The following is a 106,742-nucleotide window of genomic DNA, read 5'->3' on the forward strand; positions in this document are numbered from 1 at the left end:
TTCTATGCTAGTATTTTCTCTCCTCGTGTTTCAAGGTAAAATGCTGAGGAACGAGTGGCATACTCAAAGCGCCAATCATTCACGGAATGTTACGTATGAATCAAAAATATTGTTGATAAAAGTAGCATAAAAACTATCATTAAAAATTTGGAATAATTGAATGGTCTGATTTGAAAAGCAAAAACCCGAATGATCTTTTAAGGTCGGCTTTCTGTCAGCGGAGTGGCTGATGAATCAGGTCAAGGTCATGACAAACGGGCTATTCAAGTTGAAATCCATATACTCCCTATAGAAGACATGTCTTTAATCTTCTACACAGGGGTGTAGATTTCAAATGGAATCCCCATCAGGTAAACCCAATCAAAATTCACCCTCCCTTTGTGGAAGATTAAGGTCATGCTTTTCATAGGGGTGTATTTCAACTAGAATAACCCAATGTCTTGAAAAAACTAAATCAAAATATTCTTATTCTTATTTTGTCAATCGTATAGTATCATATGGTAATAAACTTGGGTTGTTGGTTATTCTGTCCACTGGCTCACAGTGTCCCAATGTTGCAGATTTCGTTTAGAGAAAATACGGCAGTAGGACTTTATTTCACATGATTTTAGCATGATCTCACATGGTCTCACATGATTTTAGCATGATCTCACATGGTCTCACATGATTTTAGCATGATCTCACATGGTCTCACATGATTTTAGCATGATCTCACATGGTCTCACATGATTTTAGCATGATCTCACATGGTCTCACATGATGTTAGTCGAAGGATCATTAGTCCTAAAACCCAATAATTTATGTATGAACCCTAATCCATACCGTAACCCTTAACTTCACTCTAACCTTGAGTCTTAATCATAATCCTATCCCTAATGCTAACCCTAGATCTAACTCTAACTTTATTCCTAACCCTAATCCCAACCTATAATGCCCTAAACCATATAAGTGCAAGTGCTTCATTCGCTGTCGACTGAAATAATTTACATGCTAAGAGAGATTAGTATTTCAGCTAAATGGTGGTAGGTCAGACTTTTTCAATAGGCCTATATTTTACTGATTTATGAGCGATCTTCAAAAATAAAAAAATAAAAAAAACAAAACAAGAAGTAGCTCTTGAACAAAGCAATATTTAATTTTTACTGACCCGGTGGTAGCCTAGCCTCGGAAAGGCTTCATACACCATATATTTAAAATTCAAACAATTGAGATAAATGGAGCATATGAGGAAATTCATTTCTTCGACATGGATGTTTTCTAAAATTCAATTCACTGTTATGCTTGCATGCACAGTGTTGCAGAATTATTGTGCAGCCACTGTGACATCCCTGCTATTACTAACATCTAAGAAGCCTTTCAGCTTCAAATGTGTGGTAACAGGCCAGGTGCGTTTGATGAGCGGGTGGCGTGGTTGTTTATGTTTTTCGTGTAACGCGTTGTGTCAAAAACTCGCGCTAAGCGCGCAATGCGTGAAACCTTTGTAACGCAGATTATCGTTTGATTTCTGGCTCTTGTCGATAGATGATGGAGGTACATTATCCCATACCGTGGAAACATGGCATGTTGCCTCAGGGGATCGACGCTAAGTCAGGTACCGCGTGAGCAAACTCAAAATTAGCGCAAATAGCGCGAGCGTACACAAAAGAAACTTCGCGCGTAAGATAAGCGATGTCGCCAGGTCTGTACGCTGTACCGGCGTCAGCTGAATTCGAGTACGCTTGCGCTTAGAAGGCACAGGCATGGAAAATTCCAATCTGTGTATTAATAATCTAAGCATTATCCGCTCTCCATGAGCGACAAACAAAGATGGCGGATTTGTTTTTACCATAGCGTTACCATGTTTACGTATGGTGCAAATTTGATTGAGTCGTTAATCTGGTAATCTCTGGGTATCGTTGAAAATACCATATTAAACCTCTTGTCAAAAGTTGACTGTATTTTGCTTTCTTTCTTCGGCTTTGAATGTCAAGGCAAGAATCAGGACTGGTAAACTTATACTTTATACAAGCGACTAATCCTCTTTGAAAAAAATACTTAGTTTTATATTATACTCTTCCCGGGAGTCATTTTCGCAAAACATCCACCTACGTAGATGAAAATAATTATTTTAATTTTGTTGTGTATAAGTGAAATATTTTTAAATGCTGTTAAAAAAAATAAATAATAAATTTTGGATTTATAAAGCGCCTTTCTCCAGATCTTAGAGGACTCAAAGCGCTGTAATTTCGCTGCAATGGTGAATCATCACAATCAGATCGCATCAACTAGGTTGCTGCCGAACGGCGCACACCTATCCGCATTTAGATTGTAACACCCACCAATTATCTGTGCAACTCCCAAATTCCATTGGGTGAAGGACGATTTTGATAACCAAACAACTAATCACCGATATTTGCGATACAGGAGGAAACCGGAGATCCCGGAGAAAACCCGAGCATGGAATCAGGATAAACCAAGTGCACATTAGTCCTTGGGCCGCGCCGGGGCTTGAACCCCGGGGTAGGCACTCCCTATCCGAAATGGCAGGAATGTGCCTCGACCATGTTAAAAGTAGGGGGCTTTCAGGTCAAATGCACAATTACAAAAATATGGGGTCATTCAGTACACAACCTGAATAAAAATGGGGTCATTCGGTATGAAACTTTAAATAAAGGGGGCCATTGAGGTAACAAACTGTAAAATTGGGGTACAAGATTGCCAAAAGGTGTCATTGAGTACACATAAATCAGTGCCAAAACTGCGAAAAAGAAACTTGGCCACCTTGGGAACTTAATTAACAATATTGGAAGCTGCTGGATGAATGAATTTGAAAAATCCCATTAAAACACAAATACCACCTAACTTTGGGAATAAAAAAAGGGGGGGGCATTGGGTAGCAGGAAATAGAAAAAGGGGGGTCATTGAGTACCTGGATTTTTTTTAAAGGGGGTCATTGGGTATTAGGTAGGACAATAACACAAAAAATGGGGTCATTGGGTACAAGCCGATTTGAAATAGGGGTCTATCCCGAGGCACATGATGCATAACCATAATGGAAGTGCCCCCCCCCCCGGGGGCTTGAACCCGGGACCTCAGTGGTGCAAAGCGAGGGAATTACCCTCTGTTGTACATGGTTGGTATGTTGCTTTTTATCGGTTCCTATCAAATATGAAGATTAAATCTGCAAACACTAGTTCTATTGAATATAGATTTCAGTTTGAAACTTAGGCATATAGACGCTAATTATATCAGTAGTAAAGTGAATTTTAAGTCACATTAATTTCATCATGCAGTTATTGTTGCCTACATGTATGCACACAACACAGGGGCGCTCACAATAGGCAATCGACCCCTAGTGGTAACGCTGTGTTGTAGATATAGGAGATAAAAGCTATGATTTTAGTACCTGCTCCATGTTTCAATTACTTATTCTTTTCAAAATATCTGAATTTTCAACCCGGTACAAGCTTTAATAACGGGGTACCATACATTTGTATAAGAAAGAAATCCTACCGTTATATCTAAACTCCCGTGTTATTCCAATGCATATTTTGCTTCACCGGGCCGTCCTGCCTTGATTGCATTTGGAAGAGGGTGTCACGAAACCGTAATAGGTACAAATTTAGTACTTTCTGTCAATCAAGTATGGTTTATTCTCTACATGTCAATCTTTAAATCATTAGCAGAGTCCTTATAATAACGGGGACCGCCTTGATGAGTAAATGACAGCAAACCATTGACAAATACCCAAAAAACTCGGTCAGTGGAGCTCCGCACGTACATGTCAATAGCGTCATTATTGATTGGATTAGTCGACCGTAGCGGACAATTCGATCGCTCATTGGATTAATCTTATCACGTGGTAATATATTTGCATTGGACAATCGATTACTATATTGGTTTAGTACTACATATCTCGGTTTAATCTTCACTAAGCGGGTTTATGGCTGGAAAGGTCACGGTGAATTTGCCGTGGACATAACTGCACTATGTCCCGTGTCTTCTCACACGATATGACACCAGGTGGGGGTGTGTCTTTCATGTAGAATTACGGAAAATGCGAAACAGAAAGAGGACACACGCTACAGCTGCACAAATACGAAATACGTAAATAATTATCAAAGGTTAAAGCCGTATCCCGGGGTTATCAACTTTTGCAACTTTGGTTTGGTTGGGGATGTGCAGCTGTGACTCCGAAAACTACCCGACTTTAAAACGAATTATACCAATTTTGTAAATATTTGCGAAAAAACAATGAAAATATTACACTGTTTGAGAAAATTTTGAGGACCATAAATAAGCCAAAATGGTTGAAAATGTACCTGAGTCTAAAGCACTACGAATTTGCCGCATATTTCCGTACTCTCATTTCAACTACATTATAAGAATCCTCCGGGAGCCGTATCTTGGAGAAGCGCTGTTTCTTAATTGGGAATTAGAATCGATTCACCCGCGAATTATCTCCTCTAAATTTGAAACAGTTCGGACCTTTGATCAGATTGAGCTAAGGTTCAAAGTTATATCTGTGAGCTTCTGTGACCGGATTAATAAAATCCTTACCATTCAAACCATTATAACTGAATTGAGAAAGCATGGTAATGAATCCGATCACACAGTATTCGGAACAACAAGCTACTGTGAATAAGCTCATGCATGTTCAAACCGATAATTATCTTATACTGATGCAAACATTAAGCAGGTTTTCAGCATTATCGGACACTGAAATAAATTTTAGAATTATAGATTTTGGGCAAACAAGCACATGACAGATTTTTTACCGGTATAACAGGTTAACTTTAAGGGGGTACTACACCCCATGATAAATTTTGTGACTAATTTTGTATCTTTCTCAAAAAAATGTAACTACACACTGGTAACAACAGTTATGTATATTATAGGGGCAAGGAATCCAATTACTCCAATGAAATTTCAGTGATTCAAGACAAGTGGTTCATTGTATATGCTAAGGGAGCACTACACCCCTGCCTAATTTTGTGCCTATTTTTGCATTTTTCTTAAAAATTATAGCGCATTGGTGACAGGTAAGATATTTATAATATAGGGGCAAGGACTACAACTACTGCACTGGAAATTTTATTTCAGCACAGACAACAGTTATGGAGTTACAGTCAAAATGAGGGAAAACCAATATTTGATCAATAAATCAATAACTACTTGCCTTGAGTTGCTGAATTTCATTGCAGTAGTTGTAGTCCTTGCCCCTATAATATACATATCTTACTTGTCACCAATGCACGATAATTTTTGAGAATAATGCAAAAATAGGCCCCAAATTGGCCAGTGGTGTAGTACCCCCTTAAGATGTATTCTTGCGGTACCTCTTTTATTGTCATAAATAACGTACCGCTTATCTTGAGTGACTAAAATTTCATTAACTGGATTCCTTGTCCCTATAATCTACATACCTTTTCTTACCAGTGTCACAAATTTATCAAGGGGTGTAGTACCACCTTAAGCAAAGTTATTTCAATATTAAGAAATAAAGAGAGAACAAGTTTCGCTGGTTATCCTTGAACATCTTAAGTTTAGATGCTGTATATCATGAACATGGGTTATGGAAACTGATCGTATCATTGATAAATTGAACATAAGCTTACACAATCTTTTATTTATAATGTTGTTTTATTATCTATTGCATAGTTAATTCCATCTTGTTTTCGCAGTGTTAAGGCCAGTTAGAGTAGTTAGTTGTTGTGAATCGGTCGTATTGTGGTATCCTGTGAATGACGAGAATTGTTGTGGGTTATTTTGAAGCAGGCTTGACGAATAATTCAAATATCATAGTCACACTTTTGTAGGTCTTGTGGTTCTTGAGTTATGATGTAAAGAGTGTCGAAACGAAACATCTTGATAAAACGACGCATATCTCAAGAACCACAATTTATTAAGCAATTTTTGAAAGTGCATCTTTTGCATTCCGTACGCATTCATATCTTCAAGGTGCAACTTTTAATTAATCCCCTAATCTAGACAATGAAAATTGAATATTTGGAGTTGAACGACCATCAGCACGGACACGCCTTTAACATCTATAGTATTAAGGTTAGCAACTATTTTAAACTGTTGCAATTTGGTAGTTCAAATATAACATATATACTTTTGTAGGCCCTGTGGTTCTTGAGTTATGTTGTAAAGAGGGCTGACACAACAACACTTTTATATAACGTTCATAACTCATAAACAACAATAAATCAAGCAAGTTTTCAAAGTATATAATTTCTAGAATGAACTTTTGCAAAACATCAAAGTGTTGTTTTTCAATAATATATTGATTTTGATAGTGAAAATCGATTTATTTTTGGCTGCTTCGACCAACAATACATCGTGTACCCTTAAACATCCAGTATTAAAGACCGATACAAGGTAATATCAAAGATTTATACACGACATTATGTTCTTATCCCAAGGTCTTATATCTCTGAGGGTTAGTATTCTGACGTTGCTGATTGTTTTTGTATACATTAAATTCTACATGATAAAACTTAGATGACCCTGCTACATTTGTTTTACAGAACTATTTTGTAAGGGCCGTAGCCCTCACTCCTCAGAAACTTAGTGCAGAAAAGTTATAAAAACGTTCATAACGTTCATTTCTGCACTAAGTTTATGAGGAGTGAGGGCTACGGCCCTTACGAAACATTCTGTAAAACAAATGTAGCAGGGTCATCTAAGTTTTATCATGTATTAAGCTCCCTTCTTGGTTGAGCACTTTACCATGTCCATAGTTTCAACTTTTCTTGGATTTTTATATACATTAAATTCTACGAAAATCAACCTGTAATTTTACCCAGATTAAAATTTTTTATATCTAACCTACTCTTCACTGATTTGACGATTAACATTTGTGATTTGAGACACACGTTTCCACAAATCAATAAACACATTGAAATGCATTTTGCATTTCAGGCCACCTATACAGGAAACTTGATTTTTAAAATTTGAAAGCAAAGCATTGATTATCTATTGCGTAATATTGGACGAAAGGAAATGAGAAGCAAATTAATGTAAAAGGTTCTAAATTGTTATTGTCCGGTTTGTTGAAAAAAGAACACCAAGAAGTCAAAACGTTGTTATCAGGTAAAAGCATGTACGGTACACCCCAGAAAAGATATCTCAGAAAAGATATACCGTAAACGTTCGCCTAATGGCGCTTTTGGATTCTTAGAAATGTGAGAGCGCCATCCTTGTAAAATCTCAACATTATTAAGGATACCTGTATGTTAAATTGAGCAACCAGGACATAATGCCTCAGAAATACGGTGACATGACTCAATACTTGAGGTCACTAGGTTAGTTGCTAGAGCAGCAAATGTTTTGGGGTTTCTTCAGGTATTCTTTCTCAAAGTGCCATTGGACTTAATTTGTAAATCGATTAATACGTTATACCTAACTTATTTTGGTAAATCTTGTAAAACATTGTAATTTCTTCATATTATTTTAATATTCTTCAGTTCAAAATTACACCCTTCTATTGTCTGACCCGTTAGTCGGTAGAGGGTGCGCCTTGAATGGTGAATGGTACTTGTTCGAATCTTGATTTCTGCTCCCACGTTTATGTGAAGAAGGGTCAAGAAATGTTTTTGGATTTTGTCCTCATTTTACGAACGAGTATTGTGAATTTTTTTAAATTTAATTTTAATTTTTTTTTAGATAAATAGGCACTGCGAACAAACGGCAACAAAAACCGCTGACAAAATTTGCTCCACCTGCTACCTAGCAATGCGTGATATATTCCACTACATTTAACAGTTAAATGACCTTTAAAAAATAGAACGGCCTGAATGTTTCAAATTGTGTAACTACATTACTTTATTCATTTATGCATTATAAATGATCAGCTATTTTTCTTTTCTTAAGGCCGTACTACACCCATATATTGGTTTGATTGGTCTAAAAAAATATTTTTTCATTTATAGCTAGGCGATATATGCACGGATCATGTGAAATAAAAATAATTATGAAAAAACTTTGTAAAAGTGTGTCTTTTCACCCATTTGTCTTAAAGTTGACTGGTTGGTAAGGACGCTTATTTTTTTTTTAGCGATCCACTTTTTACGTCTGTGACAGGCGGCGTAGGAAGCGCAACACGTGACGTACGAGGCTGGCGAAGATACACTGACAGCCCCATTCAAACTACACGGTTAGCAATTACAAATAGAAAATTATCATACTTGCAGTGGGGTACTTTGTCGTACCCCGACGGTTTTAAAGTAAGATAATTTTGCTTTGACACCACATAACAAATTTAGAATTCTTTGTGACGATTTCATGATTATGTGTTAAATCTAATGGCGACCTCAAAATTGGCGATATCGTTTCCATCACCGCCTGGTCTGTGATGTCAGCGGATGTCACTCTCCATAGGGATGGGCGATACCAGCTTTTGTCGATTGTCAATCTAGAGCAGTCAGGGGGTGGCGGCCGAATTTTTAGAAAAAATTAAATTAAATTTAAAAAAAATGGCCGCGGAGCGCGCTTGCGCGACGCAGGAGGTTGTCTGAGGGAGGATGTTCCCCCTCAGAAATAAGAAAACTGGTGCAAAATGAAGATCTAATTGAAGCGATTTGGTGGACAATTTTGGCGCTATTACTCACGGCGTAAAATTTTAGTTTGGCGGCCGAATATTTGTGAAATGTGCGGTTCATGAAGTCTTTCTTGGACAAGTTTCCCTATTGTCGTAGGCCTATAAATTGTTTTAAACATAAATCGGCGAAAAAAGAAGCGAAAATGGCCACTTGTATATCGATTACGCAAGGGAGTGTAAAATGAAGAAAATTGAAGTGTTTTGGTGGACCATTTTGGTACTAGTGTGTAAAACTTTAGTTTGAAAAAGCCGCGAATTTGTTAAATGATGGTCCAGGCCATGAAACCTTCCTTGGACAAGTTTTCCCTGTAAGCCTATACCGCAAATTGTGTTAACATAGGGCTTAAATTTGCAAATGTTGGAAGAAGAGCGAAAATGATCATTATGTTTATCCACTACGCAAGGGTTAGTCTGAGGGGGATGTTCCCCCCAAAAAAAAAAAAAAAATTTGCAAGATGAAGGTCGAATTAAAGCCATTCGGTGCATTGTTTTTACACTACTATTTGAATCAATTGCTTTAAACAGAAAAAAGGGCCCGAACTCAATTTGCAAAACTATACTTAAGCATGCATAAATCGATGAAGTCGGTATGGAGTCCGTCTTAATACTGACTTTGGTGGCAAAATGTGAGGGGCCCTGCATATCGGCGGACCCGCAGTAATTTTCACAAGCTTTTAGGACGAGGACCCGCCTTCAAGCAATACCGAAAATAATCGCAGGCCTATATAGGACCTAGGGCCCTACTTCCAATCGTCCCGACTGTGCGATTATTTAGACATCGGCCTACTCAATTACGTGCAATTTAGTTTCTCTCCTCCTTTCCTTCATTTCTTTTCTTTTTTTCTCCTTTCTTCCCCTTCTCTCTCTTTTTTTTTGGGGGGTGGGCCCGTCAGCCCCCGAATCCGCGCCTTAAATGAGTCAATGTGTATGTTGGGGAGGAGGGAGGGGGTACTGAGGCCTACCACATTTAATAACGAACTTGCTTACTCTTTGTGGGATTTCGAATCGCAACACAGGTAATAATAAAAACAGTAGCAAACTTCACTTTACTAACAAGATACAACAACTTTACAACTTTCTTTTTAATTAATGAAACAAAGCTTATTTTTGACTCAGAGTTTAATTTTAAGACGCTAGCCGAAGTCAATAACTTTGCACATTCTTCGGGTTCCTTTGTTTCCACTCTTGTTAAAAGAAGACATAAAACCTGATGATCAGCTGACTCTTTCTGTTGACAATTTAAGTTTAAAACATTATTAACACAATTTGTGTGTTGATTGTAAACAAAACCAATAGGCCTACAATTGGCTAGTTTCAAATCTTTCGTAACATATTTTAAACCTTTTTTTTTGTACTGAAAATATTTTGTAAAAGATTTGCAATTACTTTGATTGGGATCGAACATTGCCACTTTACAATGCTCAAGGTCACCAAAACTCAGATGTGTGAAAAATCCTTTTTGTTAAAAATTGTATGAAATCATCCCTCAGCGTAAACTAGTTTCTATACCGGGGTACACTTCTAAATGTGAATGATACGGTAGGTAGCTGAAAAGTGTTTTGTGACGTTACATGTATACGTAAGCCTTCATTAGGAAAACAATTGTTATTTAAAGCACCGTAACATTTTTCAAAATCGGGATTTTTACCTAATTGTAATAAATATAACATAACAAACACACCCTGAAATGTTTTATCGTGTAGGCCTACATGCCCCGCCAATACCCGCCATGATGTGCTGCTGAGTGCATATCCCATAGACAATCCATTGGATTATTCAAAACACTGTTAAATGTAGGCCTAGGCCTAGCGGTGGGCCTGGGCTGCGAGATCTTGATCTGGATCATTTAGGCCTATACTCCAATAAAAGCAGTGAATTCTGCATCACACTAGCTCACACTAGAGTTGGAGATAGTCTAGACCTACTACACAATTTATTCGCTACCTGAAGTCGCTAATAGAGAATGAGAGATTAGAATATTTGTTTTCAATTTTCTAATATTTTTTTCAATACGTTCCATTAAATAATTCTTTAGGCCTATTCTGTCACGTCTGTAAAGTACGGTATCGTACGCGTACCGGTATCAGAGAATCCGCGGTATCGAGTATCGCGCAACCTTAGTCAAAGGTCAAAACCAATTATAAAAATATGGCGTCGATTTCGTCGGCTTATCTTCGAAGCGAGCAGTGATTTTATCAGTTCCAAGTTTCACACGGATTTTTCATCTTTTTCTCAAAGTGGAAGGAATACACACCCGCTACAGGTAAGTGACGAAACCGTTACTACACATGAAGTTTTAGGGTGTGTCCAACAGTTTAATATTGAGGTTTTACCATTGTGAACATACCGATTCACATTATTATCGTGTTTTGTAAGCTTTGCTATTTTCTCAGAAAACTGAGCAAAAATTCACGTAATACTGAAAATTGACTGTTTTGACTGTTCTTTAATTTCAACCGTATCAAACCTGAAACAAATGTGCTGCCTTGTGAACACAAATTTTGCATATCATTGTCAACTGGAAGGGGAAAATAAGTTTAATTTCATTGATAACATGAAATTGATGCATATTTGTGTTTTCAAAGCTGTGCATAATTAATGCATTTCCAAAATAAAAAATATTTTGGTACTATTAGGGTCTCCCATTGCTGATAAATAAGTGTGTAAAGTGGATCCACGTCAGCAGTTCTGAAATTGCAAATATGATCAAAATTGTGATGGGGTCATCATGTACCTCTCTTTGGCTTGTACAATTAAAAGCATGTAAGCTACATTATTATCAATACCACCAATAGAACGAGAAGATTTGCCCTTCATTTTGCATACCACTTTGACCAATTTTTTTTTTCTCATTTCTTCACAAAATGCAAAAACCCGCAAAAAATGTGATGGGTGTAGTACCCCCTTAAAAGGATCGAACCCAAGTAATCAGACCATTGATCATATAACTATCAGACCACGAAGTAGTTACGTAACTCCGTGATGGTATCGGAACCAAGCACTGTTTGTATGGCGATCATTACGATCACGCTATTTTGGTATGCCTTTTTGTGTACTGATTCTTTCGATCGTGGTTCATTACTTAAGCGCGTGATCCCGTTGACATAGTAACATTACGTAACTTCGATACCGGGCTTCGATACTGAATAGTTGTTGAGTGCACATAGGGTATTGTGTGCCTGCCAAAGCGCCTTATTGTGTTGTGGAATCCTAGCCAGTATTCAATGATAGCCTTGCGTTTATCGATTGGCTCCAAACAAAGGATTTGAACCGGTTTACAAGGATAGCCCCCATAGTGCAGTCCATTCAATCAAATGTTGTCATCAACCTATTTGATCGTAGTGCATTTTGTTATGTTTGTGAGACGAACTGTCGTGGTAGATGCAATCATGCTTTTGTTGAATGCATTTGAGTAGTCCGCCATATTTACGGGATGATACGTCATATGCACAGCCTCTATTCAGTTGGTCGTTGCATGATTTTGTTCGTTCACTCATTCAAATTTTATTTAAATCATTTGAAGACTGAGCCTATTATGATACATCCTGCGTGGAACAGTTTCAAACAAATATAGCTAGGGATTATTGGGACAGAGGTTATCTTTTGAATCCTCTTAGAGGGCTATCATTTTATTCGAAAGGGGGGTCCCAAATTTACAAAAAATCTCCGTCAATAAAATTGCGCACCCCTATTTCGGCAACAAAAATTTTATGATCCCAAACCCCAAAATTGTATTGAAATCAGTCTTTTGAATAAAATAACACACTTTCTGTGGTCATCGTGTGACTCCCTACATTTTGGTCATAAAACATTTTATGACCCCATCCTATTATTCTTTCCAAGACTTTGGGACCCCCCCCCCTTCGAATAAAATGATATACCTTATGGCCACTGATGCATAGGCAAGGACACTCACGCGAATTGAAAGACTTGTCGCATGCGACAGTTCGTCTCACACACATAACAAATGCCTATACAATCAAATAGGTTCATTACAACATTTGATTGAATGGATTGAGTTACTCTAAAATGAAACGATAAAAACAAAGAATCATGAAAAAAAGACACATACAAGATAAAATTATATAAACAATGTTAAAGATAAAATCAAGAAAATAGAAAATAAAATTTCCTCAAATCAGAAAAAAACATTGACAGACATCATAATCTGTCAGAAATTACTGCATGAGATTCGAACCATCAATCTTCTACACAAGTTATCTTTATCCTCTTACTATAGTCTAATGCTCTGCTCGCTGGGCCACAACGTATCAGGTGAATGATTACCGCATTATCATGAACAAGTTTGTTCGATCTTGTTCATAATTGTATGTGTCGATAGGTTTCACACTTTAACTACACGTGCCCTTAATGCTCAGTGATAATAGTCGGCTTTTACAGGGATGGCGCTCTCTCATTTCCATGAACTCCAGAGCGCCATTAGGCGAACGTTTACGGTATTGATGAGTGGTGGGACAAGAATGTTTCAGTATAAAATTAAATTGAACTGTTTGATGACAAATAAATGTAGTAGATTATAGTTGAATATTGTTGATATTGAAACCTGTACACATTAAAAGAATTTTCCCGAGACATTATAGGCATATTTTTGGGAGTGTACGCATGCTGTGGAGAATTGTACTCATGCTAACTTAACTCCATTAGTTGCAGGTCCTCACTGGGAGAGTTTCCGGCCTCAGCCCTATCGCTCTTGCGGCCTTGATATTTTTTTATTGATACTGGCCCCAGCCCGTTAGGGTTTTAAAACATCATGGTCGTAAGCTCGGTAGGGCTGTGGCCGAAAATCGCATAGTGGGCTCTGTTAACTAATGGAGTCATTACATTTTTAAACAACTATTTGGATATTTACATCGCACGTTATACTCGTGCGATAGGCAAGACCTTTTCCTGTCACACCATTTTGGTTACTACGAAGCTGGCTATTCAGCTTCACTCAACCTGTACTGTCGATATTAACCATATGTTACCAGTTTAACCTCAATATGACAAACATTTTCGCGCCCTTTGCGCGCATTTGTACCATGTCATTATTTTGTTGCCAAAAGATGCTGAATTCATTATACTTCAAGAATATTTTTCTACCTCAATCCCCCCATGTCAAAAAGAAATATTCGCCAATGTATAGCATAACAACAAAATAACCTTGATTATAATTATTTGTGATAATTTTAAGAAGGAACATTTGGTTAATGTCAATGCAAAAGAGCTAGTTTTTGTTAAAGCAACTAACATTTCTAAAACATCATAACAACAGCTATGTTGTTCAGCTTGTTCTTATCATACGTTTTCGACTCTGATATTTGATTTAAGTTGTACACCTTTAGTTGTGCTGTAAGATTTTGTCATGCAAAGGCTTGTTAAGTGCATGGATCGTGTAGGTTAGAAGATACAATATTTATTATATGTAGTGTATTTGATTGCAAGCAATGTCCTTGTTTTTTAAGTTTCTTTTATCACCAAGTTAAAATTGTGCTCAATAAGACTTGTTTGCGATATATATGTTGCCTTTTGAGAGATAGGTCATACACAACCTTAAACAAATGCTTGGGGTAAATTCCACGTACATCGGCCGTAAAAACAATAGCGCCCCAAAACACTATTGTCAAAGGTTGCCCGTAAGAGCTACAAATAAAAAATAATAGCGATTGATTAAGCTTAAGCTATAAATTGGCCAGAAGAACGAGGGAAATTAAGGGCTAAAAATGAAAAAAGGTTAATCATGTTAATGAAATGGATGATGGGTTGTCCTTAATTACGAAATTCCTTACTATGGAAGTCCCCGGACTCAGCCCTGCTGGCCTTGATATTTTCGGCTGAGGCCGGAGACTTCCATAGTGACGACTTGCAACTATTGGAGTTCCAATATATAATAGCCCTGCATAGCAAGAACGCAAGGATTTTTCTTGAAGTAAAAAAGAAAATTTCTTTTCTGACAAAGTAATGAAGTTTAAAGTGTCCGGTCCGACTACTTGCCCATGAAATATTGCCGGACCAGGCAGCATGTTGCCTGGGCAAGCAGAATGTTTTCTGGCCTGGTCATGTTTCCCGGGCAGGCAGTCAGAACGAACGGTGAGTATGGTCAGCCTGGTTAACATCATGCGAACGTTTTTTCCGTTCGTCAAATTATTATAAATATACGAACTTTTTGGAAAGAAAACAGCAAGGTACACTAACTTGACGTGAGGAAACAAGTAAGTACAGACTATACCTATTTCAATGTCTACATTTGGGGTTTTTTTTGTCCTCCTCTGCGTACCGTATTTTCCCTTCCAGTTGTTCGCATATTCAAGGTGTCCAAGTGTCATTTAATGATCCTTGATGCATTTTGTGTCTTCGCCCGTTGGATTCACCATTACCCATTTCTTTGACAAATCTCTTTGGCCAAATCTTTGACTGTTATCGAAATACGACCATGACAACGTGGCATGTCCCCACAAATAATACATGGAACATACCAAAAGCTCTGTATAAGCTTCAAAATTACACCAAATTTGTGTTTGTAGCATTTCGTCAGAGATTGGCACACTGAAATTGTTTCATAGAAAATGGGGTTAGCAACTGTCTTGGTATATTTTATTAGACAATCTTCTTTGTCTTCAATTATAGTGAATTTTGATAATAAATAGGGATATTACAATCCAGAAATATTACAAATATTACAATTTCAGACATTTGCATTTTTATAACACGAATATGTACAGTGTCTCATAAAGATATCTGCCGATATGTTTGTTGGAGAGGTTCACATCAAAACATATATCTGTAAACTGATGGCAGTTATCTATAGCACTGATGGGTCGGCGTAAAGTAACTACATGTATTAATATCCTGCTTAAATATCTGACAATCCTGGTTTGAAGCTATGTTCTAGTATAGTATTTCAAATGCCTGCAGAGTATGGAAGAAACGATCTTCTGTTGGAGTGTTGTATTGCATTATGCTACTATCAGGCAGATGTCCATGCCAATGGCTGTCCGTTATTATCTGATTCGCCTCCTGGACTTTTACTCGAGTCATCTGTTTTATTTTTCTTGCGACATCCACAAAAAACAGCTACTTCGTCGCGTTCGTTGTCTCGGGTTATTCCACAAAGAGATAAAATTTCATCGAGAAAGTATTCCAAAAGTTGTATCAATGTCAGCAGTCCGGCTCCTATAAAGAGACCCATGTTTCCGCCAACGGTAGCTGTATGGAAACAATGTGTGAAATTTAGAGGTAAATAGTAATTAGAAATTATAACGCCACAATAGAAAATATTTTATGTCGGAGCTAATCACAATGTCAAAAATAATAAGGGAAGTTAAGGGGCCGTCCATAATTGTCGCCATTTTCACTTAGTACAAAGCTTAGTAAGAACCCTGGGGCAGGTTGTCAAAAAATTTGGTATGGGGATGTGCCACGCAAAGTTTCGAATGCTGACTTTCTCTATACTTACTTTTTGCTACTTTTGCTACTTTTACTTTTCCAACAAAAAACACAAAAATGTGCGCTTTTAAGGGCACTAAAATGCGGCCAATTGGGCGTATTGGTCTTCACTGAAAACCCACCCATCAATACACCAAAATCGCTGAAACGGTACCCAAAACCGTGGCACATATCTTGAAACAGGAAGATACCCCCCCCCCTCCGGAGTGACAGGGAGGGGGTAAAAATTCTGGGCATGTGTAGGTAAGAAAAATGGCGATTTGTTTGACACGGTTGTTTGATGTGATCATTATCAATTTTTCTAACAAAACATTATTTTCTAAGTCCTATACAATACCAACAGCTATCATACGAATGTACACATATATATTTTATCTACTTTCAACATAGATTTTCTTTTCTTTATCAAATTTTAGTCATTATACAAGTGTCTAACCCTTCTAAAGATGCAAACAAGATGTAAGATAAATAGCGCCATCAGTGTTCAACTTTGCCTAAAAATAAATACAGTTCTACCTGCCATCAAACAACCGAGTTGCGAACTTGCGTGATAAAAAATATGAAAGTGAACAATAATTTTACAATATTTTTATTCATAACTTAATAACCAATTGACCTAAGAAAACGGAATTGTTCAGTAAGTTAAATGTTGAGTCTAATATGCCTATGCACAGTGGTCTTATTATATCTTTTGTTTATTTCATACCTTAATATCTAAAAAGCAAGATCCTCTGCCCAAGAATCGTGCGTCATGTGATTGTGTGTGTATTCTAAAATAACTTGCAGTTGTGGTGAGCAATACATAAGCCAAACCAAGCTACCATTAAAGGTCATTAAATCTCGGATTTTGACAAAACTACAGCACCTAAAGTCTTTATTTTTGCAGAGTATCTTTGTTTACTAATGTACATTACAATCGTGTAAAAATCAGAATTTAAACTTTTTTTGAGGGCGTTCTCCTCAGCAAATGTTATAATATGGCTTTAACTTTTCTCTGTTGGCAAGGGGCAGTATTCAGTGAACATGCCCCATTCTTAGGTACTTTGTCTTGAAGAAGTTACTTATTGTTATGAACTCCCGTCGTAAAGGCCTATCCAACAATTTAAAGTACATACGTATTTCATTTAAAGGGGCATTTCGTGATCCACAGCATCACCCACCCCCCACTTTTCTCAAAAAAAGTTGAGATTTTTATATCACTGGAAACATCTGGCTACATAATGTTTATGTACAAAAAAATTCTTGCAGATTAATTCGTTTAGCAAAGATATCGTGAAATTTGAATTTCGTTCTGGTGCACCAGAACGAAATTACAACACATTGTCTATGGAGTAGTGTAATACACATAATCATGCATAACTCGCAAACGCAAAATCGGAATCAGCTGAAATTTTGGGAATAAGCTTTTTTCGTGGATATCTACTAAAAATGTCATAAAAAGAGGATGCTAGGATCACGAAATCCTCCTTTAAGGAAGTAATCAATCCTTTCCCCACCCTTTCTGTATAGACGGTCAATGCAAACACGTTCAACAGCACTTGGAGGTCCAAGGTTTAACCATCTCTAAATTCCACCCATTGCTCTGTCCAACTCTTATACTTTCTTTATTCTTTAGAAGTGGATGATTGGTTGATTTATAAGTATGAGGGGACAGCGAGTTGCCGCAGCGGTAGTTCCCGTGCCTTACACCACTGAGTCCTGGGTTCAATTCCAGGTCATTCCCAAGGACTGTAAGTGCACTTGGTGTATCCCGATCCATGCTTGCTCTCGCAGATTTTATCCTGGATCTCCGGTTTCCTCCTGCTTTCAAAATCGGTGAATAGTTGTTTGGTTATAAAATGGAATGGATCGGGGGTGGGGCGTACATAGATAATTGAGATAATTGGTGGATGTTACAATCTAAGTGCGATAGGTTTGCGCTGGATTCGGCAGCAAACTGCTTATTGATGCTATCTGATTCTGATGATTCACTAATGGCAGCGAAATTACAGCGCTTTGAATCCTCTAAAAAAAGCTATATAAATCCAAAATTTAGTTCATTATTTTATTTTTAATCTTGAAATTTGGCTACAATTTGAATTTGTTTAGTCTTTGCCCTAAGTAGTAGGATTTCTCTGATTTTCGGTTAACATGGGGGACACCGGGTTGAGGGGGGAAACTATACGTTTTGGGGAAATTCTCACGCCCCCTTTCGCCGCGATGCAACTGTAGTATAGTAAGTTATGTGGTTTTCATTAGAACACACAATTATGATGATGTGCTTACCTAATAGAGTATAGGTGTCCATCGCAGGTATCTGTTCAATCGTTTCATAATTTAGTGCTTCAAAATATACGGATAAAGCAACAACATTTTCTCTGTAATAAGGAATGAAAAGAAAATTGTACCTGTACTAATGACGTAACCAGCAATTTCAGCAGAATTCACCTTTTCGGTAAATCCCATAATCCTTTGCGAGAACACCTGAGAACTCGTCATTTGACGTCACGCCGATCTGCGCCGATGCGCACATTGTTTATGGAACATTGTTACTGCGCATTGCAAGTCGGCGTGACGTCAAATGACGCGTTCTCAGGTGTACTCGCAAAGGGTTATGGGATTTACCGAAAAGGTGAATTGGAAGAAAAATGAGCGCCATTTTAAAATATCACGGCTGCATCTGGGGCGGCCAAAATTATAAGGCAAGACGAGGCGGTGTCCAATGAGCGGGTGCTCCCCCTAGCCCCCGCCCCCACCGTGTCGTACACATGATAACGCGAGAAATTTGCAAACCAGCTTTGTATCAGAAAAAGTAGAACCAGCTCAGAACTTCCACGAACATACCCAATGGATGATAGTGGATTATCATAATAAGTATGCTTCAACTATATTGTAAATACGTATTTATAAATAACGCACGCGACCACACCCGCGCTGCCATAACAGCTTGTAGATAGGAAGTCTAGAAGTAACCTTCGACACATGTACACAGTGGGTGGTCTTCCTGTACATCTGAATGCAAAGGCGGTATTAACAACACAACACCAGATTGTGCTGCAAAATTTTCTTCTTTTTTTTTTTAACTTTGCGATATTGTTGTAAACGTTTACGTCAATAAATGTTTTTTTCCGTCGGCAAATACTTTCAAAATGTTGTTTTTGATAACATATTACAAATTCGGAATTCCCCCATGTGTAATAATTTTGCAATTCAATTAATGCGTAAATTTGATGATATTTATCAAAAGAGTTCCTATCCATGCCAATGGCAAGAGGATTTGGTCACGCTTGATATGTCATGTCCATGGGTACGTGCGTACTTAGAAATACGTACATAATATAATAGTAGGTGATCATGGATCTTATAATACACCACATTGCGAGATGTATAAGATAATTTGAGGGTACTGTTTATAAAAACAGGATGAATACGTAGGAATTGACATATCTAGAATGTTGCCAAAGCTGTTATTTAGTAGCCAATTTGGCGCCTTGAGACGATTTTAAAGATCAAAATGAAACGCAACTCCCCAGGTCTTTTTTCTCCTTCATTTAACACCACTCGGGGTGGGGTGGGTCATACCTTCGTGCTATTTCGAGGTATGTCCATTTAAGCCCAACAGGTTACCAACAAACTACTCAGTAAGCAGTGTACTCGTATATCCTGTATCCTGTTGGCTGGATTCCATGGTCCACCAAAAATCATTACACAAATAGCTGTTTTTCAATTTACAGACCATAATGAAGCATTTGCCTATTTTTCAGGATTTTCAGTCAGCTGCGGTTAAGTTTTTTAACTGACCGCCGCGACGAGAACCAAAAACATAATTTTAAGAATGGCTATAATTATAACAAAACAAAAATCTGTACTTACTCTATGTACGATGCGTTGTGGTCAAATGATGTTTTTTCTTGAAATATCTTTTCCAAATAAGCTGACCTTAGTTTGGTACTTGCCATTGTGATTGGGTAAACTTCAGCTTTGCAAGGCGATCCGCAGTTACAGCTACCGAATTCTGATACACCATGTATTGCGTCAACTGAAAAAGATGTTTAAAAAAGGTCAGAAAAAAGTTGAAAAAACCCACGTTGCACAATATATAAAAAATGATTTGTAGCTTAGAAGCGCATACCTAGAAATTCCACAATTGACCATCGCATCTAAGACCAGTTCCCGAGTTAACAATTAGCAGTAAGTTCCTTGTCCATGGGAATTTCAAACTAACCATGTGTGTGTGGTTGTATGGTTGAGGGCACGGTTGCGTCGGGTGAGGGATCCACAGTTGCCATGATTTAAGTAGGAAGGTGCTTGTTGGAGACAGGAGTAGTGGTAAAATGTATGGGTATGGTGTATGTGAAGGGAAAGGGTATAACCTATTCACCTCACCAAAATAATCATATAAATCATTCTATAACTAGTCTTAAAATGATCATATCTGCAATAATTTTAGTGTAGTGATGGCGCCATAACAACAGATGGCGCTATCACTGTACTAAAATGATTGATATGATCATTTTGAAGATCAGTGTAGAATGATCATTTTAAGATAATAGAGCAGTGATACCAACCTAATTGTGGATGAGCACATTCATGTGTCGTATTAGGATTGCAATTTGGTTCCGTTCCAGGTTGTTCTATAAGCTTACAACCACATGCCTCGACCACGATATTGGTTTCACATTCGATCCGACAGGCTTGTAGAGAGTAGTGATCGTAATACTCAATGTCCCCGTCTGTCTCACAGTCCGTATACGGAGATGGAAGAGCTGTAATCTGTAACAGTAATCACTCATTAGAAAATTATTAGGTAAACAAATCCAGAATATTACTCATTTCTTTACCTTTCGCCATCTTGGATGATAGCTTTCACAAAAGTGACTTGGTTCACTGCTTCTTCCGCGGAAACCGGCTGTAGCCTGGGATGGAGTTCAAAAAAGGGGCCAAGTAGGCCATATGGATTAGAGAAAGGGGCCGACACCATGAACCGGGACATCGGCAGTTACACTTTAGAGCACGTAATAATGATTCACTGCTTGCACCATCGTACGCTGGGAAAGACGCTACAGACGGTTTCCGCGGGAGAAGCAGTGAACCAAGTCAATTTTGTGAAAGCCACCATCCAATAATTTATCTAATGTCTACCTAACAATTTTCTGATAACAAAACCAATCCTGCAGATGAAACTGTTCAGAGCAATCAGACATTTTGGGTTTAATTTTACCGAATAAATGTACTGAAAAAAGTTTAAATCATATTATAGTAAACACGTAATATGTGTAGGCCTATACTTCTACACCAAGTCATTAATCGTGTAGTGCATTTTTTTCAATTTACGGGTAAATTTGCCTTAAAATGAGTATAAACTGCCTTATCTTTGAAATCTAATAGTAAACACCTTGTATCAATATGAAATTTAACCTAATTATACAAACCTTTGTAATTATGAAAACGGGTAAATAAATGTTAGGTCAAAATGTCCAATCGCTAAAAAAGCATTTTATACCTACTCGTGAATTTCATATGTTAAGAACCATAGGTCACAGAAAAATGTTGTGATTTTGTGAGCCGATCCAAACATCTGCCTCAATAAAAACAATATACATGTGTCATGTATTCACCACACTAAATAAGTTTCTACTCCATTTAATTTCGAAGAAAATGGCCAGAGAATAAAAAAATCCTTCAATAGGGTAACTGTTGCCATGGAAACGGAATAGAACATTTTGATAAATGATTTGTCCATTTGAAACATCTGTCCAATTGGACACGAACATTTCTTGTGGATAGTATTTCTACTGTTAGGATTTTGCCTTAATTAATTTGATTATATTATATAAATATCAAGACAGAGACAGCGCTCGTTCATCCGCAAGTGAATCCAATGGCTTGTGCCAAATTCATGATCCAATTTAGCCAACTGAGTCCTTGGTTTACATTATGAATGGTCCATCAATATTTCCACCTGTTCTTATATATGTGATGTGATCAAACAAAATCTGTCGGAAGTCGGAAATATTAATTTTGAGATATAGCCAAACAAAGGAAATATTTTGTTTTGGAAGCTCTTTAACTGCTCATATCTTTTGGGCTATTTGTCCAATTGTCCAATGGGGCTTTTTGCAAAATGTAGCTTTGTAAATGTTTTTTTACAATCCTGTAGGTAAGAAACTGAATGGTGAATATTTCCGACTTCAGACTGATTTTGCTTGACCACACCACATATTATATAAACTTTGTCTCCTCCGCCGTCTGTTTGTAGCTGTTTATCGCTCACTCCACGAAAACCGATTGCCACTTTTAACATAGGAAAGACCAGGAGTGTTCGCCCTATAGTTTTGTTTGACTAGCTCAGTAATGTCCATTTTACTTGTTTTAAGGTTAAGATTGACCTGATTAGCCCATGTGAAAGCCCTAATCTTGGCTACATACGGCCACAATCAGGAATATTGTGAAACGGACCAACTTCAAAACGGAGGTTAACAGCTATCTATGCGCCAACCCGTCAACTTTATCGTAATAATAACAGCCGTTAACATGGTTAATGCCTTGCTATGTCTTGACATAAAAAATACAGGTATGATATATGAAAATCAATATGTAAAGAAAAATTTAAATTCAAATAATTCCTACCGATTCATGTCGCATGCTGATGAAAGTATGGAATCCCGGTCCTACAGGCATAGCAAATTCCTTGACATAGGGAGGTTCTGTGGCATCATGGACCATCACCATCACACCTGAATCACTGGCTCCCCCATCTAAATCATTAGATGGGACATATTCTTCCGTTTCGATGTCAAGCATTAGTTTCAAGCCATTAGCTGAAATGCGAAACGGTAAAGTATATTAAAGCCATATTATAACATTTGCTGAGGAGAACGCCCTCAACATTTTTTTTAAATTCTGTTTTTACACGATTGTAATGTACTTTAGTCAATAAAGATACTCTGCAAAAATCAAGACTTTAGGTGTTGTAGTTTGGTCAAAATCCGAGATTTTGAATAAAACGATGGAACCGGCGTTTTATTATTACGATGGAAATATTAGTCGAACACGTATGTACAGTACGTACACGGTGTGCGGGATACATACACCCACACCCCGAGGATCGTACCGTATTACAACCACGGGAGTAACATGCATGGGCGCTACTATATAGTAAATTCCAATTTTCTATGCTTTACCTCACTTGTTCGGCTCAAAATTAAAAGGGGACATATCTGACAGTATAAGCTAACATTTTATGGAAAATAAATACTAATCTATTTTTACAGAAATGTTATAATATGGCTTTAAGTAAAACGTCTACTACAGTATTTCTGCCGTTTCTTCCGATCAAGTCCACCCCGTGAAGTTTACTTAAAGCCATAATTACAGGGTGTTTTGAAATATCACTCGTTTAAACAATGGCGGCACTATGGGGGGGGGCAAGGGGTCATTATTCAACATTTTGCGGCAATTTCGTGCAAAAAACAACAAAAACAAGTTCTTTTCACATTGTCACATCTTTTAAAACTGGAGCTCATGTTGATCAAATAGATTCGAAATGTAAAATAGATCTTCTTGGAACTTGCACTGTTTATTCCAAGTGGCATCTACTAGTAGTCGATTCAAACACGCAACTGACAGGAAAATAACGTGCAAATTAAAAATGGTTCATGGCTGCACACTTACTTACACACGAAAGGGACGAAGGATTGCCTAATTAAATTAGGTCAATTCTTTGTCCTTTTCGTGTGTTTGTATGTTGAATAATTCTTTGTCCTTTCCGTGTGTTTGTATGTTGATATTACTACTTAATTGTGTTCAGCTGAAAATATGTCATAACACACTCTAAATTTTGCAACGGATAATGTAGTTGTGACAGATGGTTGAACCGATTATTGCACTGTCTTGATGCTACGTACTTTGAATAAACCTGTGTACATTATAGTGCCTATATTACAATATAAATCCAACAAAGCAGCCATATGTGTCAATATTGTCTTTTGGAAAAAGACTCGTAATTGGTAAAAGTAATTTCTTGGCTATTTATACTGCACTAACACATAATTGTCCCAAAAATACAAACACATACTTTCGGGACACCTAATAATGTGTTAGTGCACTTTGTCCCGAAAATACATATTGTAATTTGTATAAATTGTCTTCTAACAATCACGAGCCCTTTACGTTACCAAAAGAATTTTGACACATGTGGTCATTTAATGGTAATTATATCATATATTCTCCGCATGTACACATGTTTATTCAAAGTACGCAGCATCAAGAGAGTGCAACAAACGGTTCAACTATTTGTTCACAGCTACATTAACTGTTGTAAAATTTAGAGTGTATCTGTCAGTTCCATAAATTGACTCTTATAATCGGTTCACCTCTAAAAACAAATAAGTACGAAACCTGAAAAATGTAACAATACCCCTATAGTTTAATACCCCCTATAGTTTAATCAGCTCGTAATCGGCGGGCCTTATAACATCGCGGATTAATATCAATACATTTTATTTGGAGAATTGTCTTGCGATATCTCGCCCGAAGTATTACAAATTTTTAATTGAAGTCCTAGACTTTGTCTACTCTCTTTAACAAGCAAAATATAGACCAGGCAAATCAACTATATCACTCTTAACGTGGGGTTTCTTTTCGGCGTAGTGGTAAAAGCCTAATAACTCCCGCCGATTAAGAGCTGATCAAAGTAAAGGATTATTATACTGACGGTATAGTTAGCACAAATCAGTACGTTTTTGTTCATACCATTTAAACGAAAATTATCTCGGGCGTTATTGGGATAATGAGAATAATATGAGCTTTCTTCTGACAGAATCTTAATTTTGATGAAGAAAAATGGTTGTCCGTGCGACTCTGGATCTTGCACCTGCAACAACTCGCTCAAGGTCTATCAGATGTAGAATGCCTTGGTACAACAACACTGTCCATCAATCGCGTCAAGAACGCCGTCGCAAAGAACGTAAATGGAGAAAATCACGCTCTGAAAATGACCGCTTGGAATTCACTGAAGCTAACAAAAATGTCAAGACTAACATCACAATTCGTCGTCCGTATTCCATAGTGGCGTATAGTGGGGCGCCGCGAATAAACAACTTTTCGAGAAAATCGGGTTTGAAGAAATGCCAATTTAAAATCGAGTTGTGTAAATCAGACATTCATTATATTTTGTAAATGATGTGAAATTTCTGTAGTAAACTAAATAGATTTTATTGTTATATATTTTTCAAAAGAAATAAATACATACTATTGCTGGCAAACTGAAAATAAAACTATACGTCACTATGGAAAACAAACAAAACGCAATACCCTAACCTAACGTTAACCGTACGCCACCTCGGTCGCCGTGTAATCCCTATGGCGTTACTTTTCGTCGTTCGTATTCCATAGTGGCGTATAGTTCCGATACGTGTACGCCACTATGACATACGATGTTTTTCATTTTTGCCGATATTTCATAATTATAAAATGTGGATAAAAAGTGGCGTATGGTCGATACGCACTATGGAATACGAAAAATCACGTTGTAACTATACGCCACATTTAATTAATTAATTACTAATAAATGAGCTAATTATGACTGATGAGACTTAGGAAAATGAAAGAGAACATCATTAAAAACATATGTGCCAATTTTCAAAAAATGACCAAAAATCACTATACGCCACTATGGAATACAGCCGACGAATTGCCAAAAAGGATTATTTTGGCACCAAACTTCACAATGCCAGCACAAAGGAAGTGTTTCAAGTTATGAATCAGTTGTTAAACAATCAGGGTAGACCTCTTCCATCTTACAATGATCCCGCTGATCTCGGCAATAAGTTTGCTCATTTTTGTGACTAAGATCCGCAGAATTCGTCAAGATTTGAATATTGACAGTGGTAATTGTACTGATCATTGTGTTGATAACTGCAGACGATTTAGTCAATTTCATGAAGTATCTATGGATGATGTGAGACGTACTATCACTAAGTCTTCTAATTCGACGTGCCTTTTAGACCCTGAGCCCACATGGCTCTTGAAGCAGCATTTAGAACTCCACCTTCCAGTATTGACTGAGCTTGTTAATAGTTCTATGAGAACTGGTATTTTCCCTGCCAACGCACATTCGGCTGTGGTTTCTCCTCTCCTTAAGAAGCCTTCTTTGTGTAAGGATGATATGAAAAACGAGCAACCTCCATTTCGCTGCTAAAATCATTGAGAAGTGTGCTGCGATACAGTTTGTTGAACATCTCAGCTTGCACCAACTAATGGATCCCTTGCAATCTGCTTACAGGGCCTGTCACTCTACTGAGACTGCACTCATAAAAGTTCAAACTGACATCTTGACTGAAATTGACTCAAAATGTGTCGTCCTCCTAGCGCTCCTCGATCTATCAGCGGCGTTTGATACTATAGAACATAACATCTTGATTAGCCGTCTTGAAAAACGCTTTGCTGTATCCAACACTGCTCTTCAGTGGTTCACCTCCTACCTACGTGACTGGAAAAGCCAAGTTAATGTTGCTGGTCATTTATCTGATCCCATAACTAGCGATTTTGGTGTGCCGCAAGGCTATGTAATGGGCCCACTTCTGTTTACCGCGTATATTCGTCCCATAAGTGACATTGCCATCAGTCATGGAATTAGATACCATATCTATGCCGACGACACGCAACTTTACATCTCGTTTAATCCCAGCATTCCCGGTGATATGGAGCGTGCCCTGTCTACATTGACTCGCTGTATCCATGAAATCAAAACCTGGATGTCATCAAACTGTCTAAAGCTGAACGATTCGAAGACGGAGTTCTTTGTTGCAGGGTCACCTTACAATCTTAAACACTTGCCCCAAATTGAACTCACCATTGGCACGGCCAAGATCAAGCCATCTGAGACTGTTCGAAACCTCGGCGTCATGTTCAATCCCACAATGACTCTTTCCAGCCATGTCAACTTCCTTCGCAGATCCATCAATTTCCAATTACGAAATCTCTGGCGTATTCGTCAATTTATCGACCAGGACACTTGCCACCTTGCAGTTCTTGCGCTCATTTCATCTCGTCTAGACTATTGCACGGACTCTTCACTTCATTATTCGGCAAAGACCTTACAAGACTACAACGCCTACAGAATAATGCTGCGAGACTGGTTTTTGCAGTTGGTCGTAGAACTGACGCTTCCAATCTCCTAGAGACCTTGCACTGGCTTCCAGTTCGCCAACGAGTACTGTTTAAAATCCTTCTGTACGTATATAAGTCCATGCAACAACTGAGTCCCAACTACATTTCAGACTACTTTACCGTTTATGTTCCTCCTCGTACGTTGCGATCGTCTTCTGACACTAACCGGCTGGCTATTCCAAGACGCAGCCACAGAATGACTGGCGAAAACAGATTTCACATTGCAGCCGCTACCGCATGGAATTCACTACCCGTGGACATAAAATCTGCTGCGACTACATCCGCGTTCAAGTCTATGCTAAAGACTCATTTGTTTTCTTGAACTGTTCTCTTGTTATTTGACTTTTTGTGTATATTTTTGTAAGCGCCATGGTATCTTTGTGAATGGCGCCATAAATGCCTGTAAATGTAATGTAAATGAGATGAGGCTGTCGATATGGTCAAAGGCCTTTTAACACCAAGTTTTTATCACATTCATGGCCGGGATTCATAGTTACTAGTATATCTGGCATCATCGACTTACCTGGCCCTGCTGCGGGCGAAGTGAGCAAGTCACTGTCGGATGAGTATTTGTTAAAGGTATAACAATTTCCCAAATGTGTGAATATGTGTGTGAAATACTCGTCCTCGCATTCTTCGCCTCGCCATGTACACTAATAATGAAAAGAAACAATTAAAAATATCATTTAATTTTAATTCTTTCATTTTTGTTTTGGCAAGAATTTTGTTATTTATATAGTTTTTAAAAAAAAAAAACAATTTTGCTGCGCAGTAGTCTTATGTTGTTCCACCCAATGCATTCAAATGTATAGGAAGACCGCCCGCTATGTAGTAGGTCACTTCCAGACTTACTGTCTACAAGGTCACTTCGAAACTTACCAACTTACCAACTTACTGTCTATATACAAGCTGTTATGGCAGGGCGGAGGTGCGGTCACGTGCGTATTTATAAAAACGTATTCGTGGTTTAAATAAGTAACGAAAAGTGAAGAAAATGAAGCTGAAAATTCTTAGGTAATATCTATGCACTCATATTCATAAATCCGATTTATTTTAATATGGAAGAAAAACGTCCGAGTAAATTACCTTTATTTCTTTAAAGCTAGATACTAATATTAAGCTTTGGTCCTTTGGGTCACGTCTCGCATATAAATGATACGTATAAACATCATATTCAAGGTAGTTTGCATAGCTGGGTGGTAAATACACACGAGGTTTACCTGTATAACCATGGTAACGTGAGCATGTACAACAAAACTAAAAATACTGAATATTGATTTCAGTTCTTTTTGGTGAAATTTATTTTCTATTCGTCACGAGCATGGAGAAAGAGATGATAAGCTCTTTCTGCCATGTCCTGAGATAGCTCAATAAAACATGCAGAATATTGTTGTATAGAATATAAATAGAATAATGTTAAATAGAATAACGTTATTTATATATTTGTAATATCGCCACAATTTTTATGTGTTTTCCAATCATCGTTACTTCTTTAAAGTTTAAGGTGTTTTTTCCTTCAGATTCCGCACCGCAAATTTAAAATGAGCAAGCATTTGCAAAATTTTTGCTTATTATTATGTTTTGATGAATCCAAGTGTGTGAAAATATTGGATCCAAAACACAATAAATGATAAAATTGGATGCTTTACGCCCAATATTTATTGGTCTCGCTATGAATTTTAAAATATTGGATTCGACTACGTCTCGTCCAATATTTTTAAAACTCATAGCTCGACCAATAAATATGGGCTCAATCAATCCAATTTTATATCAAACTTGGATTGGTCATGATTAATATTATAGTCATGGTAGTATTTTTAACCTGCAAGTCTACCATAGTTGAGATAGATAAAGTGATTTTAATGATTTTAAGCACCCCATTTCTTCTGTTTTCAAGGAACTATACACTGTAAGATGTGATTTTACTTTCCATAAATGATGGGGGAAGACCCTCCAAATTTTTGTCTCTTGAGGGCAAAGAGGCCATTTATTTTTGTGTCAGTTCCATGCAGAGAACTGACACCTTCTATTAATACAGGTTTGACGATCATATGACAAATCGAATCTGTGACGTCAATATTGATCGATATCAATTAGGCTGTTCCAGTTAAATTATATACTCATTGGCTATTGGCTGTTCCATTTAATTTACACACCCCCTCTGAAATAATGGCCCAAAATAGCTGTTCCATTTAATTAACATACTCCTGAAAAGGCTGTTCCATTTAATTTACATACTCCCTCTGGAATAGATTTCCCCTAATCAAATTACATATTGTGAACTTAAATCTATCAAATTGCATAACTTCACTGTGAAACACAGATTTTTAAACACTTTTTTTACACTTTTTTAATACAGGTTTGACGATCATGTGACAATTCGAATCACATCGAATGATCACATGATCTGCTTCCATGCTGAGTAGCAGAAAATGGCGAAAAATTACGTACTTTTACAAGGCAAAAAACAACTTTTCTAGGCATTGTTGACATGTTGCCTTCGCGAAAGAAAGTTTCTTACTATAAAGACCTAACTTTTGAGATGGTTTGTATGTTTGAAGGTGCAAAATTAACAATAAGGCGCCCGGTTATATATCGCCGCGTTCAGCAAGTCATCACGACAAACAAACCGTGCTCGAGTTTGTTTTGAGAGATGACGTCAGACGCGATAAAGTCTTTTAATCACTGTCTTTGATAATATCGAATGATAGAATTCGCCATCTTCGTCCTGTGAAAAATTTTGAAGAATAAGCTAGAATAGAAGGCTGACGCTGCGCCAAAACACGTATGTAAGTGTATAATTATTTAATGATAAATGAACTACCACTAAATGGTCCTGTCAGTGCTGCAGTGCAAAATTTCTCATGCAATTCCTTCTTTAACATTACATTCAAATAATAATTACATTGTAAATTGGAACTGACACCAATTTTTTTCAGGAATATCTTGTTTACCTAGTGTGAGTCCCAGACATCATTGATTTCAAGATGCACTGAGTCGTAATAAAAATATCGATGGTCAACATGATATTGATTTCAATCATCATAGATGTCGCTATATAAACTTAGAACTAAGTCGAGGAAAAAATAACGCTTTGCACGTACATAATCTCTGTGGGCCCGGCATTTACTCTGACCAGTAGCGTAGATTTCTTTTTAGCATGGGGAGGGGGAGGGGGTTGAAAACAATTATTGAAGTAATGAATCCATAGGCGTAGATCCCGGGAGGGAGGATGGGCGTATCCCCTCAATATTTTGCCAGGGGGGAATGGTCCATACAATCATCCCCCCAAATGTTGACGCCTGTATGTGGGTTTCTGACCAAATTAACCTCATTTAAGTCCCCAAAGTGCCAAGACGAATATATTCCTCTTTTGTACCATAATGTGCATTATTGAAGCTAAACTGAAATATGGTGCAAAAGTAGAAAAAAAAATCACACGAAGCTCACAAAATTTTGCACATTTGGGGCTAAAATGGCCATGAGCTTAATTTGGTCAGAAACCCACATACAGGCGTCAACATTGGGGAGGATGATTGTATGGACCATCCCTCCCTGGTAAAATATTGGTGGGATTTATCGCCCACCCCACCCCTGGATCTACGGCTATTTAATACACACCTATGACGTCGCGCTATTGTTTTACCGCTCCATTATTTTCCACGAATGGAGCGATGATCACAATAACACGCCATTCGTAAATGCCTTTCTCTTTTCTCTGAAAAGCAAATACTTTTCAGGGAAAAAGTATTGGCATTTACGAATGTAGTGTTAATATCAATTGCACTTTTGAAAAGCAAGTATTTGCGAAAAGTGCGGTATTGTTATCATCACTTCATTCATGCAAAACAATGATACGAAAACAAGAAGAAAATGATTTTCATTAATACAATAAATTGAGGAAGCGGATAGCAACATTTGCACAGTATTGTCATGGGACCTGAGAGCACATCAGACATATCGAATTGCATGCTGAATACGAGGATTGTCCCTATATCTAATAATAATAATAATTTTGATTTTGTGAAATTCGCGATATAATACAAATTATTAAAATTTCATATTTTTATATTTTTCCAAATTTAACAGTCCTCGAAGTAAACTTTATAAATCTAATGATATGTAATTAAACTATAGGCCTATGTAGCTGGGATGAAAAGCCGACTCAATTGAAAATTTGACCTTTCATATAGAACTTAAACATTTGTTTCCAAAAAGACCTACATTTTTTAGTGTTTTGAGGAAAAAATCTATATCTTTGATAATGAAGGTCACAATTTTCACATGATTGACGGCTGTTCAACCCAACTTCCTACTATTTACTGCATATCGTTAGATTTATACAATTTACTTTGAGGACTGTTAAATTTCAAAAATATCAATTTTTAATAATTTTGCCTTAAAATGTGTATTGTATCGCGAATTTAATAAAAATCTAAATTATTTGATATCAGAAGGATGTGTCTGATTTGCTCTTAGGTGCCACAAACAAAATACGTAAAAACGTCGCTATCCGAGCCCTTACAATGCAATCTGTGAAAAGTAAGTCAAGATCAAAACGGGCAGGTTAAATTGTTGGCTAAGTACGTTGTACTTATTATGCAAGATGTGTTTTACCCTCACTTAGGCTTTACTTCGTAGGCCTTTACTTTTATTTATTTGGACCTTTCTTTCTACGCTCAGTACTGTTTTTTATAACATTTTTTTCCTTCTTTATATTTTTATACGTTTTCAGTGGCTTAGGCCCTACATATAATTTGTCATATTTTGGGCAACATTGCTACATATTATACATAATACACATTCTGTATCAATGTATTTAGGCCTATGAATCTGTTTATTTTCAAATCGTTCTCTTCGGGCATGTTTAATAATGATAAAAGCCACAGTAGGTCTATTTTCTGTATAATTTTTATTTGTCATTAGTATATCTGATGTTTCATCTGATGGTATTTTGGCATGCTTGAATATTTACTTACATCGATCAGTAGGCCTATCCGATACCGTAAAACGGGTAACTTTGGGCACTTTTCAGAGTTTTTAAACCACTGCTTCCAAACAAAACCAAATATATTTCTAATTATCTTTTTTTATGACGTTAGGGTTCCCTTCTACACATTGAAGTTGAAAAAGATTTTTGAATAATTTTGAAAGGGTGCCCTAGGGGTTGAAAATAGCCTGACCAAAGTTACCCCGCATTTGGGGCAACTTTGGTCAGAGTATTATACATTCCATGAAGAAAAGAAAATGAAAAAAATTGATCTTCGCTGTATATGGGCAAGGTTTTGTTTTTTTGTGACATTTGTCCCCATGCAAAATTAAGCAAGCACGCATCCTTGCTCACAAATATCGATTTTTATTTTGTCTGAAAAAATGTAAAAAATGCTCATTTTTGGTCAAAATGCCAATATTTTCGTAACTTTCAAAGAAATTGGACATGAGCGACTTCTTCCAAATATATTTCTTAACAAATTGAGACCAAATATGACTAAAACAATATTGCTGTACGGAAATATGACCATTTAAAAATATATTTGAACGACCAAAGTTACCCTGCTTACCGAAGTTACCCCATTTTACGGTAATTAAATATTACAATGTTAGGGACGCTCCATTTGATTTCGGAAGGGGACTGGAAGTTGAGGTGGCTTTTATTTCGCGTCGAAGGCGGCGAAGTTTGTTTTGTTTTTTGCCGACAAAGTTCAAGGACAATAATAGGCCTAGGTAAAATGTGTTGTAGTACATTTAAAATTTTCGTACCTTTTCGTACCTGATTTTGGTCCTTCTGCTGCGAATCAACGATATATATCCTCGGAATGATTCCATCACAAAATTATCCAAGATAAACAATAGTGTCCATAATTGCATGGTTGTTCCAAAATCGTAAACTCGATTCACAGAGAAGAGTATCATTGCTCAGGTATAGCGATAGGTGTAGTTTTCTTGAGGTTGACAACTGTAATGACCATTTCATATGAGCCTATACATGCTATATGACCTTTTGCCAATTTTCCTTATTATGCAAAATAGAGACCTATAAACGCAACTACTTCAACAGTTAATACATTAGAAGTGGGCATAAAGATGATGGTCTAATCACTTTAATGATTTTACGAATCTACGTTTATTCAATTTGTGTAACAAACATTTTAAATCTTTATAATTCAAGAAGGTGGTTACGGATGATTTGCACTAAACACCTGGATCGTGATATGATGGGTATTTCTATAGAAATTTTACATAAAGCTGAGTCGGACTATTTTTGCACTCGCACCTAAAATTTAGTACGATCATTATATTAGTGTATTGTCCGGCATCAATGAGTAATTGATCAATTTGTAAAGAGCAACCTATTTCAATAACACTCCATTCGTGAAAAATAATGGAGCGGTAAAACAATAGCGCGACGTCATAGGTGTGTATTAAGTCGGTTAATGGCCGCGGATTAGAACGTGAGTGGGTAAGAATGGCTTCGCCGCTCCGCGGCTCAGCCATTCTTACCCACTCACGTTCTAATCCTTGGCCATTATCCTATACATATGACTCTGACGAAACCTTTTAATACGTACCTCAATAATCATATCGTCTATTTGATGTCCAGTTCTCAGCTGGAAATCTGTCATGTTATAATTATCATCTTCTTCAACACCCGTCCAGTTAACGCTTGCTATCTTATTTTGGAATTCCTCTGTATATAATGTCGGATATATGAGGTTGTGATCCTCGTCAATTATACCTAAATAATAATATTGATTAGAAAAATCAAATTATTATTTACCATTTAAAATGCTCTGTCCGGACAATTATGCATAAATATTAATAATTATTAATAATGACAAACGAATTAAAATATTATTTTCCCATTTGAAATAGCCAAATCCTAAAAGTATCTTTTTCATGTAAAACGTTCTAAAACATTTCCGTGACCTTATAAAACCCGACATTAATCAGTGGCGTACAGCCCGAAAAGGTTGACCCAATTTTTTTTCAGTGGTTTGAAAAAGTGAAGAGAAAAAAATAAAAAAAAATTATAGGCGCTAGCGCCCTAAAAGCAACACATTTTTTTTTTTTTCACATTTTGATGTATAGTACTAATTTTTCAAATTTTTTCCGCCCTTTTTTCTTTAATAAGTCTTTGGCCACCCTCTGCTTTTACCCCGGGGGGCCCGCGCCCCAAAGCCCCCCCATAAAAAACAAAAAAACAAACGCGCATGTTAATTTAAATGTTGTTAAAACGTTTTGAATAAAACCAAAACGTATTTCGAACACGTTTATAAAGTTTTAAAACATATTTCTCATTATAATATGTTGAACGGATATAGCCTACAATGAATTAAAGTAAAAAAGGACACATAATTCAACAACAATGAAATACCATTTCATACGAAAAGTGCAAAGAAGTCCTGTTTTCGTCAAAACGTGTAATAACAAGTATACATGTCGGCCTCTAAAAAGGTCATGAAATCATTTTAGGGACCGTTCACAAACACTTGTTGGGCGCCTGATGCAAAAAAAAATTTTCGCGAAAATTTTTCGCCCCCCCTTTGAGATCTCAAAATGTCAGCCACCCCCCCCGCTTTTTTGACATGAAAATTATGGGTCAATCCCATAGAAAAGCATATAAACTTAATTTTCCCAGTAAAATTTGTGGTCATTTTTTTCAGGCCTCCCCTTAGGAGGGTCAAATAATTTAAGGCCCCCCTTTTTGCATCAGCCCCCCCTGTTTGTGAATGGTCCCTTAAACGTTTTATAAATTCAATAAATGGCAAAACACTATAACAGCATTTTTTGCAACATTATATTTTGTCAACACATAAATATTTTTGAATGTTATTAAAACGTTGTATAGGCCTATAGTCTTCATATAACCAAAGATACTATTAGTATCTTTGATATAACCCGATATTGAAACATTTTCCGTTTTTGTGTTTGCTGGATACACGTATATATTGAAATAATTATTATCCGTACAAAAGTAAATGTGACGTACCATGTCAAAATGAGTCACTTTTGGCCAGGGTATCAATTTTGAGGTTTTTACATATCTTAAATATAGAGATATTTTGCTCCACAACACCGTTTTCCCCCAATGAAATCGGACATACCTAAGCGAAGATATTGAGTTCGTATGGTACGCTCGTATTATGAAATTGGAAATTGAGATATCGGCCTTTAAAAATATTATTTACAATGTTGAGAGTAGGAATTACCTTGAAAAATGTCTCAAAAAAACAAGATGCCAGTTATATTCCGATCTGAGACTATCAGACAATATTTGAAACATTAATAGCATCACTAATTCGCAACAAACCCAAATTGTGAAAAAATCACCTCGGGCAGATTTTTGGCTATTTCTCATTTGCGATCTTGCCCAAAAGTGTCTCCTTTTGACATGACATGTCACAAATGATGTGGTCGAGGAATAACTAGTCTATCAGATTCTTTTTGTGAATTTTGACAATTAACCACTTTATCCTTGAAATATATGAGTTTTACCACATCTTCTCTGGTTTTACAAAACATGCATCTCATTTTCAAATATCAATCAATGATCAGTATTATTAGGAGTGCCTATCACTGTGCTTGAGGCGTGTGTATACAGTTTTTCAGGGACACCTTGCAGTTTTTGGGTGAATCCTTCTGAGTTAATTACCTAAACCAAGTTATAGTAATAACTTACCAAGATGTATACCGACATTCTTTATATCATCTTCCGTCAAAGCTGATTCTCTGTATTTGTTGAAGTTACACACAGTCACCGCTGGGAAAACTAAGGAGGATTCGTAACTAACGTCTACTTTTGTTATATGATGGTCTTCAAAATAAAAGAAGAAGAGTAAAACTGTTTGCCATAAAAACACACCAAGGGCTGATAAGAAACATAGCAGCCAGAATAGTCGACGCAATAGTCCACCTTTACCTGCGATATGTTTTATCCCATGGAAATCGGATACTTCACACGCATATTCACGAAAATATACCATGGTGTATTTTAAGATGATAAATGTCAATGTCAGAAACGTTGTTACCTCTAGAAATCAATTAATTTATTAACAAAATAAATTATTGAAATGAAATTAACGGTAGTTGAATATCTTAATAATATATCCGACTGCATAGCGTATGGAAATAACGCACTGACGTAACATTATCTCCATGCACACACATTACTTATCTAGGTACAAACAAACTACTTTAGTTTACATAATTACGAAGCAACAAGTTATTCAGGATGATTCAAATTGATTTTATTTGATCTATTCCCCATAGGAGTCTATTGTAAAACAAGGTAATCAATAAATTGATTTGAGGCCCCCTCCTGATATTCAACGACCTTGCGTATCATCAGTTACATGATTGGTATCATACAAATAAATAAAATAATAATAATAAATAAATAGTATTCTAGATCATCTTGCTTTCTTACTTTCGTACTTTCCTTTCTTTCTTTCTTTCTTTCTTTCTTTCTTTCTTTCTTTCTTTCTTTCTTTCTTTCTTTCTTTCTTTCTTTCTTTCTTTCTTTCTTTCTTTCTTTCTTTCTTTCTTTCTTTCTTTTTTTCTTTCTTTCTTGCTTTCTTTCTTTCTTTTTTTTTTTTCTTTTTTCTTTCTTTTTTCTTTCTTTTTCTTTCTTTCTTTCTTTCTTTCTTTCTTTCTTTCTTTCTTTCTTTCTTTCTTTCTTTCTTTCTTTCTTTCTTTCTTTCTTTCTTTCTTTCTTTCTTTCTTTTTCTTTCTTTCTTTCTTTCTTTCTTTCTTTCTTTCTTTCTTTCTTTCTTTCTTTCTTTCTTTCTTTCTTTCTTTCTTTCTTTCTTTCTTTCTTTCTTTCTTTCTTTCTTTCTTTCTTTCTTTCTTTCTTTCTTTCTTTCTTTTATTATTTTGCTCTGATGTTTTTACAAACGATAAGTGATAAGGGAAAGGATCGCCATGATCACGTTGGATACAAACAGCCTTCAAACTAGATAACTGTCTTAATACAAATACAGTTTTCCCATGATAGACCCAGATATAATAGCTTAACAATATTATATATTGTAAAAAAAGCACGAAACAGATACAGTTATAAATTATTATCAATAAAATGCAAAATCAAGATCAAGAGGTCAGCACGGTTAATGATAATACATACAATCAATGAAAATCTAGACTTGATATTCGTCTTACATGTAATTTGAACCAAGTTTCAAAGACAGAGATAATGAAGTAGGATTATAAGTTTTTTTAGACAAATTTGAGACAAAATATTATATTGACAGTGATGAGTGATAAGACGTAGGCTGAGATTACATTTCCAGCAAAAATTAATTAAGTATTCTAGTGTGTTCTGCTGGTGTGGTAAATTTAGCATGCTAAAGAGCCACATAATGAATACCGCAAATAGATTCATCAGGATTGTCCAAATACAATTAGGCCTATACAAAATGTTCGTAAACAAATCCAATAAAAGGTGATGTTGACATACCTCAATGACGTTTCGTGATGTATCACAGCACTTTCTCAAATTGAATGATCAGCTTTGACCTTTCTCGTCTGTTGCTTAACATAACATTAAATAACATTTGTTGGTAATTTACTGCACAGCAAACACAAATGTTTTACAGAAAACATTTAAATGTCGGGTTATATACGGGGTTATATAAAGGGTATAAAAACGTTTAATAACATTCCAAAAACATTTTTTTTAACTTGTTACAAATCATACTAAACAGAATGTTATTTTGGGTTTGAAAAAATATTTTGCAAAAAATGTTTGCCCAAAATATTTACAATAACGTTTTAATATATGGCGTGAGGTGACGCCTTTGTGTTCATCGTCCACCACTTTTTCTGATTGTTCTCCTGTCTGGTTCTTGATTGCCTTGTGTATGAGGTTTGAGGGATAGCCATTCATGTTCAATGCCTTTTCAATGTGTTTGAGTTCGTCTTTTCGATGTTTTCATCACACAGAGTCAGTGCTCTGTGAACCAGTGTATTGACAACAGTGTTCTTGGCAGACATATGGTGACTAGAGTTGAAATGAAGATATTGATCAGTATGAGTGGGTTTTCGGTATATGGAGAAACTCAAGCTAGTGTCAGATCTCTGCACTTTGACATCAAGGAAAGGTATGCCACCGCCTCTTCAATCTCCATGGTGAACTGAATACGCTTGTGTTGATTGTTGAGATGATTAACCAGTTCGTCTTTGCCATGTCGCCAGACGACGAAGGTGTCATCAACATATCTGAACCAAGCAACGGGTTTCAAAGGATACGTATCCAGTGCTTTGGTTTCAAAGTGTTACATGAAGATATTCGATGTTATTGGGGAGAGGGGTGAACCCTTTGCCTGACCCTCTTTTTGTTCATAGAATTTCCCTTGCCATTTGAAGTACGTAGATGTGAGGCATAACTTCATAAGTTCTACGATATCATCGCTTGTCATGCGTAATGTGTATTTAAATGTATCATCATCATGTGGCTCTGTCGAGAGATAGACCAGCTTGTAACATCAACATAATGTGTTTGTTTTGCTTTATTAGACTTGAGACCCGTTGTGGGCATTAGACCTTTAGGAACATTGCCTCTGCATCTTGGTAGGAAGAGCAATTGATTGTGCAATGTAGCATTCTTGCATAGTAGTTTCTTATATTTCTTTGAATATTTCTTGCCGTCCGCCCGTAGAGATTAAACAAATTAAAAGCCTATCCCACAATAAATTTAAATTATTTAACTTATCATTTTCAAATTGTCAAAATTTTTAAAATAATTTTTAATCACTAAAAACTGTAAAAAATCAAAATCAACTCCTGAAAACAATAAAATAGGCTACATAAGAAATTCAACGCATGTAAGAGGATAGGAAAATGACAATTTCGTGTGCGTGTATTTCATTTTAATCAAGCAGCATTTCCGAACCCCAAATCGGATTCAAATGAAATAAAAAGCATTCGATAGCTAAGATTGTACATTTTTAAATTATCGAAAAACCTCAAAATGCAAATTCCTGTTTTCACCTTTCAGTTACTATTTTCGCCTATTTTGTTATATGGTTGTAAATTCAATGAACTATGACTTTGCTTAAAGAGCGCATACAAATTCATATATAAGCCCCCAATAAATGAAATCAGTTGCAAGGTTCGAACTTGCATGTATAATAACTGAGAATTTAATGCAAGATTCTATCTGTTTGAATGCATCGGACACATTACAAACTTATCGGGGGCACCCCCCCCCCCATATTGGTACAGGCACGTCGCAAGCGAGGCGCCTGGGTGGTGCACGTGTCATGTACACCTAATTACCCCTTTTTTCTTTTTTCACCAGCTTACACCCAATGACCACCTTTGTAGAAGTTTACATCAAATCTGCACATTTTTGCTAACTTCGCGCGCATTTTGAGCAAATTTAACATCCTTGGGGCAATTATAGCTTCAAAATTGCACATTTTTGTCCAGAAACAAAATAGTCAGATTGAAGTAATGGAGTGTAAAAGGGTGTGCGCCCAGCGAGAAATTTACAAGTAAAGTATACCGGTATATAGTAATCATGGTAATAGTGTTAGTATAGATTATCATAGGAAACAAATGATTATAAAAATTCACACATATTTAACGTGATATTTAATATAATCCTACTTCATTATATCTGTCTAAACTTGTTTAAAATTAAGACGAATATCAAAAGTCTAGATTTGTATTGATTGTGTGTATTAACCGTGCTAACCTCTTGATTTTGATGATGTCTTGCATTTTATTTATAATAATTTAGAGCTGCGTCTGTTTAGTGCTTATCTTGCCTGTGTAATTTTTGACAATGTATCATAATCACCAGCAAGCTATGTTAGCACATCTTTGACATTAACAAAGGTACCAGAGTCTTAATTTTGACGATTTTTACGGTCCTCTGGATGAGCAAATCACTAAATATGCCTTTAATTCTTAAATATTCGTATTTTGTGTAAGTTTGGCCACTCTTTATAGGAATATCTAATATCAAAATCTTATAAAAACAACTTTTTTAGATTCAGGAAACGGTAATAAACAGTATGATGCCAAATAACCTCGAATTCATTTCGCTAAATAAAAAGTAAGTAATTTTAAAAGAATGTGATCATATTAATGATAAAGGTCGTCATTGGCGCTTAACTCATAACCCTGTGTTGTTACCACCCTTAGTTTAATTGTTAAGTCGTATTGAAGAGAATTTAATTTCAACCATTCCGTATTTGTACGAAAGTCGCAGGAAATAAAAATGTCCTTGAACATCACAGAATGCTGTATCATATTTAATCGAATCATTCGCCAAAACATCATGTATGAGAAACATTCTGTTTCAATACTATCTTGATGACATTAGTGTCCGACTCGACATTACTGTGGATTAAATTAATTGTTAGCGTCACCTAAAGCTGAATTTACATTCAATCGCTAAGTGATATGTTCTTGTCCAAGGAGGTGACGCGTTATACCCAACGCTCAAGAGGCAGTTTATCTCATTGGTCAAAAACCAAATGCTTGTCGCTTAGTTTTGGAGTATAAATCTAGTTTATGTCTCAAGGCTGCCTTAACGTGTCAGAGGATGATATTTTGCTTTCCCGGTGGAGGGAAAGCAAAACGTGACCGACAAAACGCAAAACTCCTTTATGTGCTCCATTTAAGGCAGCTGTGTACTCTAGACATTGTTTCTTTCGCAAAATTGAGTTTTTTTGATATGTTTGTACTTTGTTATGTTTTTTTTATAAATAAAAGGAATAAAAATCCAGATTGGTAAACTCCAACAGCAATAGATTAAGGATTATATTTCACGATTCCACTCGTGTTTGAAATTGAAAAGGAAAGAAAATCTTTACGCGCGCAACAACGCATCGCGTTGCGTGTCGCGCAATTTGTTAACGCACAAATACGCTACGCTTATCTGCATTCGCGGCGCATCTTATGGAAACACTACGGAAGCACAAAAACCTAGTGGTCAAATGGCTCCGTTTTAGCTGATAAAATGTGGGTGTTTTTTTTCAAGTTCTTTCCCCCGATTTAAATATCAAGTTATGAATGGATTTGGCTCAAACTTCTCAAGGGGCCGTGGATTTACCCGATGTTTATGTAATGTAAGGTAGAAAAATAAAACTGCCGCATTCTCCTGCGAGATTCGATGAAAGTGCAAAATGTGACCACTTTAAACTTCAACGGCCATTATTTCAATGTTCATTTTCTCGGTAAAATGACGATTTAGGTACACGATAACTCAATAAATACAGCATCTATAGGTAAGCAAATATGATCATCGTAAAAAGCATGATCGACTCAAGAAACGGTTTTCTCATTTTTTTATATTTTGGTCTAGTCTATTTCCGATTTTAAGCATCATTTTGTGCAAATAGGCGTTTGTGAATTTTAAAAAGTTCAATTTGATAAAAAACATAAAAAAACAGTTTTTGGAATGGAGCCTCAAGATTGAGCTAAAAACAAAATAAAATATTTTGGAAAGAGTGTTTTTTTGTTATTATGTACCTAACAAATATTGCCAAAAACTCACTTTTGTGATTTTCTTCATAATTGTTGTTTTTACCCCAAATCTGTATTTATATTAAGATTTATTGATGTCTTGCCTTCATAAAAATGTATACTTTTATATGTCTTGCGCGAATAATTACAAAGTTATTGCACTTTTACTACAGGGTGAGTAAAAAAAAGTGCAATAGAGCAAAGAATCGATATTTATGTAAGAACCAAGTTGAACTTTTCCATTATTGAAAGTTTTTATAAATATCACACTCAATAGTCACATTCTGTAACAAAATGAGGTGACTAGCTACTACCATTTAATTTTTATGAGTCCTTTTGCTGCGATACCCAATTTCATTATTTGTCCACGAGGTACCATGTATTTTGAATGAGAGCACACAATGCACGATAAAAGCACCAGCTCTGAAACTAACTTTAACTTAAATAATGTTGATTTTTGCGTTACCTTAATTTTTTTTCTATTCAAACAAACTTTCTAACATTACTTTAAGTCCTTCATACCTCACTCGACTCTAACTCAAGTTTTTTTAACCACAATATGTTCAACTTACTGGATATTTTGTAATTCACTCCACTTCAAAATTGCGCGCTTTCCATTTCGACATTTGAAAAACCCGCCTACAAATTTACATGTTTTTGATAGAGAATAAACATCTTAAAAGTAAAGGGAAAATGAAAATAACAACAAATAATGTTTCTTCTCCTTAACGAAGACCAAGGACAATAACACTTTGGGTGCTCCATTTTATTTCAATGCAATGAAGTTAAGAAAATGGCAGTGGTTCCAAATCTACCTTACGCAGAGTGGGCTGACATTCAAATTTTAGATGTCTATTGGACAAACATTAAAATTGGGTATCGCTACAAAATGTGTCCTAAAAACAAAACGGTAAATGCCAATTCCTTGATTTTTTCACACATGATCTCTAATGGATATGTTATTTATAAAATGTTTTTAAACCAAAAAGGTTCAATTCGGTTCTTAAATAAACATCGATTCTTTTCTCTATTGCACTTTTTTTGACTCACCCTGTACATGCATGTCTGAGAGTACACAGCCTCTTTAAAGGGTACTGGACACTCAATTAAAAAACGAAGAAGTCGTTATTCTGGATCAGGAGGAACAATGACATAGGCCTAGCTAGGTATAAACATGATAAATGAAGCCATCGAGGAGCAACCACCATCACTAAGGCCAAGTAAAAATAAAAATATGTTTCTCGTCCAGGTTTTTAAAAATTAGGAGGATGAGGGGCTTTTTATTTTCTATTTTTTTATCGGGAAACGACGCTAAATACCTGTATTTGGCACCATATTTTGGGTATTCGACATACAGATTGATATCTGAGAAAAGGAGGAGGCTCTTTTATTTTATTGTTTTGAGAGGTAGGTCCCTCTAGTGATCACAAAACTCTTCTTAAATGATGTATTATGCATTTACAAAGCCGTAAAATAAGTTTCAACTTCTGACATATCTTTTTCAACAAGTTATAACTGAAAGTTTAGAAAATAAAAAGAAATTTGAAAAATCTTCAAACAAGGAGGGCGCGGACGAGAAACATGTATTTTTCTTAACTCGGCCTAAACAAGCGAGGAGGACTTCGCTTTATAATCTCATGCAAACAGTGTACTTTGGTTATATTTATAAATGTGCTTATAAATACGCACGTGACCCATAAGGGCACGACCCCCGGCACGACATACACTGGTACCAAGACCAGCAAGCGTGACCAAATTCTCATGCATTGACCACTATACAGAAAGGGATAGGAACTCTGTACATAAATATGATCAAATTTAGATAATAATTGAATTGTAAAATTATTACACATTTTGCAATTCCGAATTTGTAATAGTTATCAAAAACAACATTTTGAAAGTATTTGACGACGGAAAAAAATCAACGACGGAAACGTTCACAATATAATCACAAAGTTGAACAAAATAGACAATTTTGCTGCACAGCACTCTCATGTTGTTCCGCTATTGCATTCAAATGTATAGGAAGATCACCCGCTATGAAGAAGGTCACTTCGAGACTTACAGTCTATAAGCTGTTATGGCAGCGCGGAGGTGGTCACGTGCCTTATAAAAGCGCATTTATAAATGCAACCGAAGTACACTATGCAAACGACCGGACAATCAACCATCTACCACGTGACCAGTCATCCACTAGCCAGGATTTTAATGTTCGTCCTCATTGGTAATTTTTTGTTCCATTTTTAGCAATTTTAAGGACATTTTACTCTTTGCCGTCCCCATTTTATCTCTGAAAATTGTCTGGGGCAGTTTTCCTCCCGGCTCTCCCCCCTACCTACGCCCTGAGTCTATCTGGTCAGTTACCTGATGAAGTCTGGTGGTTCCAGGCGCAACGGGATGGGCTGAAAGCTTTACGCCTCGCTTTACGCAGTAAATCAAAGGAAAAGTACATTACTAACTGTAATTGATCACACGTTGTTTCCTATATATGGACTCACCAAGGCTAATGATGCCGATATATTGATCAAAACGTAGCCGAGCACCATAAGTCTAGTCTCCATGTAACCATGGTAATAATATACTCTTAATAAGAATAAAAAAAGTGCAAATTTTTATCATATTAACCTTGATATTTCGATTTGTTTATGTCTGTGACATATGCAGGTACGTATATGTAAGTAAAAAAAATAATTAACTTAATTTTTGGTCTCAAAGAATCTATTTTCGATATGGCCAGTATAATGATGTCCCAATGAGTTGGTTGGATGAATTCCAGACAAAAAAGCTATAAAAAAAGCTGGCATTTCAATATCCTCTGGAGGGGGAGTACATTTTTTTCTGGAATATACACCAATAGCTTCCAATAAAGCTTTGGTGATCAACGAACAATTGAAGTGTTATAGCAATAATCTTGTAAAAAGTAAAAAGAACTTTACTCATAATTATGCGAAATGAATATCCGTCAATAAATTCATCAAGGTTGTACATAATTCATAATTTGCTAATGTTCTTGTGGTCAAATCCAAAAAAATGTCGGTATTTATAAAGATCATAATACAGTGGCGTACCGTGGCCGCCCCAACCCCGGGGGGCTGAAGAAATGTCAATTTTGCCGCCCCTTCCTCAACAGCCCGAAAAGGTTGACCCAAATTTGTTCTCGGTCGTTTGAAAAAGTGAAGAGCCAAAAAAAAAAAAAGGGTCCTAAAAGCACCACATTTTGATGTATAGTACAATTATTTCAAACATTTTTATGCTTTATCAAAATTTTCCGCCCTTTTTTATTTAGTAATTCTTACCCCTGTTTTTGCCGCCCCTTCTTCTTCCGCCGCCCCTTCATTTTGGCCGCCCCTGCTTTTACCCCGGGGGGGCTGGCGCCCCCAGCCCCCCGACCCCCCCAAAAAATACCCGCATGATATATACCTCAATGACGTTTCGTACCACACACTTCTCAAATTAACTGATCAATTCTTACACTCCTCGTCGTTTCCTGTTGGAACTTGATGTTGGTGGCGTTTTTGAGTGGAGTAATTGGTCATAAATGTGGGGTAGGAAGGGTTGGGATCAGAGATAAAGAACAAACAGAAAACGAAGACACATCGAGGATGCCATCTTGATCCGACAAAAAGGGCCAACATATTCAACCGACACGAGAGCAACCACTTCCTACCCACATTATTTTATGACCAATTGCTTCACTCCAAAACGCCACCAACGTCAAGTTCCAACAGGAAACAAACTAGTACGAAACGTCATTGAGGTATGATCTTTATTCCGGGACTTTTGGATTTGTACACAAGAACATTTGCAAATTAAAAATTGCGATATATATTTTAACAATAAGTTGCCGTTCATGTACCTGGCGCTAGGACGGTGAAGAGAAAATGGACAAAATTAAGTACCTTAGAAAAGGCAGAATTGTCAACTGTCGTCTTAGTAGGTAAGTTTGACCATGATAGGCGAAAACGTCAAGTGAGTAAAATATTTTGGTTTTGTGTATAAGAAAATTATTTTACTCCTATAACTATTGTAATCTATCAGTCAGTATACACGATCACTTTTATGTGCTCAGTCAATGTTTTATAATTATGTATATTTGATACAAATACGTTTAAGCAATGCGCATGCGTTTGCTAGTTAAGCATGTTAAGAGCGCAATATGCCAAATCTCTACGCAATGGTAATGAGTTTCGGTTAAAAGTATATGTATTTATTTATTACATCTTTTACCCGGGGTTCTTATACGGGGTCCAGCATCATATAACAATTGCACAACAGAAATTTAAAATTACGTATAAAAGTACAACAAAATTAATAACACATATCAAATCAAACCAACATGACAAAGTATAGCACCAACCAGCGTAACAATTTGACCAAAAAAACCCACATCTCTCTCTATATAAATACACTGTTGAATACATATGAAACCACTAATAACATTATAACTTACATATACATACTCTTAAACATTGTAAATTTAAGGCGTAATATAATTTTCGGTATCACTACCATTTAGCAAGGTGGCAGTAGCGCTAACAGACCAGCTGCAGTTTGTCTTGTATTGATGCCATGATTATCAGATACATAATTATTTGGAAGACAGATATGATGGCGCCAGGCCATTTAAAGATTTAAACATCAGTAGTGCTTTGAAATATGTGCAACGATCACAAAGTGAATTACATCCTAATACTGGAAACATAACATTATACGAGGTTTGGGAATTTACGCTGAAAATAATTTGTGTAAGATATTGAGTTTGTGTACATCATTTTCATACCGACCAAACCATACAACACAGCAATTAGTCAAAACAGGGTTAAATCAACATGATCAGTGACTTATTTATTATTAAGGGTATTACAATTAAGAAATTGAATACATGAATCCAAAACCCACCCAAGTCCATGGGAAGTGATTTTGAGAAAAAAACCTGTGTATCATTTTTAATTCCTTCAGTTATATTTACCTGGTCAATATGGTAAGTTGTACGTGCAAATGGGTGGGTTAAACTGTATTAGGTATGACGATTAGCATTTCAGGGACTTCGTGGGGTTCATTTTAAATTCTGGACTTGGGTGGTCTTTTGAATCATATACTAAGACAATAATGTTGGAATGAGATTACCACTAGTAAGATAATACAAAATAAAGCACATAGTTATGTATAATGTTGATAAGCATTCTGCCATGTAATATAAACCACCCACTTTCCTTGATTAAACCCATTTTTTTTTCAAAAGTCACTCTCCAGCAATGAATGTGTTACAAGTGGACTTTTATACATACTGGATTTCAATCAATGTGTTACAAGACTCAAATCATGGACTTGGGTTGATTCTTTCATACATGCTATTTTTCACATGCTCAATAGACACAGAGGATGAATTTGAGTTGTTCTTTCATGCATATGACAGGCCTATGTATAGCAACATTTTCCCATGCTTAACTCAATTTGGCCAAAGTATGGACTTGGGTGGCTTTTGTATTCATATATTCAATTGTTAATAAAGACAGCAACACCACCTCCATCTCTTTTACGATCACATCTCAATACCGTAAAATTCCGTCTACAAGCATATATATGCCTCTAAACGAGGTTTTTTTTTGACACAAGAGACAAGAGGCAGACACTCTCAACAAAAACGTTATTTGGAGTTTGAACAACTATATTACTGATAAAGGCGGCTGTACAAACATGTATATTTGTAAGACCAATCTATTGCAATGTTTTTGAGAAGGGTATTGGCCTTTCATATCTTTCGTTAAAAAAAACCTCGTTTAGAGGCATATATGCTTCTAGACGGAATTCTACGGTATATTATAACCATCAAATTTTACTTCTTCACCACTGATTGTCAAGTCACACAAAGATTCATTTAATGACAAGACTACAAAAAGATGGGCATATTTTATCTACCATCTTGCAGTTGTAAATATTCATTTCTATTCTCAATATCATTATTATTGGATGAAATAACACGATTAACCCTAACCCCCTGACGGCTTTTTGTCGACTGGAAGGGAAAGGAGGGAGAAATTAAGATAGAAAACGAACAAAGACGTTGTTGGCTCTGGGTGGGATTCGAACCCGAGACCCCTTACATGCCAAGCATAAATAAAAATATGTTATTATTAATCACGATGAACGCATTCAGTTTAACTCGATTTTCATTATCTGAACCAATATATTATTGAAAAATAACACTTTGGTGTTTTGCAAAAGTTCATTCTACAAATCATATACTTTGGAAACTTGCTTAATTTATTGTTGTTAATGAATTATGTATGTTTTACAAAAGTGTTGTTGATTCAGCCCTCTTTACAACATAACTCAAGAACCACAGGACCTACAAAAGTATATCTGTGATATTTGAATTCTTCTACACGCTCGCTATGAATTGAGCAATGCAATTTTTGCTAAAGCTCACTACCATTCGCAAGATGCTGTGAACTACTTTTCTTGACTGCTTCGACCAACAATACATCGTATATCCTTAAAGTATTCAATAGTAATGGTCATAAAGAGTTTATATAATGAGAGAAAAAGTATACGTAGGCTTGTGTTATTGAATGCAACATATCTTGCATAATTATAATTGCTCACTTCAATACTGAACAATTTTGATTTTGGAATCGCGAAAGCCCGAGTGAAACCGGGACTTTGCCTCTAACACACAGCTGTCAAACATACTTGTTTATCAATCCAATTAACCACAAGTACTCGCTAAACGTACGTCTATGAACCAATTGAGAGTTTAACTTTCGCGCCAGCTGAAAAGCGCTGCAAATTCCACAGATTGTTGTGTACGATGTAGTGAATGGTAATGGCACGTGCCAGGAGGATTTAAACCATAACGAGATATGGGTGACCAATCACAAGCCAGATCCATTTGAGGATGCATTACATCATGGCCAATTTTAGTAGGCCAGAAATCTCATCCATAAACAACCGTGTTAAAGCCTTAATGTACGATCTTTTTTCAGAATATACCGTTATTTTTTTTTCAAAACCGATTTTTTTTCATATTTGTAATACTTACATATGTTCCAACTTACATCTATAAGCAAACTGTCAAATTCGCCATATTTTTAGTAAAACGGGATGATTTTCTGTTGGTTGCTGACCTGCGCAGTATGGCATTTTTGGTCTGGTTGACAGGACGTCATACGCAAGCTAGTCTTTTTAATTCGCATGATGCAGTCATGTCTACAGTAGAATTCATCTCGACCTTTGCAGGACTTACCCCCATTAAAAGCTATTAAACCAAGATAACACTCATTGAAACAGCTCAACTGATTAAATCGGATCTTCTCTGGTTGTGCACAAGTGTCTGTTTTCATGTGCGATATCGCAATAAAGCTGGTATTATAGCTTCAGTTGGGTAACCGATTATAAAGGAAACGAAAGGAACCAATGGTATGTGTAGCTTTGTTCACGAAATGAGACAATTGCCTGCTTTTTGTAAACCAGCATTCTTGAAAATGAGCAACATAATGATTGTTGACTTAACACGGTTTGGAAATAATTTCTTCATATTTTTGGTGTTATCTGTCGTTTACATATCCTTCCTAAAACACCAAAGTACGAATATTTCCAAACATCTAAATTAGCTAAAAATTTAGGACATGTTACAAAACTATATTGTCGAATTTTAGAAGAGTACTTTTAATATTGGCCGGTTATTTTTCACACAGCGACGTTAACTAGGCAATGTACTATTACCTATAACATTAACTAAAACACCAAAGTACGAATATTTCCAAACATCTAAATTAGCTAAAAATTTAGGACATGTTAAAAAACTATATTTTCTAGAACTTTAGAAGAGTACTTTTAATATTGGCCGGTTATTTTTCACACAGCGACGTTAACTAGTCATATCCCCATACTTTTAACGTAGGGCTATTTGTAGAGGTCACGCGTCAATGGGAAAGAGCACTGTGTATTGTGTATAGGAAAACGGACAGTAACTGCAGTATGGGTCTTCAATTATACAACGTACTGAGCTTGAGAATATTCTAATGCATAATTCATGAACTTGAAAGACCCACGCCAGTGGCGCCACTTGCTAGGTGTTTCTAGAATCCCTATAGAATAAGATTAATTTTAATGCTAATTTATTGCACATGCTAAGGAAGCGTGATTACCTTTTAAAAAGTTCAATTTAGGGAAATGACGATAGGCGAATTTATGTATGGCGCAGAGAAGTGGGGGACTTGCTGGCTCATTCTCCGATAAAGCGTTCAAGTTTGGTCTCAGGAATGACAAAATGCCAACCACGAAGAATTCATGAAAATCATTCAGAATCGTAACCTTTAATAGTTTCAGAACACAAAATAATGCATGGGTGATTTTTCAACAATAGGCCTACTTCATTTTTGAGCAATATTACTTGTACGTATTGGGGGTAACGTATATGTGGTAACGTATCTGTGAAGCCCTTTCCCGCCTTTGTCTTAATCGTGCAAGTGTAAAAACTTTCCGACTTAAAACCCAAACTTGATCAGTCATCACCCAATGTACTAAAGTTTGGTATGGTATTTGGCTTCATTTATCACAGCGTTTTTTCCGAGGGGAGTAGAATTTAGGTAACGTATCTGACGACATGAACGTAACATCATGACTTTTTGCCATTAATAGACCTGATTTGTTTTACTTTGAAACCATTGTGTTATGTACCGCATATATAATATAACTATGGAGCCTGCTTGATCCATTACATATGAGAACATTCATCTAGCCAATTATTTTCACAGATTGTTATCCATTAGAAATATGGTAACGTATCTGTGAACAATATTGGCGACATAGTCTCAAAGACGTGTTGGAAATATTTAATAACCTGTGTTGTGATGTTTTATACTTTATAATTAGGGCATGATACCAGCTAATGAAAAGTACCTATAAGCCATTATATGCGCGCATGTTTAGCGAGCAGTGACACATTAGAGAGCTTGCGAAATGGCGTTACTTTAACTTTAACTTTAACTTTAACGTCTAGAGGATTATAGAGGATTATGCATTCAAAACCACCTTGGTTTTGAATACATAATCCCCTATAATCCTCTAGACGTTAAAGTTAAAGTTAAAGTAACGCCATTTCGCAAGCTATTATACGGAATGCACCTTGGCTGGCGACATGGAGGAAAACAATGGATATGCATATTCAGCTTTAGGTGTCAATTCAAAAACATACTGCCTCTTGGAGGCAGAAAAATATTTGTGCGTATATAAAATTGAAATAAAATTCTCTGCTTCTTAAACGACATCAAATGTGCCACAGTTGGTTATCACGAATCGTTATATATGATGTGCAGTAAATATTCATATATACTGCGCCAATAAAGTATCCTTACAGTTGGAAAAATAATCACAATTTCAAAACTGAACAATACCGTATTTGGGTAGATTTGTTTTTTTAATAGATGCACTATTTAATCCTGCACATTATGACACCACATTGAATCCAATGTGACTTCAAGAAGCAAAGTTACAAGCATTTGATTAGACGAAGTCCAGTTTTAAAAGTGACAAACTGGCCTATTCAAAACTCCACAGACTAGATATCTGGTTTGAGAATGGTGAATGGCTAATTTATGCGTTTGGCTTTAATTTAAAAACAAAAGGAATAAAAGAAAACTGAAACAAAAGAACTGACAAATAAAATGAAAGTTATGAAAATATAGAGAAGTAAAACTGAAATAAAAACTGTTTTAAATAACGCTTCATTGAAGACACTGTGTTGTCTCTTTGTTTCGCTTGTTGGAATCTTTTTACGCCTTGTATAGGCCAGTTTGTCACTTTTAAAATTGGACCCTCGTCTATTCAATTGCTTGTAACTTTACTTCTAGAGGTCACATTGGATTCAATGTGGTGTCATAATGTGCAAGATTAGATAGTGCATCTATTAAGAAAACAAATTTACCCAAATAATGTTCAGTTTTGAAATTGTGATTATTTTTCCAACTGTAAGGATACTTTATTGGCGCAGTATATTCTTGTATACATAGGATGCTTCAATTTTGACACAAAAAATATTTCATTGAAAACCCTCTCACTCGGCTATTTAAAAAAGGTAACCACGCTTCCCTAGAATGTGCAATAAATTAGCATTAAAAGTTTTCTTATTTTAGCAGCATTCCAGAAACTCTTGTCGTTTGGCGAAAAGAGGAGTACCAACGAGCCAAGTCATGGTCAGGATTTGGTCGGCCATTACTGGGTCCCCGCAGAACCAAACTGGTGTTGTGACTGCCCAATTGGGTGGATTAAGGCCGCTTAGAATTCGATGTTAGATTCTTTTGTGTTGTAAACTGTCATCATTCTTTTGTCTACGTGTAACACGGGTGATAAAATGCAGTTTCAAATACCCTCCAAGGCCGCATCATTTCACATTTGAGGTCAGATGGAGCCGTCGCGACGGGGACCCAGCTATGGCTGCCATTGAGGTGTAGGAATGCGTGAATTGGATTCGTCTATATTCAAAAATGCCTGGTTGTTGTTGTTTTTTTTTGGGGGGGGCGTGAAAAGAACTGGAAAACGTGAAGGGATACAGTACACGCGGGCCTTCAAAATGAATTGAAAGCGGCTGATGTCGCTCGAACCACTGCTATAATATAAGGGAGTGCCGTGATTAAGTTATATTCTTTTTACAACTTCAATTTCACAAATTAGATTCTGCGCAGAAATGAGTGATGACTGTACATTATAAAAGACAGTTTACCTGGACCTAAGACACTTGGCGTTGAAATGGATAAGAAGAAGCATTGCATTTGGCTTCTGGCACTAACTTTGTTATGCATCTTCTGCACTTTAATAACATTAACACGGGCTGACTCGATAGAAGAAGTACGAGTGGTGCACTTTATGTGCAACACGCCTACCACATTTGGTTATGTTTGGATGGAACCGGCTTTTTATATCGCGTATGAAGCAATTCTCAAACGAATTGAAAATGGTGTTTATCAAAATTTCACCCTTAAAACGTATTCTTCTTATGATGGGTGCGGAAGCAGTTCTCTTGGCAAAGCCATGGATTTGTATTTTGCACAACCATATCATGCGATGATCGGACCTCCTTATAGCACATGGACATTAGGTAAGGGTTCTTAGAATAAAAAAATCTATAGGCGGGTGGGGGTGGGCACTCGACTTTGGAAGTGACGGGGATGTGTGGACAGCAGTTCGAAACTAGGGGTCTTTCCGTGAGACTATGAAATATTTTGGGTCAAAATATACAAAAATTTTGAAAAATTTGTAGAAATAGCAAAATAATTTTTAAAAATCCGGGTCATTTGGTGAGAAATTTGCCTACAATTCTTGAAAAGAGGTAGTCTTTTGGTGACATAAAAACAAAAAAGGGGTCATTGGGTGAGAGGGAGTTCAGTAAAACAAAAAGGGGATCATTGGGTGAGAGGGATTTGTAAATGGTGGTCAATGTGGCCGCACATCCCCGGCACCCATTTTTAGTGAGTGCCCCCGGGCCTACATTCGCAAAATATGTTAAGACTTTGAAGTTTTATGTTAAGACTAAGGGTCATTTAAAAATGACCCTTAGTCTTTAAGGCCAGGATTAATATACTGCGACGTTTTTGCGGGCATTGTTCCATTGCGATAGACATCGCGAGTTCCAAGGCGATCCGAGAACGAAATATTGTTTTTCACCTCAGAATTAGGACTTTTTGTCATAAGGTTATTTGAGCCAGTACTCACTCCTTTGTCAAATTGCACCTGTATATCTTCATTCAATCACAAAACGTTATGCTTCACTGCATCCTAGTTATTTTCTATCAGATTGATGCCACGTTGTATATGTCTCTTCCTGTAAACTCGTACGATGATTTCGTTTCTTTGCAGGCGTGTTTAAAAACCATTGTCTTTTCAGAGCCACACCAGGCTGAGTCAGCCGAGGAAGGGCTAGAACATGGCCAAACTTTACATGGTCCTCCGCTAGCTGACTTCCTCGCATCCAAGCATGTTCCCTATTGCACAAGTTAGCGTTACCCATACAGCACCACGTGGCGGTTTGGGTTGAGTTGCCCACGAACAAATACTATGCCAGCTCTGCGGACCTTGCCGGACATTGCACAAATGCAAAATCATTTCACCCCTTTAAAAATGTTTCTCAGTGCCTAAGATATGTGAAATGTGTTGAAAGTATCCTAGTGTGTTTTTTACATTCATTAATATTTCTATAATAAAAATATTTTTAACTTATGAAATGTAAAGGTGCAATATCGTTGTCTACAACTGTGTTCACAAAATTCCAATTAGTTTTAAGGTAATACTAAATAAAGTAATAAATTAACCAGGTGGGGGGATTGAGGTGCTGTTTCACAACTTCAACAACTGGTGACGCTGAAGAAAGATTGCAACAATAAGCACGGTTGTTTGATGGCATGGAGTAATTTTTAAAGTAAAAGTGAACAATGATGGGGCTATTTATCTTAAATCTTGTTTGTATCTTAAAAAGAGACACTTGTATAATGGTATTAGAACATCAGAAAAAGAATAACAAATGGGAAGGAAATTTTCAAAAGACTTTTTATATCATGAAATGTAAGAATAATTGGGTGACTTGTGTTTGGCAGGTGTGATATACATCTGACTGGGTGTTTCGATTGTGTAACGCATAAAGGTTTTGGAGTCATTGAATGGCTGCCTAGTCCTCCTCTCCCCTCTAATTTCGATCACCCATTCGCTTCTCCTCTTTTCACCCCTCGACCCTCCTTCACTCCCTCACTTGCCCCTGGCTTTTAAAATGGATATTCGTGATGTTAAGAAACCCATTTGACTTTATTGAACTCTGTTCGTGCTTTTAAAAAACAACTCAAAACTTATTTATACCCTTTGTGTATTTTTGTGTATTTGTCTACTTTTTAGAAATGTTTTTAGCGTACGTATATCAGTTATGTTTCATAATAGTTTTTTTACTTCTGTACATTATAGGCCTATAAGGTTTCTGTTTTCATTTTGGTATTTATTTTAGGATGGTAATCATTGCTTTGTATATGTATCATGTTTTTAACTATTTCTTTAATTATGCTATGTGTGTATTTTTAAGGTTTTGATTGTTTTAAATGTTTTTGTATTTCTTAAGGTTGCTTTGTTTTGTACAGCGCTTTGTCCTTTAGTAAAGGCGCTTTATAAATGCCGTTAATAATAATAATAATAATAATAATAATAATAATAATAATAAGGCAGCCACTCACGTTGCTACGGGTAATCGATCGGCAACTCTATTGAAATTATTGAAATACTGTATATCGACGGTAAAGTGTGCTTTTGAGTGCTGTCGAAGACTCACCCCCACCCGTGGGCTGTATAAGAACAAAAGGTACCTCTTGCTCAAGTGGGCGCTTTCACATGATATTCTTTTGATCACTTATTGACAGTAGCCTGCCTGGTAAAGCGTCAATACACTGTCAGGTCAGTTACCGATTTAATGGCGGAACACTTTTGTCCTGAACAATGGGTACCTCTCGATGAATAGCCTGTCGGCAAATCAAATCAGCACAATGGAACAATGCGTTCGTAATCTATTGCCCCTCCATGGATATAATAGCTCCATTGCTCCAATGATGGACTGATGGAGTTGAATGTCCTGCTCTCGAACTTTGATGCCCTTTCTATTGATCGGATTAGGGCATTATATAATGAAGGGAGCTCAAGTCCTAAATCACGGTTGAGTCATTATATAATGCCCTAATCCGATCAATAGAAAGGAAATCAAAGGTCGAGAGCAGGGCATTCAACTCCATCATTGGGGTCCTTCTGATTTCAAATATATAGTTTTGGTTTCTCTATTGTTCAGAAACCAAAAATCAAGGGATTAAAATGTGGAGATGAACTGGTATGCAATCATAACACTATTGTGCTGGGAGGACACAAGAGGGTATATATAATCAAAAGTATAATGGCCTATAACCATACGTATATAATAGCCTATTGTGCTAACATTTTCATTATCGATATCTATCAACGCGGACGACTTTTGATGCTCTCTGCCGTATGTGGCACACTTCCATGACACCATAAAATTACACCCGAGTTTGATAAGTTATGCATATACATCATGTGCATATATTGAGGGGTGGGGGTGGGGGTGTTTTGTTTATTTGTCTGAAATATAAACGATGCATGATGATGTAGATGATTTGATTATGAATTAGATTATTCCCCGGAAAGCACAACCCATACCTCTTACCTATGTTCCCTCCGCCACCTATATATAACCTCCTCCCTCCCCCCTCCCCACACTCGATATCGACTCTTCCCTATTATTCCACTCCACTCTTGAGCCCCCTCTCCCCCTCCTTCCCTTCCCACTTCCAATGCTCTCTCCCTCTGTTTCTCTTTCTCCCTTACCCTTACCCCCTCCCCTCACACACACATACCCTCTTTCCCTGGCGATCTCTTCTATCTCTCTCTCTCTATTCTCCAATAAATAAATTGAATAAAAGTTAGTTTAAACCAGCTTTCTATGATATTGATCTTCCGTCATGCGACATGCACATAAATAGAGTTGTGTATAATAGTGTTTATAACACTGAAGTCATAATCTGTCAAGTGCCTATTGTAATGTCTGTGGAAATATTTCGATGGTCTATATATTTTCACAGTGAAATCAGCTTAGGCTAATTCGTAGTCTCAAGTCAATGCTTTCAAACTAAATCAATGCTTTCAAATGTAGACTGCTTTGTTCGACTTCTCTGCTCGTGAATATTGCACTGCGAAATTAAAACATTTCTTTTGTATACTAAGAGTAGGTAACTTCAAATCAAATAATTTTACGATCCACACCACTTATAAGAAACTGAAACCAAAACCGAAACTGACTGACACAAATGTTCGGTTTTAAACAAAAGGTAGAAACAATGAGTTCGATATCTTATGATTCAAGTGGTTAGGCAGGACAATAGGAAACCACGTGACCAAAACCAAAACCAAAACTAAAACTATATGGTCGAATCCAACCAAAAGTGTCCACGGGCCAAAAATAAAAGTCCGAAATAAAAATGTCTCCACAATTTTTTCCTTTTGCCCATTGATTGATGACATATTGGCCTTATAGGAACCAAAAGTGCCATTACTAATCTTGAAAAATAAATCCAGGACGTGTGATAGTAAATGTGATATCAAAACCTAATGTTACCTACGAATACCACTAGGATGCTTTCACTATCGCAATACTAATCAACCTAAAACAAATGGAATATTCCCAATAACGCTTTTTTCGTGTAATGTAGACCACAGGCTGTCAGGAAAATGCTAGCTCAACCAGAAAATATTTGTTTTATTTTTATAACGCGATCAATATGATCTTAGTCAATTTATGCTAGTTTATTTTTGAAAATGAAGTTTAGGTCAGTTTCTGTATTTTATTTATCAAATGAGTATGAATCAATTTACACATTGTATAAGAACGAGTAGGATATATGTTTTCAAGAATATTAGGAATTATACGCATACACCTAACGCTTTATACAATGAAAAGGTGAAGAAACCCGGGTATTCGTAGGTAACATGAGCGATTTAACAATATCTATATTGAGTTTAGAGGTTTAAATTTTGCTATTATGGTAATGAATAAATAAAATGGTAGTTTTTAGATCTCTTTCAGATGGTACGTGAAATGAATAAATGCTATTACCTTAGATCAAAAAAATTGTTGATGCTTTTAGCAAGATTTTGACCACTTCATTTTGATATACAAGTAGTTAATCAGCAATTTTACATAATAAATAATTGTTGAATGAATCCGTATATGGGTAATAATAGTGTCCTGGGGTACCGCTTAAAGTTTTTGACAATTATTTTCCATTGGTAGGGACACTTCATTACACATGTCATGTATTATGCTGTATTCGTAAGTAACATTTCAGTATTTGTAGGTAAGAATTAGACTTTTGGTGGATATCGCAATCAAAACTTCATTTTATAAAGCACTTTGAATGTATTATTTTCTTTATGTGCGTTTATTGATACTTTAGACCCTATCATGTATTAATAATGTCGGTTCACAGCGGTTGAAAGAGGATTGAAGTAAGAAACAAAGGCACTAAAGCGACTTTAATTTGCTTAATTGCACAAAAATCGCTTAAAACCGTTATTGCAGACTTATGAAGTCCATCTTGGAGTCAGTTACGTCTTGTGGCCTTTCGTTTGAGGGCAACTACAATTAGCTTTATACCAGGGTCCATCACTGTGTTGTCTAGATCATGAGACAATGAGAACAGTCGTTTTTTCCATGGTATTCGTAGGTAACCTTAGCGAAAACGTCAAAAGTTACCTTCGAATAAATCAATTTGGACACAAATTACTCAGAAACCAGAAGGTCGGTAAACATTTAAAATGAAGCACACATGACAGTTGACAAATCCAAGTATTTATCCTCTTCTAATCTTCTTTGAATCTGATTTTTCTTTCATATGAGCAGACCGTCGTCTAACTGAGTACATATTTTTCAACAATTAAGCCGTATTCACTTTTGCATGGTGGGCATGTATGTGAATTCGCAACTTTCATTGACATATGATTTGATAGCAAACATACAGGCCTTCGTTATGTACCAATATGGGCATTGGCATGAATGGCGGTGTTTCACAATACTGTCATGATGTCAAATTGTATTCGTAGGTAACATTCGGTTACCGAAATTTACCTACGAATACTTGCTTTTATTGTTGACATCTCAGAAATATTTAAACGCAGGCTATTGAAACTTGGTAGAAATAAAGAGTGTATTACCCTGCACCTATTGCTTAACTATTGTTTACTATTCTCTCACTTTGTGGAAATGACACAGCTTTTAACATGTATTCGGAGGTAATGCATATTTTTTACCAAACCTACCTTTGTGCCATTTAGAATTTCTGGCAGCTAAACACAATAATAAAGATGTCCAAATGCAATGCATTTCAGTATTGGACATATCAAAGCTTTTATCATTTGCGCATTTATTAGTGATTTCCATTTTTAAAGATATATCTAGTGCTATGAAAATTGTATTCGTAGGTAATGTAAAAAATACCACTCAAAAAATTATCACAAAAATTCATAATTATGTACAAATATGTGAAAAATTGAACAGGCAATCTTTGAATACACACCTTTCAGGAAATCAATTTAGATTCAATCCAATGACTTCTTTTCATAACTGATTTAGATGTTTTAAAAATACCTTAAGAAATATTTTGAAAAAATGGGTAAAAATAGCATGTTTTGGGGTCTCTGTGTCTAAGTTTTTCACAGAAGGGGTCTTATTATATATGGCGCGAAGCGTATGATCAAGGCGAATAAACACAATACAAAAACGAATGCCAATTGATTAATACTTTTAAGTTATGACCCTTAACATACCGTGTACACTTTTGGTTGGATTCGACCATATATTTGAAATGAGGCATCGTCAGATGTCAAAATAGCCTAAATCGTAAATCACAATAAAATTTTTCATCTTGACCACAATGAAACCCCCTTGACAGATGAAAGAAGATGATATTCTTATCAAAAGGCTTGTCCCATAGACAAAAAAATGAAGTAAAAAAAACCGTATACTGCATTAGGTTTTTTTTACCCACTGCAGGGTGAAGGCCTCTACAAGGCGACGCCATTCTGATATACATATATCCCACGTCTTTCTTAATACATCATGGAATTTTGTAATTTCATCCTTCCATCTAACTTTCGGTATTCCTGGGTGTCTAGTACCATTTCTAGGTAACGAGTTTGTTCCATCGTCCATCTAAAGTTCTAGCTAGGTGACCAGCCCAAGACCACTTTTTTGTTTCACAGTTTGGATGACATCAGTGACCTGTGTCATGCTCATTTGTTTTTCTCTTTTTGTGATCCCGAGCATGACTTTTGCTTCTTTCTCTGAGTCATGACCCACGTTTCTGAGCCATATGTCATGGCTGGGAGGACACACTGGTTGTAGACTTTCATGAAATCTTTAAGTATAATCTATTAAATGAAATTAGGCTGACTGTAACACTATTGTTACTGGTATGTGTATATTAATTTTGTCATCATTATGCATCGAGTCTTCTAAAGAATGAGGGCCTAACGGCCTTTACGAAATAGATCTGTAAAGACATGTAGTAGTACAAGTCCAAATTTTATGCTTTTATAAGTTATTTGGATTATATGTGATGTGTCATGTCAAAAGGAGACACTTTTGGGCAGGATCGTAAATGGAGAAATAGCCAAATATCTGCATGTGGGTTTGTTGCGAATTTGTGATGTAAAAGGGGGCTGTGTACTCTCAGACATGCATGTAGTAAAAGTGCTATAACTTTGTAATTATTCACGCAAGATATATAAAAGTATACATTTTTATGAAGGCAAGACATCAATGAATCTCAATATAAATAAGAAAATCACAAAAAAGTGAATTTTTGGCAATTTTTGTTCGGTACATCATAACAAAAAAACACTGTTTCCAAAAATCTTGTTTTTTTCTTAATCTTGAGGCACCATTCCAAAAACGGTTTTTTCAGTTTTTTGATATTGGCCTTATTTTTGAGATATTGACCATATAAGGCATCAAAATGAACTTTTTAAAATTCACAAACGCCTATTTGCACAAAATGATGCCTAAAATCGGAAATAGACCAAAATATAAAAAAATGAGAAAACCGTTTCTTAAGTCGATCATGCTTTTTATGATGAGCATGATTGCTTACCTATAGATGCTGTATTTATTGAGTTATCGTGTACCTAAATCGTCATTTTACCGAGAAAATGAACATTGAAATAAGGCCGTTGAAGTTTAAAGTGGTCACATTTTGCACTTTGATCGAAGCTCACAGGAGAATGCAGCAGTTCTCGTTTTTCTACCTTACATTACGTGAACATCGGGTAAATCCACAGCCCCTTGAGAAGTTTTGGCGAAATCTATTCATATCTTGATGTTTAAATCGGGGGAAAGAACTTGAAAAAATTCACATTTTATCAGCTAAAACGGAGCCATTTGACCGCTAGGTTTTGTGAAATTTTATGCTTTTTGTGAAATTTTATGCTTCCATAAAATGCGCCGCGCATGCAGATAAGCGTTGCGTATGCGTAGCGTATCTGTGCGTTAACAAATTGCGCGACAACAAAACGTGATGCGTTGTTGCGCGCGTGTACCCCGATGGTACATCAAATATTTTCTTTCCTTTTAAATTGAGCAAACGAGTGAAATAGTGAAATAAAATCCATAAAATAGAGCAGTTGGAGTTAACAAATCCGGATTTTCTTTCCTTGCATTTATAAAAAACATAATAAAGTTAATACATTTCAAAAAGCTCAATTTCGCGAAAGAAACAATGTCTAGAGTACACAGCCACGTTAATGTTTAAAATATTGTCTTATAGTTTCAGACAGGAATATAACTGGCATCTTGTATTTTTTGAAACATTTTTCAAGGTAATTCCTACTCTGAACATTGTCAATAATATTTTTAAAGGCCGATATCTCAATTTCCAATTTTATAATACCACAACATACAAACTCAATATCTTCGCTTAGGAATGTCCGATTTAATTGAGGGAAACAGCGTTGTGAAGCAAAATATCTCTTTATGTAAGATATGTAAAAACCTCAAAATTGATAACCTGCCCAAAAGTGTCTCCTTTTGACATGACACGTCACATATGTCCTTGATTATGTTGACATATGAAGAGCTTTGTTGCAAAACCCCTTACATCCACTTTTGACTTTTTTTTAGAAAAGCAGCCTTTTTTTAATTGTGCAAATCTTACTTGTTCGATTTGATTCAATTTGGGTTTGAATAAAGTGTTGAAATGAATAGAAACTAAAATAATCTATTTTTTAGGTTTGGTTCAATTTTCAAGCATTCCTATTTATCTTATTAGTTCTTTTATATCGCGCCTTTTGTGGATGTAAGCAGTGGTAAGGGCTTTTGCAACAAATTAAATTTACCCCTTTTCTAGAAACCACCTTTGCAATCAAATTTGAGCCCATCTGTTTGCACTACTTTATGTAACTTGACTAATGCTTTTAATTATTTTCTTCTATTTCTTGCTTTGTTTATCAAAGCTATCCAGGCCAACATGCATTTTATTAGCCTACACTGGCTATCCAGGCTTGTGCTTTTTTTTTAGTATGAGCTTGGAACGGAATGAGCTTGGATATACGATATCTCCGGAAGGAAAGGTGGTATGAAGGTCAAATAACCACCAAAATGTGTATTTTTATCCACACTATAATGTCATGTTAATAACTTAATTTCAGCCAAAAGTGGATGTAAGGGCTTATTTTGCAACAGAGCTCTTCATATTATGTGCTCTCGATTCCCTGGTCAACCAGTGCCTGTAGTACAGCTGGAGTTTCAAAAAGCTGTCAAAAGCCTAGTCTACAAAAGCCAAGCACAATGGTTGCTGATATTCATTTGCTTTCTCTATGATCTGGTTAACTACATGACTTGTAGGTGATTTGTGGTAGAGAATCCGCTTCTAAATCTGGCTTGTTCTCGGGGCCGGTTGGAGTTAGTGATGATTTTTGTGAAAAGCTTATAAACATTGGATAGAAGACTGATTGGACGATAGTTTCCTAGATCTGTGATGTTGCCTTTCTTATGAAGAAGGATGATAATGGCATTGCTCTAATTGTCTGATATTCTGCCTTCTCTGAAACACTATGTGAAGAGATTCAACACATCCGTTATTACTTTCCCATCCTTATCTTGTGTTCTCTTAGTTCTGCCTTCATTCGTTTCCTGGTGGTTTTACATACTCTATTTTGTGAATATTGGTTTGCTGTTTCATTTCCCTCCTTGAGAAGCTTTAGAGTGGTTTCTGAGCCGGGTTTCTGAGAGTCTGTCTTCCTTCTTTTTCACTTCCTTTCCATCTACTTCTCTGGCACAGCTATTGATTGTTTCTGCTATGGCCTTAGACTATGCCATAGTCGATTTTTGATAAATAAAAGCATGTTATTAATCATGATGAAAGCATTCAGTTGAACTCGAAATTATACTGATATTTATTACATCAAAATACTAGTATAAAATTGTGAAGAAGAAGTTTATATAGTGACAGTAAAAGTAAAGTGTACGTAGGCTTATATTATTGAATGCAACATATAATTATAATAATAAATAATGTCATAATTATATTGGCATTTCAATAATGAACAATTCTTATTTTAGAATCTACGAGTTAAAAATCGACTATGGACATTGCATTTTAAAACGGGACTTTGAACGGGCAAAGTCCCTAACACATGCACTGTCAATCATACTTGTTTATCAATCCAATTTAACCGCAAGCAAATACAAGACGCGCTCATGTACTTACTGACAGTTCAATGTTCCCGCCAACACAAAGGCCGCATAATTGTGTACCATGTAGTTATTAATGGTAATGGCAGGTGCCCGGAGGATTTAAACCATAACGAGATCTAGGCGACCAATCACAAGCCAGATCCAATTAAAGATGCATTACATCATGGCCAATTTTAGTTAGGCCAGAAATTGGCCTAACTCTCCATAGAGTCCCGTGTTAAAAATGTTAACCGCAAGTCAAAGTCAGTAGTCCACTTGGGAAGCTAACAAACAGAGGGGGTTACGGTAACTGAAAAGATCACACTCCTTCATTGTATCTTCTACTGACTGGTTAGAGCAGGTGAACAATTTAGCAGGTCTTATGCTTCGATTTGTTTAGGCACTGTCCACGTTATGAAATTTGTTTACAATAACGCGGCTCTATAAAACATGTTTGTTAAAAGGGAAATCGGTGGTCTTGTGTATGAACAGCTTCGGCTTCAAATTGAATTGATAAGATTATCAGCAGCATGTGAAACTCTATTTAATTACGTGTTGCTGTATACGAAAATATACCTCAAATGCAAAAGGCTATTGTTTAGATAATGTGAATTTCCAAATCACTAATGGTGCCTTTACATATTCTAAGGAATTTTTGTTTTCTTATTTCTTAGGTCTGAGTGATTTAGCCAGATATTGGAATATTCCAATAATAAGTGGAGCTTCGACATCCGATGAACTCTCTGATAAGAATCGCCACACGCATTTCACTCGCCTGAGTTACGATTTGACTGGTATGGCGTATGTTGTCTCACAAACATTCAAACGGTTTAATTGGACACGGTAGGTTGACCTTATACGAGGGTCATTCAAAGCATTCTATATACTTCCGCTCTTATAACTTTGTTTCTGTGTATGGTAGCTTCTTCAAATTCAGCATGAATTTAAATTGGAATGTCACCTACAAATGAGAGCACAATGTATAAATGATACCTTTTGCAGACTTTAGTGGGCGACCTCGGAACCAAAATAAGATTTACATATCTCATTCACATTGTAAAAAGTACATACAAACAATCTTCGAAAACATTACATTTGAACCTGTGGATGATAGTGTTGTGTTATTTAGTAGGCAACTAATTCCGTCTTTTGTTTTTTATAGATGCGGTCACGTCAGGGGAACTGGATACATGAGTACATATCCAGCGGACACCTTGGATGCAACATTACAGGGAGAACACGTGAGAATGTACCAATATTGGACGGTGGACTTCGATAACGTAACTGACGCTCTAAGGAAGACGGGAGAAGTATCAAGGGGTAAATATGTGTCGTAGTGTCATAGGGGTAGGTGGAACGCAGGTGCCAATTAATTTGAAAATTTAGGAAACTTCCCGATAAACGGCATGCCCGCCACCCCCCCCATGGTTCCCCGTGGGATACCCCATGCTATGCCACTGTTAACGCTGGAGTATTATATTGCGAGTAATTTTAATAACTTCAAGACACTGAATTGTATTGCATTTCAAGAAGATCGCACCTATAAGGATCTGCAACTATTGATTAATACACTACCTTGACTACCGAATTGCAGTGTAATTCTTATATCGGTGTTCGCCATCATGGTAAAATAGCTCAAAATAGACTTCGCTGACATTAAGGTGTTTTTAGTCTGACGATGTTAGATTTGATCAAGACTGAGTGTCGTGTGTAGCGCAGCGGTCTAAATTTGCATTTTTTGCTAGAAACTCAACAAAATAAAGTTATTTCTTTTTTCAAACAATTAAATGTACTTTCAAATTGTGCCGCAATCGTAACTGTAATCTAATATCTGGAACTAAGTATAGTAACTTCTGGATATGCCTAGCAAGTCTCAATCAAACACGGGCTAAGTTAGTTTCCCTATTGAAGCAGTGCTACGCACGCAATGCACGTACGTAACTTTACGGCTGATTTCCATAGATACTTTGTAACTGTCAATCAAATTGCCGGTAAAGTGACTTAATCTGTTCCTCAGAGATTGAATACAAGCGTTACGGCCCTGGCGTAGTATTTGCAAGAAGGCCGTATTAAGTGACCGTTTTGTACCTGATTTTTTTCATAACTTAATAATCCCTTACGCTATGGACTTCATAAATGGCTTAAAACGACCTTTTTGTACTCACACGACGAATTACGAGCCTTGCAAATGAAATTGCCGTAAATTATGCCGAACCCACTATTTAAACGTTTTTTTACTGCCGAGGACACATCATTTTGGTGTAACTGTAAAGGATAAGGCAGCAACCTTTATTTCTATTATTATACAAAAATTAACGATTTAAAGAGAAAATATCACCTTTTCCCCCCAAATATTTCAAGTTGTTTCATCATGAGTGACAGTGCGTATCGCGGAAATTTAATTTTGTACGCGTAACCAAGCGTGATATGAAGCGATGTGTTATGGCACTTATCCCATTATAGTAGAATAAAGGGCTTTCACCTGATGTGTTTTAACTAATCAGAGAGCTCTATTCTGAATAATGGGCAGCCGGGGTAATATAATTTCAAATCAAGTATCCCGACCAATGTTGTGCAGAATCAGTAATAAGGCATGTTTAATTTAATTTTGTGTATGCCTTCTGTTTTATATCAGTAATTATCCTTAGTGGTCGAGGTCACGAGGTACGCGAGGCTATGGCGGCTGCGTATGACCTTGGTTTCATCAATGGCGAGTATTCGTTCCTGGCATTTCACCCTTTTAATAATTCGTATTGGTGGGGCAATTACCGATGGAATCAGGTAAGTTTTAAACAATTACTACACTTAAAATGATCGTATCAATCATTTTAGTGTAAGTGATAGTTCATTCTGTATTGTTATTACGTTTTGAAGATATATTTTGAGACATAGAATATCAAAGCATGTAATTTGATAAGTAAAATTCCTCATTGAAGCATGGGGAAGGTTGGGGAGGTATCAGCCGTAAAACAAAAGCGCTTAAATACAATATTATTCAATGTTCAATTATTCAATTGCAAAGTGCAAAGAAAAATAGCGATCGAGCTTAATCTATCAATTAGCCCCCGATAGAACACAGGGTCTGAAGAATGAGGGTAATTAAGGGGAATAATAATAATAATAATAATTATTATTATTATTATTATTATTATTAACAATGATAACATAAAAATAAAATCCGATTACTTAGGGTTACGACTTGCTTTCTTGCCCTGCGGGGCTCTTATATATTGGAACTCCAATAGCTGCAAGCCCTCACTATTGGTGTTTCCCGCCTCAACCATGCCGGGCTTCCAGCCTTGATGTTGTTGGGTTGTTTTTTTGGTTTTTTTTGTTTGTTTTTTATACTTGGCAACCAGCCCGTCAGGGCTTCAAAATACGTAACCTTAAATATGCGTAATCTTATGTGTATCAAAACCTTAGCTATGCGTAACCCATGGGGCTATATTAACGTGCCTCCTGGTACGTTTGTGCAGTGAGAATTAAAAATCCGTGCTTAAAATATTTCTATTCCATTCAAATTTAAACCCGTCAAATTTCTTCAGCGAGTAAGATCGAGTCCCAAATCCTATGTTCAAATGATATTTAGTAATTTTCCTCTCAGCAGTAAAAAATACTTTTCTTATTCGACTAGCCTAACAACGCTTCTGTCAAAGTCAAAGTTTTCCGGTGGCACCGGCAGTTGCTCTGCTTCCCCCTGCTTTTTTGGTTATGGTATGCATGGTATGCCTCTTGACGAGGCTTACCCGACCGGGAGCAGAGTACAAGTTTCCCCTGGGTCGAAACACGCCAGGACAAAATTGACCTATACTGAACCGTTGATAATCTTAGGTATGCTGAAAGCCTGTTGAAAGCACTTTTGGAATAAACTACGATTATGAACTTACACTCCAGTGACGTTTTCGTTTCACAGGACTTGCTAGCGTAGGTTGAAAAAGAAGATGTTAAAGGTTAAAGGAGAAAGTGGGAGTATTAAATATAGAAACGTGGAAGTGCGTAGGAAAAAGGACCTTTAAGCGTGCGCTTGCACCACAGCTTCCGGGTGATTTGGCCTTGGATCCGCACCATTAAGGCTTGACGCTTACTGACCGGTGGCAGGTTGCTGAAAATAAGCCAACATTGCGCGTTGAAACGAGAGCAAATTATGTAAAACAAACTAAACAGGCAAAACAAACAATACGTGTAAAGTATTCATATTCATCTTTTATTAAGGTCAAATTACAGGATAAAGTTAAAGAGATACAAACAACAAACAAGCTAAATTTTTAAGAATATCATCTATACAGAATAATATACAATTTAATTTACATAAACTAATTGCACTAAAATAGTATATAATATATATTACAAAAAGACGAAAGAAACACATTGCATAATGCACTTCAAAAATAGGGGATTGCAATATTTTGGAAGCGTGAAGTCCTGAATCAAAGCTAGGTGAATATCAAAGTACAACCAAAGTAAGCAAGAAAATATCAAAACGCAGATGTTGTGAAACAAACCAAATCAGGCGAACCAAGCAATATGTGCACGGTAAAGTTTAAGCAATATCATTTACAAATACAACAAAATTAAACACGAAAAAAGCAATATCAAAACTGCGGAAGCAAAGATAATTAAAATTTGAAAAGCAACGCCAGTTCATAGAGCTAAATAAAGACTTCAAGGCTCCTATGAATCAGCAAAAGCAATTTCGAACAAATGTGTTTTGAGCTGACCTTTGTAGTGTGCAAGAGATGAAGACTGTTCAACAGAAGAGGTGGTTTACAGAAAGCCCGCTCGCCATGAAATTTAGTTTTACCCCTTACTGGTTTTGTGACGTAGAGCGAAGAGATCGTCCAGGGTTGTATGTGATTAAAATATCAGCAATATAAGATGGAGAAAAACCATTTAAAGCAATAATGTGTGATTTGCTCCACAGCAACGCCCTCAATTATTTTTGAATTTCTACTTTTTGCACCATTGTAATGGCCATTGGTGTACATAAATGCCCTAGCCTGAAGTGCTTTAACTACAGTAAAATTTAACATTTATAATAAAACCGGATATCCCCGTATAAACTGTATGCATATATGTATGCTGTATCATATCGCTATTCGCAGTACGTCTTGTTTGTACATCTCATCAGCTGCGTGTACCCAGCAAACACAAAACGTTTTCGACATGATTCGCAAAAGGTTGTTAAAGGTTGTCAGAAAACGTTTAAATGTCGGGTTATATAAAGGGTATTTTAAGAGTATAAAACGTTTTCATAACCTTAAAAACATTTTTTGATAATCTACTGCTCAGCAAACAAAAATGTTTGACAGAAAACGTTTAAATGTCGGGTTATATAAAGGGTATAAAAACGTTTTAATAACATTCCAAAAACATTCTTGAAAATTTGATACAAAACATTCTAAACAAAATGTTATTTTGGGGTTGAAAAAATATTTTACGAAAAATGTTTGCCCAAAATATTTTCAATAACGTTTTCAAAATGTTTTAATGACCTTTATATAACCCGAATTTAAATGTTATTAAAAGGTTTTGAAAAAAACATTTTAAGAACATTTCTGTGTTTGCTGGGTACAAATATTTTAACATAATGTTATTGAAGTATTGACACAATATTTGGCAAAAAATTTTGCAAAAAATAGTTTTCAATAACATTTTTTGAAAACATTTAAAAATATTGTTGTAGTGTGTTTTCATACAAAACGTTTTAACACGTTATCATGACCTTTATATAACCCGACATTTTAATGTTATTAAAACGTTTTTACCTAAACCAAAAGCCAAAATATAACTTATTTAAAACGTTTTTAAAACGTTTTTGTGTTTGCTAGGTAGCTCCGCCAATAATCATGATAAATAATACGATCAGCGAGATTATACACGCATTGTAGGTGCTGTACGTCGACTTGACGCATAAACTGCGTGTATATCGCTATTCGTCTTATACGTCTTGTTCGATTTCCATCAGTACCTATCGTGAAGCTCCCAATAATCATGTTAGTAATAATCAGCGAGCTAAATTCTTCGTTTTGTCTCATTTTGTTTGGCTCGAAATTGAAAGGGGACAATGCGATCAGTAGCTATCAGTGAAAACTAACAATTAAATATGATTCTGTTTTTATGCAAATCACACATTATTGCTTTAAGGCTTTAAAAGTGATAAGCAAACTCAATACGGTACACAACAGGTAGCCAGTGAAGATCGAAATGCACTGGAGTAATGTGGTCGCGATATTTGGCCCTTGACGCCAATATAACCATTTTGTTTACGATTCAGCTTTATTTTCCTTCTCAGCCAGTTTGGTTCCGCTCCCTCGGAATCAAACTGACCGCAGAGGAGACTACCCTCCATTGTATTTGTTCATTTGTGTTTGGAGAGCATTCTTGGATAATGGATTTCTTAAGACTTTTAAAAGCATTAAATTAGTGTAACCGGAAAACCATAATATGTAGTGGGGGAATTTTTTTTAAACTTCCTAACCCCCTCCCTTGAAGTCTAATGGTGCGTCCCTTATATGCGCAGTAGATACGCACAAAAGAATATAATCTCAAAGATATTTCCTGTAGAAGTGACGTAATTAATCCGATTAACTACCATAGCAATAGAGGAATACGATTTTGAATATATCGCCCTGCACTACAACATTTGCGCGGTACCTATACATTGAACCATAGATGTCACATCATTCCTATTACAAACACCACCCCCCCCCACACACACACACATAACCGACACTTTTGCTCCGTCGTCTTGGTTTTACAGTTATTTTCATCTTCTCTTTATATACTTCAGTAAATGTTACATCCGTTTTAAATAAATGAAATTTGTGATTTTTTGTTTCTAACAGAATGATGGTTTAGACGAGAAGGTCCGAAAAGCATATGACGCTCTTCTACATATCAGACTCTACGAATCCAAAACTCCAGAGTTTATTGAGTTTGAACGAAAAATAGCTGAACGCCAGGTGAAAGTGTATAACTGGACGCGTCCTGAAGGTGATCACGTGAGTAGAGTAGAATCAAAGTAGGATAATGCATATGTGACCCGTCCTCACATAACCTGGAACATGTCGACGGACCTACTTTTGAGATAAAATAACCCACATGTTATCAATACACACAAGTATTTAAGGGATCTGGAATGAGCGTTTTGAGCGTTTCGACAGTATTTTTTGTGGGACATGCGAGCACATCAGACATATCGAATTGCATTCAGAATACGAAGAATGTCTTTCTGATATCAAATAATTTTCATTTTTGAAATTCACGATATAATACAAATTTTATGACAAATTATTAAAATTTGATATTTTTCACATTTTTGATATATAACAGTCCTCGAAGTAAATTTTATAAATCTAATGATATATTCTTAAAGTGTATGTAGTAGGGAGGAAAAGCAGACGGTCAATTGAAAATTTTGAAATTTAATATTGAAGATATAAATTTATTACAAAAAAAGACCTAATTTTTTTTGGTGTTTTGGGAAAAATCCATATCTTCAATACGACAGATCAAAATTTTCAATTGATCGTCGGCTTTTCATCCCACCTACAAACACTTTAAGTATAAATCATCAGATTTATAAAATTTACTTCGAGTACTGTTAAATATCAAAAATATCAATTTTTAATCATTTGCCATAAAATGTGTATTACATTGCAAATTTCAAAAAATCTAAATTATTTGTTATCAGAAGGACATTCTTCATATTCAGAAGGCAATTCGATATGTCTGATGTGCTCTAATGTCCCACAATAAATACTGTCCAAACGTTCATACCCCACCCCTTAAGAACATGAAAATTATTTAATCAAAACATTTCGTCATGTCCGTAACATTCAGAGAAGTCTTTGCTACAATTCTCGGAATTAGATTTATTTGACACTATGTAACCTGTTTTTTGTTGCAATAGGCAATGCAAAATAAGATGTATCTTGATATTTTTTACCAAATGTACTTCACACATGTTCCCACTTTCTTTAAATAGAGCAACTATTTTGCTGGTGCTTTCCACGATTCGCTCATACTCTACGCCAATGTCGTCAATCAAACTCTAGCAGAGAACGGTAGTATTTGGGATGGAGCTGCCATGGTGAAAAGATGTGGAACTCAACATTTCAAGGTCGGTATTTGACGGGGCAGCGCTGGGGACTGAGCTCAATCAGGGGTTGACTTTCTTTCGGGCGGAATTTTCGGTGGCGTACTATTTCCATGTTTATACGTACGCTATACTGGTTCTTAGAGAGACAATAAGGTTTTTGTGCTTTATTGGGCCCGCGTAGTCAGAAATTGTGATTTTACACTATTTTGGGTCATGATTAAGGTGAACTTTGGGCCACACAGAAGATGCACCATTAATTTGGAGGCGCTTCGTTTTTCCTTCCCTCCTTTGTTTCTTTAAAGTTTCTCTTTTTTCTTCTTTTCTTTTCCATGTAAATGGTCAATTCCACCGAAAGCGGGACAAAATTCTCTCAATGTTAAATTTCCACTTTGAAATGTCATTAATAAAGGAAATCACGTTATTGATGGAGCATATCATGTCACGTCCAATGTGCTCTCTTTGTGCATATAGGCCTTTACTAGAAAGTCATACCAGGGGACAAGTTATGATGGCTTAAATGAATTGGCGTTACCCACGAATCCAAAGATAAAGCACCATATATGTCATTGAATGTCCTTCAATCAAAATGAAATTATTACCGTTAGAAAGATGTTTGCATGATCTCTCATCATATGTAAAACGATTGAATTCCACAATGTTTGTGGACTCTAGAGGCCATTAAGTCAATTTGGCTAATAATTTTGTTACCCGCGTATCAAAAATAAAATGATCGTTCTGAAAAATGTTAAGGGAGGACAGTTTTTATGGTCTATTGAGCTCAGCAATGCTTTGCTGTCTTCGATAGCGCATTCAGTTAGCAGCCTGCACAACTGATTCTTTTGTTTGGCAAGGCTCACTCAGTCATTTAATGAGGCAATACAAACGATCGAATTTGGTGTTGAAATGAGCTAAATTTTTAGTTACACCTTTTCGATGTAAAATTAATTTTCTCGGCCAAATGAAAAGCAATCATTTTCATTTTTTCAGTAAATGTCAGGAAAAATTGTAGTGCTTGATACTGTATTTTTTTTCAAATTCTAGTGTTAAACTTAGGCGTGAAATTTAGTCATTTAGTGTAAGATTTTCGATTTTGATAGGCTTAAACTCTGTCCGCGAGCCTTTTTTGGATCAACCTTTTAGCTTTTCAAAGTAAGATAGTTCGCTAATGAAGGATTTTTCCCAACTTTCTAACGCACATCACCGTGAGCGATATATCATAGTTTTGTCAGAATTTGCGTTTTCATTTCACTATTTTAACTGCCGGCTGACCATTTTTCAAAATCAACGAGTAAAATCTAAGGCTAATACTAGCATTGTGGATCGATATCCCTGGGTTTAATAGGAATACCGGCATGGCTACAATGTTGCTAGAACTTCAATATAGCAAAGAAATTCCCAGGCCTATAGCGCTCCTACTGATCATGTTTAACCAGAACACTCAATTGGGGATTTGGGCTACCAAATCGCTGGTCGGGCAATTTGCTTTCAATGGAAAATTGACCTGGATAAACAACAAAGGAAATATCGACTATTTCTGTTGGTTGCTCTCGAGATAAAAGTACTGAGTTAGACATTTCCGAGTATGAAGGGAAAAAGAGTAAAATAAAAACGGACATTCTAACAAAACTATAATATATAGACCCACACGATGTGCTTTACAGAGGTGGGAAATATCTTTCTTTAGCAAACTATATTAGTTTGAGACGCTAAAAATGAATTCCGTAAAAAGCTCGCGTGCGAACTGAAGGCCTATAAAAATTTGATGCTTAATTTTAACACCAGGATTTGTAAAAAAAATGTATATCCAAGCACCAAGTTTTTAACTGACATTACTGAAGAAAAAAAAAATATTGCTTTATATTTGACCGAGAAAATTAATTTCATAGCAAAAAGGTGTATCTCTGAATTGTGCTGATTTTAACATGTATCGATCGACTTTCAGCGCGACTAAGCATTTCTAAAGAATCGGTTGTCCAGGCTGCTAACTGCATTGTATCGGAGAGGTACCTGGCTTTTATCAAAGCCCAAACCCATTAAAGCATGTAGCAAACTCTTTTAGGCTCCGCTCAATTGACAACTCTGCTCCGATACAACGCATTGACCAAAATATCGATCGAATCAATTTTACGACCATGCTTGAATTAACAACCCCTTGAAACCTAATTACACCACTTTATGTAAACATAAACTTACACACATTATTTACTTTCTATTGACCACAGACACGACCCGAGACATGCGTATTTAATGACCACTTGAGTGGGTCGTTATGTACTTACTGAACACAAAGGAAATTGATTTTAGTTTTACCATCGACCGTGTTTATAATCCTGCTGCTCTGCTGAACGCTCCGATAGATATCAGCAAACTCGTATACTGTTCGCTTGTTCCTATCGAACGCTCTAGCGTACATGAACCATTATCGAAGACAGCAAAGCATTGCTGAGCTAAGTAGACCATAAAAACTGTCCTCCCTAAGTGAATATGCCATAAATGACGATATCAGGAAACGAAGTTTCGTTCTATAATTCTGAGGTCCAAGTGATTATTTTATGCAAATACATTTTACCCATAAAATTCCATAAAATCAAATTTGACGTTACCCACGTATCAACTGTTACCCACGAGTCCAGCAAATATAATTGCCATAACTTAAATTAACATTTAATGACTTTGGACACTGAATTTAGTTTGACAAGCGCTTAAAATTGTAAATCGTACAAATACGTTCACCGCTTTAAAAAAGAATCTACGACGGTTTAAACTTTTGTTACCCACGAATCCCGAATAGATGCTAACCTTGAAAAACAAGGATATTGTTTATTTTAAGTTTAAATCAGCACATATTCAAGCGATGGGTATGCTATAATTTTTACAGTACTTACAGTTTATGCACCTAAGAAACGCAAACCCCAAACGGTACTATAGTACTTATAGCTTTACCCACGAATTCGGCGTTACCGACGAATCCAAGGATTTACTCGTAAATTATATTTTTCTTATGCATCTTAACATTTTGAAAACATGCGAAATAGGTTCCAAAACAGTCCTCTTTAATAGCGTCCTCTTGAAGGTATACTGAAGCTGTATCATGAAGTTTTGATTGATTATCCTAAATTACCATTTTTTGGGTAAATGCAATTGGTTAGAGAAACGGGAATCATTGAAACACAATGGAGGAATAACCGCATGATGGTTTCCAACCTTCTGTAATATTTTCTATTTTGCCGCTTACCAATACATACCTTCAAATATGTGCTACCCACGAACATTTTGGTTACCCACGAATCCCTACGTAAATTATAGTTAACAATGTATTGATAGTGTTTTAGTACATAGGAACTGTCAAACACGATTTAATAGAATATTGCTGCATGAAAATATGGAATGATTTTACTAAAATAATAATATAAAACTGTTTGCTCTGTCTATTTGAATTTGGCAACTTCATTATTCTCAAAATTTTTATACCCAAAATGCCATAATGATCCATTCTAAATATTCCATGTAGTTTGTATTTTGATTAAAATTCATTTTAGTGCCATTGCAGCCTGAATTATTGACATACGGAAAAGTATTTTTTATTTTTATTTAAAAAAGTAATAGGAATTGCTATTTTCCAGACGCTGTTACCCACGAATCCATCCGAGATCCTCATCCTGCGACGAGATACAAAATCTAACTTTATATTTATATGAAGCATTTATTCTAATCTTTCGAAATAATACAGTAATGTTAAGGTGGCTGTGTACTCTCAGACATGCATGTAGTAAAAGTGCAATAACTTTGTAATTATTCGCGCAAAACATATAAAAGTATACATTTTTATGAAGGCAAGACATCAATAAATCTTAATACAAATACAGATTTGGGGTAAAAACAACAATTTTGAAGAAAATCACAAAAAAGTGAGTTTTTGGCAATATTTGTTAGGTACATCATAACAAAAAACACTCTTTCCAAAATATTTTATTTTGTTTTTAGCTCAATCTTGAGGCTCCATTCCAAAAACGGTTTTTTATTTTTTTGATATTGGCCTTATTTTTTGAGATATTGACCATATAAGGCATCAAAATGAACTTTTTAAAATTCAAAAACGCCTATTTGCACAAAATGATGCCCAAAATCGGAAATAGACCAAAATATAAAAAATGAGAAAACCGTTTCTTGAGTCGATCATGCTTTTTACGATGATCATATTTGCTTACCTATAGATGCTGTATTTATTGAGTTATCGTGTACCTAAATCGTCATTTTACCGAGAAAATGAACATTGAAATAATGGCCGTTGAAGTTTAAAGTGGTCACAATTGGCACTTTCATCGAATCTCACAGGAGAATGCGAGAGTTTTCGTTTTTGAAACTTATATTACGTGAACATCGGGTAAATCCACAGCCCCTTGAGAAGCTTGAGCGAAATCCATTCATAACTTGATATTTAAATCGGGGGAAAGAACTCGAAAAATCCCACATTTTATCAGCTAAAACGGAGCCATTTGACCACTAGGTTTTTGTGAAATCAGTGCTTCCGTGGTGTTTCCATCAGATGCGCCGCGCATGTAGATAAGCGTCGCGTATGCGTCGCGTATTTGTGCGTTAACAAATTGCGCGATACGCAACGCGATGAGTTGTTGCGCGCGTGTACCTTGCTGGTACAACAAAGATTTTCTTTCCTTTTCAATTTCAAACACGAGTGGAATAGTGAAATAAAATCCTTTAAATATTGCAGTTGGAGTTTACAAATCTGGATTTTCATTCCTTGTATTTATAAAAAACATAACAAGGTACAAACATATCATAAAACCTCAATTTTGAGAAAGAAACAATGGCTAGAGTACACAGCCGCGTTAAATGACAGCCACTTTGGAAAGAGTTCGAAGAATTGACACAATCTTAACTGTACACCTGGTTCTTTCTTAAAATTTGTAATAACCAAAATATTTCTTTGTAGATATATGTAATAAAATTCTATTTTACGTTCAAAGTCTTCACCGATTTCTAGTGTATATGAGTCACACATAAAATATTGAAAGATATAAAAGAAAGTGACATTTTATGGCGTACAACAGCTGAAAAAGGCTTGAATTCGTGGGTAACATGCATATGCGCATTTAACACTTTATTTGGTCTAGCAAGAAAAGTCATTTTTCAATCCGATGGCACTTCCACCTGATGATTCACTAGATATGATCGTCTCATTTGATAAGTCTAGAATTGAAAAGGAACACATTTTCAAAATGGCCCCCAGAGAGAATTTTGTCCCGCTTTGGCTGGAATTGACCAAATACATTTTGACATTTCAATATTTTAAGCTGCGATCGAAGGTGAACAGATGCACACCGTCTCACATGCACCCAACCCTCACACACCCCCACGCTAATATACCCCCTACTCTCACACTCCATACACAAATCCACCCCACACACCCCACCCTCACACGCACCCCACCCCACACCCCTGCACACCCACCCCATACACCCCACCCACACACACCCCTCACACACCTTACCCTCCTCCCTCACACACCCCACCTCCACAAACATACCCTTTTATAGTCACACCTACCCTGACTCACCTACCCCCATCCACACCCAACCGTCACACACCACCCCCCACATTTTCAACCTCACACACACTTCACCCTCCATCCTCACACACCTCAACCTCACACACACCCGACCCCCCACACCCCATCCTCCCACCCCACCCACCCCCCCCACACACACACACACCCCACCATCATCCACACCCATCCTAACATTATTTTATGCACACACCGTTAAACGAGGACTGTAAAATTTGCTTGTGGTAACAGAGGACGTCCAAGTTTGGAATGTAACCGCATTGGTTGCCGCATGTATAATTGATAAGTGTATCCTAGCCAACGTGTACGGTTGGAAGAGAAAACTACCCTCACAAGTTTGTAACATATTCATACTACTTTTTAGGTATAGCAGGTACAGTAGCTATCAAAGCCAACGGCGACAGAGATGCTGATTACTCACTGTACGACTTCAGAGAGGATACATTTGAGGTAAGAGGATAGCAGACCATAAGTAAATTATAGAACAATTAAAGAAAATTTATTTTAAAATCAACTACAACGGAATGAAGCGCATGTAACTGTACTAAAGTTGATGGTGTTGCACTCCTTAACTTATGGATTTTAGATAAATAAGTGAAAAGTATGCAGTTTGAGAGATATTAGATTAGCTGAACCGTGCAAGATAATCGAATATCTCCCAAGAAGCAAAGAGAGAGGGGACTAAAACAACAGTGTGGTTATGCACGGCATAACGATTTCAACATGTCCTAAATTGTATTCTGAGTTACAGTGTAAAATGTGCATGAAGGTCGTATTTATTGGTACCTCTATTTGGTGCTACATGTATATCATTTCGATAGCGCTAGTCAAACACCTTTTAAACCAATCAATGATCCTATTGTTGAAAAGGATAATAAGCTGCTACCTATATCTATAGAATTCTTAAATACCTCTAGTCTTTGTTTGCTTTGGCTAAATCCTTTTCAAGTGATGGGTTACAAAGCATTGTATTTTGTCTAGGTATGTACAACCAACAATTAACAATGAGAGGACATTCCTGAACATCGTTGACTTGGGGATCATTTGAAATGATCGCCAATTATGACTGTTTGATATTTATTACCAGCAATGTGGAAAAAGAGACGCATGTAGAACAAAAAAGATGATCATTTTCTTGAAAATACCAAGTTCAACCAACCATAACCCCGCTTCTGGATATCGTTTGAAGTCAAATGATATACCATTTTAAAGCGAAATAAATCAGAAATGACCGGGCCGAATTTACGGCTCATTCCTGGTGTACGGTTACAAATATATATGGCAATAATGTATTGTTTAATATACATAGGTTGTGGCCAGCTATTACGGGGCAACGGGGCAAATTGTTATTGAAGGTGACATACATTGGCCAGGAGGGGCAGACGGACCTCCACCTGATACTCCATTTTGTGGATATGAAAATGAGAATCCGCTCTGTCGTCAAGAAGGTAACGACGTGATTTTTAAACTATATAATGTTATTGTTATTAAACCATTTTCCTTGAATCCATTTTCTCATTTTACAAGTGCACGTAGCTCATTGCAAACAGTTAATCGGTCATTTTAATTTTTACAGAAACTGTTTCGCCTATAGCAATAGCCGGAATAGCGGTCGCTGGACTTGGAGTCATTGGCATAGTTATATGCTTTCTTATTTATAAGTATGTATGAAGTTGACTAGTCTCAGTTAATTTGTCAATTTGTTTTGTTTAGTGTCTTAATATATGCCTGTAGATGGAATTCCACGGTATTCATAATAAAACGAGTCTTACTATTTTCAACATCAACTAGTGAATGGTATCTTAACCCGGGTGTGATAAATGTAGCTAATTTATTACAGTCGTGATCTTTTTTATCTATCATTTGTATTTTATTATCCCTCCATATATTACAGAAAGATGAAGATGGACGCTGAGCTCTCCAATATGTCATGGAAAATCAAGTGGGAGGATCTTATGTTTAAAAATATTGCAAAATCTATAGGAGAGTCTTTAAAATCATTATTACACGTAAGTCTGAGAATACTATTTCATTGAACAAAGAAAATATTTCATTGGATAATTAAATCATGGAAGCAATGACACGAATGAATGACTTGAGTTTTGGAAATAGATGAATGAGTGAGTAAGTGAAGGACTGACTGACTGAATAAATAAGTGATCTATAATAAATAAATAAATAAAATCAATAAATAATCAAGCCTGAATTTATCTTTAATAAATAGATGGACGAAGCAATGGAAAACCAAGTTTTTGCAAACGTGGCTATGTACCAGGTAAGTAATAATTATTTTGTCAAGTTGTTTGATAATTTATTATACCTCAATAAGCGAAGACATCATGTGCATCAAATGTTCTATTTGAAATAACAAAACCGTTGAATGTTTAATATTACACCTGGAATTCCCTGTCATCAATAACTATTCATGCATATAATGTAATGGTGCATTATCAAAAAAGGGGTATCATGATCCACGGCCTCTGATTGTCCCCCTAACTTAAAAAAGTTGAGATTTTTACACCATCAGAAACCTGATGATGATTGTGTGTGTATAAGCTTTCTAGCAGATTCGGTCGTTTGTAAATATATTTAGGGGGGGGGGGTTGAGTAAGATATTTCTGAGTGTTTGGTGCGGATTAAAGGCGGTGTTAATGCCGTGCCTCTTGAAGACCCACCTCACGCCTTGGGTGAGACCTTCTTTATAAGGAGGAACTATCACTCCTCTGGATTTAGACGCTGTTCTTTACTCTATGATTTACCTTTGCTTTGCGTTTGTTTAAAGGCCCATTCACGAGATGCAGGAATTGGTCAGTTCATTTGAGGCAAAGAGAACTTCTTTCTGCTTTTTCAGCTTGAAAAGTTGTTGCAGATGTTTGAGTTGTGGTCGTCCTCAATGATAGTAATATATGTTGCATTGTGTTTAAACATAATCCTATGTCCTATAATACAGCTATGTATTGTATCGATTTTATGAACTTTATTCCAGCCCTGTTGTCGGCGTATTTAACCTTCAATATTTAATGGTTTTCTTTAACGAAAGAGTGCCCATGTTTTTCTGTCAAATGAAATTCCAATGATATCCCTCCCCACTTAAGGGCTGGGGTATGAACGTTTGGACAGTATTTATTTTGGGACATTAGAGCACATCAGACATATCGAATTGCATTCTGAATACGAAGAATGTCATTCTGATGTCAAATAATTTTGATTTTTGAAATTCGCAATTTAATACACATTTTATGGCAAATCATTAAAAATTGATATTTTTGATATTTAACAGTACTTGAAGTAAACTTTATCAATCTGATGATTTATACTTAAAGTGAATGTAGGTGGGATGAAAAGCCGACGATCAATTGAAAATGTTGACCTTTCGTATTGAAGATATGGATTTTTTCCCAAAACACCAAAAAAATTAGGTCTTTTTGGGAAAAAATTCCATATCTTCAATATGAAAGGTCAAAATTTTCAATTGACCGTCGGCTTTTCCTCCCTGCTACATACACTTTAATAATATATCATTAGATTTATATAATTTACTTCGAGGACTGTTATATATCAAAAATTTGAAAAATATCAAATTTTATAATTTGTCATAAAATTTGTATTTTATTGTGATTTTCAAAAAATGAAAATTATTTGATATCAGAAAGACATGCTTCGTATTCAGAATGCAATTCGATAGGTCTGAGGTGCTCTTATGTCCCTCAAAAAATTCTGTCGAAACGCAATAAACGCTCATTTTAGATCCCTTAACGTGTCCTAGTTATTCGTTTCAACCTTTTACCGCCAAACCATTTGTTTTGCAGGGTAGAATGGTTGTTGTGAAACGCATTCAGAAACAAAAGTGGACATTACGCGTGATCTCCTGATTGAAATGATGAATGTACGTTCATTTATTATTCTTATCATTGTTATCAACATTAGTATTTATAGTGTGGTAGTAGCATTAGTATAACTTTTAATATTATTATAATCAGCATCATCGTTATTATAATGTTCATCGGTATTTTCGTTATTATTATTATTATTATTAATGTTATTATTATTATTATTATTATTATTATTATTATTATTATTATTATTATTATTATTATTATTATTATTAATATTATACTATTATTATTAATATTATTATTATTATTATTATTATTATGTTTGGCCCAGCATAACACAATGTTTGGCCAAGTATAATGCAATGTTTAGCCAAGTATAATGCAAATGCAATGATATTTGCCTAAGTATAATACAATGTTTGGCCAAGTCTAATACAATTTTGCCCAAGTATAATATAATGTTTGGGCGAGTATAACATGTTTGCCCAAGTATAATACAATATTTGGCCAAGTATAATACAATGTTTGCCCAAGTATAATACACTTTTTCCCAAGTATAATACAATCTTTGAGCGAGTGGCTCGGTTTCAAGTCTTTAATGAAAAGATGTGATTTGTTATTTATTTCGTTTTCCACATTTCGTTTTTACACAATGGATATATGTCACGTATCCAAGCGCTTCAATGTTGCTGGTCTGCAACCTAACAATAGGAATTAATGGTGTCTACAAAATGAATAGTTTCAAGAGCATGTATTCGCGTGTTCTATGACAAAGTTATCATGGTTTAAATAAAATTTTAGATGGGCTTTTCTACTCGTAATTCTTATTACATACATACATACATACATACAACAAGGCTTTTGTAGCCCGCCATTTCATGAAGACCACAGTAGGTGTGATGATACGTAATAAAATAATACACTACAAAGCAAAGAATGAACAAAGACAAGTCAATATGGGAACAGGTATGTTTTTAAATTCTTCTTAAATATATGAGGAGATGTTGCAGAACGAAGGCCTGCTGGAAGTTGGTTCCATAACTTTGGAGCAGCGAAGTAAAAAGATCTGTCAGCGGCGGATTGAAGTTTCCTGGAGTGAATGATAGGTTCGACTAACCGGGTAGTATCTGCAGACAATTAATGTATTGTATCATTTTGTTTATAGATGCGGCGAGTAGAACACACTAATGTTGTACGATTTGTTGGTGCGTGTATTGATAGTCCCAATATTGCAGCTATTGTGGAGTATTGCCCCAAAGGAAGCCTTCAGGTATTATTTGTGTATTCTGGTGTCAGGTGTCCAACAAAATAAAAGTAAAACTAATTACGATGACAAGAAATAGGTTATTTAAGAGTTTTAGCATATTATTTCAATATCTTACATTTTCACGATAAGAAGCCCACTTCTTCCAAGAAATGGTGTAGATAGATCCATTTGGATGAAGACAAATTCATTTTTCGTAGTTATAATATCGACATAATATCATGATTAGGCAACTCTTAAATGCTTATATAATGGCTTAATATTTCAGGATATTTTGGGGAATGACGCTTTGAAACTAGACTGGACTTTCAAAATTTCCCTCATGACAGATATATTCCAGGTACGTAAAATTAAATTGAATACTAAGTGGAACAAAAATGAGTTAGACCCAGCGTTTTTTGCCAGCAGACTGTTTGTTCTTCCTTGAGTGTGAAAGAAGGGTCAAAATTCACTTTCTAAAAAAGTCTTCCAAGTACATTTTAATCATGGTTTTAATGGAATAAAGGCCCAAATCCGCGGAGTTGGCCCCTAGACAAGAAGTCCATATCAGGGTGAAATGTAGAAATATACCCAATGAGGTTCAAAAGAAAATTAACAAAGGGATCGATCTTTCGTATTAAACCCCCAAAGTCAATTTTTAGGAGACCACTTTTTACATATATATAAGCGATATTATTATTATTTTAGATATTCCGCACCACCATCCCCATGCGAGTTTATATGGGTAAAAGGAGGTCCGGCAAAAAGGAAGGGCGGCAGAAGAAGGGGCAGCAAAAATAATTATTACAGAAAAAAGGGCGGACAAATTGTCAAGAATGTTTCAAAATTCACTTTCTCCAGCTGGGTAGGAGCGGCCTGGATATGCCACTAATCCCCCTCCCGGGTCCCCCTCCCATATCTTGCATACGCGCCTGCAGTTTACAGTTTCATGAAAGTTGTGCGTCTTTATTTAAAGGGACTACAATATATCCATAGCAGCGTATTGGATCATCATGGCAGCTTGAACTCATCAAATTGTGTTATAGACAGTCGCTTTGTGTTGAAATTGACCGATTTTGGTTTGGATGTTTTGAAAAGTGGAATGAAAAATCCCGACAACGATGAAATTGCTGCTGCAAATAGTGAGTATTATTGGAAATGTCCCCAACTGGATGAGTATACATTGTCTATTCCCTGGGTCCTAGGATGGATCCTTGTGGCAGGTCCAAATTCTGTACATGCTCGTTGGAGAACTCTCCTGAAATAAAAACACGCATTGTAGAGCACAACCCTTAATATGAAAAGTATGACCAAGTATGTTGCAGGTAAATGTATACGTCTAAGAATACGTTGGCTTATATCACGCCCAACACACACAGCTCCACCCCACCCCACTCCCCTACCCTACACGAACAGCAAACACGCATATGACGGTTTTGGCGCGCTGATACTGATCCATCTGTTTATAGGTATCTGTTAGCATAAAAAAGTATTTAAACAAATCAATCAGTGTGTTTTTACTTTAAAAAGAACAATCAAGAATTTTGGCTTACGTTCTCAACTGAAATAAATGCACCTGAATTTGATCAAAAACCGTATTCTTTGCTAATTTAAATTTCATTAGAACTGTTGTGGAAAGCACCAGAACATGTACGGCAACCTGACTTAAAACCAACAAAAGAGGGCGATATCTACGGAACTGGAATAATAATGCAAGAAATTGTCACTCGTGGCCTTCCGTTTGATACGGAAAGACAGAAAATGGAAGTTTCGGGTAACGTACTTTATTCAATCTATTCATGTGAAAAATGGACCCAGATCAAAAAAGCTTTGTACAAAAATGGAGTTAACTATTTTGATATCAAAACTGTCTTAAAAACTATTAATGTACGGTAGACATTCTAATATGACATTTGGCTTCAGTAAAGTGTTTTTGGTTTCAGTTTCAGATGCTTGGGTTAAATCAATTTCATTTCAGATGAAATATTTATAGCCTTTTGCCGTTAGACAGTAATTTGCACATAGAATAATTTGAAAACTGGAACAAATTTACATTTTGATATCAAATGTACATATAGGTGGTTGCCAAGTTTTTACATAACGCTCATACTTAATTCTCAACACCGGGTGTAAAATACAGACGACGGGTTTCAATTTTCTTTTTAAACCTCAAAATTGAATTGTACAATTCTATGACCATATTTGGAATCAGCATGAAAAATGCTTTAAAATGAGTACAAACAAGCCTAGTATTGTAGGTTCAGAGGTTTTGAGATGGATATTTTCTGGGAAAATATCCCAAACTTGGACTTTTTATGTTGAAGCCTATGGCTAGCACTCAGAGCATTGAACTCTTTAATTTAAGTAAAAGTTTTATATTTATGTTAATGCTTAGTCGAAAACGTTCAAGTTACGTCTGAGTTGTTTTTACGTGTCTAAATAATTGTCTATATTACCTTAACCTTAACATCGCAGGTATTTTAGCTCAAATAAAAGCAAAGCAGAGTCCGCCATTCCGACCCTCTCTTCCACCTGAAGCTTGCAACGACAACAAACTTCTAAGGTCATTAATAGAACGGTGCTGGGCGGAGAATCCACATGATAGACCATCGGCATCTACGATACTTAGTGACTTACGGAAATCAACAAAGTATGTTATGTTATCAATCATGTCATTTAGAAGAAGACTTAATGCCATATTCCGAGATCAGCAAACACATGTGAAATTATCTCTTGTCGCTTAAATTTTTTAGGCTTTAAGATGGAAATAATTATGCGAACAAAAATGACAAGAGTGGGCAATAGTGCAGTTTGGGAGTGACGAATAACTCACTTTAACTCATTAGGAAATGAATTTGGAGAAATCCTTCTGACAATAAAATACTATGCTGAGCCATCAGCTTGGGTGGCTCACGCTCCAATAATTTCAGATGATTGAGCTCAGTAATACATCAAAGAATGTCTTCTAATTCATGAAAACAAATAGATAATCAGCTTATCGGAATAAAAGCTTAGAGTGAAGGTCTTGCTGCTCAGCGAGGGTTTGTAATTATCAGAAGGTTTTCTCCAAATTCATTCTCTAATGTATAATATATCAAAAATCAGACAATTCTTGTAGAACTTTAATCATTTAATCAGAAGTAACAGAAGGGAAACAACATTAATGGAATGTTTATTTACCACTAACGATCTTTTCTAGGGGAACTTTATCTGGTGGTATCTTAGATAATTTACTGTTACGGATGGAGCAGTACGCCAATAATTTAGAATCTCTCGTTGAGGAACGAACATCGGCGTTTCTGGAGGAAAAGAAACGATCTGAGATGTTATTGTATCAGGTGTTACCCAGGTAAGAAAGAGTTGTGCCTAGCTGAAAAATACAGGCAAATAGAGAAGTTGCCTGGTGTGACTTGCCCAATCATCAGAGGATGTTTAACATTCCCATAACCCAATGGGGTTTCTGACCTTGGTATGTCTGCTTTTTGTACATATGTGGCACAGTTGACCATACCTTGCATTGGGATTGTGTGTAAATATCTGGTGTTTTGACTTATGAATAAAATTAATGCAGTGGGACAATATGAATGCTTTCTATAAGAAAAACAAATTTAATTTGATATTAAGTCTCGACTATTAGCTTGTTGCCTGCAATTTTAAAATCACCATTTTGTGTGTGGGGTAATGAGGACTTTGCCTTTAAAATTAGGTTATATTGATCAAATTTCCCAATCATAGTGCATTGTAGGAATGCCTTTAAGCCTCCTCTGTCCAATCATGAGTCAACAGGAAGAGGAAGACAAAGCGGAGGCGAAAAATTGAGAAATAAAAACATGAAAAAGGAGGTAGAAAATCTTAGTTCTATTTGGATTGACAAATAGTTTGGTTGGCGCGAGTGCTGCAGGGGTGTATGTGGTATGTGTGCGGTTTGTGGATTGGCTATACATATAACTATACAATCATACCGATGTTCATGAAATGGTGTAGTTGTAAGGCACATTAGGCATTTTAAATATTGAGCCGAATCGTTAAACCTGTGCTAATATAATATGTTTCTCGTCCACCGCAGAAGTGTGGTTGATCAACTCAAGAAAGGAGAAGCAGTAGAACCGGAGACTTTTAGCTGTGTTACCATATATTTTAGTGATATTGTCGGTTTTACCGCTCTGTCTGCACAGTGCGAACCTTTGGAAGTAAGTTAAATTTGAAACAAAACTACATAGCTAGTTGTAACACATAGATTTTGAACCCTTGTAAAGTAAAGATTTTTCCGTATCATACTATTGGTAAATTATGTTTTACAAGTCCAGAAATGAACTAACGTTTTAGATGTTCCATCTTCCGATCGTAAGACTCCATCAGTAATGCGCCGAACCAACAACACTCCCACTCTTATCTCCAGAGTGTTCGGTTCTTTGTATTTAGTAGCTGGTCGTATACATGAGACAGTGAGTTGGAAACTACCCAGTAGTATTAAAAGCAGTGAAAATCACAAAATCGAACATCAGTAATGAAGAAAGAGTAGCCCTCAATAATAATAATAATAATAATAATAATAATAATAATAATAATAATAATAATAATAATAATAATAATAATAATAATAATAATAATACACAGATTTAGAGAGCGCTTTTTAAATGAAGAAACAAAGCGCTATGGAAATGGAAAAATGCAAGAGGGAGGAAACATTAGGTGAATAGGTGAGTTTTAAGGTTCTTTTTGAAGGTTTGGACATTGGGAGAGTCACGAATGTGGGAAGGCAAGCCATTCCATAGAACAGGGGCAATGATAGAAAATGCTCTGTCACCAGCCAACTTGTGGGATCTTGGAATGGAAAAGCAAGTGGCAGCAGTAGAGCGCAATGAGTACCCAGAATGACGGGTGTGAAGGATGAAGGGCAGATATTCAGGTGTAGATGAAGCAAGAACCTTATAAACATGGACGAGAGTGCGGAATTCAATAATGGGTGCAGACAATGGTAGAAGCATGGTTGTTACTGACGGATATGAAGAAAACATCTGAAAGTTCAAAATATATATACGGAAGTTGTTGAGTACCTTACAGAGACTTACAAAAATGGAAACAAGATTGAAAAATTTCGCTTCGCAATATCCCTTGAAATAAAAATTGGGGGTTGTCAGAACATTGTTAGATCAGAAAGACGCCATTGTCATGGAAGAAGACGATAAACAACATGCGCTAAATCAATGTGGATATCCAAATTGGGCTATTGAAAAAGTGAAACATCAGATCAAAGATAAGACCAAAAGCGAGGAAGAAAGCGAAGGACAAGAACACGGAAAGAGGAAAGGTCATTGTTAGTTATACCTTATGTCCAAGGTGTGTCTGACAGACAGCAGCGAGTGTTTAAAAATCATAACATTCAGGCAGCCGCGATGAAGCCACACAATACGCTGAAATATAACCTTGTGCACCCCAAAAACAACAATAGAAGTCATTAAACCTTTTGATTGTGTATATGAAATACCATGCAAAACTGCGAGAAGTCGTACACATCGGGGAAACCGGCAGACCCGTGGGTAATAGTGAAAGTTAACATGGAGGAAATTCACTCGCGCTATACGAAAGGAGTCAGTCGACGAAATAAATAAGTCGACCATCCCAAATCATGTGTTACAACAAAACCATGTGATCGGATGGGCGGGGGCCAAAGTTATTGACAGAGAAGCATTGTTGATCAGAAAACGGGGTGGGGGATAACGTTATCAACCGCAATGAAGGAACATATTCACTATAACGATGTTTACGACAAGCTACAACAAGAACTGAAAACTTCCGAGATGCGAGTGAAAGTTTTGCTGGTTTGCCGGCGCTTTACTGATGAAGTCTTTCGATAAGAAGATAAAACGTGAGTAAATTACTGGACTCGTAAAACACAATTTACCAAAAGTATTATTTTCACATTATTCCACATCAAATCAAATGCCATTTTAGACCAACAATACTTGAATATGCTTTTCAACACGTTTATTAAATTTGTTCCAGGTGGTTACTTTACTGAATGATCTGTATACCTGTTTCGACGAAACGATTGACGAATTTGACGTTTTCAAGGTAAACGCTACGAGAGGATGCATATATTACATAGTATAGTGAATTTTAAAGTTGTTTTATAAATTGTTATTTATAATATTATTGATAAATCAAATGATGTTTAGATGGTCTGATCGCTAACAGTCCTTTTCATGATATCCCACAATGCATTCTAGTGGTATTTCCACTGGCAAGATTCCCAAGGTCTGATGAACCGTGTTCAAACTTGTGCCCAGATATGAGGAACAGTGTACGTAGTAGATACAGTGGCGGCGCTACGGGGGGGCCAAAACCACCACCCTTTCACGTAAATTTCTACTTTTGCGGCAATTTTGCCCCCCTGAAATTCACTTTGCTCCCCCCCCATGCCCCCCGAAAAAATTCCTGGCGCCGCCACTGAGTAGATAAATGGTGAGATAAAGGGTGAGAAACAGACCATTACCATAATCGGTGTCTTGTTGAGGTATGGTTCGCATATGTTAGTCGCTCGGAAGGCTCGACCCAGTATAACTGACAATGTGTTGGGTTTTTCCAATCATCATTTCTAATTTTAGGTTGAAACGATTGGTGATGCCTACATGGTTGTATCTGGTCTACCAATACGAAATGGCGACGATCATGCAAAGGAGATTGCTTTAATGGCATTGGCGCTTGTCAAGAAAGTCGCATCCTTTCGAGTTAGACATCTACCACATCACATTATACAACTTCGCATTGGAATTCACTCTGGTAAGTAAACGTGAAATATATTAACTGTTTTCAAACTAGCTCTTCGAAATTCGAGATTGTAATGGAAGAAATAACCAGTGGCAAACATTTTGATTTAAGAAATAATTTACCATATTTTAAAATAGTAGCTGATACACATAATTCAAATTAATGCAAATTTCACCAAAATTGTGAATTAAGTATATGTTTTAGATTTCATATGTTTAAGAAATAATTACCATATTTTAAAATAGTAGTTGATGCACATAATTCAAATTAATGCAAATTTCACCAACATTGTGAATTAAGTATATGTTTTAGATTTCATATGTTTAAGGGAGTAAATTGATACCAGTTTTGATGAAATTGAAAAAAAATAAAATTTGACTTTTGACATACGACACATTCGACTGTTTTATTCCTAGCGATGAGAAGAACAATTTGAGATACATTGCAACAGGATTGCAACATTTTTTAGTTTTGGCCATCTTATGACCTTCGGCCCCTCGTGAGAAGTTTAGAGGGTATATAGAAAAATGTATTAAAATACCCAGTGTCAACATTATTATATTTTGATATCATACAGGCCCTTGTGCAGCTGGAGTAGTGGGACTTAAAATGCCGCGATATTGTTTGTTTGGAGACACTGTCAATACTGCATCGAGAATGGAATCAAACGGACAAGGTTTGTAATATGACTCGAGTGTAAAACATTTTTGTCTCTCTATGACACTGAACTTATCTTCTTCTTCTTCTTCTTCTTCTTCTTCTTCTTCTTCTTCTTCTTCTTCTTCTTCTTCTTCTTCTTCTTCTTCTTCTTCCCTTCCTTCTTCTTCTTCTTCTTCTTCTTCTTCTTCTTCTTCTTCTTCTTCTTCTTCTTCTTCTTCTTCTTCTTCTTCTTCTTCTTCTTCAACAAAATCGTGTTTTGTGGCAAACGAATCATGTAATTTTGCAAAATGGCATAACTAACCTTGTCTTGAATGGAAAATATAAAAAGGCCAATCATGAAGGTAAAGTGGCCACAGAAATATTAGCGAAAAAGGGTATTATTCTATGCACACATTTAGTAGAATTGTTTTCAGAAAGTTACTATAGAAAGACTTGAAAAACGGTATATTATTGCTTCTCAAACCTCTCATCTGACAAAAACTAAAATTGTCATCTTATTTGACATGACGGCCGTAATTATTGAAAGGCGTATGATTATATTATTTGATACAGAAACTTTCTGTATGATTATAAAATACATACTTTCGTTTTTTCTACGACTTAACAGCTCTGAAGATCCATATAAGCAATTCAACGAAGGAGATTCTGGATACATATGATACATTTGACATCAAACTGAGAGGTTATGTAGAGATGAAGGTATTGATTGACTTTGTGTTGCTTTTGTTGCGAAACTATCATTTTGTGTAAATTGGGTAGCTAGTTCACTAGCGTTTAAAAACGCAAAACAGATGTGGAAATTCCTTCTTTAGGATAGGGAGCCCTTGAGTAACTAAGTTTCATTATCACTGAGGTATAGGAATTTTTGGGAAATTCTGGCTATGTACAAAAGTATAGGCAAAATTGATTTTCGTTTTTTTCTACGAACATGAGATTTTCACCCCATTTTTGCCTAAATGAATATTTCAACCTAACTAACAAATAAGAAGTCAATAGCTGTTGGAATGATTTTGCAAGAGCGAAATGAAAACATCATATGGCTAGGGTGACAATTTTATCACTACAATGAGCGTAAAGGATAGATCTACGATTAGCGTAGGTCGTTTGGGCGTAAACACTAATGTTTTTTATGACGGATAAAATATCTTGGGGAGGGTGATGTACAACACCCCCTTCGTAGCTCTAGGGTTATTACAAAATAGTGTTTATTTGAATTGGAACGGTCAAATATCAGTTAAATGTGGTGTGTGAGATTTGAAGAAACAGAAAGACATTTTGCATGCCAAGGGCACAAAGGTTCAATAACTTAGTGGTCTGTTTCTTTGTCGCTGTAGTGCCTTACTAGTCGTCTTACGGCACTTAATTTAATGCCCACGTGACCAGATGGGCGCAGACATTACAGCTTCTAGACAGGAAGTCTAGAAAAGTGACCTTTGGCACAGCGGGTGGGCTTCTTGTGTATTTCAATTGGAAACGCGGGATGCATGTCCAAATTTTGTAGCCAATTTGTCTTTTTTTTTGGCAACTTTGTTTAGTTCTTGAAAACATAGTAAAAAAGCAGAATCCCCCAATTAAATGTGTATTTAAGTTGCCTTATACATTTTCAGTAATGTTGATGATCTTTGATCTCTTAGCATTAATGTAGCACATTGATCACTTGGTGGTCTTGGTATGGCGACACTCATGGGTCACGTGGGCTCAAATTTAGTGTCTTTTATTAAATAGCCTATGGCGACTGCTTACTGAATACGCAAAATGTACATGTTTTTTTTACCTTCATTAATTTTTACAGGGAAAAGGGAAACAGACGACGTACTGGCTAAACTCCTGTGGTACATTGACGTAAATAGCGCAGGTTTGCTGCTTCACTCCAGAGCGATAATGTGTATCATGCTGAATACTTACCATGCCATTTTCGTTTGGATCATTTGTTACGCGAAGATGGCATAAAATGGTTGCTAGTTTGAGGTGTAATTTCTAATGTCTGACACGGTCTGGTCTCATATATTCATATCATATTGACGACACACATGAATAGAATCATTGTAGTAAATTATTGACAGTTTAAAACTATTGACGTGAATCTTGTTTCAAAAGCGGTATTTATTATATAATAAAGTAGAATATTCTTGACAATACAGTATTATATTAGTGCAATATTTTTATTGGACTCTCAACCTGAACGTCTAGAGATATATTTGCCGTTGAAGGCGTCAAAACTCACAACGGTTTTTAGTTTATTGCTCACTAGTAGGAGCCGTAAAAACAAAACATAAAGTCCTCACTTAAGTTCCTCGATGCTCATAAAATAATTTATGTTATGCACGCTATTGAAAGGATCGGGCAAATACTAGTAGTCAAATCAAATCCGTTTCAAATGTTTCCATCGTGTGAACCTCACGTCACTTTACTGGTGAAGGACGCAGCTCGCGAATTTGTAAATTAAATTTCCTTTACGGCATTACAGTATTCTTGGTACAAACGTCTGAAAACTTCAACAACATCTATTCAAAACCATCTGCCATGGAAGCTTCTGAATGTCGAAGTGAAAGCCTATATCAATTGTAGAAGTAAATTATGAACACGCGAATTCGTAATTTTTCATCATTTTCTGCCTTTTTGGGGTAATTTTGATTCTATAAATTGTATATTTGTGTGCAAATTGAGGGCGCTTTTTACATATATTTTAAGTTTCATGCGGTGATGGAAGCGATATCGCCAATTTTGAGGTCGCCATTGGATTAACACATAAGAGACATTGCGATTTTCCAAACGCAGCACGTAGCACGTACGTTTTCGCGTACGTTAATACGGTGTTGAATATTGCTAGTCTCGGTTCCAGACTGGATTGTGCTCATTCGTCACGAAGGAGAACAAGAAAGCCAGAATAAAGACTATAATATTTGATCTAATCTAACAGCTTCTAACCTAGGTCGATAGAGGGCATAGTGATGAAAAAATAAAAGTGAGCTGAGTCTCTGCATAAATTCAAACAGACCGCTTTTGATTTTGATTAAAATTTTGACCTACATGCTGATTAAACCTAATTGTTGTTTGTGCTCCCCAAATATTATAGTTGCCCCAAAACATATATTTTGGTAGATTAAAGATCACTACATACATACATCATGACTTTACTTTCAAAATGAGACTTTTTCGTCCTGAAAATTGGGCGCGTTGCATGGACTTAGACATGAGGTAAAATCAGCATATTTCAACGTAGCATCTGCGTTTTTATTCTACGTTGGATCCAAAATGGGAAATCGCAATGTAATTTTTTTAACGCAAAGTATCACACACCTTTCAATGGGCAATCTCTGCGTGTGAATATTGCGTTTAAATTTAGTCCATTTTAAACACATCGCTGTACCTTTATTATAATGATTTGTTAGAAACAAAAAGGATCATAATAATAATTAGACTTTCCTTCATATGTTCATTATCTTTGACTGTCTTTAATATATTGTGAAATGGACAAATTTTGTGCATTTTCAACGATGTATCTGGTCAATTCCAGCGAAAGCGGGACAAAATTCTCTTTATGTTAACTTTCCACTTTAAAATGTCATTAATAAAGGAAATCACGTTATTGATGGAGCATATCATGTCACGTCCAATGTGCTCTCTTTGTGCATATAGGCCTTTACTAGCAAGTCATACCAGGGGACAAGTTATGATGGCTTAAATGAATTGGCGTTACCCACGAATTCAAAGATAAAGCACCATATATGTCATTGAATGTCCTTCAATCAAAATGAAATTATTACCGTTAGAAAGACGTTTGCGTGATCTCTCATCATATGTAAAACGATTGAATTCCGCCAAAGTTTGTGGACTCTAGAGGCCGTTAAGTCAATTTGGCTAATAATTTTGTTATCCGCGTATCAAAAATGAAATAATCGTTCTGAAAAATGTTAAGTGAATATGCCATAAATGACTATATCATGAAACGAAGTTTCGTTCTATAATTCTGAGGTCCAAGTGATTATTTTATGCAAATACGTTTTACCCATAAAATTCCAAAAAAGAATCTACGACGGTTTAAACTTTTGTTACCCACGAATCCCGAATAGATGCTAACCTTGAAAAACAAGGTGATTGTTTATTTTAAGTTTAAATCAGCACATATTCAAGCCATGGGTATGCTATAATTTTTACAGTACTTACAGTTTATGCACCTAAGAAACGCAAACCCCAAACGGTACTATAGTACTTATAGCTTTACCCACGAATTCGGCGTTACCCACGAATCCAAGGATTTACTCGTAAATTATATGTTTCTTATGCATCTTAACATTTTGAAAACATGCGAAATAGGTTCCAAAACAGTCCTGTTTAATAGCGTCCTCGTGAAGGTATACTGAAGCTGTATCATGAGGTTTTGATTGATTATTCTAAATTACCATTTTTTGGGTAAATGCAATTGGTTAGAGAAACGGGAATCATTGAAACACAATGGAGGAATAACCGCATGATGGTTTCCAACCTTCTGTAATATTTTTTATTTTGCCGCCTACCAATACATACCTTCAAATATGTGTTACCCACGAACATTTTGGTTACCCACGAATCCCTACTTAAATTATAGTTAACAATGTATTGATAGTGTTTTAGTTCATAGGAACTGTCAAACACGAGTTAATAGAATATTGCTGCATGAAAATATGGAATGATTTTACTAAAATAATAATATAAAACTGTTTGCTCTGTCTATTTGAATTTGGCAACTTCATTATTCTCAAAATTGTTATACCCAAAATGCCATAATGATCCATTCAAAATATTCCATGTAGTTTGTATTTTGATTAAAATTCATTTTAGTGCCATTGCAGCCTGAATTATTGACATGCGGAAAAGTATGTTTTATTTTTATTTAAAAAAATACTAGGAAATGCTATTTTCCAGACGCTGTTACCCACGAATTCATCCGAGATCCTCATCCTGCGACGAGATACAAAATCTAACTTTATATTTATATGAAGCATTTATTCTAATCTTTCGAAATAATACAGTAATGTTAAATGACAGCCACTTTGCAAAGAGTTCGAAGAATTGACACAATCTTAACTGTACACCAGGTTCTTTCTTAAAATTTGTAATAACCAAAATATTTCTTTGTAGATATATGTAATAAAATTCTATTTTACGTTCAAAGTCTTCACCGATTTCTAGTGTTAATGAGTCACACATAAAATATTGAAAGATAAAAACGTGGAATATCTTCAAAAATACGTACGTCCGATGTCTACGTTTGGAAATCGCAATGTCTCTATAATCATGAAATCTTCACAAACAATTCTAAATTTGTTATGTGGTGTCAAAGCAAAATTATCTTACTCTAAAACCGTCGGGGTTCTACAAAGTACCCCACTGCAAGTATGTTAATTTTTCATTTGTAATTGCTAACCGTGTATTTTGAATGGGGCTGTCAGCCCTGTATCTTCGCCAGCCTCGTACGTCACGTGTTGCGCTTCCTATGGGGCCTGTTAAGTTTATTTTAGCCCAATGAGTTATTCCTTTAATTTCATGATTTTTTTTTTAAATGTCCTTGCTATTTGTTAGTCATTTTTCTCATGTTTTAATGTCACTATACATGTGTCCACCCCTTGTAAAGATGCAAACAAGATTTAAGGTAAATAGTGCCATCAGTGTTCACCTTAGCTTAAAAATGAATACAGTTCTACATGTTATCAAACAACCGTGCGCTTTGGGTTGTAAAATGGAATATGAAATTGACAGTACGTACATGGTGTGTGGGTCAAATTAAAAGGGGACATAATAAGCTAACATTTTATGGAAGGAAATACTAATCTATTTTTATGGAAATGTTACAATGTGGCTTTAAAGGATGGGGTATGAACGTGTGGACAGTCATGATTTTTTGTGGGAGATGAGGGCACCCCAGAGATATCGAATTGCATTCTGAATACAAAGAATGTCTTTCTGATATCAAATAATTTTGATTTTGTTGAAATTTGTAATAATATACATTGCAAATATTGATATATGAATTTTTCCCCCAAAAACACCAAAAAGAAAAAAATGAAAATCTTCAATATGAGTATGATATAAGTTTATTTCGAGGACTGTTATATATCAAAAATTTTTAAAATATCTAATTATAATAATTTGTCATAAAATTTGTGTTGTATCGCGAATTTCAAAAAATGAAAATTATTTGATATCAGAAGGACTTTTTTTGTATTCAGAATCAGGCCTCGAAATAAGAAGAAAAATCCAAGGGTCCTCTGGACCCTTGGCCTTGAAATTTCAAGGGTCCTCACCAATTTTCAAGGGTCCGACCTCGGACCCTTGCCTTTATTAGCTAAGGCGATAACAGTATGTAGATTGTAGAAAATTGAAAACCCGGGTTGAAAACTTGATGGGAAACTAAAATGAAAGTGTACCCAGGGAGCTGGACGTATAATGTGAACCAGATGTTCCAGTGGAACAACAAAACTAGGATTTCCTGCTCTTTGCCTAGTTCAATTTTTACGGGTCACGCGGACCCGTACCGTAGGAAATTTGCGGGTCCGCGCCTACTTTCACGGGTATTTGACGCAAGGACGCGCCTTATTTCGAGCGCTGTTCAGAATACAGTTCGATATGTCTGATGTGCTCTGATATCCAAAATACTGTCGCAACGCTCATTCCACATCCCTTAAGATACACCGCCTTTACATACACCGTTTACTGGGAAGTTGCAAAAGGAATATTACAAATTACACTTTGCTGATTACTTTAAATAGAGGCTTATATATATTTATCCCATTACGCAAGTTGTTTCGTATTTACATTTTGCCGCCACTGAATCCGGGTTCATAAAGTCAATTGATAATATGACGATAATTTCACTCATGCACGCATTAAGATATAATATTTAGATGTACAATTGGGTCAGTCCATGTCGAAACAGATTGAGTGTACACCCACCCTCTTGGATTTTGCTCTCCTTTGGCTCAGGGGTACCTTTCATGGATCCCTAGGTGAGGTCACAAGAAAAAAATTCAAATTCCATTTCGTTTGCGAATGGCGGGCCGGCAATCAAAGTTTGGCGACCTCGACCAAAATTGTGAATTTAAGGGGTCCAAATGACAAAGTGCTCTCTTTGAGGGGCACTTTCTTCTTAATTGAATCAGTTGTGATCCTCTTTTTGAATGTGGTCACTCACTGGCTGTGTCTGAAATACCTAAAAAAAAAAAGATAGATTTCGGAATTTCGTTGGGATTTCAGAGGGGTCAAAATCAGCACTTCGTACTGTTCAATCAAATTATCTTGATTTTGAAGGACCCATGATAATGTCACAGTGCACTTATAGGTCCTAATTATGTTCAGAATGGATTAACCATATGCCAATGTCTATGAGCAATTAAAAAAAAGAGAAATTTCTAGACCCCTACAGAATTTTAGGCCACCCCTAAAGTGGTTCAGCCACAAATGGCACTTAAAGTTGGCAAATTTTGACCCCTAATAACTTTAGGTGTACACCAGATATGAATTTCTAGTCTTTTGCATCTGAAAGAATGTAGTTTAATGTTACTAGGAACATAAGATTTGTTTTGTATTTTTTGTGTTTTAGTATTAAGTTGACGCTTTCAAAAATAGTCATTTTTGCCTAACATACCATGCATACAGGATACGGTACAAAATGCCAATTTTAGTATGATATTTTTTTATATTTTTGATCACTTTATAGACATTTGTATTATTTATCCTGATATTTCAAGTTGCTCTTGAGTCAAGTAATAAGAAAAAAATACTTTCTAATCCTCTGTATGGATTTTTAAGGGGGTCAAAAATGCACTTCCTGGCAACGATGCACATGCAAAGTACAGGTTATGGGGGTCAAATATTCAGAATGCTCCCAATTATGTCAAGTAATATATCAAATTACTCGTATGGTCATGAGGATACCAAAAATGTATAGTTTGTTATGTGTCAGACCTTTCAGGAGGGCGCTATGACGAAAAATGTTCATAGGTCAACGACCTTTTTGAAAGTAACAAAACACAAAAAATACAAAACAAATCTTATGTTCCTAGTAACATTAGACTACATTCTTTCAGATGCAAAAGACTAGAAATTCATATCTGGTGTACACCTAAAGTTATTAGGTGTCAAAATTTGCCGATTTTAAGCGCCATTTGTGGCTGAACCACTTTAGGGGGGCCTAAAATTCTGTAGGGGGTCTAGAAATTTCTCTTTTTTTCAATTGCTCATAGACATTGGCACATGGTTAATCCATTCTGAACATAATTAGGACCTATAAGTGCACTGTGGCATTATCATGGGTCCTTCAAAATCAAAGATAATTTGATTGAACAGTATGAAGTGCTGATTTTGACCCCCTCTGAAATCCCAACCAAATTCCGAAATCAATCTTTTTTGGCATTAGGCATTTCAGACACAGCCAGTGAGTGACCACATTCAAAAAGAGGGTCACAACTGATTTAATTAAGAAGAAAATGCCTCTCAAAGAGAGCGCTTTGTCATTTGGACACCTTAAATTCCCAATTTTGGTCAAGGTCGCCAAACTTAGATGGCCCGCCATTCGGAAACGAAATTGAATTTGAATTTTTTTCTTGTGACCTCACCTAGGGGTCCATGAAAGGTACCCCTGAGCCAAAGGAGAGCATAATCCAAGAGGGTGGGTGTACACTCAGTCTGTTTTGACATGGACTGACCCAATTGTAATCCAACAAATCACGGAAAAAGACATCATTTGAATAACTGCAATTAAATCATGAAACACTCGTTTCCGAATCTCATTAAAATCCGTATGTTATTCTAATTATTAGCATTTTAATTTAAAACTAGTCTCGTTTATTCCTCTTTAAAAGTAATACTTCCTTTTGTTACATAAAACACAGGCTTAACTGTGAACTTTGAAATTTATATAGTTTTAGTTTTGCTGTTATGGTATTTGCCCTAAATAGATAAAAAGCTATACCCAACAAGGATATTTTGATAATAAATTATTAACCCAATGCACTATCGAAATAGTTTATGTTATGATTGACTGTGGTATGGTGCAGACTTGTATTGTTTCCGCTTTAAGCAAGCTTGCTATGTTGATTATTTTACTTCATTAAACCAGTGATGTTGAAGATTGGTTGATTGTTAAGTTCCATAATGAAAAAGCATATCATACTGTACGGTGGTCTTATATGCCTTCTTTTTGCTGCCGCTGCACTAGGACAAGGTAAGAACAAGAAGCGTATTTTTGTCTTCTCATTTTTTAATCCTCTTCCTCTTCATACATAATACCATGTCAGACTGCTTGTGGCCCGGACTTGTGGTTCTCTCAACAGTCTACAATTTAGCCCCCAAGCTACTTTTCAATACGTATACTAAATAGCGTATCGTAAGTCCTTTAACCCTGGAACTATTGAACCATATTTGTGTAACACGAACTACGAAGAGGGGGGTTGCTGCGACCCCCCTCAATTTTCAATTATAAACGTCATAATTATACCGTTATATTTGGTACTATCCAGTGATACCAAAATAAGCTCAAAAATTCCCCACATAATGTCGCTATAACGTCATAATATGAGGGCGTCTATGCAATTTTGGCAAATTCTGGCTATCTACTAAAGTATAGGCAAACTTGATTTTCGGCTCAAGAAATTCTACAAAAATGCGATTTTCACCGAATTTTCTCCTAAATATACTACCAAGTAAAAAGTCAGTAGCTCTTAAAATAATTTCTCAAGAGCGAAATGAAAATCATTGGGGTATGGTCATCTTTGATAGCCGGTCCTATATCCTGGGTAAGGTGCTGGGGTAAAAATTTTATCACCAAAATGAGCACAAGGGATGTATCTACGATTAGCTTAGGTCGTTGGGCGTAAGCGAGTGCGTTTTTTTTTATGACGGATAAAAAATCTTAGGGGATTGGTACAACCCCCTCTTCGTAGTTCTAGGATTAAACCATCGTAACTCTAAGTTTAACATAGATATATACCGTTAATATACGTCAATGATTCAATAATACGCATGCACGAGGCATGTCAGCCAACACTCGATCGGTGAACACGGAAATAAAACCGGAGATCTCCGGGTTTATTTATTTATAAAACTTACGTTTTACTGTATATAATTAAAGCACTTCATGCTAGTTTAATTATTGCTATTCCTTTACCTGCCACAGTTTGCAATGACGCACCTCTAATAACAGAGCATGTTGCATCTGCAGCCCAGGAAATATATCTGGAATGGGAGGTAGGTGCATATGCATTAAACCACAGAACGTCAAAGAACAGGGTAAAGATCTGGATCGTAATTCTATAGAATGAGTAGTATCTATGACAAGAACGGTATTGTATTCAATCATTGATTGCATAGATACACAGGTAATAGTGAAGGGCGATATATTCAAAAGTTGTATTCATCTATTGCTATGGTAATTAATCCTGTTATATCATGACAAAAGTTCCTGGTCGTGTTGTAACGGAGGACCCTATATCAACCCTAACCCTAATCCTAGACTGTCCCACAGTATCGCTCCTGTCTCTAGGTAATGGAGCAATACATATTACAACACGTCTTGTGAACGGCTGCTCGGTTTCCTACAACATCAGCTTCTAATACTCAGAAGAGCTAAAACACCCTTCCCCTTCATAACTCCACACTCTAATTTCGTACTATTGTTTGAAAATAGAGTCTCGGCTTGTATAAATAAATTATTATTTATAAATAAATCAGAGAACGACCTCAACATGTCATTTTGATGAGTCATTAGAAGTCTGAACAGATTCGTTTGTCAAATTTGACAAGTTTCTAAAAATGAGTAGATTGTTTATGTTTAACAGTGCAATATCCAGTTACCCACACATTGCTGCATATTTTACAGACCTTCTGGTTTTTATTGTCCGCGAAAATTTACTAGCCCCTCTCGCCCACCGAGACTGTTTGACTTTAATAGGAATTTTCCTTTCAAATAATCAGATAATAATTGACTAACTTTATACGGTAACTTTGATGTCAATTATAATAACCCCGCCCCATTGTCATTTCAAATTATAGTAGCATAAAGTGCAATCCTATTGTCACTTTGCGAATGCGGTTTGCGAGTTGCACAGCTCTATGTTATCCAGAAAAGCATCTTCAAATATCGCCGTGGTTACTGAGAGTTCCATTAACTGGACGGGGGAAATCTGGCTATAAAGTTGCAAAACACAAATGGCAAAATTTAAAATGTTATAGTCTACATTTATACCAGTTGCTAATCATAGACATACATAATACCTATATCTAGTAAGCTGGAGGAATGACTGCTACACAGCGTCATCATCCTATATCTTCGTGTCAAAAATTGCCGTGATAGTACAGCGAGTCCACTTTCTTCAAAAGCTACGCATGGCGATTTTGTTCGAGATAGGCCGAGCGACCCAGGCTAAGCATATCAATTACACGATATGAGATACCGCAGTGTTTCCATTCATACACGTTTATGCAATCTGTGCTTGCTCAGGTCCCCCATATGGTGTTGCCATTACAAGAAAATTTGATTTGTTGTCAGGTAAAACGCATGATTTGTTTCCAATACACAAACTGGAAATGCAAAACACTAATAAGCGGGGATTGCTGTTTGGTGTGGAAATATTTTACTGCATTTTCACCATAAAGATTTTAAATCGTGCATCAAAATTGTGATATATTAAACTGTTTGAGAATATTATTTATGAAAAGAACGAAATGAAAAGAAAGCCCATTCAGCTAAGAACACGGTGCTGTACACTGGCTATAGAATCTTAAACCACAAATCTATAATACAATACAGCACAGTGAATAGCTATAAAACTTTCTTTATCTGCGTCAATAATAGAATATTGATTTAAATGGAATTGAATACATGAGTTTTTACACTCGTCACTGAGCGATCTAGCGAACGGTTTCTAGCCAATCAGATAGTGAAATACCAATCGCCCGTTGCTCACCAACGGAGTATTAGGACATGATTCATTTCAGGGAAAAAGTATTTATTTAGACGCTGTCGACACTGTGTGCTATATACATGATATACAAATTAGGAGATTGATGTTTATGTCCGTGACGTCACTTTTTGTCCAAAGTATTTGAGCCGGGTATGAAAGAGTAATCAAATTAAAATTTGACAGAAATAGTACATTATGGCTTTAACTGGTTGCTTTAAACAGTTGCTTCACCAGCACACCTTTCAATAATATTGATCATCTATCTAACTTCACAGATATACTTTACAAATACTACTTGCAACGACAGCCTTGCTCACTTTGTAATCATACGTTACCATTCATCTGAACACGTATCTATACGAGTGGACAAAGTACTAAGAAGTCGGACAATCCAGGTTGATATGCCATGTACGACGCAAACGTGTTATATCGAAGCACATTATGCTGATGAAGTAATTGCCAAGAGCGATGAGGTCAATGTATCATTGGAAGAGAGTAAGTATGTATGTATACCTATCTGTTCCAATTCAGGGTCAATCCCAACCCTAACCCTAACCCTAATCCTAATCCTAACCCTAATCCTAACCCTAACCCTAACCCTAACCCTAACCCTAATCCTAACCCTAACCCTAACTCTAAACCTAACCCTAACTCTAAACTAACCCTAACCCTAACCCTAATTTCGTGTATAATCATGGACGAATCATAGTGCGCTGGACTTGCAACTCCATTCACCGACGTGAGGACAGTGACAAAAAATAAGTCCTTATATAAATACGCGATTTACGTAGCCTATTGATGGCAGCAGCATTTTTCTGTAATTATATATTCATATATTCATAATGTATCAAGATGGCGGTCGAGTCCCGTTTCTCTGTCTGTGGTGGTAGCAGCATTTTTCTTCAGTCACGTGATAATGGCACCGGCGAATAATACACGAGGGAAGCCGACGGTGTCCCCACTTTTTTGCATTAATTGCGCTGGTATATGAGTTGCAACGGCCTGGTATAATTACATGAAGGAGTAACCCCAATTCAGTGACATCTTCAGCATATTTTGTCCTGAGGACGATGAGGGCAATGTTCACTGGATGGGCATGAAATCTAGCACTACAGCCTTGTTATATTGATTTTTCAAAGTAATTGGTCAAACCTCCATAGAAATTAATTAGATGTCACTGGATCTGAAATGAATAATAACATGAAAGAGTAAAATGCACATTTTTGGTAAATCGATGATATGGAGTTGGATGCCAACTACACAGTGTAAATGATATTCTCCATCAGTGGTGTACCGGGTAAAATTACCGGGGTGGAGGTCTACCCACTGATGGAAGAAAATGTGGATAAGTATCCTAAAATCTGTCAAAATAACCATGTACATCACACATTTTGGTTTTTATTTAGTCCCAGTATTTCGAGACAAGATGGCAGCTGCCACCCCGTCGGTACGCCTCTGCTCTTCATAGAAATTGTTTAGCTTATCATAATATGGGTGCTTTTTGTGGCGCCCTCTACGGAGGCGCCACAATATAGGCATGACTTTGTGAAACATACTGCAGTTACTGTCCGTTTTCCTATACACAATACACAGTGCTCTTTCCCATTGATGCGTGACCTCTACAAATAGCCCTACGTTAAAAGTATGGGGATATGACTAGTTAACGTCGCTGTGTGAAAAATAACCGGCCAATATTAAAAGTACTCTTCTAAAATTCTAGACAATATAGTTTTGTAACATGTCCTAAATTTTTAGCTAATTTAGGTGTTTGGAGAGGGTCGTACTTTTGTGTTTTAGGAAGGACATGTAAACGACAGATAACACCAAAAATATGAAGAAATTATTTCCAAACCGTGTTAAGTCAACAATCATTATGTTGCTCATTTTCAAGAATGCTGGTTTACAAAAAGCACGCCATTGTCTGATTTCGTGAACAAAGCCACACATACCATTGTTTCCTTTCGTTTCCTTTATAATCGGTTACCCAACTGAAGCTATGAATACCAGCTTTATTGCGATATCGCACATGAAAACAGACACTTGTCCACAACCAGAGAAGATCCGATTTAATCAGTTGAGCTGTTTCAATGAGTGTTATCTTGGTTTAATAGCTTTTAATGGGGTTAAGTCCTGCAAAGGTCGAGATGAATTCTACTGTAGACATGACTGCATCATGACGCTTCTAATTTCACTCTTGCTACATTGACTTCGCAATTGTTTTGCTAAAATTATGCCCAGCAGCCAGCTCATAAATAAAACCACAATTTGCTTGGATTTTATTTTATTATTGTTTTCTGATATGCACGGGATAAAATGGTGAGCGTATATTCTTTGTTTAAAATACAAAATTAGGATTTATAAAAACACCAAATAAATCCTGACCTTTGTATGCGTTCAACCAGTTTACCGTGTGCCTTAAAACCCGATAGACGGTAACATTTGACCATACACTAGGATCCACAACATGCTCATCTACCATGGGAACAGTCCTTGAAAATTTGGGTACACAAACTCATACTCTGCAACTTGAGGTCAAATTTTGCACTATGATTATGTAATTGAGGTTATTGGACTATGCCATTGGGATGAGACTCTTGTGGTCCATAGTGATAAGATCAATTAACGAGGCCTCAATAAACGGATGGCTTTTGTTTGCTAATAATACCATAGAATCTATATAGCGGTTATTGCCATGGAGGTAGTACTAGCTACTACCTCCATGATTGGGTTAAGTAAATAACTAAATCCTGTTATCTACCCAGCAATGTTTGCTTATCTTAATAATTGTAACAAACTGTAGTGTAATATAAAATGGTACAAGACCAATGAAGACAGAAAAGGCAAACAGACAGAAATTTAGAGTTTTAAATTAGAGAGTTGACAGGAAGTTGTAAGAGTTAAATTGTTATGGATATGATTGGTGTAAGCGTGAAAATGTTGAATGTCAGATCAAAGTCATCCGAGGTGAATTAAGTAATGTCAATCACAAATTGTTACAGGTCATTTGAGGTGGACTAAGTTTATATTTGGATTGTCAGAACACCTTCCCCAATCAAACACATTTCTCTTGCATTTGATCATCTTCTACTCTTCCCTAGAAAAATCATTATAATACCAAATCTACACACCATGGAATTCACCATATCACGTCCAAGTTCACATTGGGCGCCACATTCCTTTTTTAAAGGAATTTTTATTTCATGCTTTAACTAAGCTGAAAAATTCAATCTTAATAAATCTATTGCCAGTACCCGACATTGCAGTTTTGAGCTGGGAAGCTATCTCATCCAACACCCTCTTTCTCACGTGGACTCCGATACCCCCTACCTGCAATATCCATCGCTACAATGTCAAATACAAACTGAGGGAACGAGACCAATGTGAAATAGTTGACGCTGAATTTATGACGAAGAGCAGTCTCAACGCTAGCATAGTGTTGAACGATCTAGAGCCTCACAGCACATACTATGTAGAAGTGGAGGGTGTGACAGAGACGGCATCGCATATCAAATTAGCACAAGATTCCGTCCAGACAGGACAAGATGGTAAGTCATGTTGCTAATGAAAGTATTGTCCACTTTTAATAGTCTCTTGTGTTTATATGGCATTACTAAATAAGCTACGTTTAAAGTTCCATTAATATTTGTAACTTATATATATAGTACTTATAATATAGAATGGCGTTATACCATTACCATGATTACCCCCAGGTAAAACGAGCCTGACATGGCTTGTAATAGTGTGACAGAAACCCTGATTATATGTGTTAATAAACAATGTTAAAACTAATTATTGTTAATAATAAAAGGGATGCCTCATCATCCCCCCAAAAAATATGTGACGGGATATTCTTTAATTGGCCATATTCAGTCCAAGAGAACGCCAAATATGGATCAGAAGTATTACATAATAATACCCTGCTATGACAATAGCTACACTAGGTTAATCGTATAATCTCCTTATGTGGTTAGCATGGCTGGGCCAGGAAATCCACAAGGTCAGCCAATGTATGTACATGTATTCGGTACATGTGCCATATCTTTACTATGGGTGATAAATTTCTGGTTTGTTTTATTTCAAAACGCAACAGTCGATATTCTAAAGCTTGGTCCAAATCCAAGAGAAGAACCAACTCTAGTAATTTATGTGGTTTCAAATTATATCGGCCGTTGCCTTTGATAGAAATGGTGTTTGTTGATGTGCACAGTTTCCCATTAGATCATAACATGCTATTGTACATCCAAGGTCAAAGGTCTTTTAATCCATATTTGGCGTTGTTCTGGGACTGATATTGCCCAATTTCTCAACGCAAGAAAGGTTATGAGCCTCATCTCCATATTGTAGCTTGTAGGTTTCAATACAAAAGGAAAACTGAAAAACACTTGAAAGCCACGAACCCAGCAAACACAAAACGTTTTCGACATCATTCGTAAAAGGTTAGAAAAGGTTCCCAGAAAACGTTTAGATGTCGGGTTATATAAAGGGCATATAAACAGTGATAAAGGTTATAAAACGTTTTCATAAAATTCAAAAAAACATTTGTTGATTTATATTCTAACATGATGTTATTTAAGGGATCTAAAATGAGCGTTTATTGGGTTTCGACAGTATTTTTTGTGGGACATGAGAGCACCTCAGACCTATCGAATTGCATTCTGAATACGAAGCATGTCTTTCTGATATCAAATAATTTTCATTTTTTGAAAATCGCAATATAATAAATTTTATGACAAATTATAAAAATTTGATATTTTTCAAATTTTTGATATATAACAGTCCTCGAAGTAAATTATATAAATATAATGACATATTCTTAAAGTGTATGTAGCAGGGAGGAAAAGCCGACGGTCAATTGAAAATGTTGACCTTTCATATTGAAGATATGGATTTTTTCCCAAAAGACCTAATTTTTTTTGGTGTTTTGGGAAAAAAAATCCATATCTTCAATACGAAAGGTCAAAATTTTCAATTGATCGTCGGCTTTTCATCCCACCTACATACACTTTAAGTATAAATCATCAGATTTATAAAGTTTACTTCAAGTACTGATAAATATCAAAAATATCAATTTTTAATGATTTGCCATAAAATGTGTATTAAATTGCGAATTTCAAAAAATCTAAATTATTTGATATCAGAATGACATTCTTCGTATTCAGAATGCAATTCGATATGTCCGATGTGCTCTAATGTCCCACAATAAATACTGTTCAAACGTTCATACCCCAGCCCTTAAGTGTTTCAGCAAAAAAAGTTGGTAGTTTCGAGACATCCTGGCTGACTGATTTGATATTCTTTGTTTGCTGTGCACCTGTACAAGCCAGCAGTGTGTCCTTCGTGAGTGGCCCATTGTTCCCCCATTCACGAAGGACATGCATATATACTACTGGCTTCAACAGGTGCGCGGCAAACAAAGAACAGCGACACAGTAGCCAGGGCGTCTCGAAACTACCAACTTGTGACTTTACGCTCATTTCGCAGGTCATATATCATTTGTGGCTGGGTCCAATAATCTATAGTCAGATAACTACATGTATTCAGAAATCGGTTTGCCTTTTCAGCTCCAAGCCAACCTCCTGAAAACTTATCTGTCGACAACGAAGCACAAAAACATCTTATCTTTGAGTGGCACCAACCGCCTTGTGGTGATCGTAATGGCGGGATCAAAGGATATGAATATTCATTTC

General features: G+C 36.2%; 2 protein-coding genes across 3 annotated transcripts; one reads left to right on the top strand and one right to left on the bottom strand.

The window, feature by feature from the left end:
- Positions 1 to 14,017: 14,017 nt before the first annotated feature.
- On the bottom strand, positions 14,018 to 36,377 carry LOC140141497 (acid-sensing ion channel 1C-like). Of its 2 annotated transcripts, XM_072163381.1 has the most exons (8): positions 35,862 to 36,377; positions 33,751 to 33,917; positions 27,705 to 27,834; positions 22,640 to 22,830; positions 20,578 to 20,782; positions 19,883 to 20,048; positions 18,296 to 18,387; positions 14,018 to 15,790 (listed from the first exon to the last, which is right to left on the bottom strand). In XM_072163381.1, exons 1-8 carry the CDS (start codon positions 36,163 to 36,165, stop codon positions 15,552 to 15,554), a joined length of 1,494 nt encoding a protein of 497 aa, XP_072019482.1. In that variant the 5' UTR covers positions 36,166 to 36,377; the 3' UTR covers positions 14,018 to 15,551. The 2 variants fall into 2 exon arrangements, with proteins under 2 accessions (XP_072019482.1, XP_072019483.1); XM_072163382.1 differs by lacking the exon at positions 18,296 to 18,387 and having other exon boundaries at positions 15,611 to 15,790.
- A 25,564-nt stretch (positions 36,378 to 61,941) lies between these two features.
- Positions 61,942 to 91,002, top strand: LOC140140650 (atrial natriuretic peptide receptor 1-like). Its single transcript, XM_072162407.1, is given in 22 exon segments — positions 61,942 to 62,086; positions 63,596 to 63,764; positions 64,084 to 64,241; positions 65,557 to 65,702; positions 69,767 to 69,922; positions 70,909 to 71,047; positions 76,971 to 77,056; positions 78,831 to 78,881; positions 80,416 to 80,446; positions 80,449 to 80,492; positions 81,608 to 81,712; positions 81,975 to 82,046; positions 82,662 to 82,827; positions 83,310 to 83,441; positions 84,140 to 84,335; positions 84,885 to 85,034; positions 85,752 to 85,875; positions 87,692 to 87,760; positions 88,294 to 88,468; positions 89,034 to 89,132; positions 89,724 to 89,815; positions 90,909 to 91,002. Coding segments are annotated over 22 exon segments (2,559 nt in total). The 3' UTR covers positions 90,963 to 91,002.
- Positions 91,003 to 106,742: the final 15,740 nt, after the last annotated feature.

This window comes from Amphiura filiformis, chromosome 19 (assembly GCF_039555335.1).
Source record: "Amphiura filiformis chromosome 19, Afil_fr2py, whole genome shotgun sequence".
Lineage (NCBI taxonomy): Eukaryota > Metazoa > Echinodermata > Ophiuroidea > Amphilepidida > Amphiuridae > Amphiura > Amphiura filiformis.

What these genes read in the sequence shown, in the direction of transcription:
- LOC140141497 (XM_072163381.1), bottom strand. Translation starts at nt 36,165, where the DNA reads ATGGTATATTTTCGTGAATATGCGTGTGAAGTATCCGATTTCCATGGG. An exon ending in ATGTGCTCATCCACAATTAG is followed by an intron (nt 20,049 to 20,577) that starts GTTGGTATCACT and finishes CATCTTTTTCAG; the next exon opens with TTGACGCAATACATGGTGTA. An exon ending in GGACACCTATACTCTATTAG is followed by an intron (nt 15,791 to 18,295) that starts GTAAGCACATCA and finishes GTTTCCATACAG; the next exon opens with CTACCGTTGGCGGAAACATG.